The following is a 136,668-nucleotide window of genomic DNA, read 5'->3' as shown; positions in this document are numbered from 1 at the left end:
GACTTGCAAAAAGAAAGCAACTGTGACACCTAGAGGAAGTGATAGGGTGGCATGGAGAAGGATGACAGAAGATCCTGCTGACAAACGCTTTTTGTCAGCATGCATCAGTTGCCTAGCAACCTTAAATGGGCACTGTCAGATAAAAAAAACTTTTGATATGTTGTAAAGCATGCAAAACCAATAGGTTTTGCAATTACTTTCATTAGAAAATGTTCAGTATTTCATACTGAAAAAGCCAGTCAAACAACTGCCCCCCCCTGCCTGCTTGGACACATACTAATCCTGCTGTGTCAATGCATCATCACCTATGTCATGGACACACTTCCTTGATTGACAGCTTGTGTCCCTGTCGGAACTGTAACATTTGCCAACAAAACCTAGCTAAAAGAGTGTTCACATTGGGTGGTTATGAAATAAATGTACAACAACTCATAACTTGTAAAAGCACACATGGTGGTTTATTGTTTAATATGCCCTTGTGGGATGTTTTACATAGGAAATACAATCAGGAATATGTATAAACGTATAAAAGAACACATTTATTCATTGAGAACAAAATCCGAAGCCACAAGGTTCATTAACCATATGCACGAAGTACATGCAGGAAATCCAGCATTATTTAAATTTGCAGGCATAGAGAAATTAGAATAACAAAGACAAAATGTTTCAGCTCACCACTGTAAGATGTAGAGGACTGGAGCTCTGTAGTAGGTTGGAGAGCAGGGCAGGCAAACAGTGGGCTGGGTCCCGGGAATCGACTTGACAAGAAGAGCAAAAAAGCATAGGCTCGACTAAGAGCCAGTTTTGGCTCGAAACGCGTCGGTTCTCCTGTAAATTTTTCTCATCGTGGATATCCTCTGGTTTAAAAAAAATGTGAGGTTTTAACAGCCTACCTTCCTAATTTTGGAGCAGCTGGAGGCCCCTGCTTTTTTGCTCTTCTTGTCAAATAGAGAAATTAGAAACTACAGAAAGATGAATAGATCAGGACTGTTTATTATTACAAAGAGAAGCTGCATGGATTAGCCGCCTTGAAGCATTGGGTCCATTAGGACTCAATGAACGGAACAATCTTTCCTCTTACCTGTAAGAACAGGTCGTGTGTGTGCACGGAGGAATCTAAGTTGTTACCCTCCCCTGCACGAGCACCCGTTAACCCGCTATGTTTTGTAAAGCTTGAAGTGCTGTGTATTGTTTCACTTCTGGATATAATAACGATCCCAGCCCACGACCAGCTTATTTAAGAGTGTGGTGAGTGCATTCATTCATTCTCTACGGACTCTTATATATGAAGAATAAAGACCCCCTAAGAAGGTTCGGAAATGACCCACAATCTACGTTCTTTCCAGCACCATCCCCAGCCAGTCCCACCTAACATTGTCAAAGGCCTTCTCAGCATCTCCATCTCCAGGCTGGGGACGGTGCTGCACCCTATCTAAGACAGTGAGAACCTTGTGGATATTGGCCACCGCTGAGCAGTTAAGGACAAAACCTATTTGCGAGGGACCAATAAGAAGAGGTAGGTATTCGATCAGGGCGGTCTGACAGGAGTTTTGACGCTAACTTAAGATCTTGGTTAATGAGGCAGATGGGCTGATAAGATTGGGGGGAGAGAGGATCCTTACCAGGCTTCAACAGAAGTTTAATGGTGGCCATGCTTGAGTGTAATGGTAAAGATCCGGAATGCAAAAGATGGTTGAAATAAGCTGTCAGGGGAACCACAATTTGCTCGGCCAGAAGTTTATAAAATCCGCCAGAAAAGCCATCTGGACCAGGGGCTTTAGCATTATTGAGATGTTTGATGGCCTGCCTGACTTCAGTTTCAGTAAAGTCTGCACTCAGGGCAGCGCAATGGTCCGCTGACAGCTTAGGCAACCGCATTGAATCAAGAAACGCCACACCCTCCGACATATTTACAGGGCAAGAAGAATACAAAGTAGCATAGAAATCTCTAAACAATTAATAGCAGTAGGGTCAGAGTGAAGGCCGCCTGACACATCATGAAGGGCAAAAAATTTTGGGAAGATCTGCGAACCTTAGCCAGGCGAGCAAGGAGGCGTCCAGACTTATTTCCGAAATGGAAAAGTTCAGCCTTGAAACGAGAGAAAGAGGCAGAGCATCTATGCTGTGACCACAAAGAAAAAAAAGTAGCCTTAGACTCCTTCCATGCCTGGCAAGCCGCCACAGTGGGACAAGAGACATAAGAGGTATATGCCTTCTGCAAGGTTGCATTGGCAACCTGGAAGTGGTGGAGGGATTTCTTCTTCACTGTAGACATGTAAGTTATCAGTTGTCCTCTCAGTACTGTTTTAGCCAACTCCCAATAAAGAGGGGCATTAGATGCATGAACACTATTGTGCCAAGAGAATTCTGTCCACCACCCCTTCAAGGTTTCTATAAAATTGCCATCCTTCGTCATATATGCTGGGAATCAGAGATAACCATCGTGTGCATCTCAGAGGTGGCCACACAGGCAAGCAGGGCAGGAGAGGTCAGGAGATAATCTATCCGGGACCAAGAAGAGTGGCTTTGTAAATAATGCGTAAATTCTCTGCTGTACAGGTGCTTAAACCTCCAAGGATTACGAAGGCCAGAGGCCTCTACCAATCTAGAGAGGGCGGTCACTAGGACGAGCACGCGTCCTGTTGACCACGCCACCCCTTCTATTCTCCAGAGACACTGCCACCGCATTCATGTCACCTCCCACTATTTTGAGAGGAAAAGGATGACCAAGAAGCATTGCCTCCAACAAATGAAAGTGCAATTTGTTATCCACATTGGGAGCATAACAACTATAAATACTATAATTGTAACCCTCATATTGCACATGGAGTCGTACCCACCACCCCTAGCCATCAACTGTCTTACTGATAACTGTTCTCCCAAAATTCTTATGGATAAGAATCAATGTGCCTGCCTTACTATTAACAGCCGGGGCTCCAATCCCCTCCCCTACCCATAGTTTAGACATACGAACCATGTCTTCAGCCGACAGGTGAGTTTCCTGAAGCAATGAGATAACTGGATGAAGACGCTTAAGGTGGCGAAGAATCTGCATCCGCTTGTTAGGCGGGCACAATCCCTTCACATTCCAAGATACCGACTGCAACCTAAAAGAAGGAGAGGGACCAGACCTAAAGAGAAAGAGAGAAGGGAAGCAAGAGAAGGAAGGGAGAAAAAAAAACACACACACAACACCCACACGCAAACACTCATGGTTCTAATGCAATAAAAGAGACTTAAGAGCTAGAGGATACCGTCTAGACCAGAGATAAACCTGATGCCTTAAGGGCAACCCAAAAAATTATGGGAAGCAATAAAACAATAATACACCTGCGCCAAATAAACACGAAAATATGTGCTCAGCACTGTGTTAGGGACATCCTTTTTTCTACCAGGCCCGGTTAACCCACCTCCCAGCCAATTATGAGGTAAAAGGAGGTATGACAGATCCTAGAGTCACCCTACATACTTGGATGGACTTTAGGACATCACTATTTGTACCCGTCAGTTGATGTTGTCCAGTGACATAAAGCTCAGAGTTAAAATACTTTTATTTACTGTTTTCGTACACTTTCTGCACACGGTCCACTTTCGGTGCACAATACACCCTTTTGCACACTGTCCACCTCCTTTACACAATCCACCTTTTGCACACTGTCCACTTTTTGTACAATACACTAATTCTACACATGCTTCTCCTCTTTGCACACAGTCCAACTTCTGCACACCTCCACCTTTTGCACTCAAGGCACTGTATAGGGAGAGCTAATCGCCCTTATTGGATTATCTCCCAGACTCATTGTCACCTGTATTGTCTTTACTGACCCTTCCCCCTGTGATGTCCTTCCTATAAAAGAAGACACTTGTTCCACAATAAAGGGTTCTGATTTTATACCTGAAGACTGGTGTTGCCTGGTTCTTTAGGTACAAGGATACAATAATCTCTAGTTCTGCCTGGGGATATTGCCTGTGATATGCTGGGGCTTGTCATCCGGAAGGAGAAGTCACTTTTGGCGGAGTCAGTCCGTCACAATTGGTGGCAGCGGTGGGATCTGACTTCTCCAGAATTGACACTGAGACCAGCCCAGCTGGGGGAGATACAGCCGCTGGCTTGACCCCGGTCTCAGCAACTTACCCTGGTGAGGAAGAGCCTGTAAGGATGGAGGATTTCCGAAGAGAGGTGCAATGGTTCCTGGGTCTCTTCAAAGATCCTCCACAAGAGAGTGTGAACAGGGTCCTTACACAGCTGACACAACTCCGTATAGCGAAGCTGCAGTATACCATGGAAGAGATGTCCATGCAAGAGAGAGCCTTAATTCGCTTGCAGATTTGGGAAGTTGTTCTTGAGGAGTCGGTGAGAAGCCGAGCACAAGTCCTGCCCACCCCAGAACAGGTCCACTTGCGGCTTTGCTACCTCAGAGAGCAACCCATGGGCAGCGAAATGGTTGAGTTGCACAGATTGGTGCAGAAAGAAATGGAGCTCGAGGCTCATTACCGTGCCCTGTACTGGTGGGCAAGCTGCAGGCAGTCGGAGCCAAACACAGCCTGTTCTCCGGAAGGGACAGACTTCGGCTGGCCTGGTCTATTGTGGGATGCATTCAAGGAGCAGTACGACTTCGGCCGTACCGAGGCATACAGACTCTGGGACATTCAGGACAAGCGGAGAGAGATGCTGCCGCAGTCGGAGGTGCCAGACCTGGAACCGGATCTATCTTGGCTGACGTATCAGGAATGGTACCTTGAGGAAGACTACCTGTCCTTGTTTGAGGGGGATTTCTACGGTCACAAGCCATGTACAGCAGAGGAAACCAGGACAGATGAGATGGCTGGTCTCTGTCTCCCCCTTCCCCTGGATTGCACACAGGACCGCAACGCTCTAGCAGTATCCGGTCAGGACACCAGGGTGGAAGCGCCGGCATTAGGGCTGAGTTCTGCTACACTCTGTCCAGCATCAGACACCAGTGCCAGCTCTACAGCTACAGAGAGAACCGTGATCCCTACACTGGTACAGCCGGGGCACAGTTGGTGCAGCTCCCCCGCTGCAGAATTCCATATTGGAAGATGGAGTGGTCGGTTTACCTCCCCAGCGCCAGACATTGCAAACAGGTGAGAAGGTAGTCGACCTTCCTCTCCACCTAGTGATCACTTCTCCGGCTTAAGTGCCGACATTAGGGCAGAGTTTTGCTACAATCTGCCTAGCACTGAAGACTGCCGGCAGGTCTGCAATTACAGATGGGACTGTGGTCCCTGCATCGGTCCAGTCAGGATCCCAGAAGGTTGACCCGGATCCCCAGCGGCTGTGGAACATTACAGGGGCTGGCACAGTCGGTGCGGCTCCTCAGTGGCAGATATTGCAACCGAGTGAGGAAGCAGTCGGCCCCCTGTCCCTTCAACTGGTGACAGATGGAGTTTTCCTTTGGGAAATGTTGCTTGGGAGGGGCTCGGAAGCTAGCCTCCTTCCCACAGACTACGGGCCAGGCCAGGCCTTCCCCCTCCCCTGGCAGGGGAGGGGAGGAAAAGCAGAAACATTTTTTGAGGGGAGCCCCAGTAAGCTTCAAACAGGGTTTGCTGGTATTGGATTACATTGTTGCCGCACACCCCAACCAAGAGCAGGACCAAGACAACTGCGTCTGGTGGTTGAAGCCCGGACAGCCCCAAGTGGATCTGTTGGGATCGCACCGGGTCTGCCATTTTATTAGGGGGAGCCCTTTGACCCATCCTAGAGTCACCCTACCTACTTGGATGGACTTTAGGACATCACTTTTTGTACCCCTCAGTTGATGTTGTCCAGTGACATAAAGCTCAGAGTTAAAATACTTTTATTTACTGTTTTCATACACTTTCTGCACACGGTCCACTTTCGGTGCACAATACACCCTTTTGCACATGGTCTATCTTTTGCACACTGTCCACCTCCTTTACACCATACACCTTTTGCACATGGTTCACATTTTGCACACGGTTCACCTTTTGTACAATACACTAATTCTACACATGCTTCTCCTTTTTGCACACAGTCCAACTTCTGCACACCTCCACCTTTTGCACTCAAGGCACTGTATAGGGAGAGCTAATCGCCCTTATTGGATTATCTCCCAGACTCACTGTCACCTGTATTGTCTTTACTGACCCTTCCCCCTGTGATGTCCTTCCTATAAAAGAAGACACTTGTTCCACAATAAAGGGTTCTGATTTTATACCTGAAGACTGGTGTTGCCTGGTTCTTTGGGTACAAGGATGCAATAATCTCTAGTTCTGCCTGGGGATATTGCCTGTGATATGCTGGGGCTTGTCATCCGGAAGGAGAAGTCACTTTTGGCGGAGTCAGTCCGTCACAGGAGGCAAGGCAGAAAATAGTGAGCAATCACGGAACTAATCAGGTTCTCCTCTCACAGAGGAAATTGACAGACTAAAATGACTCCAAACAGAACAACTTACAGGCATACCCTAGGAACCCAAAAGAAAGGCCATCAAAGCCCCCCTGCAAGAAATTACTGCTACAGCAGTCCCAAGAACAATCAGCATGTGACAGGAGGGAAAGAAAAACTATACAGAAACAATACAGTGCAAAACCCCCTGACCATCCCCTACCCACCCTTGAAGGACAATGAACACTGCGGACCACTAAAGGTCCGAAATTCAAAGGCTAGGAGTGACGAGCCGGCCAAGTAGACCAGGGTCAATCAGAAACTTGTAGACACACAGGTAGCAACACTAGAACTGTAGCGGGAAGTCCATGGGAAGTTCAGGAACACAGGAACAAGAACTCTGTATCATCCGAAACAAGTCCAACAATAACAATAGATCCACAGAGCACAAAGTACAAAAGGTGGCCCGGTCGTCCCAAAGCACAGAGTGTCCTGAGGATGGAATGGAGGGCTCCCTCTGAGAGCGCCTAGGACTTCCCTGGTGGCAATCAGATCTGGAAGGGCCACATAAGGCCCTCTCAGCTGCAGACGGGCTGGAGAACACTGTGGAAGTGCAATCATCATGAAAGACACGCAATACTGCAGGTTACTGCAATTGAAACTTCACCTTGCACTGAAACAATTCTGTGCAAACAGTACTGAACGCTCTGCAACAGGAAAATCTTCAAAAAGCCCGGGTGCCCTGGAGCGTGAGAGGAGATGAATGTCTCCGAAAGGCCAGCAAGAGTTCCTGGCGGTCATTATAGTCCAATAACTTCAAAATAACCTGGCGAGGTCAGTTTTGCTGTAAAGAAGGTAAATTAGAGTCTTTGTTCCCTGTATCCGGGCCAATCCTATGAACCCTCTCCACTCTGCAGTAATGATCTAAGCCCAAAGCTTCAGATAATTCCACTTCACAGAGATGTTGCAGGTCTGGCACCTTCACCCACTCCGAGAGACCCACAATGCTAAGGTTATTCCTCCTAGAGCAGTTCTCTAGGTCGTCTATTTTAGACCACAGTCTGGCATTTTTCTGCTGGAGGTCTGCTACCAACGCTGAGACCTCGGAATGATCCTGGGTCAACGAGGTCACATCACTCCGAAATGCGTCAACCGCATTGTGGGTCAATGCAAGTTCAGACTGCAACTTATTATAAGATGCTTGTATGGTTGCCTCCAGAGTTTTCTGCAGATTGGGTGCAATTTGTGCCATAACTTAGTCTGTAAGACATTTGAAATAAATAAAGAAAAAGGCTGAGGCTGCACAGCAGATGCATCAGTCACTGTATCTAAGAATACACGTAAGAAGCGGCACTCCAGGGATTGTAATCCAAGAAAATGATTTATTCACCCATCAGTGAGATGCAACGTTTCGATCCACAATCCGGATCTTTATCAAGCATGCTTGATAAAGATCCGGATTGTGGATCGAAACGTTGCATCTCACTGATGGGTGAATAAATCATTTTCTTGGATTACAATCCCTGGAGTGCCGCTTCTTACGTGTATTCTTCAATTATCTGGGATCTTGAGTCGGAGCCTTGGAGCCTGTGCACCCACTCTGGACTATAAGTCCTCCACTGTGCCTTACCTCACTTTTCTTTGTTTTTCCAGTCACTGTATCTAGTTGATCAGCAGGCAGTAAGGACATGGAGGAGGGTGAAAATGGCTCCAGGTCAGCAGACAAGCCAGGGGGCTGATAGGATGAAGGAGGAGGGGTGGAGGCACCCTCTGAAGCAGGAGCCATGGTGCCTGACTGAGAGGGGGGCAGAGGGGAGAATTCAGGTGCCCCTGCATCAAGCTGTAAGTGGAGGGACCGACAATGCTGAGGGAAGGATGGGGCTGACTGTGTGCCTTGAGCTGTGGCCGGGAGAGACTGAGTGGAGCAATGCAGGGAGGAGCGCTGAGCGTGCAATGATCTCTCCGCCGCCATGACAGATGAAGAGCCTATGCGGGAGCCGTGCTGGTGCATCAGCTTCTGGCCGCTATGGAGCAACTAGCGCTCCATACAGAGAAGCTGCCAGAGGTACAGGGAGCCCACTAGGAGTGTTGTTACCTTACAGCGGGTCAGAGGCTGGGAGGCGCGGGAGCCGTCTTAGCTGCGGCTGAGCATGGCAGTGCCGGAATCGGAAATCACTTTTTCCTATTTTTGGATGCCATTTTGGGGCTTCAGAACCAAGTACCAGGTTTCCATAGAGTTTTGGTCTCAACATACAATTGTTAAAACATATAATCCTGTAGCCTATTAATATTGTAAGTTGAGGGACCAATGTATATGGAAATAAAAGAGTTATAGATGTCAGAAGAGGACAATTTTAACCATACTACAAAAAGTCATTTTTTTTAAAGTAGTAAAACAGAATTAAACCTATATAAATTGGGTATCTTTGTAATCGTATGACTTACAAATTTATTTTTTCATTGAAGATTTTTTGGTACAGTGAGTGATGATATTAAAAAGTACAATTGTTGGCGTGAAAACAAATCCTCATATGGGTCTGTAAGTGGAAAATTGAAAGCATTATGGATATTAGAAGTTGAAGATGAAAAAACTGAAATGAAAAATTCCTGCGGGGTTAATGGCAGACAGTGGTGTTGTTTTATTGATTTGGCTACATAGATTATATAGCCCAATAATTGTGTGTATATGTGTGAGTATGTGTGTATGTTCCAGCATCACTTCCAAACGGCTGAACATATTTCAATATAATTTTGTACACATGTTACTTACATGTCCACTACAAACATAGGATAGATAAATTAAACAGCTTACATTGACGTGGTCTGAAATGGCAGGAGGCGCTCAACCAAGTGCAGTTGTGCACCTACGCTGGGGTGGAGGTCCTGCACTTGTGGGCCGTTGCTATGGGCAATCCCCTGCATAATATGCGTACAATGGAGGATGCCTGCAGACGGTCACAAGAACCACAATGGCATCCTGCACCAGATAAATGTGTGGATGCATAACACTCATATTGTGGTACTTGTGACCGTCTGCAGGCATCCTCCCTTGTATGCATATTATGCAGGGGATTGCCCATAGCAACGGCCCACAAGTGCAGGACCTCCACCCCAGCGTAGGTGCACAAATGCACTTGGGGTTGAGCGCCTCCTGCCATTTCAGACCACGTCAATGTAGTTGATTAATGATAGATAAATTAACCCTAACCCACCCCTATTTGCGAGGGTTGGTGTTTTTGTTTGAAGTCCCATGCATGTCTAAGGGAAATGTATGCTCCAGCATAACTTTCAAATGGCTGGAGATACTTTGATGAAACTTAGTACACTTTACTTTTATATCAAATAAAAATATATGATAAATTAACCCAACCTACCCCTTATGTGAAGGATGGGGGTTTCCGTCTTATGTCCCATGCAAGCATATAGGACTTCCAGTACTTTACTCCAAAATTCTTCTGATGAGTGTGTAAGTCCAGCCACACTCCTCACACATGCCACACCCCATATCACAAAGCCACACCCACTATTTAAGCCACACCTCTTATTTTCTCCACTTTTTGTACATTGGTCCGGCTTGCAAGTCATGCCCACTTCCACAAAAACACACCTTTAATTTTTGGCCTACCATCTTTTCATCACAACTCAGCCCAGCCTGAGGACGGGATATGAGGACAGAATATGAGGGTGGGAGATGAGGAAGGGATTTGAGGTCAGCATATGAGGTCGAGATATGAGGATGGGATATGAGGACAGAATATGAGGGTGGGAGATGAGGAAGGGATTTGAGGTCAGCATATGAGGTCGAGATATGAGGATGGGATATGAGGACAGAATGAGGGCTCAGCTAGTATTATAAGGGGGAATCACTATCAATATTTTTTTTAGTTTTTTTTTTTATATTCATTTTTTTTATATCTATTTGTATTTTAGCTATTTTATTTTAAAAGATTTATACGAAAGGGAGGCGACCAAAAGGGCCCAGTGATACCTTACCTAGTATTAATAATTTTTCAATAAATACATTTTTTGTATGAACTAAATGGCCTAGTTAACTATTCTCATCTTTTGATACTCTTCTTGTCCTTTTTCAATACTTTTTTTTTTTTTTTTTTTAACCCTTTTTCTCACTATATCTAGGTTCACCTCATTCTTCTGGCTATTTCCACCCTTTACACTCACTTTTTAGATATCCCAAGTGGATAAAACCTGAGGACTCGATCCTTTAATTAATCAGCCAGAATGCCGATGTCTGTCATTGACTGTGAGTGCACCGCTGCTGATAGCAACTGTGCCACACCACAGAGTCTATAAAGAGAGTACAGCTCGCTCAATTGCTCATTAGAAAGAATGCCGCTCAGGATGTTAATGTACTGTATGTACCAGGGCATCAGGGTATACATTTACGTCCAATGCCCTTAAGGGGTTAATAACCTGCCAAGTGAGCTTTGTGCTTTCTATGCTATTTTGTATAACCCACTGTAAACATTTGTCCAGTGCAAACCTTGTTTGTTCCATAATGTAGATCAGTGCTAACTTTAGGAGATTGCAGGGAGTCCCAGTGAACCCCCCCCAACCCCCCATGATTAGACATAAATGGTAGAAATGCTGTGAAAATGACCTGTGGTGTGGATTTTTTAATTTCATCCGGGATTTCACCTCTTTTAATGTATGAAGATGAAATCTACATGTTACACAGCGTGAACCTGCTCCAAGAGTGAAATACATTAGACACCAGCTGGATTTATCGATGTCAGATTCAAGGAAACAAATATCCTGCATGTTCTGTTCCAGTCTAAAAAGCTCCTTATAACTTGTTGTGACGAGATTGCAGAAATACCAGGAAAAGGCTCCCCCTCAGAGATTTGAACACGAAGGAATGTTACTGGAATCTACCAGTTATGCAGCACAAACATAATGTAAATTCCTGTGTTAACTTGTTTTGATGTGTAAGAGTGATACTATTTTTATGTCATGCAAATGTTTTTTTAGGATATATTTTTAACATGTCTTAAATAAATGTAGATGACCTAATCAGCAGTTGCCATGGTAATTGCCACTGAGGGAAGTTATCATATTTTTACCCTTGCTTTAAGACATTACATAGGTGAAATGCAGAAAATATGCAACTTTTAGGGGGTTATGTAATGCCTGCACAAAGTTTTAAAAAGTGGGAGGAGCCTTTGAAATCCACCAGATTTACTAAAACTTATGGCTGCACACAGGCGTAGATTTCACTCACAGGTGCGCCTTTTGATAAATCCAACACTAAGTAATACCCCGTCAATGTACAGTAAAGAGACAGTCACCTATTTTATGCTGCCAAAACTGTGCAAGAAGTAAAATGCCAGGACACTATGGTTTACTCTGAAAGGCAAAACAGAAAAAAAGAGAGATGGCTCTCTGACCACAAAATGCAATAGATTAGACCAGGCTAGTCAGTAATCACCTATACCTCTGGTTAAAAAGGATAAAACAATAAATAACACAGAGCTGGAGCTCAAGGTCTAAGCTATACGGCACAAAAATTAATAAGCAATAAGATTTATTCTAAATGATGCAAAATCAAACACATAATAAAAACAATTGTAGTAAAAAAATACTGCCAACACCAACAGGGCCCTTGTCCGTGTGACAACAATGATAAATAAAAGAATAGTAATGTGATACCACACAAAGTGAGTATCTAAATTAATATCAAATGAAGAGAAAATGGATAAATATGAACATCAGTTAGTATATTATGCCTAGGTTGTTAGTAGGTATGTATTCAAATAGATTAGTTTGTATGGAAATTGAAGTAAAACTGCATCAATTCAATAAAATTATACGAAAATTTGATTGATAGTTCATATAAATCCAGAGTGGGAGATAATTTCACTGTTTTATACATGGCAACCCCCGTTCTGCCCACCCCTGGATGTCGGGCAGAACGGGGGGAGAAGATTGAGGCCGGTACCTGAGGGCAAGATGCCGTGGGGACCGCCGATCGTTGCTGGAGACAGCGGAGATCACAGCGAAGGTAGGGAAACGACGGTTGGGGGGGGAAGGAAGGGGGCAGTAAGCGATATTTACTGCTGCCCTTCCTAGTGGGTGCCAAACTGCAAATCCCAGCATGCCCAGGCAGCCAAAGGCGGTCTGGGCATGCTGGGAGTTGTAGTTTTGCAACATCTGGGAGGGTCACAGTTTGGAGATCAGTGTTACAGTGGTGCCCAAATGGTAGCCCTCCAGATGTTGCCAAACTACAACTCTCAGCATGCCTAGACTCCCCAGGCATGCTGGGAGTTGTAGTTCTGTAACATCTGTCCCTTCAGGTCTCACAGCCCTTGATAAATTCTGTGCTCAGACTTCAGGGTCTACAGCTTAAACTGCACTTAGACCTGCTCCAACATGGTCTGACATTTCAGCGTATTTTGGGCAGATGCGACTTGTCGCACAAAAGTCGCACTTGATAAATTCAGCACCAATGCATTTTCCAACGCATTTCCGTCTAAAATTTACTTGCATGCATCATGTTCTAAAAATCCTCTACAGCAAAAGTCACAGAAAAGTCGCACATATTTAGACTGCGACTTTCTGTGCGACAAATTTAGACAGGAAAAAACAGTCTAAATCCTTTGATAAATTTCCCCCATTGTATTTGTGAATAAAAAATAAATAAATTTGAACTATAAACAAAATCTCAGAATCAGAATTAGAGATGAGCGAACTTACAGTAAAAATTCGATTCGTCACAAACTTCTCCGCTCGGCAGTTGATGACTTTTCCTGCATAAATTAGTTCAGCTTTCCGGTGCTCCGATGGGCTGGAAAAGGTGGATACAGTCCTAGGAGACTCTTTCCTAGGACTGTATCCACCTTTTTCAGCCCACGGGAGCACCTGAAGGCTGAACTAATTTACGCAGGAAAAAGGGTAAAAAGATATTCATATACACCACTCTTCATGAATTCCTCCCATAACTCTTATTTTTCCATTCACAGACCAATATATGAGGTATTATTTTTGCGCAACCAATTGTACTTTGTAATGATATCTTTCATTTTACTATAAAATGTACAGCGCTAGCCAAAAATATTTCTAAAAGGGAATTGCTACTTTTTGGGGGCTTTGTTTTTATGCATCGCACTTTACAGTAAAACTCTCACATTAGGCCCTGATTTATCAAAGTGTGTGAGAAAAACTGGAGACATATTTACCCCAGCAACCAATCACAGCTCAGCTTTCACTTTATAGGAGCTGGTCAAGATACAAAAGCTGTGTTGTGATTGGTTGCTGGGGTTTTTCTCACACATTTTGATAAATCAGGGCCAGTATTCTTTATTCTGTTGGTCAATACGATAAGGATACATATATTTAACCTATTAAGGACATATGGAAGGAGATTTATCAAAACGTGTGCAGAGAAAAAGCTGACCAATTGCCCATGGCAACTAGATAGCTTCTTTCATTATTTATAAAGGGTCTTTGAAAAATGAAAGAAGCTATCTGATTGGTTGCTATGGGCAACTGGTTAGCTTTTCCTCTGCACAAGTTTTGCTAAATCTCCCCTACAGGGTATACTGGTACACCCTTGTGTCCTGGTACTTAAATTCCCAAAATAAGGTATACCGTATGTGTATTGGTTCCTAAAACCACTTATAAGTAAAGAACATTTGATTATTTCATTCTAATGGTAGCGGACAAGAAGCGATTATGCAGCAAGTGAACAGTCAGGTCCTGAAGAGATTATATGTTACAAGCAGGAAAATTGGTGACGCCTAAAAGGATCTGAAAGACTCTAAATCTCTAAAGGTCCATTCACACTACATATTTTCAAAATGGGATTCAGCTAAGGAAAATACGGTGCAGCAGCCTCCCATTGTTTCCACTTCAGAATTTCCGTGACAGATGTCCCGCCACGGAAAACTCTGGACGCCACACTCCACTGAAAGAATGAACATGTTCAATCTACAGTGGATTCCGCTCTGAAATGCATTGCCATCTATGGAGATGGCACATTTCCAAAGTGGTCCTAGCGCCAGTTGCTCTGCCTGTGCCTGCTACAGACGAAATCTCCGTGTGGAAATTCTGTAGTGTGATTGTCAAATTGTGTTGCTAGAAACCTGGGTCAAAGCATCTCTGAAACTCGGGTCATGTGGGGTATTTCCAGTATGCAGTGCCTTGTGGTTCAAGGAGAGCTGGTGAACCAGTGCCAGGGCTCATTGGTACCTAAAAAGTCCATTGATTGAAAAAGTTACCCGCACTAGATCATAGAGCAGTGGATGATTGTGGCCTGTTATGATAAATCATATTTTCTTTTACATCATGTGGATGGCTGGGTGTGTAAGAATTACGTTACTGGGGAAGAGATGGCACCACAATATATTATAGGAAAAAGAGCTGGTAGATGCTTTGTGAAATGCTCTGCTGAGAAACCTTAGGTCGTGACATCATCCCCATCCTCCATTTTTCTCTCATGGAATCTTAATTCCTCCATCTTGAAAGTATATTGGCCTTTTTGAGAAGACTACCCCAGTAGACAATCTTTACTACAAACCTGCTTGCTTGTCTATTTGACGTAGAGTGTATGAACTGTATGTATATGCCAACTTGAAGCTAAAGTAGGGCAGTTTCAGTTTTCTGTCTTTGTTCTCAAGCTAAATACTCTATCCAAGGTAGAGGAGTTTGTTGGCACCAACTGCATTAGATTAAAAAGGAAAAGGCATCCATATATTCCTTGGTTCCAAAGGGCATAATCACTATAAGGCTCGCCTCACATGAGCATGTTACCGAAATCATTTTGAATTTGTGACCGCAGTTCTGATGACCTGAACACAGCTGTCAAACAGTCAGGCAGGGGCTTTCATTTGTAATACAGACACAAACATGTGTATATAATACGCTTTCATTTTCCGAGCACATACAAGTTTTGGCTCAAATTGAAAAGTGTGGTTGGCAGCACTTAAAATGTACCTGTCATTTAGCAAAAAAAAAAAAAATGTACCGTATTTTTCGTCCTATAGGACGCACCGGCATATAAGACGCACCCAATTTTTAGGGGCAAAATCTAAAAAAAATAAAGATTTTGAACCCAATAGTGGTCTTCAACCTGCGGACCTCCAGATGTTGCAAAACTACAACTCCCAGCATGCCAGGACAGCCGTTGGCTGTCCGGGCATGCTGGGAGTTGTAGTTTTGCAACATCTGGAGGTCCGCAGATTGAAGACCACTGCATAGGAGGTAATACTCACGTGTCCCCGCCGCTCCGGACCCGTCACCGCTGCCCTGGATGTCGCTCCATCGCTGTCGCCGTGTCCCGGTCGCTCTGGAACGTTTCTGCTGCCGGCCGGGTATCCTCGCTCTCCGTTGCCGCCATCACGTCGTTACGCACGCCGACGCACGTATGCGACGACGTGATGACGAGGAAGGAGAGCGCCGGCCATACAGGGGATCCCTGAACGGAGAAGACACTGAGGAGGCAGGTAAGGTCCCTCCCGGTGTCCTGTAAGCACTAACCCGGCTATTCAGTCGGGCTGTTCGGGATCGCCGCGGTGAAATCGAGGCGGTCCCGAACAGCCCGACTGAACAGCCGGGTTAGTGTCACTTTCCCTTCAGACGCGGCGGTCAGCTTTGATCGCCGCGTCTGAAGGGTTAATACAGGACATCACCGCGATCGGTGATGTCCTGTATTAGCCGCGGGTCCCGGCCGTTGATGGCAGCAGGGACCGCCGCGATAGGGGTGTATTCGCCGTATAAGAAGCACCGACTTTTTCCCCCCAGTTTTGGGGAAGAAAAAGTGCGTCTTATACGGGGAAAAATACGGTAAATACTGTAGATGATAAACATTATAGGGGAGATTTATCAAAACCCGTCCAGAGGAAAAAATGCTTAGTTGCCCATAGCCACCAATTAAATTGCTGCTTTCATTTTTCAGACACCTTTTCAAAAATGAAAGAAGCTATATGATTGGTTGCTATGGGCATCTCAGCAACTTTTCCTCTGGACAGGTTTCAATAAATCTCCCCCAATATGTGTATTTGTACTATACATTGGTTTAAAAAAAATTTGGGGTGAAAAAAAATGCTGCTTTGTCCCTGCAACTACTGCCTGTGTCTCACAGCTGGGACAAAATACAGGAAGTGTGAGCAGGACAAACAAGGCTTAGTACAGGCTCCTGACTTGTTAACCAGCCTGCTGTGTGAGCCGGGGGCATGTCATAGAGCCTCAGTGCACAAAACCCTGCTTATCTGCCCTCACTTCCTGTATTTTGTCTCTGCACAGGGACACAAGGGCAATAGCTGCAAGGACAAGATACCATGTATAATGCAAATACTCATGTTATTAACTACATTATATATAAAGTTTTTGCAAATGACAGTCCCCATTTAAGTCAGAGACAAAGCTCAGATACGTTTGGAAAAAGACCCAACGGCAATAGTAGACTATGCTCGAGCCATTGAAATGAATAGGGCCCGTGCCTGTCAGAGTGTGGACACGCCAGTATGTAATTTGACAGTTTCCTGACAAATCCTTGTCTTGTCCACAACAATTCTACAGAAAATCTGCAGAATTCCAGTCCTCTGATCATACACTAACAGTGTGCCATATAGAATTAGTTGGTGCACTTTATTTCACAGAGACACGTAACACATTCTTGCTTTGTAACCAAAAAGGAAACCATTTTATTCATCCTTGCTCAAGCCAATATTCTCTTGCCTGTCCTCAATGGAGGTATTAATCCTGAGGCAGAACAGAATATGGCCTATACAATGAAAACACAGAAAAAGGCAGTTTTGTCATAAATTAGTCCATACAAAAAAAATATATATATACACATATATAGATCTCTCAAAAAAAGAACACACAAATCAATAAAACATTTCAAAACCTTATAAATGTATTACTGACAGGTTCACTTCTGTTCTACGAGAACCATCCAAAGCTGGAAAATGACAGTAATAAATTAACAGATAGCAAAAAGACTTAAATATCTTGATATGTTCAGAAAAATACACAACCATACAAGCCTCTCCATACAGATTGTAGTGGTCCCTTTTGTGGCAGTAATACAATACAGTTCCCTTATCAGAGAATTGGTTGACTGTTTTTCATGCACAGTGTGAATCCCCTAGATACAGTGGACGCAGCCATTTTTTTAGATTGAACCAGTCACACAAGCAACTAGTAACATTACCAGAGCCAGATATTCAATAATTACTTCTAGTAAACTAATGCAGATAGTTGGGAATAGTTTAATATAGCCTCCATGGTTGACCTGATTTCAGACTACCACTTCCCTGCCGAAGGGGGGAGCAGTAAGATGGCTACCACTATGTATGACCCAAGACTAGTATATGGAATAACAGAGCAACAACAAAGCGCCTCTATGAGAAACATTATGTGATGAGGAATATGAGAAAGTTACTAAAATAGACAGGTCTGGAGAACAGAAAGGTCTTCTTTGAAGACCTGCCAGTTATACATGCCTTTTCCTCTTCAAAATGTTGCATGATAAGTTCCATGTATTTCTAGTAACTATTGGGTCTTAAAATGACAGAACAGTAGATTGGTGGTAGTCATACCATGTCAGCCTGCAGGATTGATCAGGTTTTTATAGAAATAAATCTAGGCTGGCTTTTTTAGAAGTGAGAATATGGGAGAACATAGAAAAGGAAGATCTGAATACTGTATAATATACCATTTGTTTCCATTTAACTATCAATTTATTTATGATAAACTAGCCAACCTTTATCACAACTGACATGACAAGATGGCAGGGAACGAGCCTAGAGTCATTTTTATCATTTGACTTTAACACATAATTTAGTAGCCTGTGTCTCGCTAACCATAAGTCTAGTTAACACTATGTAACTGGCACCCTAGATTGTCTGAACCGGTCCACAGCTTTACAATGAAATACAGCCAAAATATTATAGCCAATAATGGCCACAGAAGACAGCAAAATAACAGCAATTTCCCGACAACAACAATGTATACAAAAGAATTCCCCATAACCCATCACCTTCATACAGTGACAATACAAAGACTTATTTGTGGTCATCATATACAGAGGATTTTTAAATAAGCTTCAAAATAGATTCTCCCTAATAAATACTTTAAGATCTTAAAAAGGTACACGTTAAGCGGCTAGCCGACAACTGTACAAAGCATTTCAACACCACTAAATTAATGTAAGAAAAAAGTGCAAGGTACATTGAATCAAGAGGCATCACTTTTTTTTAACCATTTTTTTTTTTTAAGCAGAGTAGAGTCTAGCCAAGATCTTTCCAGCCACTGGCAGGGCATACTGGGGGTTGTGGTTCTCAGCTAGCCTTACCCTGTTTACAGTATATGTTTTCCATGTAAACCACTAACTACAGATGGTTACCAACATTATGTCATAGGAAACAGTGTAAAAATAAAATCCATAGAGAAATCCTAGGGAGAATTGTTGGCCTATATAGCCAGCAGTGCAGCAGCCCCTAATAACCATGGATTATCTCAATGCACAATACATGTCGAGTTTCCAGTATATATATATATATACACACAATGGATAAAAGAAACATTCTAGTGATTTATTTTAGTAACACCCGTAGTTTTACACTCCTATCTTTGGGATATTTTGGTTTAAATCTAGTCATCCTCCCATATGAAATGGATTGAAGTACATGATATAAAGTAGCATGATGGGAATAATGGCAGTCCAGATATGTAGTGGCTTACAAGTAACAGCATATAAAAGGTATACATATTCATTCGACAAATGGTACGCACATGTTTGCTTGGTTTCGTTGTCTTGGTGCTAATAAGGGTTATTTTTTTATTAAGGACTGCAATGTATATGTTTAGGAATGCACTATAAAAACTGCAGGGCGACCATTCAGGCACCCAGACAATTATATTTTAGGTTTGCTGAAGACGTCCCAGTGAGATTTTTAAAAATAGATGTATTAAAAAGGGACTTGTCACTAGTTTCATGCTGCTGGGAACAGGGCTCAGACATTAGGGTGGTCTGACGACCGTGACTGATAAATCTTTCCCGAATTGCAAATAAGATTTATTAATCAAGCTGCTGGGGTCCGCACCAATGACTTGGAGCCCTGTTCATGGATGATGTTATACAGAACATAGTCTGATAAGAGCGCCCATCAGTATGTTATGCTGTCCTGGTTCAGGCAGTATCTAAATGGAACCTACCATTAAGTTATCTATATTTATGCTCACCTGGCTTCTTAAAAGGGAGATCAGAGTAGAACTTAAATTTAATATTTTTTTCCTGTAGCAAAGCTTCTTCCTAAAATACCATATTTGTCCTCAGATTTTGTGTGGTATTATAACTGAGCTGCAATACCACACACAACACGAGGGCAGGTGTGGAGGTGTTAAAGAATCTCTCTAATCCTGGATAACCCCTTTATTCATCAAAAAAGTCTAAAGATTGTATTGCCCATAGCAGCCCCTCACAGCACAGCTTTCACCTCTTGGCACAAAAGGCAGTTCTAGCTTCATGATGTAAACAAATTTTCCATATTTTTAGGTCTGATTTATGTTGGAAATAAAAAATATATACAGTTTTTAATGTGTTACCACTTGCGTACAATAAAGCACTTTTGAAGTGTTTGTGTTGTGTTTTTGCATCATATGCCAAGAGCCAAACCAGTGGACTTGACCATGAGATTATTCGATCACTGATATAAACTGCAATGCTACCTGTACAATGGGTTGACCAAGAGCTTCCTTACTCTAACTACTTAGATGCTGTGGTCACTACTGACTGCAACATCTAAGGTGTTAAACAGTCAGTGCTGTAGTTCTCTCTGATCCTGGCTATTGTAGCAGGGTATTAGCTGTAAATGTCCAACTGATGGCTCCAAGGGGTTAAAGGGTTAGTAGCTTTAACCTGAAAGCTGAGCACTGATTGGTTGCTGACAAGCTGTTCGATCAACCTGGTAAAATAAGACTCAGTGACAATATAATGGCCTGTTGAGGTCATGATTTTAAAAAGTCCTGTTAAAAGACTACAGCTAAGGGTCTGATTATAGGTGGTGAGCTTTTTTTTTTTTTTTTTTTTTTTTTTTATAGGTGGCGTTCAGTCGTCCTGCTAATACACAACAGCATGTCACCCATAGAAGTGAGTCACGATCTTGACACTAATCTTGTTTTTAAGGGTTTAACAGAATCTATAACAAATGGGAACATACACATAACAAAATATAATCACATACACATAAACCAGCAATTATTTCTAGAAATACATAAATGACTTGTCCATCTCAAGTAAAGGTGGTGCCTATTGTATGTACACATTTTGTTCTAATAAATATCCTTTCTGAATTCATGTATGTCAGTGGTTTTACACTTGTGTGCAATTAAAGAAAAATATATAAATACCAGGTTTCTTCAATTGTAACTAAACAAACATGCATAGTCAAAACAGTTCCATAGATACACTGCTTATCCAGTCTGTAGAAAGGCGTCCCCTAGTCTGACAGGGGAAAACAAAATATAACAAGGACAAATAAAACCAGCAATCCAAATGAACAGTCCAAAGTGGTGTAGAAACTTTGCAACTACTTTCCTCCGTACATCCGCTCAATATCATTTAGATAGTGGTTCTTCAGTTCTTTTCTTTTCAGCTTGAAGGCATCTGTAACCAGACCCGTCTCAGGGGTCCAGGGGTCCGGGCTGAGCCGTACCTTAATGGGAATTTCAAATCGTTCCAATTTCACTGTGCAAACAAAACAAAGATCTGGTTTAATACAGGTAGGTAGTCTTAATACAGGTAAATAATCTTCTTAAAGGGCTTGTCAGAGTAAACATTTCTAAATTAAACATGTTCATCTGCTGCTGATCCCCCACTGATACAGCTGCTCAGCGCCTTCTCTTCTGCATCACAACACATAGGAAATTCTTTATGGCTGAACAAGCATTACCTGCGTATCTGGATGCAGAACAAGTTGCAGGGACAACAGCATCAGGAAATTGGTGGCAAGTGAGAACATGTTTTTCTCTTATGTTCCACCACCTAGAGCACTTTTACATATTTACTCAGACAACACCTTTATGCTTGACACATAACACAACAACATTATCTTTAGTTCAAAAGCTTTTGAGTGAAGATGACCAAGAATGGGGATTATCAGAAGCGGTCATGCCTAGGGATAGCCTTTAGTAATTCAAAGGGTTAACAGAGGTCTCTTTGACCATCAGTAGGCAATGTGTGTATAATAGAGGGAGTGAACAGCTGTCCACAGTTCTACACATCAATTGGTCTACCATACATAAAAGCAAAATGTGCCCCATCACATGACAAAACAGTAGTTGCTTTGCCTTTCAAATATTATCCTGGGTAAATCCTATGATAAAAAAACACCTCCTCTTAATAAAAGGCTGCTACTAGAACATATAAGCTTAAAAGGTATAGCAGATAATCTTACACATATCTTATATGAAAGAGTTTTAAAGGCCATTTAAAGCTTTCCCACTAGATGGCAGAAGAACTTTGCTTTGTACACTACCAAAGATAGAGGTTACGTGTTTCTACTGAAGATTTATTTGCTTGCTGGAGGAGTTATAGCTTAAATATACAGTAACTACAGTGGTAAAGGGTAAATATTAAGTTTATGATGGTTGTGATGTGTTCTAAAACTGAGATGTGTCGCTCAGGGAAGGAATAAAGCTATGCTCAGGGCAAAAAATAACCAGCTAAGTGTATTACAAAACAGAAAAAACAGGATATTACTTACTTGAGGATGCTACCTCCTTAATCTCCTTTAATACCTCTGCCTCCATTGTCGGATTGTTACAGATTTCCTCCCAAGTTCCTTCGATCCCTTTCTGTCCTGCTAAACTAGTTAGCTTCTTCTGATTAGGAACGACAAAGCTGATCACATAAGACTGGTAACTGAAACAAGATACAAAGAAGATTAGAGGGTGTCTCCAAGGACACAGATAAACAGTCAGAATACTGAAGGTTTGAAAGAAAAATACAAATGGATCAGAGCAGAGTCTGTTACTTAACAGGTTCAGTGCACAGTTTGATTGGCTAATATTGACAGCGCCTAGCAATAGTGAAACAGTGATCATCTAGTTTGACACATTAATTGAAATAAGCTTAAAAAAACCAGATAGGATGCATGTAAACAGAAGCCCATCTCCAATTATAAAACAAAGTTAATTGCTGCTTATAAAACACTAGTCAAAAAAAACACCACACTATAGAATTAGATCCTGGGTGGCTTTCTTTACAAAATGTTGCTGTGCTACATGTTAAAATCCTTTGGGCAAAACACCGTAACATTACAATAATTGACATCAAGGTAGTGTTCGTAGAATTAAAGGGGTTTTCAAAGACATCATATCAGAACACTGATAAAAAAAAAAATCCAAGGGTATATTGATATGGGGTTGTTATGGCACATGGTAACATGCAGTTATTGCTCAGACTGCAGTGAAGGGTCATAAAATGAATATTTATGTAGAGTTTTGCTTCATCATTGCCACGTTGCAATCACTTTACTATTTACTACAAATTATGGTTCATGTCAACCAATACAGTTAATGATCAGGTTATGCCTTCTAATCCAGTACCTGTTGGCATAGGCACATATATTGTCAATGAGGGAACAGTTCTTTAAAGCAGCTTCCACTTTGCCCAAGGACACATACTCTCCGGCCTGCAACTTGACCAAATCCTTCTTCCTATCTGTAAAGAAACACAATGATGTGGGGTTATATTCTGCCAGTTATTAAATCTATGCCGGGATATTAGAGTTAGCTATGCGACTTACCAATTATTTGCAAGCAGCCATCAGGGTGAAACTCCCCTATATCTCCTGTGCAGAACCACCTCTGACCGTTTTCATCTACATAGAAATCCTCTAAGCTCTTTTCATCATTTTTGAAGTAACCCATTGAAACATTATGTCCCCCAATAACTATTTCACCCCTTGGGTGGGGCTTGTCATCATTTGTATAACCTCCTGCAAAAAAATAAATAATAATAATAATTGGTTAAGATTCTGAATCTAAGATTTGAAGCTACCTTAAAGGATAAAAGCTGAAGTTTAGAAGAGGTCAACCAAATGTCATGTTCCTATGAGCCGATTTTACTTCTATTCCTTCCATTCTTATTCACATTACGTGTAAGCTAAATCCAAAAAGGTACAATAAGAAAATGGCTAAGCTTGGATTCTGTTCAAACCTTGCAATCGCCCCACAATTATTCAAAGTGGGAAAAAATCATATATACATGTGACCCATCGACTTATGATGGCCCCGACATATGATCATTTCAACATATGATGGCCTCTCAGAGCCCATCGTATGTTGAAGGCAGCCTCGACATATGATGCTGCTGTGTTTCGGGGCCATCGTACAAACAGCTATCTGACAGCGCTGACAACTTCAGCAACTGACAGATAGTTGTTTAATGTGCCCCGTGTGCCCCGTTCTGCCTCCTGTTACTCACATGCTGTCCTGCTAACTCATACAGGCTTCCACTGTGAGCTCCGTGTAAGCCCCGCCCCCCAGTGCAGCCATAGTCAATAGCCTGCAGCATTTTGCTGCAGGCATCCAATGAGCTGCTGGCTGCCCTCCCCTTCCTTTCCTATAGAGCTGTAGTCGGCAGGATCGTAATGGAGGATATTCTGTCCCCCCTGAAGGTATTTAAAGAACTGTACAGTACTGTATGCGATGTCACACATCACATACAATACATATACACACTATACACCCCATACATCAGTGTTTCCATATCAGTGTGCCTCCAGCTGTTGCAAAACTATAACTCCCAGCATGCCAAGACAGTCAATGGCTGTACATGCATGCTGGGAGTTGTAGTTGTGCAACAGCTGGAGTCACCCTGGTTTGTTAAACACTCCCCATACACTCCACATACAATGGTCATCCCAGAACAAATTAGCAGTTTCCCATGGAACCATTGTATGTTGAATACATATCTCTGAGGCCCCAGAACCAATTACCATTTTTACATATGATGGTTTCAACATATGATGGTTCTCCGGGAACCAATTAATATGATATGTTGAGGGACCACTGTAATATATAAGCTAGTGAACACATCAAAGCTTTGGAGAAAGCTTATTAGGAACTCACATACACACACACGCACGTTCAAAATTGGCTTCTACCTCCTGGGGCTTTTTGACTCTCTCTAGATCAGCGATTCCCAACCGTGGTGCCGCAGCACACGTGTGTGCCGTTCAGCACTGCCCATGATGCCGCGTGATTTTGCCATGATTTTTTTATTATTATTATTATTTTTTTTAAATGTCCTGCCCCGGCCTGACGGCGCAGGGGGGAAGAGAAGTCTGCGTGCGCACTGCGCACACAGCGTCCCCTGCATCTCCTGTGTCCCCCTCCTTCCCCCTCTGTTCCCCTCCTTCCCCCTCTTTTCCCTGTGTCCCCCACGTCCCCCTCTCCCTTGCGGCGCAGTGAGCCAAAAATGGTGCCCTGGGGCGGAACGAGCTGCACCTGCGCCGGACTCCCGTGCCTGCTGTGGAACTGCAAGCTGCGCGGGGCGGCTTGCTTAAGGTACCGTACCCTTTTCACCCCTCTGTTCACCTTCTCAACCCTGTCTAAACCCCCTCACTCATGTCCACCCCCCGTCACCCATGTACACTCCTCTATACCCCTCTGTCACACATGTACACCCCTCAACACCCCTCTGTACACTCCTCTACACCCCTCTGTCACCCATGTACACTCCTCTACACCCCTCTGTCACCCATGTACACTCCTCTACACCCCTCTGTGACCCATGTACACTCCTCTACATCCCTCTGTCACCCATGTACACTCCTCTACATCCCTCTGTCACCCATGTACACTCCTCTATACCCCTCTGTCACCCATGTACACTCCTCTACATCCCTCTGTCACCCATGTACACTCCTCTACATCCCTCTGTCACCCATGTACACTCCTCTATACCCCTCTGTCACCCATGTACACTCCTCTACATCCCTCTATCACCCATGTACACTCCTCTACACCCCCTATGCCACCCATGTACACTCCTCAACACCCCTGACACCCATGTACACTCCTTTATACCCCTCTGTCACCCATGTACACTTCTCTATACCCCTCTTTCATCCATGTACACTCCTCTACATCCCTCTGTCACCCATGTACACTCCTCTATACCCCTCTGTCACCCATGTACACTCCTCTACATCCCTCTATCACCCATGTACACTCCTCTACACCCCCTATGCCACCCATGTACACTCCTCAACACCCCTGACACCCATGTACACTCCTTTATACCCCTCTGTCACCCATGTACACTCCTCTACATCCCTCTGTCACCCATGTACACTCCTCTACATCCCTCTGTCACCCATGTACACTCCTCTATACCCCTCTGTCACCCATGTACACTCCTCTACATCCCTCTATCACCCATGTACACTCCTCTACACCCCCTATGCCACCCATGTACACTCCTCAACACCCCTGACACCCATGTACACTCCTTTATACCCCTCTGTCACCCATGTACACTTCTCTATACCCCTCTTTCATCCATGTACACTCCTCTACATCCCTCTGTCACCCATGTACACTCCTCTATACCCCTCTGTCACCCATGTACACTCCTCTACATCCCTCTATCACCCATGTACACTCCTCTACACCCCCTATGCCACCCATGTACACTCCTCAACACCCCTGACACCCATGTACACTCCTTTATACCCCTCTGTCACCCATGTACACTCCTCTACACCCCTCTGTCCACTCATCTACACCCCTTTGTACACTCCTCTACACCACTCTGTACGCTCCTCTACACCCCTGTCACCCATGTACACTCTTCTGCACCCCTCTGTCACCCATGGAGTATGTTCTGCATACTCTGGGTATGGATTTTTTCCACATGGGAATCCCTATAGGTCTAAGATCTAATGAACAAAATTACAAAAAAAAAATAATAATAAAAAAAAATGCTATATTTATTAAAAAACACAAGCACCTCCCTCTCCTCTCTAGGTTGACCCGAACACAATTTTACATTTCAGGTAACCCAGGGAGTGAGCCAGAACAGGTTTCTTTTAGTGCTCTGAAATGCTATTGATGAACACAATGTAAACCTGTTCCTCCATTGATGTTATTTCAGAAACCCCCAACAGGAAGGATTAAAGCGGTCCTACAATTAGGTCTCCATACAAAAGCGCCATTCTCAGTGCAGTTATTTTCACTGTCCAGGCTGTTGAATTACAGATTCACCTTGTCTACAGACCAGTATCAGTAACATGGCAGAAGAGTGAATGAGGCTCGTACACAATGGATTCATTTTGCACACTACTGAGTACGTAGAACAGAGCATTACTCAATGCTGCAACCAGTCTGCTCTGCATTAGCCAGCACTACCAGCCTTCACAAGGAAGAACCTGACACCAACCTGACCTACACCCACACAGACAGCCCTGTGCCAGCAACGCACTTAGGTAAAACAGATGTAAGACAAGCTTATACTTCCATTCACCCTCAGTTTATATACACAGAAGTGTCCTAATCCATAGAACAGTGTTTCCCAACCAGGGCGCCTCCAGATGTTGCAAAACTGCAACACCTGGAGGCACCCTGGTTGGGAAATACTGCCATAAAAGAACAGATGAACTGTCCTTTAAAACCAGTTGAACACCTGCTGACTTGTAAAAAGCATCATGGGAGGTGTAGTCCTGACTTAAAGGGGTATTCCAGGCCAAAACTTTTTTTTATATATCAACTGGCTCCGGAAAGTTAAACAGATTTGTAAATTACTTCTATTAAAAAATTTTTATCCTTCCAATAGTTATTAGCTTCTGAAGTGGAGTTGTTTTCTGTCTAACTGCTCTCTGATGACTCACGTCCCGGGAGCTGTGCAGTTCCTATGGGGATATTCTCCCATCATGCACAGCTCCCGGGACGTGACATCATCATTGAGCAGTTAGACAGAAAACTTCAGAAGCTAATAACTATTGGAAGGATTAAGATTTTTTTAAATAGAAGTAATTTACAAATCTGTTTACCTTTCCGGAGCCAGTTGATATATATAAAGGTTTTGCCTGGAATACCCCTTTAAGCAGGTGCTAGGCTGCAAATCTACCTCAGACAGCTATAGTGAAGTGCACCCATCTTGGCTCAAGACACACTATTACAATACAACAAGCGAGAGACCAGTTAGCAGACAGTTCTGGTGTTGCCGATAACTGGAGTACAAAATAGAATGGAGAAGTGCAATGTCATATTGTCAAATATTTTTTCCCTTTAATGTCAGTTTGCATTTATCCATGCATTTGCGTTTTTGTTCTAGTACATCTGCTACAAGATATTTATTATTCATCTAAACCTAGGGTGGGAATTCACTTGTAGTTTATATAGATGTTGCAGCTTTGTCTGACACAGAGCTCTAAATCCCCTAGATAGATAGACTTAAAAGGCTGCATAAAGAAGTTTACTGCTACTATCTTGACTGTAATAATAAAATAGCCGTATTACTGGACCCCTTACAGCAATTCTTCCTCTATCCCTTTCCCCTTATAGCAGTCATGTTTATATTGGAAGAGGTCGATCAGTTTGCTTACCTTCAACCCAGGCACGGAGTTTGATTTCACAGCAGGTAAGAGGAGCGCCCACTCTACCAGTGCTGTAGTCAGATACTAAAAAGAAAAACAAACCCATTAACTGTATACCATGTACTGCAGGCTGCCATCGACACAAGAACGACAGATAGCAGCACAACCAACAACAAGTAAAGAGCAAGCAAGTAAAGAGCAGGCCAGAATCCAAGACATGTAAATAAAGATTTCACTTTTTTCTTTAAATCTAGAGAAATAATAATAAAAGCAATAAAGATTATCACAGAGAAAATTTTGGGAGAGGCTCTTATCAGACTAGTGACCTGAGCAACTCAAATGGCACCTACGGTATACCCACGGTGTCTAAAATGGCAAATAAATAGTAAAGAAATTGAGGCTCAGGGTCTAGAATAAATGGTAAATAAATGTATTTATATATGAATTTACACAATGTTAAAATGTAATGTGTACCGTGACCCACTGGGCCCTTGTGGGTCAGTGGAAGCACAAATAGATAGAGGCAATATTCAATCAAAAATACATTAAAAATAAAACAATCTAAAATATGACAATACTTAAAATAGAATAAAATTAATAATGGGCCACACGTCTGTGGTTATCCAGTTTGTAAAAGATGTCAGTATCACACATTAAAAAAATGATCCCAATAAATATAGAAACAAAAAATAGTAATGAATGAAATCTGTTGGTATTGGTAACGGTAATGTCCACAGAAATGATAAGAAGTTCTGTTTTTTTTTTTTTTTTGTTTTGTTTTTTTAAATCACACAGAACTTGTCCTTTCTGTGGACATTACCGTTACCAATACCAACAGATTTCATTCATTACTATTTTTTGTTTCTATATTTATTGGGATCATTTTTTTTAACGTGTGATAATGACATCTTTTACAAAACTGGATAACAACAGACATGTGGCCCATTATTAATTTTATTCTATTTTAAGTATTGTCATATTTTCGATTGTTTTATTTTTAATGTATTTTTGCTATTTTTGATTGAATATTGCCTCTGTGTTTCCACTGACCCACAAGGTCACATATTACATTTTAACATTGTGTAAATTCATATATAAATATAAATACATTTATTTACCATTTATTCTAGACCCTGAGCCTCAATTTCTTTACAATAAATATTATCCTGTCTCAATTAAAATAAGAAGCAATAGAGAACAAATAAATTGAAATCCATGTAAAATGAATTACAGCAGGATAAACATTACCAGACAAAACTGATTGCAGGGCCCTTGCGGATACAAAAATCTAAACAATGGTTACAATGAAACATGTATATAATCTAAAATATAGACTTTAGTGGTTAAAAAAAGGCTTTTTAAGATAGTAAGCAGACAATGCAATTGACAATGATGTACGCTCATATAAAGAGTTGATATATACGGAACAGGTTCTTGTTGGTTGATCAACTTATGAAAACCCATGTAGCAACAGGGAATGGGCTTAATGGAAAGCAGTTCTGTGTACAACTATATGCTCACTACCTGCCTCTAAAAACTGCTTCTCATTAACCCCATTTCTCCTTACAACATGGGCTTTCAGAAGTTGATCAACAAACAAGCACTGGTTGAACATATATCTACTCTTTATATGAGTGTACATATGAGAGTAAGCATGGTTGTCAATTGCATTAACTCTGCCTGCCATCTTTAAGTGCATTTTGTGCCGTCTTTCACATTGCAATCCAGTCTTTTTTTTACATATTCTCCTTATATTTTTTACATTCTACACCACTGCTTAGATTTCTGTATCAAAAAGGGCCCTGCGGTCTGTTATATTTCCGCTAATGTTTATCCTGCTTTAACCCCTTAACAATGCAGGACGTAAATGTACGTCCTGGTGAGGTGGTACCTAATGCACCAGGACGTACATTTACGCCCTAAGCATAACAGTGAGCATCGGAGCGATGCCCAGATCATGCGCGGCAGGTCCCGGCTGCCGATCGCAGCCAGGGACCTGCCCGTAATGGTGGACATCCGCGATCCTGCGGACGTCCGCCATTAACCCCTCAGATGCAGTGATCAATACAGATCACGGCATCTGCAGCATCGCGGTCATTAAAATGGATGATCAGATCGCCCGCAGCGCTGCCGCGGCAATCCGATCATCCAGCACGGCAGACTGAGGTCCCCTCACCTGCCTCCGCTGCCTTCCCGGCGTCTTCTGCTCTGATCTGCCTTCCCACAGACCAGAGCAGAAGATGACCGATAACCCTGATCAGTGCTATGTCCTATACATAGCACTGAACAGTATTAGCAATTGAATGATTGCTATAAATAGTCCCCTATGGGGACTATTAAAGTGTAAAAAAAAATGTGAAAAACCCCCTTCCCCAATAAAAACGTAAATTGTCCCATTTTCCCTATTTCACCCCCAAAAAGTGTTAAAAATATTTTATATACATATTTGGTATCGCCGAGTTCGTAAATATCTGAACTATTAAAATAAAATGTTAATGATACCATATGGTGAACGGCGTTAACGTAAAAATAAAAAATAAAAGTCCAAAATAGATGCTTTTTTATAACATTTTATTCCTAATTTTTTTTTAATTAAAAATGGATTAAAAGTTTTATATAAGCAAATATGGTATCAAAAAGTACAGATCACAGTGCAAAAAATGAGCCCTCATACCGCCACTTATACGGAAAAATGAAAAAGTTATAGGTCTTCAAAATAGGGGGATTTTAAACGTACTAATTTGGTTAAAAAGTTTGTGATTTTTTTAAGTGCAACAGTAATAGAAATGTATGTTATCATGGGTATCATTTTAATCGCATTGACCCAAAGAATAAAGAACACGTCACTTTTACCATAAATTGTACGGCGTGAAGACGAAACATTCCCAAATTAGCAAAATTGCAGTTTTCTTTTTAATTTCACCACACAAATAGTGTTTTTTGGTTGCGCCATACATTTTATGATATAATGAGTTATGTCATTACAACAGACAACTGGTCGTGCGAGAAACAAGCCCTCATACTAGTCTGTGGATGAAAATATAAAAGAGCTATGATTTTTTGAAGGCGAGGAGGAAAAACGAAAACGTAAAAATAAAATTGTCCGCGTCCTTAAGGCCCAAATGGGCTGAGTGCTTAAGGGGTTAATTACTTAATGTATTTAAAGTCAATTACTAAAATAAATTAAATGTATTCATTCTCTACTGCTTCTAAGTTGAGGTCCCATAATATTTCTTGCAGTTTTTTCCTAATTTACTCCAGGGGTATAGGCGGCTTGTTAGGCTAAGTTCACACAGCCGTTGTCCCCAGTCTAGATTTTGTTCGTTATTGCCTCCTAAACGGACCATTCTATTAACGGGTGCAAACTGATGCAAAGGGATGCTATTTAGTGGCATCCGTTTGCATCAGTTTTTCATCCGTTAGTATCAGCTGTCTACAGACTCCTGCAGCTGGGACTACTACTACTGCCATCATGGAACAGACTTCTTTTCATGATGGGAGAAGTAATTCCCCGACTGCGGGAGTCTGCAGGCGGCTTGGAGGCTACATTAGTGCTGCTAATGCCCCCTGCTGCGTTTATATATGTCCCCCCGCGAGCGCATACATAAATCCCTCACAACTCTATCTGAACAGTATACTATCAGCAGCGCAGCGGGGGGCATTATACCTAGCTAGCGCAGCGGGGGGCGGCATTATACCTAGCTAGCGCAGCGGGGGGCGGCATTATACCTAGCTAGCGCAGCGGGGGGCGGCATTATACCTAGCTAGCGCAGCGGGGGGCGGCATTATACCTAGCTAGCGCAGCGGGGGGCGGCATTATACCTAGCTAGCGCAGCGGGGGGCGGCATTATACCTAGCTAGCGCAGCGGGGGGCGGCATTATACCTAGCTAGCGCAGCGGGGGGCGGCATTATACCTAGCTAGCGCAGCGGGGGGCGGCATTATACCTAGCTAGCGCAGCGGGGGGCGGCATTATACCTAGCTAGCGCAGCGGGGGGCGGCATTATACCTAGCTAGCGCAGCGGGGGGCGGCATTATACCTAGCTAGCGCAGCGGGGGGCGGCATTATACCTAGCTAGCGCAGCGGGGGGCGGCATTATACCTAGCTAGCGCAGCGGGGGGCGGCATTATACCTAGCTAGCGCAGCGGGGGGCGGCATTATACCTAGCTAGCGCAGCGGGGGGCGGCATTATACCTAGCTAGCGCAGCGGGGGGCGGCATTATACCTAGCTAGCGCAGCGGGGGGCGGCATTATACCTAGCTAGCGCAGCGGGGGGCGGCATTATACCTAGCTAGCGCAGCGGGGGGCGGCATTATACCTAGCTAGCGCAGCGGGGGGCGGCATTATACCTAGCTAGCGCAGCGGGGGACGGCATTATACCTAGCTAGCGCAGCGGGGGGCATTATACCTAGCTAGCGCAGCGGGGGGCATTATACCTAGCTAGCGCAGCGGGGGGCATTATACCTAGCTAGCGCAGCGGGGGGCATTATACCTAGCTAGCGCAGCGGGGGGCATTATACCTAGCTAGCGCAGCGGGGGGCATTATACATAGCTGGCGCAGCGGGGGGCATTATACATAGCTGGCGCAGCGGGGGGCATTATACATAGCTGGCGCAGCGGGGGGCATTATACATAGCTGGCGCAGCGGGGGGCATTATACATAGCTGGCGCAGCGGGGGGCATTATACCTAGCTAGCGCAGCGGGGGGCATTATACCTAGCTAGCGCAGCGGGGGGCATTATACCTAGCTAGCGCAGCGGGGGGCATTATACATAGCTGGCGCAGCGGGGGGCATTATACATAGCTGGCGCAGCGGGGGGCATTATACATAGCTGGCGCAGCGGGGGGCATTATACATAGCTGGCGCAGCGGGGGGCATTATACATAGCTGGCGCAGCGGGGGGCATTATACATAGCTAGCGCATAACGGGTTGCATAACGGGCATTTTTTGATGGGAGCAGGCGGCTGTGTGAACGTGCTCGGTTTTAGAACTTAATACCTCAGTAACCTAGTGATATTATAGCGCTGCCCACAATATAAATTTGTATAATTGTTATTTTAGTAATAATACAAATTGAGATTACAGCTCTTCATATACTAGTCACATAAGTGTTAATGACAAGTGTAAAAATAGACAAAACTACTATATTCCATGGGCATTATAGCACCAGCAATGAATACGGTATATAAAACGGATGGCCCATGTAATATGCCATATTCTGCTCTGTTTAGGGAGAATTCTACAAGCTGGTACTAGGATTTGGTTTCTATAACACAGTCTATTAACCATCGCCTGCAATGTATTTTCATTTCTGGTCACAGGAAGAGATGAGCTATTGTTTAATATCTTCATGTAACCAAATTTAGAACAAGGAAGTGGTTATTAATCAGACAATGCCTTTACTGTAAGTCTAGTAGTAATTCTGATGCCTACCTTCAGTGATGGTTCCAGCCCCACAAGTTTCTGTCAGTCCATAACCCTGACCAACCGGACAGCAGAAACAAATGTTCATAAATCTTTGGGTCTGCGGAGATAAGGGAGCCCCGCCGCACAGCATCATACGGACATTCCCTCCTAATAAAGCCTTCACCTTTTTGAAAAGTATCCTGTAAGAGAAAACAGAACAGGCAATGAGTAATGATGCAAATAGCCGCTTACAAAGCTTCAAAGTTCTGCAACATTACTGAGAGAGAAAATAGTATTATTCGGAGGCCAAACAAAAATTTTTAGGTAATAAAATAAATAGCTTTTTTAGGAAATGCCATTGAAGTGTTTGTGCTGGTGTCATAAATGCAGAGAGAATCAATTAAAGTGCATCGATGATTGTAAACTACATTCCAAAAATCAATAAGACAAGCAAAAAAAGAAAAAAAAAGAAAAAAAAAAGAAACTAAGAAACTTTGAACATACACTTGCATGGAGAACTTAGCTTGGAGCACTCACCTCAGACACAAAACATGCAGCGATACAGCATCTTTATTAAGGTTGCAGGTACGTGTACAGCAGGGAGATTGAAAGATGAAAAAGACGGGTGGGTTCAGCCGTATTGCGCTCTTTGCGCTTCGTCAGGTCCCTTCAAACAGGTGCACATCAGACACGTATATACAGAAGACAAGGGAAGGGGGTCACTGAACACCCCAAACCTAGTGCACAAATGAACTCTGAATACGTAAACCAATGAATGTCTTAAAACCAGAGTTAATTTGTGCACTAGGTTTGGTGTGTTCTTTGACCCCTCCCCTTGTCTTCTGTATATACCTGTCTGATGTGCACCTGCCGGAAGGGACCTGACAAACCGCAAAGAGCGCGATACGGACCGTTGCCCATCGGCTGAACCCACCAGTCTTTGTTTCATCTTTCCATCTCCCTGCAACCTTAATAAAGATGCTGTACCGCTGCATGTTTTGCGTCTGAGGTGAGTGCTCCAAGCTAAGTTCTCCATGCAAGTGTACGTTCACGCTGTGATTTATTTGTGAGAACCATTTGTCAGACGCAAAGGAAACTGATCGCAAACACGGCTGTGCTGATCCTGCATTCAGCAGGAAGATCCCTAGTGGCGTTTGAGCTGTGACTGTGCCTGGTTATTTGTATCTGTGAAAGGCATTTTCCTTTAAATAAAGAAACATTGTTTAATGATGAGACTTTTCTCCCCCACAATTCACTGAAAAATCCACACACATTAAACAGAGAGGAGATTGATTTACTGCTTCACTGAACACAGAGGTCCACAGAAGCTAGAGGAGGGAGCAGCTGAAAGGAGACACAACACACTTTTGGTATTCTATCATCTCACCCCAGTGCTGGATTCAGTAGCATTCCTTGTACCATGGGAGGACATTTTACAGCAGTAAAAAGCAGTGTTTCAGTGAATCAATCTCTGCAGAACACTTGCTAGAACCACAAGCTGCATCTATCTGTAACAGTGTCTCCTTGCAGCTGCTCCCCTCTCCCCCTTCCTTCTGTAAAGGCCTCTATAGGCAACAGCTGTAATCTAATCCCTCAGTTAGGGCAGATTCACGCAGGGCACATCCACAGCGTATTAAACACACTGCAGATGTGCCAATGACAGTCAAAGAGGAACTAAAGAGCAAGTTCCTGGCTGCGGCCGGGTAGCTCTGTGTGTCTGGTCATAGTGGGGAATTTCCCGCCGTAGAAATCCACCGCTACAAGTGGACACACAGAGCCGGCCGCAGCCTCTGTGACTACCTTCAGGGCATCAGCGTGAAATACGCCAAGGATGTGCCCGTGTGACCCTTCCCTTAAGCAGAAAATTAATCACATCTTTGACTAATGTGTATGGATTTTACCAGTGAACTGACGGTGAGTGATCAGTGCAGGAGGAGGGGATGAGAGGGAAAGGAATGGAGTCTAATATAAGGAGAAAGTGGCATTTTCCTGTTAAAAGATATATCATTTTTTATATTTTTATAATTGGAGGGAGGTAAACTTTTCTGGGCAAAATGGATTCATGATGTTTGGTGGGGGGGGGGGGGGGGGGGGAATCAGGCGTCTTAAACCCACTGATCAGATATTGATAATTTATCCAATCAGCTGTTTGCCTTAGCTGTGGGACTGGCATAACATTGAAACAGTCGGAAGAAGACAGCTCTATACACTGAAGCTCCATAGTGAAGTGATGGAACATGTATAGTAAATCTATTTTTTTTTTTTTATCCATTCCTTACTTTGGCTGCAAAAAAAAAAAAAAAAAAAGAAAAAAGAAAAAAGAAAAAGGCCATGTGAACACCCCTAAGCGAGCTACAACTGGGAAACATGCATAAATAAATTGTATATAGACATTTATAGACAAATCTGGTCAAAATATTCTAGTAATCAATGGTACATACATATGTGTAGCCAGTTAATCCCTTACAACAATATTGTTACAACACTTTTTAATCTCTTTCAAATTATTTCCTTTCACTATATTGTTTGCTTTATTACAAATATTTTCCTATTACTTACACATTACATAAGGGAGCATCATATCCCTTCTTTATTTGCTCCAGCTTGTAGTCATAGCCAAGCTTGAACAGGGTTCTCTGGAAAACATTCATTTCTTGAACTTTGCTCATGACATTCTTGTAAATGCGATCCATTATTTCCTGTAAAAAGAATCACATGACTAGTTAGACTGGGAGGTGAGGTTGAGTGAGGAGGCACGCCAAGCTGTGGCACTTTAGCAGCTCGGCTCCTCTTTGACACTTGGCTGATAAACGAAAAGGCAATTTTAAAATGTTTGGCAACCAACATCAGCTCTAGAAAAGGTGTAGTTTGCTTTGATACCCCAACAGCTATACCAAAGTGTCTGATGTCTTAGTGGCAAATTGAGCTGACATATTCCCTTTCAGAGCTTCTTTAGGTGATATGCATTCTGTAAAGTATAGCGTATATACTCCGGACAGTAATCTAATGGAGGACATAACTGTCCCTCTACATCAGTGTATTCCGGACAGGGTATCTCCAGCTGTTGAAAAGCTACAACTCTCAGCATGCCAAAGGCTTATCCTAAATAAAGAGCAATACTTACAGGCACAGCAGCCATCAGTGTAGGCCTCAGTACAGAACAGTCACCTTTGCTTCCCTTCTTAATTTTACTGGACTGTAAAGACAAAAGAAAGATGAGCAATTAAACGAAATACAAAGTGACCTAGTGTTTTAAGGTTAACCATATTTAAGAATTTTTGGTGATGTTATTTCGAATTTTTTTATTTCTAATATTTTTAAATAATCCGGAAATCTTGCAGTTTACATTCTGGACACTAGGCCTAAAACTAAGCTGAGACTATGTTCTGTAGAAAATTCACTTTCCAGCAGTGCTCTTATTATTACTAACAAGATTACAGTTAAAGGTTGCATTGGAATATAGATAACATAGCAGCTCACAAATCAGCCTTCCCCTCTCTGTGTAAAGGTCACAGAGCGCACTGAAACACCTTTCCCATTCATGCCAAATGGTCTTGCTAAATGTTGTCAGAAACCGTTTAGGCAAGATTGCTGCCTCCATAATAATGTATATTTAAAAAAAAAAAAAATAATGAAGTAATTATTACTATTAGAAAATAGAAACAGCTAAAAAACAAGTAACATGTTTTAGTATCTGACTATTTTGAAAAAAAAAAAAAAAAATTATATATATATATATATATATATATATATATATATATATATATATATATTTTTTTTTTTTTTAATCTAGGCAATACATACATATGAATAATCATTGTCTCAGTGCAAATCCATTCACCTATTTAGTGTTTTAGACCAGGCTATATATTTTAGAGATCCCCCAAGATGCACCTCTGGCTTCTTCAGATAAATCAGCATGAGGGTGCGTTCCCACAGGGCGTATACGCTGCGTATTCCTTGCTCACTTTATACACAGGGCTTTCCGGTGGCAGCCCTATGCATGTAGTGAGTTTTGGAGGCGGAGCCGCGCGTCACAGACACGCCGGCACACGGCCCCGCCTCCATAACTTACTACACACATAGGGCTGCCGCCGGAAAGCCCTGTGTATAAAGTGAGCAAGGAATACGCAGCGTATTTCCCACTGCTGCTGTAAATTTTGCGCAGCGTGAAATACGCTGCGCATACGCCCTGTGGGAACGCACCCTAAATCTGTATTTGCAGCACAACTCCCTAATTACTGATCCAATCTACATTTGCTAAAGCTGGAACCAGCGTTTTTCACACTGGCCACTTTTACATTACATCCAAGACTATAAATTATGGCAGCAAAAAGGATTTATGTATAAATGCAAGAAGTAAAGCTGCACATCTCCTCTATGTTAATATCATCATTCTGAACTAGTTGAAATGTTAAGAAATAAAAAAATAAAAAAAAGTGGGATGACTTTTTTTTTCCAAATTCAAAAAGAAGTTTATTGAATATACGTAAACATGACAAAGAGTAGAATAAGCATCAATACAATGACAACATTGGCCTTACAAGGCCTGGGATGACATTTTTAATAGATGTCTGCTGTAATAAAACCTCTGGAATTTTGGTTGCCCAAGAATTTCCTAAGATCACTAAAGAAACAGTCACGCAGGTCTCAGCCTGTTCATAAAGCATAGCCTTATCCAGTGTGAGGTTAACAAGACATGATCAGATCAACTGCAAACATGAAGAGCTGCAGCCTATTACACACATGCTGACATTTTCTAGTGTTCTATTAACATTTTATCAAGTGCAAGCACTAATGTGTGGCCATGTGAGTACATGACAAGTACCGCTATTAGGCACATGTTTCTCGTCTGGTACCGCCAGTTGGCTCCTTTCTTCCTGTGACATACTTTTTATAGATAGAGGCAGGAGGCTCAAACACCTCTGTGGCACTGAGGTTAGCAAACACATTACAGGCTGATCAAACCAGTTTCTCTTCCCGTTACTTTTAGGCTGCCATATGCGGGAAGTTTTTTTGAAGGAAAAAAAACAGCAGGGGATTAAAAAAAATCCAGACTCTACCCCTGCCCCATTTTCTCTCCGAAAAAAAAAATTAAAATAAAAAAAATCCTGATGAAAACATGCATGTGTGGATGTATCCTAAGGCCTGTTTACATATAACCAGTGGATGACCTGTGCATGACCAACTGGTAGAACGAGCAGGGAGAGAAGAACGCAGCTGAGTGTGAACGACTTAGACTTCCATTGGGAGTCCATTTCAGTCACACAGCTGGGAGAGAATGCTTTTCCCAACTCATTCCAACATAAAGATCTCGACAGTGACAGTGCCCATTTCATTTTGTTGTGGGGCTAGAGAGAGGTTATGTTCTGTACTCTCCCAGCATTCCTCTGCATAAAGATCACAGATAATAAATTTGTGTCTGGTGGGCATTGGATCATTATCAGAGGTCTGCATATAGATTATTGCTCAGATGGCACAATTTATGCCGTTCCAGCATGTGCCAACATGTCACACTGGCAGGCGATGCCACTGGTTCCATAGCAATGGTCCAAAGAATAGTCTTTTAAAGGAGAATTAATTTAAAAAGCAGATTTTTAATACACTGCATATGTTCATCTATTAGCCAGAGTAGAGTTACAAGAGGACTTTCTGTCTATAGGACCCAATACGTTGATGTCATGTGTCAGTACCACAAGTGAGGTAGGGATACTCACAATGAAGGCAAAAAATAAATAAATAAATAAATTAGAAATTAAAGCTTAGAAGCCCCAAGCAATGAGGATATTGAATTTGCAAACTATAATCCTCTAATATCCATAACCAATTAGCCAGCACAACAACCACCATTTTAATATAGTAAGAAAGTCAGCCCTCAGGAATGCCGCCTTGTCCTCCTGTTTGTGCGTTCCGCTTGGATAAACACCCCGCAGCCAGATTACTATTCTCAAATATTTACATCTTCCTTGGCTGGAAGGGAGAGAGAGTCTTATTCTTCATGTTTAACTCCGGCTTACAGCTAATTGTGGACCAGTCAGCGTTACAAGACGCTGGGACTTTCTTCACTGAACGACGAGCTAGTCAATGAGGGCAGATTTTATGCTGGGTGAATATGGCATTGTGCCTTGAAGCAGAGAGAGTTGCCAAAGTCTGGGTCAATGTCTGAGAACAGTGATCCACTTCAGGACAGGCAAGGCACTTCGCTTGTAGTTCAGGAGACTTTTGTCAACCTTTCCCTACACAACACACTCGCACAAGCTTAAAATGATTGTGAGATCACGGACAGAATACAAACCCTGATCTCCCCGATAAACAAATAAAAAAAATGCAAACAGAACAACTTTCTCTACTCTATCTATATGAGGCTTACATTAAAGGGGTACTCTGCCCCAAGACATCTAGTGGATAAGATGTCAGATTGCTGCAATCTCTTCTGCAGCACCCACTTGTCATTAGCTGCACGGAGCGAAGAGCGTTCCGTGTCTGATGACTCACGATACAGAGGCCGGAGTATAGTGCAATCACGGCTCCGCCTCCTCGTGTAGTCACACCCCGCCCCCCTCCGTACAAGTCTATGGGAGGGGGTGCGGTGGGACCCCCCCCCGCGATCAGACATCCTGATCGGAGGCGGAGTGCCCCTTTAAGTCAAAGAGAAAGTGATATCCATTGCACACAACAGCCACTATGTGAATCAGAAGACTCGCTGGCAAGCAGCAGGCCTGGAATGGCATGATATTTGTGAACGTACAACCGCCCTGTGAGCGAGCAGGATGGCTGTTTACTGTAGTATGTTACTATCAATGGAGAAGAAAAATAAATAGTCTGGTCTGAAACTGGAATCTTTTCCATATAGATCAGGACTAAACAACTACAAAACTCCTACTGAACCCCATCAAGATTCCCCACCAGTGTATGCAGTAAACACCTTCACAGTCTACCCATCAAAACGGAAAACACATTACTGCAAGAATGAATGCAAAGAATGATTAGCACATCAGCGCAGTCTGCCTTTCCTTCATGATATTCATCACAAAACTGAGGTGGAGCAACAACAACATCTGCACGCACTATGAAATTAGGAAGTCTCTGTAAGAGCAGGTCTATTCTTGCCTTTTAAACTTAAATTTTATAAACAAATTTTATATAAAGGATAAAATCCTGGATTAAATATGTCCTTACCTGGTCTGATAGTGTTAGTGGAGAGGAGTAACCAATTCTGCATCCATAGGTAACACATGAGATCTCTGCAGTCATCTCTAGTACATGTGCTAAAGGCAAGTATCCAATATAAGTGTCTTTGGGCCTGCAAAATAAAGCCCTTTTAATATCCTATTCATTGTAACAATTTCATCAGGCCTTAGGGTGTCATCTGGGGGTTTATACATAAGACTAAAATTAAACCTGCAAGTAAATGACAACAATCTAAACCCAAAGTGAGAGTATACAGAACTAGTACTTGCAAGGATTTTCATTTACTAAAGATGATTTCTTATATCTCCCGACTTGTCTGTTTTAGTGTATACTTAATCTCACAGCATAATCTCAGAGATATTTTAATGTATTTTTTTTTCTTAATGCTGTGCCGTTCTTCATTATTCCTCTTGGAAACAACATTGACAACTGGGTGTTACAATTTCCTCTGTCAATGGCTTGTGTCGCTGTTCACCACTGTCCAGTCAGTGGTTACAGTGCTGAGTTCATTCAGTGCTGGTAAGGTAATACAGTGACCCCCCCCAACCTACGATGGCCCCGACATACAATCATTTCAACATACGATGGCCTCTCAGAGTCCATCGCATGTTGAAGGCAGCATCGACATGCTGGATGTCCGGGCATGCTCGGTGTTGTAGTTTTGCAACCTCTGGAGGTCCGCAGGTTGTAGACCACTGTCCTATACTTTACATTGCACGGATCCCTCAACATACGATGGTTTCAACAAACGATGGTCCATTTGGAACGGATTACCATTGTATGTTGAGGGACCACTGGTACTTTGAATGCACACACATCAGTAAAAGTGTGTCACAATAGTTAATACAATATAATCTCAGGTCCCTGTAACATTTTTTACTCACAGTATTCTTTTACTACAGTATTGAATAATATTGCAGCCAGACCTCAGAAAGTCCATGCTGTACAGAGTGTTGTCCCCAGCCTGCCTAATAAAATGAGAACACTTTGCTCACCTTCCTCCGCTCCCTCATAGCCTTCGGATCGGGGAACTCCATGGCTGGCAACTCTGCTTTCCCCTGAGCTGCAGAGTGTAGTGTCTGCAGCCGGGGGAACTGACAATGCTGCTCCCCAATCGCTGGCCAAGGTGGGTCACCAACAGTGATTGGCCGAGTGACGTTGTGACATCAGTGAAGACTAGCCATAGAGAGGGGTCCCCTGATACCTGCTCTACAAGGGAGTTGATCCCAGTGGCCAGACCCCCATGATCAGACATCTTATCCCCTATCCAAAAGATGGGGGAATAAGATGTTTAGGGGTGGAGTACCCCTTTAAACTGTTTATTTTATTAGGCTGGCTTGGGACAATAGGAAAATACATTTTACTGGACAATCCCAAAGTACACAGAGTTTATCAGTATATCTTTTTTATAGGAGGGATATACAGTATTATAGTATAAATTTGGGCATCATAGCAAAACTGTCTGCAAATACCAAACCCCATAGCTGGCTGCACCACGTGTATAAAGGGGTATTCCAGCTAGAAACATTGGATAGCTAATAAATGTCAGACTCCTATGCAAATCATCCCAGCTTATCTTACTAAAAGATAATAGAATAATATAGAGTACACATTAATAGTTAACTAAAAATGATGCACCAGTCCATGAAAACGTACCCAAGTCCAGGTATCCGTTCACATTGTCCAGCCATGCCAGCTATTAAATTGCTGTGAATCATCATCACACCTTTTGGTCTGCCAGTTGAACCACTGGTATACATCACAACCGCTAGGTCTGTCGGCAAAGGTCGGCTTGGTGGGTTGTTCACTATTAAGTAAAATAACAAAATAAAATAAAAAAAAGACTGTTAAACCATCCATTGATCAAAGCCAACAAATTAAGCTTGGCCCAGAAAACACATCCAAAAAATTAATAACCACCATACATGATATCCACTTTTCTAAAATGGATGTGGTGTTTTGTTTTCTATGTCACATGCTGGAGCGGTTTGCAGATAGACAGTAAAAGAAATAACATGTCATGTTACTGGTGTGTCCCATCGCCCAGCACATTCACACCAAGTCTCACCGCACACACATCTGTGACATAGCAGGTACACGTGCAGGGTTCAGTCTTCTATTCCCTTATTACAGAGTAAGTAGGAGTTTTAAATAAGGCGTGAGGTTATTTCTCACCACACCCAGCAGGAATTGAGGACAAATAAGGGAATGAGTGGGTTGTGAAAGTTATGCATACTATGCAAGGAAATCAATATTTCCCTGTACAGTATATAGCATTGTCCAAAAGAAAACAGATGCCCCTAATGTAATAAAAACCTATTGAATAGGGGGTTTTATACTTTTAATGCATTATAACAAGAATACAGCTAGAGGTGCTCTCAGTTTATAATAGTCCATGTATGTACTAGGTTCCTAGGCACAAGTATAGAATGCCAGCTTCTAGCAGGGATCATGTGTCTGATCCATCATTTACACATCCTGACTTTTAAAACATTGCATATGTTGTCAAACTCCAACATTTTCTAATAAATCTCACTTTATTGCAACACAATTTCCTGAGAGCTGTTTTTTTTTTGTTACAGCTGTTAGGGCTCGAAAGTGGGCTTCTAGTGCACAATACAGATTTACTTGAGAGCTACTACTAGATTAGATATATATATATATATAATATATAATATATATATATATAATATATATATATATATAATATATAATATATATATAATATATATATATATAATATATAATATATATATATAATATATAATATATATATATAAATATATATATATAATATATAAATATAATATATAATATATATATATATATATATATATATATATATATCTACCGTATATATACTATATATTATAGCCCAAGAGCACTTCCTGTAAGGTTTTCTCCTCCCTCTCTTATAGTAACATGCAATCGCACTTACAGTTTTCTGGTTTGGCACCCAACTCCTCCACTTCCTCTATGTGATATAGTTCTCGATCTGCAGGATATTCTGCTTTGTCAATGTTCTTCTTACCGACATAGATAATGCACTTTATGTTGCTAATTTGTGACAACACACCCTGCACGCAGAAGGAAATACAATGTAAGGCTCAGACTATACAAGCACTGTATACAAGTATATTTACAGCTTCATACACGCACCTTCAGCTTTGTCTCTAGCAGCTCAGAACTGGTAATAAGGTGCGTAGCTCCAGACTCATTTAGGCCATAGGAAACTGCATCCTCGCCAAGTGTAGCGTACAACGTGACCACTAAATAAAGAGTGAAAGACATCACTGAACACTTCACAGATCATTTTATGTACATTTGGCGACACAGCCTGTTACTTCTCTCCCTGCTTGCAAGGAATGGGCTATATCGCATCCTATGTAAAAAATAAAGCCACAGTTCCCTATACTCATAACTGTATGTGTAACAGGGATGTATAATCTTGAAGGTAGACCCGTATGTGTAACAGGGATGTATAATGCTGAAGGTAGATCTGTATGTGTAACAGGGATGTATAGTGCTGAAGGCAGACGTGTATGTGTAACAGGGATGTATAGTGCTGAAGGCAGACCTGTGTGTGTAACAGGGATGTATAGTGCTGAAGGCAGACCTGTGTGTGTAACAGGGATGTATAGTGCTGAAGGCAGACGTGTATGTGTAACAGGGATGTATAGTGCTGAAGGCAGACGTGTATGTGTAACATGGATGTATAGTGCTGAAGGTAGACCTGTATGTGTAACAGGGATGTATAGTGCTGAAGGCAGACGTGTATGTGTAACAGGGATGTATAATGCTGAAGGCAGACGTGTATGTGTAACAGGGATGTATAGTGCTGAAGGCAGACCTGTGTGAGTAACAGGGATGTATAGTGCTGAAGGCAGACCTGTATGTATAACAGGAATGTATAGTGCTGAAGGCAGCTGGCTTAGGCAGACCCAAGAAGATCTTTGTAGACCTTTTTACTGATTTAGACCTTTTAGTGATTGAAGAAATCCCTGGAGTTTTTGCAGGAAACTTACAAGACTAGTTAAGTTTTCCAAAATTTTTCACGATTAATCATACAAAACTATGTCAGTACAGAAGTAGAAATCAATTCTATATAAAAAGAGGTTTCTCACCACAGCAAGTGAAGGCATATCACTGGGATAAGTCATAAGTCATTTAGGGGCTTCAACTGCCCGAGCCCTCACTATGTTAAAATTAAAGAGGCCACAGCAAAAGCAGTGCTCCCATCCACTGACTGCAGGGAACTACTACACATACCTATTTACTTGAATTGAGCCATGTTGCAGAGCCCTGCACAGTGGATGGATAGGAGTGCTGCCAAAATATGAAGTTGGCCCCCTTCATTTACAGGACTGGCATGGTGCCCAGCGATCAGACCCCCACCAATCAGAGGTTATCATCTATCCTAGGGACATGCTTCCATTCTAACAGAGGACTCATTTTAGATCAATACTGAGCGTATATATAACACAAAAACAGGAATTGAAAAAAGTGTCATTTCCATTTCTGAAAGATGAGGAACTTGCTCAAATTTATGGTTATTCTAGGATACAAACTGAGAAGTTATGTCCACCACAGGCGACAAAGCCAAGAGTTAAATAAATTACTTCACATGAAGAAGCTCTACAAAGGAATTTAAGCACATATCTGAACATATGCAGAACTATTTCATAGCAATGTAATGATACTGTATTATGGGTATGTTAAAGTGTACCCGTCAAATCCAACAAAAAAACTTTTTTCAATATATCACTCAGTACCTAATCCTGACCATGTATATCTAATTTTTATGTGTCTAGCATCTTTATTTTTTTTATTACACTTTTAGTTTTTTTCACTAGTCTGAATTCCTCTCAAAGGGAGGGGGCGTGGCCTCACTGTGCAGGTCTCCGCCCCCTCCCTCAGTATGCTGTCTGCTCACATCTCCCCTAGCATTAGCAAAACTACAACTCCCAGCTTGTCCTCACTGACAGTAACGGGACACAAGCTGACAGTGGGAGTATTTTTCCTCCAGCTGTGAGCCCTGCACTCACAGCTGTCAATCAAGGAAGTGTGTCCATGACATAGGTGATGACACATGGACACAGCAGGACTAGTATATGGACACAGCAGGACTAGTATATGGACACAGCAGGACTAGTAGGCGTCCAAGCAGGCAGGGGGGGGGGCAGTTGTTTGTCTGGCTTTTTCTGTATGAAATACTGAAAATTTTCTAATGAAAGCAATTGCAAAATCTATTGGTTTTGTATGCTTTACAACATGTCAAAAGTTTTTGTATCTGACAGTGCCCATTTAAGATTTCAATCACATCAAATGGATTGAAAAGGACCTCCTTGCTGCATGTTAGAACTTCTGTACATGAATAATGAAAACTATAGGTAAAGAAAACCTGTTACTACCCCTGACAGGAGTAATTGTGCTCTCCTTGTGATGGAAAAGCACCTTTACTTAGTAACCTGAACTCTGCCATTCTGTTATTCCTCCTGGGTGTAACCCTACAAAGCCTGACTGTACAATTTAAATGGCAATACCTAGCCTTCAATTTATTTATATATTTTCAGAAGCTATAACGCAGGAAAGAGTTGTTTCTCAATTTTTTCTTATGGAAAATGCAAGTATTTACTAAAACAGGCATGTCAGCTTACTGATGGGTCCTGTTTAGATATATCTTACTAAAAACGTAAGCAAAAGTTGTGACAACAGTGTCTATAATTGCCTCCCATATCATCATAAGGCCTGCAGACTGCATCCACTCAGTGATCTGTTATTGGGGAAATCGTTGTCTGGCAGCAGCAAAATTCTAATGAAGTTCCTGTTTTAGGGTACGTTTACATGGACGGATGTATAGCAGGTTTCCCACAGTGAATTTGAGCTGCTGCAGATTTTTGTAGTATAAAATCTGCATTAGATTATATTGACTTCAACAGGGTGTCCTGTGAAAATTCTCCGTGGAACACCGATCTCAAACCGACAGCAGAAAACTAGCTACACATCTGCCCATGGAAGAGTACCCTTAGGGTGTATTCAGACACAAAGGATCTGCAACAGGTCCTGTATGTGTGAATATACCCTTAAATTTGGCAATTTAATAAAGACTTCACTGTTGGGGTTTTGCGTGCTGGGGCCATATTCTAAACCTTTACAAAAAGGGACCAAACATCTACTGAGATTTCGCTATGTCAGAAATTCCACTAAAAGCTTGTCTGAACTCACTAGGGCCATACTACCACATCCGATAACCAAAAGATCCTTGGAAGCTATACAGCTCTGCTTACACGTGGGTTATATCTTTGATGTCTGGTTTCTTTGCTACATGCTGCATCATGCCATTCCATATAGGAAATAAAGTTGCCATTTGACAGATTTAACCAAATAAATAAATACAAAGGCAATGGTGCAATGAATAAAAGGATTATTATTTAAGTGATGGGGGAAGATCATCCAGTATAGTCTACAGGTAAAGCTGGAGGGACGTGTACCATTATAAAAAGGTAGATCATGTAAAGGTGCATATTATAACCTGCACCTTGACTATAATGAATCTTTAATAAAATAAGACAGTAGCTGCCTGGTACTATATTGTTCTACATGCAACAGATAAATGCAACAAGTGTTAACCTTGCCTATAGGGAACATGAGCTTTAGACAACCCTTTATCACATGGTCTTAGGAATTCTTAGCTAACACTAAGAAGACTGCTTTATAAGCTAGAACCAAAGATTAATGGTATGCATTATAAACAATGGCTGCCTACTGATTTCCATGGCAGCTACTGTAATGATTATCGAGCCCAAAACACTCACATCAGTCAATCTAACAGCTGATGGTTCGCTTATTTAGTGAGTACTATAGCATCCACAGACTGGCCATTTATTGTTGGATATCCGCTGTATACAGAAGAGGCTTTGGGTTGTTCCCCAGGCTTTATCAATATGATAGTGAAGTGTCCAAGCTTTGTTCCAGCAGAGAACAGGTATCTAATCTTGAAGCATTAGCATACATTACTTACAAGGGAAGTTGTACTTGAAGCACGCTTGGGCAGTGATCATCCACTCTGCTCTGGTCTCACAGAAAATGGCAACTGTGCCCTTTGGCTTCAGATTCAGTGCAGCCAGCCCGCTACCAAGGTGGTGAACTCTTGTATTCACTTCTTCATAGCTTAACCACTTATATTCCCCTAAAATTAACTGAAGAGAGGGAAGCAAACGTTTAACATCTACATGACCGGTAAGCATTGCTGCAGAGCATGTACAGAAATATCTCTACAGCTAAATAATTCTATTTAAAGTGGCTTTCTACAGTCTAAAAAAAATTATTTATCAGTGGTGGCATATAAGCTTTGAGATAAGGCTTGCATGAGTCTGGGTTCACATTAAGAGTAGGGCTTCATGTCTGTGGTTCATGATAGTACAGCATAGTCAGGTCTGTTTACTTTAAAGGGCTATTCCAGTATAAAAACAAGGTTATATGTTGTTGGGTACAGGGTAAAAATCTACCCCAGTCCCACACAGCTCCTGTTCAATCACCTTTCAATCCCCACTGGTCACTGCTTATTGCTACTTCCAAGACTAATGTTCTCAGCAATACCTGCCTGCTCAGCCAGTCGCTGCCAGACGGGACAACGCTGCGACCACTGAGTGGGCAGGTCCTGCTCTTACATCTTGTCTTGGAAGCAGGAACATAAGGTGACCAGCCAGGGACTGGAAGGCAGTGGAATGGGAGCTGTATGGGACCAAAGTAGGTAAATACAATTTATTTTTATTTCTAAAAAGATCATGTTCACTGAGTGCTGACAGGAGCTGAATACACGCCCCTGCTATTTAATATGCACGCCCCCCCCCCCAGTCACTGTAAGCACAGCGTAATTACATCCCTGCCCCTCTGACGCATTACTGGACGTTATCTCTCTAACGGGGTGCTGATTAACATACTTTAAACTGGTATGTGATCGGCCCCACTCAGCTACCAATAGGTAAAGTAACAGATTCTTTTTACAAACCCTGCCATAGTGGAGCAATGTCCTGTTACAACAACAACAAAAAAAAAAAAATCCTAGAAATGGGGCCTATCAGGTTTCTTGCATTGTTTCCAGCAGTCTGCACTATTCTTTTCCTTAAAGGGGTATTCCAGGCAAAAAATATTTTTATATATAAACTGGCTCCGGAAAGTTAAACAGATTTGTAAATTACTTCTATTAAAAAATCTTAATCCTTCCAATAGTTATTAGCTTCTGAAGTTTTCTGTCAAACTGCTCAATGATGATGTCACGTCCCGGGAGCTGTGCATGATGGGAGAATATCCCCATAGGAGCTGCACAGCTCCTGGGACGCGAGTCATCAGAAAGCAGTTAGACAGAAAACAGCAACTCAACTTCAGAAGCTAATAACTATTGGAAGGATTAAGATTTTTTAATAGAAGTAATTTACAAATCTGTTTAACTTTCTGGAGCCAGTTGATATATAAAAAAAAGTTTTTGCCTGGATAACCCCTTTAACTAATGTTAAGTTTAGATGTGACAGAAAAATCTGCCTGTGTAACATGTTGATTCTTTAGCAACATTTCAGAAGAAAATGCCCACAGAGTGGCCTAACCGCTTAGCATATTTCTTTCTCGCTATGCATTTGCATTTCACACTATGTGGACCTGTAAACTCTACAGGTTATTTCAGAAATGCCCAGTGGATAGAATGCCTGGATTCAGTCTTCATGTATTTCATAAATCTTTAATCATTACTAGATACGAGCGAGAGAAAAACAGCTAAAGGTTTGCACATTATGAATAGCAAACGCCCGGACTCATCGCTATCCCCAGCTAGAATGTAGTAATAAACCTATTCACTGAAAGGCAAGGTAGCACACAGGGAAACTTACCTTCTTGAAAACTTTGCCGTTTGGTTGCTTCTCATTCTCCTCGCACAGGATCTCCCTTGTACCGAGACAATCTTTCTTGCCAAAATTAGCCACTGCATGTTGAAAGAGTTTGTCCAATGTGTCAGCTCCGGGAATGTCTATGGTGGCCAGCGAATCAAAGTGGCTAAGTGCCCGGAAGGGGCTTCCGATTTTCTCCGAAACAGGCTTTGCTTTTATCCTTTTTGCCATAGCCTTTCTATTTTTCGCATTGGTGAGAAAATACCATGGTAAAAACGTGAGAGTGCTGTACACAAACATTAAAAAGTAGACAGGCAGCAATACAACAGTGCACACTTCTGCTTTAAGCTTCATGATGCTGGTATTACTATTTGGGCTCTGTGCTCGCCTCCACTCAATATTCTTTGGGTTCTTAAGGCAAACTTATAAAGCGGCGGCAGTAGTTGTTTACCGAAGGCAGCAATGCGAGAACACAAGCATTACTTGTGGCAAAACTACTGTCTGTTAGTCTTTGGAAGCCAAGACTTGCGAGATCTGCGCAGCCAGTCAGAAAGCAGAAAAGAAGAGAGGGGATACATTAGTAAAACTGTAAGGGAAAACGTGTGCCCATTAAACATTAAAGACAATGTGAAGGATACCAACATAACCAGGCTGTCAGTCAGTGGGAACTAGCGGTAGTGTCTCCTTCCTCAGCTCCTTATCTCTGAATACATGTATTCAGTCTGATAGCTCATGCGGAGGAGGCGATGGACGTAACCAGGAATGTATGAGGGGGATATTCTTACTAAAAAAGGTTAATATTCAGGAAGTTAAATATTTATTCTCATTGCAAAACATGTGGCAAGATTGGAAAAAAAAAAAAAAAAGTATTTAACCCATCTGGTGCTGTGTCCTCATGACTCATCTGTCCACAAAAAGGAATTTAGTCATTGTGTGTTAAATTCTAGAACCGCGCCATTTCTGACACGTAGTCAAAACTACTCTGTATCTTCATATATCTGCATTCAGTATAAGCATATGCTCTTTCTCCATTTCTAAACTCAACTGCGGATGTGTTTTTTTTTTTTTTTTTTTTTTATGGGATTACCGGGCTGCGAACCATATGCATGCTCCTTCCAGCAGGGAAAGGGTTAATGGGCGTTCTGGCAAGTGCACTAATCCTAACCCGGACGACGGCAGATTTATTTCCACCCTGCATCACGTAAACAAGTTCTGCTTCTATGTAGATGATCCCTGGCTATTCATTTGCACATCTGTAAGCATTGCCACATAGGCCAAACCACCAGACCGTAAATCTCATTTATTAGAAACAAAACCTAAAAAAAACTCTGTTGCAGCTGCGTGTTCTAGTCTGGCCAATACGGAACAGGGATACTGTCGTACCAGGAGTTTCTAGAATGGTTTCCAAATGCCTCAACATCTAAGGCAGTGTTTCCCAACCAGGGTGCCTCCAGCTGTTGCAAAACTACAACCCCCAGCATGCTCGGACAGCCAAAGGCTGTCCGAGCATGCTAGGGGGTTGTAGTTTTGCAACAGCTGGAGGCGCCCTGGTTGGGAAACACAGCTATAAGGAGACAGGGCAGTGAGCTGCAAAGTCTGCTTGGCTTTATAGTGATATATGGCAGCATGTTGGATACAGCAGATCTGTGATCTAGACAACCTGGAAAAGTTAGGCAACAGCTGGAGAACGAACTTACAGTACAAATTGCAGAATCTTAAATTTCAACTAGTTTTGGACAATTTATTTTATTTAGCAAAACTAATTCTGAATTCCAAGTGCTCCGAATTCAGCTATCATACTAGAATTTTTCCGGAAATCCGAGCATTTGGAAAGCTGAAGCCTTTCAGACTTGGCGCTTCCTACTGTAAATTCGCTCCTCTTTAGGTACTGCCGCTGTGGATATTGCAACTACGGCCATAATTGTCAACCAGCTTCCCCAGGATATGCTTAAATATAGTGCTTACAATGGGAGGACAATTGTTTGACTAAAATGTATTATTTTTTAATGTTATTTTGACCACGATGTTTAATGCCCTAAAATAGTGCAAGACAATGAATCCGGAGAGTTATTTAGGCACACAGGAGCACAATATGGAACCACACTTTATTGTAGGATGCTTAGATCCAGTTACACTGCAACCTACACGCGAGTCTGTACACTGTATTCCATGTAAAAATGATCTGTGTATACCTATGTATTCTGATACGGTGGTATGAATGTCACCATTAAAATGCATTAGCACAAGTGTTAAAGGGGTACTTCTTTTAAATCAACTGGTGCCAGAAAGTTAAACATATTTGTAAATTACTTCTATTAAAAAATCTTAATCCTTCCAGTACTTATTAGCTGCTGAATGCTACAGAGGAAATTTCTTTCTTTTTTGAACACTGATGACATCACGAGCACAGTGCTCTCTGTTGACATCTCTGTCCATTTTAGCATCCATGTATAGCAGGTGTATGCTAAGGGCAGCATGGTGGCAGCATGGTTCAAATCCCACTAAGGACAACAATAAATAAAGAGTTATTGTTTTTATACTGACGTCAGCAAAGAGCACTGTGCTCGTGAGGTCATCAGAGAGAATTCCAAAAAGAAAAGAATTTCCTCGGTAGTATTCAGCAGCTAATAAGTACAGGAAGGATTAAGATTTTTTAATAGAAGTGATTTAAAAATCTGTATAACTTTCTGGCACCAGTTGATTTAAAAGAAAAAAGGGTTTTCACCGGAGTACCCCTTTAAGGACACCAAATAAGCATGAGGCCTGGGGGCTAGTTCACATGCAGCTGTCAAGTCATGGGTTTGCTGCCACTTGCGCACAAGGACATTGGTTTAGCAAATGACCGTAAAAATGTTTTTTTTTTTTACCGTGACAAAAGAATTCACCCTTAGTTTCAAACTCACTTTAGCTCAATACTTAACACACAAATTGTCTCCTAAACTGCTTATAAAGCTGGTTTGCACACAGTAAAGGTTAGGGCTTCTACACTGCTCAAAAAAATTAAGGGAACACTTAAACAACACAATGTAACTCCAAGTCAATCACACTTCTGTGAAATCACACTGTCCACTCAGGAAGCAACACTGATTGACAATCAATTTCACATGCTGTTGTGCAAACGGAACAGACAACAGGTGGAAATTATAGGCAATTAGCAAGACACCCCCAATAAAGGAGTGGTTCTGCAGGTGGTGACCACAGACCACTTCTCAGTTCCTATGCTTCCAGGCAGATGTTTTGGTCACTTGAATGCTGGCGGTGCTTTCACTCTAGTGGTAGCATGAGACGGATTCTACAACCCACACAAGTGGCTCAGGTAGTGCAGCTCATCCAGGAAGGCACATCAATGTGAGCTGTGGCAAGAAGGTTTGCTGTGTCAGCATAGTGTCCAGAGCATGGAGGCGCTACCAGGAGACAGGCCAGTACATCAGAAGACGTGGAGGAGGCTGTAGGAGGGCAATAACCCAGCAGCAGGACCGCTACCTCCGCCTTTGTGCAAGGAGAAGCAGGAGGAGCACTGCCAGAACCCTGCAAAATTACCTCCAGCAGGCCACAAGTGTGCATGTGTCCACTCAAACGGTCAGAAAATGACTCCATGAGGGTGGTATGAGGGCCCGACGGCCACAGGTGGGGGTTGTGCTTACAGCCCAACACTGTGCAGGCATTTGCCAGAGAACACCAAATTCGCCACTGGCGCCCTATGCTCTTCAGTGTGAACCTGCTTTCATTTGAGCATGTGACAGACATGGCAGAGTCTGGAGATGCCGTGGAACGTTCGGCTGCCTGCAACATCCTCCAGCATGACCGGTTTGGCGGTGGGTCAGTAAAGGTGTGGGGTTGCATTTCTTTGGGGGGCCACACAGCCCTCCATGTGCTTGCCAGAGGTGCCTGACTGCTATTAGGTACCGAGATGAGATCCTCAGACCCCTTGTGAGACCATATGCTGGTGCGGTTGGCCCTGGGTTCCTCCTAATGCAAGACAATGCTAGACCTCATGTGGCTGGAGTGTGTCAGCAGTTCCTGCAAGAGGAAGGCATTGATGCTATGGACTGGCCCGCCCGTTCCCCATACCTGACTTGCCCGTTCCCCATCTTGTCTCGCTCCATCCACCAACGCCACATTGCACCACAGACTGTCGGCAGATGAGTTGGTGGATGCATTAGTCCAGGTCTGGTAGGACATCCCTCAGGAGACCATCCGCCACCTCATCAGGAGCATGCCCAGGCATTGTAGGGAGGTCATACGGGCACGTGGAGGCTACACACTACTGTTCCTCATTTTGACTGGTTTTAAGGACATTACATCAAAGTTGGATCAGCCTGTAGTGTGGTTTTCCCCTTTGATTTTGAGTGTGACTCCATATCCAGACCTCCATGGGTTGATAAATTTGATTTCCATTGATAATTTTGTGTGATTTTGTGGTCAGCACATTCAACTATGTAAAGACGAACGTATTTCATACGATTAGTTCATTCATTCAGATCTAGGATGTGTTGTTGCCTTTATTTTTTGAGCAGTGTATATACAATGCACATTGCACAGTATACATCCCTCTATAAATAGAGCAGGCTGGCTGATCACTATAAGGTTAGCTGCAAAGTTTAATAAAAAAAAATAATAATACAGAGCGCTGTTGATCTAATCTCTGGGTCAGTGAAAAGAAGAAGACTGCGAGCAGCAACATGCCATCGACTAGATCTACTGAGCTAGACATACTTTAATGCAGTGTTCCAATACTTTGGAGGTTTTAGGGAATTTACAAATAAGCAATTTCCTGTCTAAATAGTGTTACCATTTTTTGGCCTAATGTTTTAGCTGCTGCTAGACACTGCTTATCTCCAGAGAAAATGGTAAATGATCTGGCACTGAAGTTGACACATGTCTTTCAGCTACCATTAAATGTATATATGACTCAGTCCTGGTTATGTTTCTTATCCCAGTACAAAGAAACCACATTTTTATGAACATTCAAAATAAAGAAAAAACAGCAGTTTCCCAGCCCACACCTGTGTGTATAAAACAGAGAAACCCCACAGTATTTAAGCAAGCGAGGATAGATGGTGGATTAGTATAAGCTTTATGCCACACATTGCGGTTTTACCCTGCATTTCTTTGTGCGCCAAAACTGGGACATAAATGAGTTATAAAATGTTTTTTATTTATATCAGTCGTGTGGGATTTGAACTAGTATTTGGTGTACAAAGAAAGGAGAACACACAAACAAACAAAAACATGTAAACAAGAACACAGCACCGCAAACACCGCCAATGTGTGACTGCTGCCTAACAAAGCCGTAAAGCATGCTTATCTGATTATTGTGGTAGATTATTATAAGAGGAGCCATAGACACTACAGTGTGTGCACAGTGCCTAACATTAAGTTCTGTGAAATAAAGTGCTGGAGCATACTGTGTCACTGTGAATACTTATTTGTGAGAATCAACACCTTAAAGTCTGCATGGAACACAACACACACCATTCCCCACTCAAGTCAATGGGAGCTTGAAACTGCTGGGGTGTTTTTGTCCGTGTGAACATACCAGGATTTTCATTATATGGGATAGAAAAAATTAGAGAAGCGTACCTCAGAATAGCCTTGTCCCATCTCTGAGGTACACCCTCCTCATTTTTTCTTTCCCATATCTTGTGATCTCGCAGGATTGCAGTGAACCCCAGTACTGGTGATATTGATTTACGCCAAGTTTACAGTGAGTGGTATGGGAATACCATTTACAGAATGTGAGTGTTGTTGCTTTATTTATTTGTTCATCTAACTTGGATGTGTTCCGGTCACCGCTGTAACGCCCCCTCCCATAGACTTGCATTGAGGGGGCGGAATGCGATGTCATGAGGGGGCGGGGCTATGACGTTACAAGCTCCCGGCACTGGCTCCAGCATTCGTAACCGTTTGTTCCAAATGCTGGGCAGCGGAGTACCCCTTTAAAGCCGGTTTCACATGGCAGAATTTCTGCACTGCATGAATTTATAGCCAATACACTTTAATGGGATTCTGCTGTCCCATTCACATATCAGAATGTCTGCTGCAGGAATCCCATTGAAGTGTACTGGCTATAAATTCATGCAGAATTCAGTGTAGAAATTCTACCATGTGAAACCGGCCTTAAAGGCATGTATCCTTATTCAATTTAGCCTCCGAGATAGATTTTACAATGTTGGATCTTATTGACTGCAGCGGTCAGCTGCCTGGCACCATATCAAGAGTGGCAGACAGACAAAGTACTCATTGCTTCTACTTTACAGGCAATGCTGGGCAAACATATGCCACACAAATGTTGCCAGTTCACGCAACATGTTTTTAGCTTTTATTTATACATAAAAGGCGCGCGCATTCTTTCCTGTGGGACAGCATGTGTTCGCCTTTCAATTTCTGAAACTATGGAATCCTACTTCTGTGACCCGAAACTACAAAGCATGGTATGTTTTATATGGATTTTAGAGATTTGCTCAAACTGATGCAACCTCCTCCATAATAGAGCCAATAACCTAACCTAAAATAGAATGATTAAAATGTAGCCCCCCTGAAAAAGACTGAGCAAACCATGCAGATAAAAAGCAGCATTGCTGTTAAGTTTACTTACAGAACTGTCTGCTCGGAATAATCTTCTTACTTCTTGAATCTGAATAGAAAAACAAAAGCAGAGATTTCAGATTACAATAGAGCTATTGCAGATATTTGGCTCACAGGTAACACAGCATCTGAATGGATGATTAATATAGTAATGTTTATACTGTCAGGTTGGTCAGTACTAACATAACTACACACACTCTGCTATCACAACGCAAACAGCTCTATCAGGTGACATTAACCCTTTGGCTGTGGGGCATGAATATGTATGTGATGCAGCACAGGAGGCTCTTACATAAACTGCTATCTCAGTTTATTGCCCCAATAAACAGTCTCAAAAAAACTAAGTTGTATGGCAGAGAAATAGTGCAGGTACGTTTGTTTAACAATTAGGCTCAAAATGTGACCACAATGCTGTATTATTTCCCCCAACAAAGTATATGGGGCAGAGCTGTGCAGTCACAATATTTCGACATACGTATGAACAGCTGTAGTTCTTACTAGTGCACACATCCAGCTTAACCTGTTGTACAAGCTTCTATCCTTCAAATGTCATTTAATGTCTATGTAACAGACATCTGTGACCTCAGAATACAGAGAGACCTACAATAAACACTCTTTATATATGACATCCACCCTCATCTTTGTCCCTCCAATGGCATTAGATGTATCTTCTGTAGGGTCTATTAAAGGGGTATTCCACTGGAAAACTTTTTTTTAAATCAACTGGCGCCAGAAAGTTAAAAACAGATTTGTAAATTACTTCTATTAAAAAAATCCTAATCCTTCCAGTACGTATCAGCCACCCTTATGATCCACAGGAAGTTCTTTTCTTTGAATTTCCTTTCTGTCTGACCACAGTGCTCTCTGCTGACACCTCTGTCCATTTCAGGAACTGTCCAGAGAAGGATAGGATTTCTATCAGGATTTGCTCCTAAAATGGACAGAGGTGTCAGCAGAGAGCACTGTGGTCAGGCAGAAAGGAAATTAAAAAAGAAAATAACTTTATGTTGATCATACAGCAGCTGGAAGTACTGGAAGGATTAAGATTATTTAATAGAAGTGATTTACAAATCTGTTTTATCTTTCTGGCATCAGTTGATTTAAAAAATTTTTTTTTTCCAGTGGAGTACCCCTTTAATTTCTTTGTTGCAAACCCTATTCACTGCCATTGCTGCATATTTGATAAGAATAGCAAAGCCTCTGGCACTATTCAAGTTGAAATGACAGAACACCCCCCCCCCCCACTTTAAAAGGGTGGAAAACCCCTTTAATGCAATTTACAACTAAGAAACAGATAATTCCAAGAGGAGACTCCACCCCACACTTCCTGATGATGACACCTGGATGACTTCTACTATTAAATGGGCACTATTAGACAAAACTTTAGATATCTTGTAAAGCATGTATAACCAATAGGTTTTGCAATTGCTTTTATTAGAAAATTTTCTGTATTTCATACTAAAAAAGCCAAACAAACAACTGCCCCCCTGCCTGCTTGGACATATACTAGTCCTGCAGTGTCCATGTGTCATCACCTATGTCATGGACACACTTTCTTGATTGACAGCTGTGAGTGCAGGGCTCACAACTGGAGGAAAAAGTCCTCCCACTGTCAGCTTGTGTCCCGCTACTATCAGAGAGGACAAGCTGGGAGTTGTAGTTTTGCTAATGTTAGGAGAGATGTGAGCGGACAACATACTGAGGGGGGGGAGGAGACCTGCACAGTGATGCCACACCCCCTCAGAGGAATTCAGACTAGTGAGCTAAACTAAAAGTGTAATAAAAAAATAAATAAAAGTGCTAGACACAAAAATTAAATGTACATGGCCAGGATTAGGTACTGAGTGATATATTAAAAAATGTTTTTTGTTGGATCTGAAGGGTACGTTTTAAACATTAGCTTTTGGTTGGCCCCCAGGTCAACCTATGTATACATGATACAGTTTTATCATCAAGTACCAAGGGAAACATATTCACACATATACAATCATGCCACCAAAACCACAGACGGGAGGGGGACATTTTGGTGTGCACAGATAAAGGGAAAGAAGTGACAGATGAATAGCATCTGATAAGAGCCAAGGACCAAGTCAATGAAAGGCAAACAGCAGCGATGACAACTGCATGCCAAGGGGTCAAGTTTCTTTCTGTTCCCGTTTTAAACAGCAACCTTGATTTCACGGACTAGTGAAGTGTTTCCCAACCAGGGTGCCTCCAGCTGTTGCAAAACTACAACTCCCAACATGCCCAGACAGCTGTCTGGGCATGCTGGGAGTTGTAATTTTGCAACAGCTGGAGGCACCCTGGTTGGGAAACACTGCACTAGTGCCATCCCATGCAAGATCAAACTGTTGTCATGAAAGAGAGGTCATTTCCTTAACATAAAGGATGCAGCGGTGAATTTAAAGAAAGAGCCAGCAAAACTGATACACAATACTATACCCGGTGTAGGCAGCGGAGGGTATCTCAAAATAGAATCCCTAAAACCCTGTGCCGTGCGCTGCCTCCTCTAGACCTGCAGTAGCTGGAACGCAATATATCAGCTTTTGTCTAGACTAAGTGTTTCTTTAATACACATCTGATACATTAGATTCAAAGATGGAGATTTATAAGCCTTGTGCAAAAGGAACAATGGAGCAGATTGCAGGTTTCTTTTTTTCCCCCCCTTTTTAAAAATGAAAGCTGGAATCTGATTGGTTGATATGGAACTGCTCTATTGTTCTTCACTACTGATTTAGTTCAAGATGAATACTTCTCCCCCATAGTGTCTATATGTAATTTATTACTACACAAGTACATGAACAGCTAAATCTAAGGCACAGCACCAATGAGGCAACATCTATTTCTGCTAGAAGGGGGGAAAAACAAACAGCTCGGAATTGCTTCCTTCTCTGACACAATCAGACGAACCATTCTGTAGAAGGGGAGCTGCTAGCAATGCAATAAAGTTGCATAGCATGCATTTAACCAGACCTTGTGATTGGTGACACATTATAATATATAATATATATAAATATATATATATATATATATATATATATATATATATATATATAAATGTATAAATATACATATATATATACACCTATACACACAGCAACAGGAGGTTGATGACTTTTACTGCATAAATTAGTTCAGCCTTCAGGTGCTCCGGTGGGCTGGAGAAGGTGGATACAGTCCTAGGAAAGAGTCTCCCCTAGGACTGTATCCACCTTTTCCAGCCCACAGGAGCACCGGAAAGCTGAACTAATTTATGCAGGAAAAGTTATCAACTGCCGAGCCGAGAAGTTCGTGACGAATCAAATTTACTGTAAGTTTGCTCATCTATATTATATTATATTACCGTATATTATATTATATTATATATTATATATATTATATTAATATATATTATATTATATATATTATATTATATTATATATATTATATTATATATATTATATATATTATATATATTATATTATATATATATATTATATTTATATATATATATATATATATATATATATATATATATATATATATATATATATATATATATATATATATATATATATATATATATATATATATATATATATATATTATATATATATATTTTATATATACACACACACACACACACACACACACACACACACACACACACCCTTATTATCCAACCCAATTAGGTCATCCAACCCTAGTAGTAAATAAAATAAAATTAATCCAGCATACTTAAACCATACTTTAGTTTTTTTTAAGTATGCTGGATTAATTTTATTCATTGATTTATTATTTTATTTACTGCTAGGGTTGGATAATAAGGGTTGGATGATATATATTAAAATTAGTAATTTATATTTTTGGGGATAAAAGATTTCTTTAGGTACAAATTAAAAATATAATGCACATTTTTAATACTTTTTTGGGTATCGTTACTAATATATGATATGACACAATTCATTTAAATCCCTACTACGTGAGTGATCACCAGTTGTAAATATAATATATTTATATCATTTATCTAGATCATGTTTTGATTATACAAGATCTGGATATAGATTACAATACCTATGCCACCGGTGACAGCAGAGCGGCGTCATCCTAGGTATCAAGTCACCTGACATGGAGTCTCCTTTGTATAATCTAGGTAAACACTGACAGCTAGTAAGCGTCAGTTGTTTCCTTGGAGACGGGTCATGTGACGCTACGTTGACGTGACTGTCACGTGAACGGCATGTCTGGCGCATGCGCACGGCGAAAGAACACAAGCCGGCAGCGCCACGACAGTAACGGAGCGGGTAAGTGTTCCTATGAGACACATGGCATATTTTAATAATTTACATGTGATATTATCTTGTGGACTCAATTAAAGGGAACCAATCATCAGATTTTACCCTATATAATGCTTGGCAAAGCGTTATATAGGGTAAAATCTTTATTTTCACCATTCCCGGGGGACGCTCCTGCCCCCAAGGATGGTGAAGATATGAAGTTATAAACTAGTCACCGCCGCCGCCGTAAGTAGTCACCTGGGCGGGGAGCTCTTCTCACCTACTCCCGTTCTTCGGCCAGGAGCGACGCCCCGCTTGATTGATTGACGGGCCGCGTCATCGCTCTGCTCCGTCTGTTCAGTGAGCGGAACAATGACGCAGCCCGTCAATCAATCAAGCGGGGCGTCGCTCCCGGCCGAAGAACGGGAGTATGTGAGAAGAGCTCCCCGCCCAGGTGACTACTTACGGCGGCGACTTGTTTATATCTTCACCATCCCTGGGGGCAGCAGCATCCCCCGGGAATGGTGAAAATAAAGATTTGACCCTATAACACGCTTTGCCAAGCGTTATATAGGGTAAAATCTGATGATTGGTTCCATTTAAGTATTAGATTCTTGTTTCAAGCCTTGTTTTTAATATTTTGTAACTATTTAACACCTGACACTATATGTACTTATGAGTACTCTTAATTATGTATGTTGGTTTACACTATGTATTACACTATATTTGTTTTTTGGATTATATTGCACTTTATTGATATATGGAATGATTTTATTGGATGAATTGTGTGATTGGGCATATAATCCTTCCATTTGATAATTGTCACTATGCTTGAAAAAGGCTCTAGTGTTAGCTGAAACGTTGCCGTTTGTAACGTGGTGAATAAATTCATATATTCTTTGATTCACCTTTGGAGTGCTGCGCCATTACTTGTTGGACTATCTAAGCGGGTTAGGATCGGACCCAGGACGCCGGGCACCCACATGCTTTTTTATTTGGTGGTGCTGCAACTACTCTGGTGATTATATATACAGATGCAAATCATAAAATGTTGCAGTATCTTGTAATACCTTTTTTATTGGACTAACAGAATTTTGTAGAGAAGCTTTCAGGATTCCTCCCTTTATCAAGTCCAAAGCAAATCTAAGTTCACAAGCAGAAGACACAGGTTACATCTCACAAATATCCAGATTTGAGATGTAACCTGTGTCTTCTGCTTGTGAGCTTAGATTTTCTTTGGACTTGATAAAGGGAGGAATCCCAAAAGCTTCTCTACAAAATTCTGTTAGTCCAACAAAAAAGGTATTACAAGATACTGCAACATTTTATGATTTGCATCTGCATCACTGGACTAATACGGCTACTCAAATTTACTATAATATATATATAATATTTATTGTAATTCACTTTGTGTTTACAAAATATAGCCAGTACTACAGATTAAACTTTAAAGTAATATTCAAGGAGTCTCTCTCGCTCCCTGGCTCCCCGGCTCCTGAAAGTTAAACAGATTTTTAAATTACTTCTAATCTTAATCCTTCCAATCATTATCAGCTGCTGAAGTTGAGTTGTTGTTTTCTGTCTGGCAACAGTGCTCTCTGCTGACATCTCTGCTTGTCTCGGGAACTGCACAGAGTAGAAGAGGTTTGCTATGGGATTTGCTTCTACTCGGTTCCCGAGACAGGTGTCATCAGAGATCACTCAGACAGAAAAGAACAACTCAACTTCAGAAGCTCATAAGTACTGAAAAGATTAAGATTTTTTTAATAGAAGTAATTTACAAATCTGTTCAACTTTCCGGAGCCAGTTGATATTAAAAAAAAAAAAATTTTTCCTGGATAACCCCTTTAAGTGTACCCATCTGTTGCCAAATCTTTACTGGATTGGCAGGAGATGTGTACGTTTTACTATATAAATAATAGGAATTAACATTCCAACACACTTTGCCCATATCTAAATTATATATATATATATATATATATATATATATATATATATATATATATATATATATATATATATATATATATATATATATATATATATATATATATATATATATATACACACACACACACACACACACACAATCACTTGTAACCCCACCCATTTATGCTTAAGAAAGACAGCGTGACTTTGCAATTGCTTCTGACCATGGGTCAATAAGCACGTTTGGTTTATTTACTTTTGGAGTGCTGTGGAACCTCTTTGTGTGTATTTGGATCTTATGTTCAATCTGCGACTGGGACTGACTACATCCGCTTGCACTTTGATCTACTTGGATAAACTACCTGGTTGTGCAGCTTCTACCGTTTGTGTATTATATACACACACACACACACACACACTTTGTACGTTAAGGCTGTGTTCACATGGAATCTCTGTGCAGACATTCCCCTGACATAGACAGCAATGCATTTCCGTGCAGACATGTCTATTCTTTCTGCGGACACTGGAATTTGACTTTTTGCGCCATAAGCTTCTGGCGTGGAAATTCTGCTATGTGAACAGTGCAGCAGAATCCAACTGAAATCAATGGGACTCTGCTGCTGAAGAACCTTCATGCTGAATTCCAATGTGGAATTCCGCACCAAAATTCCATTGTGTGAACGTAGCCTAAGGGTGCATGCAGTTTTTATAACAATTTGCTTGAAATATGTTCTAGATCAGCGTTTCCCAACCAGGGTGCCTCCAGATGTTGCAAAACTACAACTCCCAGCATGCCTGGACAGCCGAAGGCATTCTGAGAGTTGTAGTTTCGCAACACCTGGAGGCACCCTGGTTGGGAAACACTGTTATAGATTTGGGAAAAGCAAAGGCAAACTACCTACTAAAATCCATTATCTACAGAGCTCAATATGAGGCTTCACGTTGTCCCTTGCAATGTGTATTCTTGACTAATCTTCAAGGTCTGTGTTTTTACGGACAAATAAATGCTGCAGAGGTTTGTTATGCATGTGCAAAAGCAGCAATAAAGATTCTATGGCAGGAATAAGACACAGGTAATTATGAGCACCTTTAAAGATCTTTCGTACTTTCTAAATTATTTTAGAATAGGACACGTCAAAGGTAGAACAGACTGACTGTACAGTCCTATTACGACCTGATCGTTCTAATAAAACCTGAACTTTATAACCGGTTGTCGTAATGCCACTATCAATAAGCCAATGCATGATGGGTGTTTCAGATCTACAACTGCGTAGATGTAGACCCATGGATCTAAAATATCAGCCAATATTGTATTACTTTGAAAAACCACCGCCAGTACAGGTTGGATTGCGGCATTAAAAGCAGATGACCCTTTCCTACTGAAGAACAACAGGATAAAAAGGTCAGAAACTAGAGACAGACACGTGGCCTGACTGCAAAGTAAGAACAAACCAGTTTTACAAGGTAAAAGTATCTTGTGAAGTTCCCCCACTGATAGGGAAGAAGACACAGCTTTCTTTCAGAGGACAGACCATGCCTGTGTCTATGTGAGATCCAATATATTGTGCTGACTGTGGGAGGATTTGCTGCTGCTGCTGAAACTTTGTAGCAATGTAACAAAGTTACATCCCAAGAGTCAAACAAAAATGTCTCCTCCGTGTATTCCCGAACATCTGATAGCAGCGCGTCCTCTGCTCTATATACCAAGTAAAACAAGTCACCAAAGAGTGTGGCAAGTCACAAACCTGGATCCACAACAGCTTAGTTTCCTAGAGGTAAAGCTAAGAAATCTGTATAAAGTGTGTTACTCACGCTGCCTCGCATGTGACGTCTCAGTCTGGAAGTGAATAGACTGAGAAGAAGAGACTTATAAGGAATGGAGGCCCGCCCACGTGTGAATGACTTCAGGGAAATCTTTAAAGAAACACTACCCCCAACTAGGTGAAAGGCCAATAACGGGAAAGTGTAAAGGGAAGTGATTCACTGATAAAAAGATTTTTACTTCATACATGTGACGTCTGCAACACAGCAGAACAAGGATGCCCAGTTACAAAATGTTTTTGACTCCTAAGGTACACGTTGCTAAATAGACACTTCTAAGGAACAACCCACTGTACATCACAAAAAACACAAAAATATACATTACTTCCTTTCTGAATAATAGGAACTGGTGACAGTAGATGAAAAGTAATGAAAGGGAATCATGGGATGTAACATTACACCCTGAGCCTTTGATGTATCGTAATGCCGGGGCCCATGAGTCAGGAGGGACACAAGATAATGGAAGAATCTGTTCACATTCTCCGCTTCATATCTAAGAGACAACATAACAGCATCGGATTTATCTAACAATACAAAACCTTTTCCTGACTTCTCACAAAGCTTGTGCAGTGATCACAAGAAAATATCTTTTTAAAAGGTTTCTTTAGTGCCCCTAAAAAAAGTGTCTAACATTTCAGCCACTAAGTGTCTCACTTCCAATGGATTTGCAACGCTAATAGCAGATACACTTACAACAGAGAACACAGTATGTGGGGGCGAGGCTTAGCTAGTGCTATGTGCTGGAGAGAGCCTAGGCTGTGTGAATGCACACTGACTCTGTCCACCTTCTCCAGAGGGTCCACACTATGCCTGAAAGGTCAAATCAAGGCTCCCCTCTTATCTCTGACCACCCATAGATTTTTGGTCTGCTGTTCCTTGTGTAGCCTGACAACATTGGAAGCAAGCTCACTGCTTAGACCAGGGCTGTTAGGTAATGTAACCCCTTTCTGCTAACATAACATCTTGCAAAGCTAGCGCATCAATAACCCCCCTTCTCCCGCAAAACACCATTTATAGTAGTGCACTGAAAAGAACATCCCTGCATAGTGCCAGCCTGTTTCCAGCACTGTGTCCTGTGACTGACCAGAGAAGTAGGGGAGAAGGAAGAAAGACTAGATGGGAGTACTGCAGACAAACAGTCCAGCTCTGGTCTCTCTCCTTGATATGGAGAGAATGGAAAGTAGCTGTGCACCATGGAGGGGGCTCAATAACAGCAGAACACAAAAATCACCTCGTCAAAACCGTAAAAAAAGGATTAAGTGACAAAGATATGCGGGTTGATAAAAAAAAAAAATTTGAAAAGTACAGGAGCACTATAAAAAAGGTATATATATTTTTTTGTTTTTTAAAGACACACATTGCTGTGGCTGCTGTTAAACCAAAGTGATACTTCCTTACCCTGGTCTCCCGCTACTGCTAGTCCCCTGCAGCTTGGCATTTCTCTTTGCTGCTAAGACAAGAGGGTCTCTGTCCGACAGTCTCAGAAGTAGTGAAAAGGGGAGAGAGGCGGTGAAGCAGAAGTATCTGAAATGGTACTGTTGGGGGACCAGAGTACGCAAGTATCACTCCTCCCCCCCCCCCCTTTATTTTTACACCACATATCCAAGCAGCCTGCAGTACAATAAGTGCTTATACATATTACTTCCTAGCACAACATCATGCTAGCAGTCATAGATAGTAGCATATATATGTGATATGTTGAACCAACTTGGTAGCTACAATGGTAGCATTATGGCAGTCTATTTGGTATGAACTGAAGCATTTATACTATAATTTTTTTTATTACGTCATCACTGCACTTATTTTTCATATTATCAAAGCATCGTTCTGAATATATGATCTATACAGCACATGTATGAAGCTTGGATAGATAAAATGTAAGTTTAGTTGGGATAGTGAACCTGAATACTCACATCACAACTTGTTCTGTACAGTTTAGTATCAGGCTCTGTATAATGAAATGGACAAAATGTTCTAGGGTAATTGACCATGTACTTGTGAACTGAACCTTTACGGTATGATGCCTGTGTATGCTGCCAATGCTCTTGGGTGGGCTTTAAATGCATAGCTGGTAAAGAGGTCTGTCAGCAACTAACACAGAAAGATGCATTCCCCATGACTTTAGATAAGACTTGCCACACAGGTTAGTTCAGTAGATACTCTGCAGGTTGATGACCCTACAATGATGATATTTTAAAGAAAACAACATACATCAGATGTAATTTTGGGGGTAACAACAATGATTGTGTAAAAAAAAAAAAACGTTTGTAGAGGCAATGACATGTCTGCCATGTGAAAATACACAAAGAGAAAAAAAATACAACACACGCAACAACAAAACTGCCCCTCAAGACCTGCACTAGACAGGTGTATGTTTTGGCTGGAGGGTTACTTTAATAGGGGTACACCTAACTCAAATGTATACCTTCTGCATAGGGGGAAAACAAGCTGATCAGTGAGGTCTGATGTAGAGAACCCCCCAAATCACAAGATCAGGAGAAGATTGCCCCCCAAATGAATGGAGCACAGGGTTAATGTGCCATAAATTCTTTATGTGGCTTCCAAACAATGTTGAGCACTGAGCTCAGACACCCCCTACCAGCTTGGTATACGTAATGCTAACCTAGGGGATCATTTTTCAAGTTTATCTTTAGGAAAAATGACAACTGCAATAGATCATTGAGAGAATCTGTCTTTCAGCTGTAATGCACAAAATGCAGCTGCATGGCTACAATAAGGAGACCAATATTTCTGTCAATCACAATCATTTAATACCCAGTTTCTTCAATATAAACAAATAAAAATGAAGAAACATTCACCTGCCCAATCCCTCACCGCTGCTGCTTCCTCCTGACAATAACTTGGTCACCAGTGCGGCCAATAATTGGCTAGCACAGAATTTCCTGTGTGCCCCCGCCATTTACCAGGAAGCAGTGACAGCTGAGGACAGGGCATTGTGTGACTTGCAGTGGATTTGGCAGGAGATAATCACTTATTTTGCGTATTTTTTTTTTTTTTTTGAAAGGTACAACTATCAAAAAATAAAATAAAAAAAACTTTTCTAATACTAGAAAAATCCTTTAATCTTATCAACTAGAATTTTAAAGGGGCATTCCAGCCAAATACATTTTATCCCCTATCCAAAGATGTCTGATATCGTGGGCCCAGCTGGGACCCCCCGCGATCTCAGTGTCCCCTGCATTCTATGCCGGGCTGCTGCCCCAGTCTCAGAAACCTCTTTCCGTGGTGTCACACCCCGCCCCCTCCATTCATGGGGCAGCAGCCCGACACAGGATGCAGGTGCTGCAAGGAGATCACGGGGCCCCGCTTCTTTGGATAGCGGTGAGATGTCTTTGGCTGGAATACCCCTTTAACCCCTTAAGGACGCAGCCCATTTGGGCCTTAAGGACGCAGAAAATTATATTTTTATGTTTTCATTTTTTCCTCCTCGCATTCAAAAAATCATAACTCTTTTATATTTTCCTCCACAGACTAGTATGAGGACTTGTTTTTTGTGCGACCAGTTGTCCGTTGTAATGCCACTCACTTTACCATAAAATGTATGGCGCAACCCAAAAAAATACTAATTGTGTGGGGAAATTAAAAAGAAAACCGCAATTTTGCTAATTTTGGAAGGTTTTGTTTTCACGCCGTACAATTTATGGTAAAAGTGACATGTGTTCTTTATTCTTTGGGTCAATACGATTAAAATGATACCCATGATAACATACTTTTCTATTACTGTTGCGCTTAAAAAAAAAAAAAAAAATCACAAACTTTTTAACCAAATTAGTACGTTTAAGATGCCCCTATTTTGAAGACCTATAACTTTTTAATTTTTCTGTATAAGCGGCGGTATGAGGGCTCATTTTTTGCGCCGTGATCTGTACTTTTTATTGATACCATATTTGCTTATATAAAACTTTTAATACATTTTTAATGAAATTTTTTTGGAATAAAATGTTATAAAAAGCAGCTATTTTGGACTTTTTTACGTTCACCGTACGGTATCATTAACATTTTATTTTAATAGATCAGATATTTACGCACGCGGCGATACCAAATATGTATATAAAATATTTTTTTTAACACTTTTTGGGGGTGAAATCGGGAAAATGGGGCAATTTATGTTTTTATGTTTTTCACATTTTTTTTACTTTATTTTTTTACTTTTATTTTTACACTTTAATAGTCCCCATAGGGGACTATTTAAAGCAATCACTCGATTGCTAATCCTGTTCAGTGCTATGTATAGGACATAGCACTGATCAGGGTTATCGGTCATCTTCTGCTCAGGTCTGCGGGAAGGCAGATCAGAGCAGAAGACTCCCGGAAGACAGCGGAGGCAGGTGAGGGGACCTCCGGCTGCCGTTCTGGATGATCGGATACCGGCGGGTCCCTGGCTGCAATCAACAGCCGGGACCTGCCGCGCATGAGCCGGGCATCGCTCCGATGCCTGCGGTTATGCTTAGGATGTAAATCTACGTCCTGGTGCGTTAAGTACCGCATCACCAGGACGTACATTTACGTCCTTCGTCGTTAAGGGGTCAAATGGGCACGTCAGATGAAAAAACTTGATATGTTTTTAATAATTAAAAATAAAGACACTTAACTAATATGCTTGTTTAAAATTTTTTTAATATTTATGAAAATGGCCCCTGAAAATTCCACCACTATGGGTCCCCATACCTAGTGGGACACCAACAAGTCCCACAGAAGCGTTTGTCCAAGAGATAACTCATGAACAATGCTGCATGACACCGCCCCCTCCCCTCCATAATCCCACCCCCAGCAGTCCAGGCAGCAGTGTAAACCTGGCGGAGGCAGGTGAACCATCCCTGCATCAACCAAGTCTGGCTGACTGAAGGAGGCATAGACTCATACACAGTGATTTTAAAACAAGTGAGCTACAAAAAAAAAAAAATAAATAATAATAATAATTTATTTTTATTTTTTTAAATCAACTGGTGCCAGAAAGTTAAATAGATTTGTAAATTACTTCTATTTAAAAATCTTAATCCTTCCAGTACTTATCAGCTGCTGTATACTACAGGGGAAGTTATTTTCTTTCTGGAATTCTTTTCTGTCTGACTACAGTGCTCTCTGCTGACACCTCTTTCCATGTCAGGAACTGTCCAGAACAGGAGCAAATCCCCATAGCAAACATTCTGCTCTGAGCAGTTCCTAGAATTGACAGAGATGTCAGCAGAGAGCACTATGGTCAGACGGAAAGGAACTTCAAAAGAAAAAGAACTTCCTGTGTAGTTTACAGCAGCTGATAAGTACTGGAAGGATTAAAGGGGTACTCTGGTTAAATTTTTTCTTTTTTTTTTTCCACAAATCAACCGGTGCCAGAAAGTTTAACAGATTTGTAAATTACTTCTATTAAAAAAATCTTAATCCTTCCAGTACTTAGCTGCTTAATACTACAGAGGAGAGTCTTTTCTTTTTGGAACACATTTTTGTCCATTTAAGGTAACTGTCCAGAGTAGGAGAAAATCCCCATAGCAAACATAAGCTGCTCTGGACAGTTCCTAAAATGGACAGAGATGTCAGCAGAGAGCAATGTGCTTGTGATGTCAGCAGAGAGATCTGTGTTCCAAAAAGTAAAGAATTTCCTCTGTAGTATTCAGCAGCTAATAAGTACTGGAAGGATTAAGATTTTTTAATAGAAGTAATTTACAAATCTGCTTAACTTTCTGGCACCGGTTGATTTAAAAATGTTTTCCAGTGGAGTACCCCTTTAATGGGAAATAAAAGCAGAAGCAACTTTTTCATATGAAGATTTTCTTTTGCAGTTATTTTGAAGAAAAACATTTAACAAGTTTCCTACATTTAAAGGGAATCTGTCAACAGCGTCACCCACACTAACTTGTCTGTACAGGTGACACTGATCGGTTTTTCCTTTATTCAAGTTAAATTTGGTTAAAGGAGTAGTCCAGTGGTGACCCAGTGGTGAACAACTTATCCCCTATCCTAAGGATAGGGGATAAGTTTGAGATCGCGGGGGGTCCAACCGCTGGGGCCCCCTGCGATTTCCTATACGGAGCCCCGACAGCCCGCGGGAAGGGGGCGTGTCGACCTCCGCACGAAGCGGCGGCAGACACGCCCCCTCAATTCAACTCTATGGCAGAGCCGAAGCGCTGCCTTCGGCAATCTCCGGCTCTGCCATAGAGATGTATTAAGGGGGCGTGTCGGCCGCCGCTTCGTACGGAGGTCGACACCCGCTATCTGGCCGGAGAGCCTGGCCCCCGTACAGAGAGATCGCAGGGGGCCCCAGCGGTCGGACCTTAGGATAGGGGATACGTTTTTCACCACTGGACTACCCCTTTAATGTCAATGAATGTGGCTCCCATGGTACATAAATTTGAGAACCTCTTCCTCAGTAGGGACAGTGACCAGACTTCAAAATAGTCCTAAGTAGTGCTTTTATCTCCTCCAGCTCTTATTAATTTCAAATTGGTTGTTCAGCAGGGTATTTTTTTAATTTAAAGTGGACAAAAAGGTATAAAAAAGATAAATTAAGCTTTACTTACACCTTAACAAAACAAGGGCTCAATATACATCAAATTGCCACTCAGCCCATCACTGCCCGATGATGAGTGGAGCCACGGTGTGACGAGATGGCCACAAGAAGTGGAGGCAGTGAAATTATTTAAATAAATAAATAAAAAATAAAATAAAAAAATGTTGCATCCCAGAGTACTCCTTTAATCATATGTGAGGTACTTCATGTATTTTTTGTAGTGTTCCATAATATACCACATTATTTAGCATGTTGCAATCGGGATTCATAAATCTTAATGTATACCAAGGGGCAGTAGAAGGAGAATGCAGGCAACAGGTCAAGGCTTGAACACATGATAAACTAGAATAACCTTGTGTAATGTATTCAGATACATGAGGAAACGGATAATTATGGTCATGCTAAAATATGTAAATCTAATAATCATAACAAATTGTGCAAGTATGAAGTGAAAGACATCATCTGTCTACTATCCTGACCTTAGATAACATATACCTCTAAAATCTGAGGGTAAAACTGGCCCATACTTTAGTCATGATCTGACTCACTATCTAGATTTTAAAGGGGTTGTTAGATGAATATAAAAAAAAAAAAAAAGGTTTATAAGGGTTAATTCAGGATCAGAGCCCCTCCTCTCCTCCGATTGCTTCACCAACTAAAGCAACGGAGAAGAGGGGGATGGAGGAGACCCGGCGAAAGTCACTCATATTGGTCTGAGAGTACCGACTGACCAATAGGAGCGACCGTCGGATGGGGACCGCAGTGATTGGTTCCTGGCCGGCTTCAGGAACGCCCGGCTGTGCTGTGACAGTTTAAACGCATCAGGTACATGTACGTGGTGATGCAGCAAGTCAGCTAATCACCCCAAAAATGTACCCGATTTTGTGGAAAGGGGTTAAAAAGGTGAACTTTGATACATACGCTCTTATCCCCCATCTAGGGGATCTCTTGCAGCAACCGTAATCCATCCACTGAGCGTAGGTCGCGTCCTGCATGAGGAGAGCCAGGGCGCCGGGCAGGAGATCGCGGGGGACCCCATGCAATCAGACACTTATCTACTATGCTGTAGATAGGGGATAAGTACTTAAAGAGTTCCCCTTTAAGTACAAGACAAAATCTACCCACCTGATTTCACAATGTGCCGCCTCTAGTTATAGTGTAGGGCAGTGGTCTTCAACCTGCGGACCTCCAGATGTTGCAAAACTACAACTCCCAGCATGCCCGGACAGCCGTTGGCTGTCCGGGCATGCTGGGAGTTGTAGTTTTGCAACATCTGGAGGTCCGCAGGTTGAAGACCACTGGTGTAGGGCATACAGTCTTTAAGTTGGGCACAGAATTCAGCGGTCTTTAGAGATACCATGATTTTAAGCTTATCTGCCAGCATTTTTCCTACTCCATGACCCACAGTAACCTTTCCAGCGCTGGCAGAAAGGACGCATGTGATTTTCTTTAATGGTCTTTCATGCAGCAAGTTGTGTTTCGGTAATCTGCATACTATATATAGCTTAACTCTGAACACCAGAGGGGATTATGACTTGTTTCCCATAAAGTATATACATTATTATGGACATTTATCAACGGGTTTAGTCAGGTTTTATTTACTAGAATTGTCGCAAAATTGTCGCAACCGCGACTACGCGATTTTTCATGCGACATTTTGACTGGAAAGCGAGAAAAGCAAGTTTTCCAAAACGTAACTACGTAGTAATAATTTTAAAATGGACTACGGGTAGTCAGGTATTTATTAACTGCAACAGTCGCAACTGCGCAAAAAAAAGTCGCAACAGGGTTAAAAATTGACTAAAATTTACTCCAGCTCAAACATGGAGCAGAAAAAGCTACTACCAAAGTAAAAAAGGAAAAATTGCTTACGTGAAAGAAAATGATCAACAGGCTGAAACCAGTTGATAAATAAGTCACACATAAGCAAAAAATTACTAAAAAAAAGAATACATAAGCAAACATTGATAAATGTCCCTCTATATACCTCAGCAGGGAAAGGAAACAAACCGAGGATAACCACAATATCACATATGACAACAGGATTTCTATGTAAATAAATTCTAATTATTAATATATAAAGTATATTAATACATAATATAAGTACCGTATTTTTCGCCCTATAGGGCGCACCAATTTATAGGTGCAAAATCTAAAATAAAAATAAAGATTTAGAACCCAATAGTGATCTTCAACCTGCGGACCTCCAGATGTTGCAAAACTACAACTCCCAGCATGCCCGGACAGCCGTTGGCTGTCCAGGCATGCTGGGAGTTGTAGTTTTGCAACATCTGGAGGTCCGCAGATTGAAGACCACTGCATAGGAGATAATACTCACGTGTCCCCGCTGCCCATCGCTGTCGCCGCGTCCCCGTCGCTCCGGGAACATCTCTGCTGCCGGCTGGATATCCTCGCTCTCCGTCGCCGCCATCACGTAGTTACGCACGCCGACGCACGTACGCGACGACGTGATGACGAGGAAGGAGAGCGCCGGCCATACAGGGGATCCCTGAACGGGGAAGACACCGAGGAGGCAGGTAAGGTCCCTCCCGGTGTCCTGTAAGCACTAACCCGGCTATTCAGTCGACTGTTCGGGACCGCCGTGGTGAAATCACGGTCGTCCCGAACAGCCCGACTGAACAGCCGGGTTAGTGTCACTTTCCCTTCAGACGCGGCGGTCAGCTTTGATCGCCGCGTCTGAAGGGTTAATACAGGGCATCACCGCGATCGGTGAGGTCCTGTATTAGCCGCAGGGACTGCCGCGATAGGGGTGTATTTGTCGTATAAGACGCACCGACTTTTCCCCCCCCAGTTTTGGGGAAGAAAAAGTGCTTCTTATACGGTGAAAAATACGGTAACTTTACATAAAAACAATAAAACGTACAAACACCACATTTAAAGGGTACTCCAGTGGAAAAAAAAAATTTCTAAATCAACTGGTGCCAGAAAGTTAAACAGATTTGTAAATCACTTCTATTGAAAAATCTTAATCCTTCCAGTATTTATCAGCTGCTGTATAATAGAGGAAGTCCTTTTCTTTTTGAATTTCTTTTCTGTCTGACCATAGTGCTCTCTGCTGACACCTCTGTCCATGTCAGGAACTGTCCAGAACAGGAGAGGTTTGCTATAGGAAATTGTTCCTGCTCTGGACAGAGGTGTCAGCAGAGAGCACTGTGGTCAGACACAAAGGAAATGAAAAAAGAAATGAACTTCCTCTGTATTATACAGCAGCTGATAAGTGCTGGAAGGATTAAGATTTTGAAATAGAAGTAATTTACAAATCTGTTTAGCTTTCTGGCACCAGTTGATTTAAAAAAATAAAAATAATGTTTTCCACCGGAGTACCCCTTTAAGAATTCATGGTGGGTTATGTTTTACAATATAAAAGGTAGATTGTGTTTATTTAGGACATGACTTGCATATCACAGAACATTACAAGTTTAATCGTATTACAAGGTGTTCTTGTCCATGCATAATCTTCATATGAACATCAAACTCAAACTGCAGAGATCAGATTACTTTTATGAATAATTAGCTTAGGACTGAATGTCACGATAACCCAAATTATTAGTGCAACTCATTGGAAAGTTCTATAAAGATTACCAAACCAATAACTTAAGCTGCAAAACAATCTAAAATTGTTAAAATGTCCCTGTCCTTATCCAAAACTTTTGACATGTCAGAGGCACCTGTTAAAGGTTTTGATCGGTCAAGGTCTGAGTGTTCAGATCCCTACTGATATCTAGGTTTAGCAAGGTGAAGCGTACAGCAGCGCACTTCACTTTCCAGCTGGCAGCAATCTCTGTCCAGTTGTAGGAGCTGGCCACACAGAGTCATCTCTAGAGCTTTCTATATGATGTAACAGCATGGACTGTTCCACAAGTTCTCCACAAGGGGGGATATGAACTCCTATCACAGCTGCTTAAAGGGGTAGTCAAGTGCTGAAAAGCTTATCCCCTATCCTAAGGATAGGGGATAAGTTTAAGATCGCGGGGGGTCTGACTGCTGGGGCTCCCCCGCGATCTCCTGGACGGGGCCCCAGCACTCCGGCTCTGCCATAGAGTTGTATTGAGGGGCGTGTCAGCCACCGCTTCGTGTGGTGGTCAACACGCCCCCTTCCCGCGGGCTGCCGGGGCCCCGTATGGGAAATCGCGGGGGGCCCCAGTGTTCGGACCCCTCGTGATCTGAAACTTATCCCCTATGCTTAGTATAGGGGATACGTTTTTCAGCACTGGATATCTCCTTTAAAGCAACCCAAACAATTGCTTATTTCATTTTTAAAAAGGTCTCACATGAAAGTAATCTCATTGGTTGCTATAACTGAACCACTCTTCCTCGACACAGGTTTTGATAAATATCGCCCTATATGTCCATAGAAACAAAATGCTTTATATGCAATGTTTATATGCTCAAATAGAGAATACAGATAGGTGATAACTTTTAAGTCCTACCTAGATATTGGGGGAGATTTATCAAAACCTGGGCAGAGGAAAAGGTGCCTGTTTGCCCATAGCAACCAATCAGATTGCTTCTTTCATTTTGCAGAGGCCTTGTTAAAAATGAAAGAAGAAATCTGATTGGTTGCTATGGGCAACTTTTCCTCTGCACAGGTTTTGATAAATCTCCCCCATTATCTTTACAAGACAAGAAAAATTGGCAATTATGGTGACATATTGAGCAAGTACTGTCAGTCAATGACTAATAATGGGAACATAGGGCTATTGGTACAAGTAGGTTACTGCAGTTCAGATTTCACATGTTTTGTGGTCAGGATGTTCTGTGAATACCTAGTCTATGACCAGACTGCAGTTTGCAAATCATAGATGGATCTAGTTACAATCGAAAACCCTTTTCTTTCACACAATCTCAACAAGTGCTATAGGTTAGAATCTCTATTCTTGGTAATGGTGGATGGCATATGGCACATACCACTACGACCAATTTTCTTGTGCCAGGGAGCTTTTTAGATGATTGACGATACAATGATTGTAATTAAAGTTTACCGGTCATCAAAAAAAACTTTTAATCCATTGTTCATTAATGTCTCCTTAACCCCTTAAGGACGCAGGACGTAAATGTACGTCCTGGTGAGGTGGTACTTAACGCACCAGGACATACATTTACGTCCTAAGCATAACCGCGGGTATCGGAGCGATGCCCGTGTCATGCGCGGCTGATCCCGGCTGCTGATCGCAGCCAGGGACCCGCCGGCAATGGCCGACGCCCGCGATCTCGCGGGCGTCCGCCATTAACCCCTCAGGTGCCGGGATCAATACAGATCCCGGCATCTGCGGCAGTTCGCGATTAAAATGAACGATCGGATCGCCCGCAGCGCTGCTGCGGGGATCCGATCATTCATAACGCCGCACGGAGGTCCCCTCACCTGCCTCCGTGCGGCTCCCGGCGTCTCCTGCTCTGGTCTGTGATCGAGCAGACCAGAGCAGGAGATGACCGATAATACTGATCTGTTCTATGTCCTATACATAGAACAGATCAGTATTAGTAATCATGGTATTGCTATGAATAGTCCCCTATGGGGACTATTCAAGTGTAAAAAAAAAATGTAAAAAAATGTAAAAGTAAAAGTAAAAAAAAAAGTGAAAAATCCCCTCCCCCAATAAAAAAGTAAAACGTCCGTTTTATCCTATTTTACCCCCAAAAAGCGTAAAAAACATTTTTTTATAGACATATTTGGTATCGCCGCGTGCGTAAATGTCCGAACTATTAAAATAAAATGTTAATGATCCCGTACGGTGAACGGCGTGAACGAAAAAAAATTTAAAAAGTCCAAAATTCCTACTTTTTTAATACATTTTATTAAAAAAAAAATTATAAAAAATGTATTAAAAGTTTTTTATATGCAAATGTGGTATCAAAAAAAAGTACAGATCATGGCGCAAAAAATGAGCCCTCATACCGCCGCTTATACGGAAAAATAAAAAAGTTATAGGTCATCAAAATAAAGGGATTATAAACGTACTAATTTGGTTAAAAAGTTTGTGATTTTTTTTAAGCGCAACAATAATATAAAAGTATATAATAATGGGTATCATTTTAATCGTATTGACCCTCAGAATAAAGAACACATGTCATTTTTACCAGAAATTGTACGGCGTGAAAACGAAACCTTCCAAAATTAGCAAAATTGCGTTTTTCGTTTTAATTTCCCCACAAAAATTGTGTTTTTTGGTTGCGCCATACATTTTATGATATAATGAGTGATGTCATTACAAAGGACAACTGGTCGCGCAAAAAACAAGCCCTCATACTAGTCTGTGGATGGAAATATAAAAGAGTTATGATTTTTAGAAGGCGAGGAGGAAAAAATGAAAACGTAAAAATTAAATTGTCTGAGTCCTTAAGGCCAAAATGGGCTGAGTCCTTAAGGGGTTAAAGGGGTACTCCGGTAAAAAACAAATGTTTTTTTTTTTTTTTTTTAAATCAACTGGTGCCAGAAAGTTAAACAGATTTGTAAATTACTTCTATTAAAAAAATCTTAATCCTTCCTGTACTTATTAGCTGCTGAATACTACAGCGGAAACGCTTTTCTTTTTGAAACACAGAACTGTCTGCTGACATCACGAGCACAGTGCTCTCTGCTGACATCTCTGTCCATTTTATGAACTGTCCAGAACAGCATATGTTTGCTATGGGGATATCTTTTTACCCTGGACAGTTCCTAAAAATGGACAGAGATGTCAGCAGAGAGCACTGTGCTCGTGATTCAGCAGACAGCTCTGTGTTTCAAACGGAAAAGAATTTCCTCTGTAGTATTCAGCAGCTAATAAGTACAGGAATGGTTAAGATTTTTTTTATAGAAGTAATTTACAAATCTGTTTAACTTTCTGGCAACAGTTGATTTAAAAAACAAAAAAAGTTTTTCACTGGAGTACCCCTTTAACCTCCTTAAGGACGCAGGGCGTATCCATACGCCTGTGGGAATTCCGGTCCCCACCGCTAGCCGGTTGGGGACCAGAGCCGGATGCCTGCTGAAATCGTTCAGCAGGCATCCCGGCATATCGCCCAGGGGGGGGATCATTATGCCCCCCATGTCGGCGATGGCTGCAGGTCGCTGGACAATTCAGTCCAGCGATCTGCAGCGATTCCGGGTCAATCTGGTCTCCAGAGACGGCCCCGAAAAGCCAGAGCCAGCAGGGGTGAGGTGGCACTGGTGCCACCTCACGATCGCCCTGATTAGTCGGCCGACCAATCAGGGCACCTGCTGCGGGTGTCACTCCCGCAATCCGCTCCGCCCCTCTTCCGGAGGACGTGAGCGGGTGCGGGAAGACGACCCCGGGTGCTAGGGACCCCGATCCCCGGCGTCCCTGTTGGGATCGGGGCCCCAGGAGCGACGGCCGCGGCGAGGAACTGACCTGCAGCGGAGCAGCAGCAGGAGGTGAGTGACAGCCTCCTGCTATTGCTTAGCAACAGCTCCCAGCATGCAAAAAGGGCATGCTGGGAGCTGTAGTTATGCAACAGCAGGAGGCAGACCACCACAACTCCCAGCATTCCCTTATGGGCATGCTGGGACTTATAGTTTTGCAACAGCTGGAGGCACATTTTTTCTATGGAAAAGTGTACCTTCAGCTGTTGTATAACTACAACTCCCAGCTTGCACAAACAGCTAAAGTGCATGCTGGGAGTTGTAGTGGTGCATCTGCTGGTTGCATAACTACAACTCCCAGCATGCCCATCGGCTGTCGGTGACTGCTGAGAGTTGTAGTTTTGCAACAGCTGAAGGCACACTGGTTGTGAGACACTGAGTAAGGTCACAAACTTCGTGATACATAACCAGTGTGCCTACAGCTGTTGCAAAACTAAAACTCACAGCATGTACAGTCTGTCAGCGCATGCTGGGAGTTGTAGTTTTGCAACAGCTGGATGTTCCCCCCCAATGTGAACGTACAGGGTACACTCACATGGGCGGAGGTTAACAGTAAGTATCCGGCTGCAAGTTTGAGCTGCGGCAAATTTTCTGCCGCAGCTCAAACTGCCAGCGAGAAACTACTGTGAACCCTTTGCCCGTGCGACTGTACCCTAAAAACACTACACTACACTACCACAAAATAAAATAAAAAGTAAAAAACACTACATATACACATACCCCTACACAGCCCCCCTCCCCAATAAAAATGAAAAACGTCTGGTACGCCACTGTTTCCAAAACGGAGCCTCTAGCTGTTGCAAAACAACTACTCCCAGTATTGCCGGACAGCAGTTGACTGTCCAAGCATGTTGGGAGTTTTACAACAGCTGGAGGCACCCTGTTTGGGAATCACTGGCGTAGAATACCCCTATGTCCACCCCTATGCAATCCCTAATTTAGGCCTCAAATGGGCATGGCGCTCTCACTTTGGAGCCCTGTCGTATTTCAAGGCAACAGTTTAGGGTCACCTATGGGGTATCGTCGTACTCAGGAGAAATTGTGTTACAAATTTTGGGGGGTATTTTCTGCTTTTACCCTTTTTAAAAATGTAAAATTTTTGGGAAAACAAGCATTTAAGGTAAAAAAAAAAAAAAAAAAAAAAAAAAAAAGATTTTTTACATATGCAAAAGTCGTGAAACACCTGTGGGGTATAAAGGTTCACTTAACCCCTTGTAACGTTCACCGAGGGGTCTAGTTTCCAAAATTATATGCCATGTGTTTTTTTTTTTGCTGTCCTGGCACCATAGGGGCTTCCTAAATGCGACATGCCCCCCGAGCAAAATTTGGTCTCAAAAAGCCAAATATGACTCCTCCTCTTCTGAGCATTGTAGTTCGCCCATAGTGCACTTCAGGCCAACTTATGGGGTACCTCCATACTCAGAAGAGATGGGGTTACAAATTTTGGGGGGTATTTTCTGCTATTAACCCTTGCAAAAATGTGAAATTTGGGGGGGAAACACATTTTTGTGAAATTTTTTTACGTATGCAAAAGTCGTGAAACACCTGTGGGGTATTAAGGCTCACTTTATTCCTTGTTACGTTCCTCAAGGGGTCTCGTTTCCAAAATGGTATGCCATGTGTTTTTTTTTTTTTGCTGTTCTGGCACCATAGGAGCTTTCTAAATGCAACATGCCCCCCAAAAACCATTTCAGAAAGACGTACTCTCCAAAATCCCCTTGTCGCTCCTTCCCTTCTGAGCCCTCTACTGCGCCCGCCGAACACTTTACATAGACATATGAGGTATGTCCTTACTCGAGAGAAATTGGGCTACAAATATAAGTATACATTTTCTCCTTTTACCCCTTGTAAAAATTCAAAAATTGGGTCTACAAGAACATGCGAGTGTGAAAAATGACGATTGTGAATGTTCTCCTTCACTTTGCTGCTATTCCTGTGAAACACCTAAAGGGTTAAAACGCTGACTGAATGTCATTTTGAATACTTTGAGGGGTGCAGTGTTTATAATGGGGTCATTTATGGGGTATTTCTAATATGAAGACCCTTCAAATCCACTTCAAACCTGAACTGGTCCCTGAAAAAAAGAGAGTTTCAAAATGTTGTGAAAAATTGGAAAATTGCTGCTGAACTTTGAAGCCCTCTGGTATCTTCCAAAAGTAAAAACACGTCAATTTTATGATGCAAACATAAAGTAGACATATTGGAAATGTGAATAAAAAAAAAAAAAAAAAAATTATTATAATATATATATATATATATATATATATATATATATATATATATATATATATATTTGGAATATCCATTTTCCTTACAAGCAGAGAGCTTCAAAGTTACAAAAATGCTAAATTTTCAAATTTTTCATCAAATTTGGGTATTTTTCACCAAGAAAGGATGCAAGTTACCACAAAATGTTACCACTATGTTAAAGTAGAATATGACACGAAAAAACAATCTCAGAATCAGAATGATAACTAAAAGCATTCCAGAGTTATTAATGTTTAAAGTGACAGTGGTCAGAATTGCAAAAAACGTCCGAGTCCTTAAGGTGAAAAAGGGCTAAGTCCTTAAGGGGGTTAACTACTTTCTAATTTAATGTCATTACCTAAAATGTTTATTTATATATTTTTCAATCTAAAATATGGCCACTAGGGGTGCCCCTACATGTCTGTCTCAGAGATTTCGGACTCATGCCGGCTTGGTTCGAAATCTCAATGCAGCTGGGCTGACAAGCAAGCACAGCGCAGCTCCCTGCCTGTCAGACAGACAGGAACGAGCGCTGTGCCCAGAGCACAGCAGAGCGTCATCAGGCTCCAGCAGCAGGGCACATGAAAGCAATAAAGATTATATATATATATATATATATATATATATATATATATATATATATATATATATACACACACACACATATACACATTGTACAGTTGACAACAATCAGCTGGCCGCCTCCCGTAACTGTAGTGTGAGCAGCTGGAAGTAAGGATGTGAATCTGACCGGAGGAGCAGGAAGCGTGTGAGGAGCCACAGCCGAGGAGTGCGGGGTCAGTGTTATTATAGGGGGCAATGATGTCACAACAAGGGCAGGCGAGGGTTAATGTGACTACTATACTACAATTATTATAGCAGTCATGTTAGTATGCTGGCAGGAGAGGGTCAATATTGTCATATGGACATACATTACTATAGAGGAGGAAGGGGGTGGAAGTGAGCCCAGATAGGCTTCACATGACGTTGCGCCTGCCAGGCCACACCCCTTTTCCCTCCACACGGGCAGCAAAGTGAACAGGGAAAAAATCTGAAGAATAAAAAAAAGGTACATAAGGGGAGTTTAGAAAAAACAAACAAACACAGGGTTAGTGTCAGGTAGAATCAGGGACAGACAGGGAGGGAGGATTAGGGACAGTTTAGTTCATGATAGGTTACTCTGTAAATGAATCCATTAAGACGGCTGTATACCTAAGTGCTGGGAATAAATTCCAGTCTACAAGGAGTACTGATAGTATTTATAAACATTCGTACTACTGCTCCCGGTAAATTTGACAGTGAGTTGCAAGTACTGGCCGCTTTCCCAGATTAAACCCAGCTGTCATTAGAATTCTCCACAAATGTGGGAGTGATGTTTAAAATAGATACTCTGCAATGTACGGGGCAGTGTTCCTAGCTGTAAGTCTAAAGTAATTTTAATGAGGTACTCTGCCCCTAGACATCTTATCCCCTATCCAAAGGATAGGGGATAAGATGTCCGATTGTGGGGGTCCAGTCGCTGGGGACTACCGCGCTCTCTCCTGCAGCCACCCGTGTCATCTGGTGCATGGAGCGAACTTCGCTCTGTGCCTGATGACTGGTGATGCAGGGGCCAGCGGCTGATGACTGGCGATGCAGGGGCCGGAGACTCATGACGTCACGGCCCCGCCCCCACGAGCCTCCGGACCCTGTATCGCCTGGATAGGGGATAAGATGTCTAGGAGCGAACTACCCCCTTTAAGGGTCATAATGCAATGATATGTAATTTAGTGGTACTTTCCTATGGCAGCCCCTTGCATGAAATCAGTTATTAGTAGTTGTATATACTCGAGAGTAGGAGACCTCTTATCAGTGTACACTTTTGAATAAAACATTAGAGAAAATATTAAAGATGTTAATTCTATTTGCACTTGGATGCTATGTGTGTTATTCTACATTGATAATTTACTGAAGCTCTGCCCTCCATGACAGCCGTGTACTAAATGACCAGTTGCTGAATGAGTCTTACCCCCTCAAGCACATTTTTAGGTAAATGTTTTACTGTGTTCTTTGATTTGCATCTCTGATACAAGACAAATAGGGAACTGATTAAGCAGTGGGGTAAAAACACACAAAGTAAAATGTTATACTACACAACCCCAAGTTTCTCATCTAGCACCAGATCCCATTATTGAAAATATAGAAACGTATAAGATCTTAGGCTCCGTTCACATTGACATGTCTCATTGTTCCAATGTGTTCAGTAACATCTGCTGTACTATTGCTATCAAAACAAAGGCTGAAACCTGATAAACCTCCCATAACCTAAAGGGGTATTCCAGGATTTTTTTTTTATTTGACTATGCTACAGGGGCTGTAAAGTTAGTGTAGTTCATAATATAGTGTCTGTACCTGTGTGTGATGGTGGTCTTGCAATTCCTCTGTGATTTTCACCTCAATATTTATTTTTAACAGCATACAAAATGACTCATGTCTCGGGATTTCCCAGGTTGCAGTGCGTCGAGACCTGACATCACTAGTCAGGTGTGCAAAGGGAGCCAGTCCTGCTTTAGTGGGTGGAGCGACAGATAATTTTGCAACAGCTGTAGGCACTTTGATTAGAAAAAAAAATTTTCTAAGCTAATTTGTGCTGCAATGGGTGGGGTGGCTGATGTGTGGAAGGGAGGAATCAAGCTTCACACAAGCATGGAACTATGGGATGTTTAGGTTAAGAGACCAAACTCCAACAGGAAATACCAGTTCACAAAAAGATGCAAGGTATGTACAAAAATCACCTAATGGTGGATAACCCCTTTAATGCAATCTATATGAATGTGTTTAAAAATAAATCTCTGAAGCCATCATTGTGTGACCTGACTCTGAAGGAGCTCATACATAGGAAATTTGGCCAAACCCACAGATTTTATGTTCTGACTCTTATGCGAATAGGGAGGTCCCGACTCTCACTTGATAGATGTCAGAGGAAAGATGAATTGGATTTCTACATGCCCCACCTTTGGCAGCAGCTTGTCTCCCACTTTAACAAGAGGACCTACAATCTGTTTATTGACATTAGAGATGAGCGAACTTACAGCAAATTCCATTTGTCACGAACTTCTCGGCTCGGCAGTTGATGACTTTTCCTGCATAAATTAGTTCAGCCTTCAGGTGCTCCGGTGGGCTGGAAAAGGTGGATACATTCCTAGGAAAGAGTCTCCTAGAACTGTATCCACCTTTTCCAGCCCACTGGAGCACCGGAAAGCTGAACTAATTTATGCAGGAAAAGCCATCAACTGCAGAGCCGAGAAGTTTGTGACGAATTGAATTTACTGTAAGTTCGCTCATCTCTAATTGACATCAAAAAGAGTATAGGCGCCTTTATCAATTGAAAACAAGTTGGGCATGAATGCAATGGATCTCCTTGCTGATTTTTTCCTTTTTATAGTTTGCTCGTATTTGGCTCTATGTAATGCAAACAGTTAAACATTTATCAAGTCAAAAAAATAAGATAGCAAGTGTCACTGTGACAAAAAAAAAAAAAAAGTAGGAAAACATACATAAGTCTGTGTACATGCCCCCAAATGTCTGATAGTGAACCCTGTTGTGACATTTCAGAATTGCTTCTTCTGCTTATTTAGCCACTTTGGTCTCCTGTAAGGCCGGGTAATGGAGAACTGTAGAATTACAAGTATACCTAGTGTCAGACCAGTGATGGCTACAACTTCTATTCCTACCAAATAGACACAACTTTAGCTGCAGTATGACTATAATAAGCGAATGGAAATGAATAATGTGGAAAAGTGACAAGTGTTTTGAGTACACTGCAGTATCAGAAATAAATCAAGTCTATTATAGAACATTCAAGGTGTAGCCACTCACAATACTGAAGGCCTATCACTAGACCAAACTGCAAAAATACATCATGCCATTTGGAAGATAGCAGCTATCTAATTTTTGCAGGAAATCATTGTGTTTTGGGGATTATATGTAACCATTTATATATTTATTGCCAACATCAACAAATCTGCCCTATAACCAAATTCTACCTAATGTGTATAGGTACCTACAATCCTGACTTTTATATTGAAAAAAAAAAAAAGTAGTTTAGAAATATGGATAGGGCTCTTATATACTGTGATGTAAACAGGCTCTTACACAAGTATTGAAAAATCCATGCTTCATCATCAAAATCTCATTTATTAAACATCCTTAATGCAGAGATCTTGGAGGTTCTCCAGACTGGCTTTCATTCGACTTATGCACTGAAATCTTTTATTGACCACCATTTTTTTTAGACTGCCAATGCAGACTGTCTAATGAAAAATATAAAAAGCTTCTTCTATTGAAGGAAACCAGTCACCTGTGTTATGCTGCCCAAACTGATGCACCCGGTCTCGGCCACGTCCAACTTCCTGAGCCAAGTGTCTATATATCATTGCCACTGACTGCAACAGTATCCTGCCTCAGCGGCACAAGGAGGCAGAGTTCAGGAGGCAAGTATCATTTTTGCTTAAGCAGGCACCCTGGGCATCTTTTTAGGGGAGGGGGGGGGGGGGACATTTTTTTTACTTTTCACCTGAGTGCACCTTTACCTCTTTGTGATGTCCCTAGTCCCTTTAGCATCTTACTCTCTCAAACAGATGGTAACTGGATTCCGGTAGAGCCCAATATCCAATTCCTATTTCCATTGTAAAGTTTCTCCTAATAATGGGGTGCAAATCTGCAACCTTCTTCACTACACTCCAACCAACTCCCTGATAGGAGTAGTAAGGGGAGTGCTTCAGACAACCTGCAGTCCCAAGCATATTTTAGGAATTTTTAGCAGAAGCTGTAGGTATCCCAGGTTTTCCTTAGTTATTCTCCTCTGACAATCTCAATCACATGGAGAAGATAACCTGCACTACATATCTCTATTCGCACTAATTGATGGTTGGGTTACCAAACAACATTTGGATGGGGACTTTATGGGACAACCACTTTGGGAACCTCTTGCCAATGTCCTAGTGTGTTAGTAGTCTGTATAACCTTTTTTTAGTGAAAAAATAAAAATTTTCCTGCACCAAAAGGTAAGTTATGAAAATATTGGCTGGTTGGTCTAAACACGACATATGTTGTCTTAAGATATGTAAAGGATAAAGGATGTGTCTTAAAGGGGTACTCCGGTGGAATAACTGGAAGAATGTCTCCTAATGTGTTCGCGTGCCTGTGGTTTACAGAAACTCTCAGGAGGTTTTCCAGTTCACCAGGCTTGGCCTTTATTCATAGAATGTGTCTGTCATTAAAGGGGTCCTCCAGAATTGTAAATTACATCTATTAAAAAAATCTTAATCCTTCCAGTACTTTTTAGCTGCTGAACACTACAGAGGAAATTATTTTCTTTTTGGAACACAGTGCTCTCTGCTGACATCTCTGTCCATTTTAAGAACTGTCCAGAGTAGGAGAAAATCCCCATAGAAAACATATGCTGCACTGGACAGCTCCTAAAATGGACAGATGTCAGCAGAGAGCACTGTGGTCATGATGTCAGCAGAAAGCTCTGTGTTCCAAAAAGAAAAGAATTTCCTCTGTAGTATTCAGCAGCTAATAAGTACTGGAAGAATTAAGAATTTTTTATGGAAGTAATTTACAAATCTGTTCAACTTTCTGACACCAGTTGATTTAAAAAAAAAAAAAAAAAAAAAAAAAGTTTTCCACCGGAGTACCCCTTTAATGACAGACACATTCTATGAATAAAAGGCCAAGCCTGGTGAACTGGAAAACCTCCTGGGAGTTTCTGTAAACCACAGGCACGCGAACACATTAGGAGACGTTCTTCCACATACAAGATCCTGTATTAACTACTTACCTGCTGGCTATGTACACAGAAGTGCATAGGAAATACATTTACATATTAATGTGAAATGCTTTTAGTTTTATAGACCAATTGCTATACACCTTTCACTAGCAGAAAGGCTTCCCTGTATGAAATGCACAGTTACAGGAAGTGTTCACGCCACGGTCTAGTGGAAAAGGAGATATAAAAACATCCTCTCTACAGCAAGTGGGTTTAATGGAAATGACGCAATTTCAAGATCTGATGAACATTCCAAGGAAAAGTAAAGGCTGGGAGTCAAAACTATGAAGTGTTATGTTCTGTGATAAACGTCCGGCTATAAACTTCTGTAAATATCCTTCAGGTATTAAAGGGAGACCAATAATAATTCACCATTAGAATCACTCGTTTTCAGGATAACTACCGTATATACTCGAGTATAAGCTGACCCGAGTATAAGCCGAGACCCCTAATTTCAACCCAAAATCCCAGGAAAAGTTATTGACTCGAGTATAAGCCTAGGGTGGGAAATACATCATCCCCCCCCCCCCCTGTCATCATCCAGACCCCCGTCATTAACATCCTCATCATCATCATCCCACACCCCCCCCCCTTCATCATCCCCTTGTCATCATCCCCTTTTAATCATCCCACACCCCCTCCTTCATCATCCCCTTGTCATCATCCCACACCCCCCCTTCATCATCCTCTTGTCATCATCCGCCCTCAGTGGTCTTCAACCTGCGGACCTCCAGAGGTTTCAAAACTACAACTCCCAGCAAGCCCGGGCAGCCATCGGCTGTCCGGGCTTGCTGGGAGTTGTAGTTTTGAAACCTCCGGAGGTCCGCAGGTTGAAGACCACTGCGGCCTTCGACATCATCCAGCCCCCTCTCACCCCCCTTTAGTTCTGTACAGTACTCGCCTCCGATCGGCGCTGATCCGGTGCTGCAGGGCTGTCCGGTGAGTAGGTCGTCCGGTGGGATAGTGGTTCCGGGCTGCTATCTTCACCGGGGGCGCCTCTTCTCCGCGCCCAGAATAGAGGCGTTGCCTTGACAATGACGCAGAAGTACGTTGGCAATGAACGTACCTCTGCGTCGTTGTCAAGGCAACGTGACTATTCTGGGGCCGGGCCCGAAGCGCTTAGAAGAGGCCTCCCCGGTGAAGACAGCAGCCCGGAACCACTATCCCACCGGACGACCTCCTAACCGGACAGTCCTGCAGCACCGGACCAGCGCCGTGCGGAGGCGAGTACTGTACAGAACTAAAGGGGGTGAGAAGGGGCTGGATGATGTCGAAGGCCGCAATGGTCTTCAACCTGCGGACCTCCGGAGGTTTCAAAACTACAACTCCCAGCAAGCCCGGACAGCCGATGGCTGCCCGGGCTTGCTGGGAGTTGTAGTTTTGAAACCTCTGGAGGTCCGCAGGTTGAAGACCACTGCGGGTGGAGAGTTCACTCGAGTATAATCCGAGGGGGGTGTTTTCAGCACGAAAAATCGTGCTGAAAAACTCGGCTTATACTCGAGTATATACGGTAATTATATATCCAGATTGTTGACAAAGTTGTGATGTGAACATGTTACTGAGTGACAGAAGACAAGATGAAGGGATGACACAAATAGGGTCTTCTTGATCAAGTAAGGTTCTAACCATGTCAATCGCATCATGTGCTCCACTTGTACATACAGTTTATTGCTGCCAAGGAAGATTGAGGTCTCAAAGGGGGTCTGGATTAGAGCCCTGCAATGGGATTGGGATCCTGCGGGACCCAACCCAAAAAGTGCGGGCGGTCAGGAGGCTGCTGTGGGCGTGTGGTCAGCCGCTATGCCTGCAAGTCCCGCAAATCCCACACTGCCGTGGCAGCCTTAATAAAATAAGTCTGGACTCCAAAGTGACTCCCAGTTAACCCCGTCCTCCACTGACAAACTAGCTTACCACGAGTCACCAGCAGTGGAGCAGGCAGGCAGCACCGCCAGAAGATCATCATGCTGCTGCTCCTCCCAGTTGTGTCTCTGGTTGGCGATTCTCCCAGGGCCTCTGCACCGCTATTCACATGGGGTAAGTGCACTGCAGAGCATTACATACACTATGGTGCAATGCTCTGCAGTGCACATACCCCCTTGTGTATAACCGTGTACAGACTAGCATGCAATGCTCTGCACATTGCCCACCTGTATAGGAATGTGTACACACTGCTATACACATGGGGGGTATGTGCAGAGCATTGCACCCTAGTGTCTTCTACAGACACTAGGGTAGGGTGCAATGCTCTGCACATACCCCCATGCATACCAGTGTGTGCACTGACTGCTTTGCTATACACGTGGGTTTATGTGCAGAGCATTGCACCCTAGTGTCTGTACATTCCTATGTTAGCGGGAGTGGGCGGGATTGGACAACAAATCTTGCGGGAGCAGAGCAAACACCCTGCCGGAAAAAAAAAAGCCATCAGGACCGGGCGTGAGCGGGATTGAAAAACAGTCCTGCGCAGGGGTCTAGTTTGGATTGTTACTTATGTTTTTTTTATTCTTTAACTTGTAAACCATTGTCTTGCAGATGGACAGTTTTTTCTACCTGATGGTGCTTTCTGTAAATACAATCTGTTCCTAGGAAATATTAAATGACATTTCATTATCTAACACACCATTATGATGTACGCTTCCCAAGTAAAGTGGTTGTAGAGTCATTTCTTCCTCTACACAATAAGCACAGATGGAGGCGGCTGAGCTGTAGTACTGGACATAGCCTATGTCTGGTATTAGAAAACTGCTTTTTGCAACAACTACTAAACGTACATTCACACGAACACAATCTGCTGATTGTTTTCCACAGCGGAAAATCTGCAGCACATTTGCTGCAGACCCATTGATGTCAATGGGTAGCAACAATCAATTTGCAGAGGATTGGGTATGTGAACATACCCTTAAAAGGGGTAAAATTTCAAATCAATTGGTGCCAGAAAGATAAAACATATTTGTAAATTGCTTCTATTTAACCTCTTCAGGACATAGGGCGTATGGATACGCCCTGCATTCAGAGTCCTTAAGGACGCAGGGCGTATCCATATGCCCGTGGGAATTCCGGTCCCCACCGCTAGCCGGTTGGGGACCGGAGCCGGATGCCTGCTTAAATCGTTCAGCAGGCATCCCGGCATATCGCCCAGGGGGGTCATTATGCCCCCCCCCTCATGCCGCAGATCGCTGGACAATTCAGTCCAGCGATCTGCGGCGATTCCGGGTAAATCGGGTCTCCAGTGACCCGGTGACCCGGAATTACTGGCTGTTCGGGGCCGTCTGACGGCCCCGAACAGCCAGAGCCTGCAGGGGTGAGGTGGCACTGGTGCCACCTCACGATCGCCGATTCGTCGGCCGGATTACCGGCCGACCAATCAGGGCGCCTGCTGCGGGTGTCACTCCCGCACCCACTCCGCCCCTCTTCCGGAGGGCGTGAGCGGGTGCAGGAAGACGACCCCGGGTGCTGGGGACCCCGATCCCCGGCGTCCATGTTGGGATCGGGGCCCCAGGAGCGACGGCGGTGGCGAGGGACAGTCCTGCGATGGAGCAGCAGCAGGAGGTGAGCTACAGCCTCCTGCTGTTGCTTAGCAACAGCTCCCAGCATGCAAAAAGGGCATGCTGGGAGCTGCAGTTATGCAACAGCAGGAGGCAGACCACCACAACTCCCAGCATTCCCTTATGGGCATGCTGGGACTTCTGGTTTTCCAACAGCTGGAGGCACATTTTTTCTATGGAAAAGTGTACCTTCAGCTGTTGTATAACTACAACTCCCAGCTTGCACAAACAGCTAAAGTGCATGCTGGGAGTTGTAGTGGTGCATCTGCTGGTTGCATAACTACAACTCCCAGCATGCCCGTTGGCTGTCGGTGACTGCTGAGAGTTGTAGTTTTGCAACAGCTGAAGGCACACTGGTTGTGAAACCCATTTTTTTTTTAAAATAACTCAGTGTTTCACGACCGGTGTGCCTCCAGCTGTTGCAAACTACAACTCCCAGCAGTCACCTTACACCATGCACCGTACATGTTGGGAGTTGTAGTTTTGCAACAGCTGGAGGCACACTGGTTTTGAAACACTGAGTAAGGTCACAAACTCAGTGATACATAACCAGTGTGCCTACAGCTGTTGCAAAACTAAAACTCTCAGCATGTACAGTCTATCAGCGCATGCTGGGAGTTGTAGTTTTGCAACAGCTGGATGTCCCCCCCAATGTGAACGTACAGGGTACACTCACATGGGCGGAGGCTTACAGTAAGTATCGGGCTGCAAGTTTGAGCTGCAGCAAATTTTCTGCAACAGCTCAAACTGCCAGCGAGAAACTACTGTGAACCCCCGCCTGTGCGACTGTACCCTAAAAACACTACACTACACAAAATAGAAAGTAAAAAACATTACATATACACATACCCCTACACAGCCCCCCTCCCCAATAAAAATGAAAAACGTCTGGTACGCCACGGTTTCCAAAACGGAGCCTCCAGCTGTTGCAAAACAACAACTCCCAGTATTGTCGGACAGCCGTTGACTGTCCAGGCATGCTGGGAGTTTTACAACAGCTGGAGGCACCCTGTTTGGGAATCACTGGCGTAGAATACCCCTATGTCCACCCCTATGCAATCCCTAATTTAGGCCTCAAATGCGCATGGCGCTCTCACTTTGGAGCCCTGTCGTATTTCAAGGCAACAGTTAAGGGCCACATATGGGGTATCGCCGTACTCGGGAGAAATTGTCTTACAAATTTTGGGGGGCTTTTTCTGCTTTTACCCTTTTTAAAAATGTTAAGTTTTTGGGAAAAGAAGCATTTTAGGTAAAAAATGTTTAATTTTTTTTACATATGCAATAGTCGTGAAACGCCTGTGGGGTATTAAGGTTCACTTAACCCCGTGTTACATTCCCCGAGGGGTCTAGTTTCCAAAATGGTATGCCATGTGTTTTTTTTTTGCTGTTCTGGCGCCATAGGGGCTTCCTAATTGCGGCATGCCCCCAGAGCAAAATTTGTTTTCAAAAAGCCAAATGTGACTCCTTCTCTTCTGAGACCTGTAGTGCGCCAGCAGAGCACTTTTCACCCCCATATGGGGTGTTTTCTCAATCAGGAGAAATTGGGCTTCAAATTTTGGGGGGTATTTTCTGCTATTACCCTTTTTAAAAATGTAAAAAACTTTAGGGAAACCAAGCATTTTAGGTAACATTTTTTTTTATTTTTTTTTACATATGCAAAAGTCGTGAATCACCTGTGGGGTATTAAGGTTCACATTACCCCTTGTTACGTTCCCCGAGGGGTCTAGTTTCCAAAATGGTATGCCATGTGGGGTTTTTTGCTGTTCTGGCACCATAGGGGCTTCCTAAAGGTGATATGCCCCCCAAAAACCATTTGATGCTCCTTCCCTTCTGAGCCCTCTACTGCGCCCGCCGAACAATTAACATAGACATATGAGGTATGTGCTTACTCGAGAGAAAATGGGTTTCAAATACAAGTAAAAATTTTCTCCTTTTTACCCCTTGCAAAAATTCAAAAATTGGGTCTACAAGAACATGCGAGTGTAAAAAATGAAGATTGTGAATTTTCTCCTTCACTTTGCTGCTATTCCTGTGAAACCCGTAAAGGGTTAAAACGCTTACTGAATGTAATTTTGAATACTTTGGGGGGTGCAGTTTTTATAATGGGGTCATTTATAGGGTATTTCTAATATGAAGACCCTTCAAATCCACTTCAAACCTGAACTGGTCCCTAAAAAAAAGCGAGTTTCAAAATTTTGTGAAAAATTGGAAAATTGCTGCGGAACTTTGAAGCCCTCTGGTGTCTTCCAAAAGTAAAAACTCATAAATTTTATGATGCAAACATAAAGTAGACATATTGTATATGTGAATAAGAAAAAAAATTATTTGGAATATCCATTTTCCTTACAAGCAGAGAGCTTCAAAGTTAGAAAAATGCAAAATTTTCGAATTTTACCAAAAAATTTTACCACTAAGTTAAAGTCGAATATGTCACGAAAAAACAATCTCGGAATCAGAATGATAACTAAAAGCATTCCAGAGTTATTAATGTTTAAAGTGACAGTGGTCAGATTTGCAAAAAATGGCCGAGTCCTTAAGGTGAAAAAGGGCTCAGTCCTTAAGGGGTTAAAAATCTTAATCCTTCCAGTACTTAGCTGCTGTATACTACAGAGGAAGTTCTTTTCTTTTTGAATTTCTTTCTACTCTAGGACAATGCCACAGTGCTCAATCGGAGAGGTAGCCCCTTTATTTTCAGGATTGCTGGGGGTTCCTGAATGCAGCCCTTACTGATCATAAAATGATGGTACAGCCAAGTGATTTCCATCACTTTACAAGATGAGAATACCCCTTAAAGGGGAACTCTGCCCCTAAACTTATCCCCTATCCAATGGATAGGGGATAAGATGTCTGATCGCGGGGGTCCTGCTACTGGGAACCCCCGCGATCTCTCCTGCAGCACCTGTCATCTTGTGATGTTACGCCCCGCCCCCTTAATGCAAGTCTATGGGAGTGGGCATGGCGGCTGTCATCAGGCACGGAGCACAGCTCGCTCCGTGCACCTTGATAGGGGTGCTGGGTTCCCAGCGATCAGACATCTCATCCCCTATCCTTTCAATAGGGGATAAGATGTCTAGGGGCAAAGTATACCTTTAGAGATGTTTACATGGCCAGATTTTATTGCATGTTTCCTACTACAAGTTTGAAGCGGGATGGGCTCTTTGTGGCAGTTTTCAGCAGCTAAATTTCTGGTGCCAAAAATCTGTTGCGGACCCCATTGAGTTCAACGAGTAATGTGGCATATTTTCTGTAGTGGAAATTCTGCTGTGGAAAACCTGCCACGGAGAGTCTGCCCCCATTCAAAATCACAGCGGGGAAACATGCTGCAAGTTGACAAAATCCAGCCGTGTGGATGAGCCCTTAGGGTCAGTTCAAACATCCCTATTTTCGCTGCCCACGTGAGAAGATCTGCTGCAGCAAATCTGCAACAAAAAAATAAAAGACACGTTAAATGACCTTTTAGGGTTTACACATACAGGTTCTGCTGCAGATTTAAAGCTGTTGGCTTATAGGTCATAATGATAAATGTAAATGAATACTGTACTCCGTATCAGGCCACGTAACGTAATCCTGCTCTCTACAGGCTGACAGCAGAAGTACCTGTGCCTCATCATTGTTCAGAGGAACTGACTACAGCCAGGTAAGAAGTAGGATCTTTACATGGTAATAACATTATTTTGATTACTATTGTAGACAAGATCAGTCTCCAAATCAGCTAAAGACCTGAACAAATAGAACTGGTGGGAGCTATGGGCATTCACCAGCAGGCACTCAGGCAAACCTGCTCTACAGGGGGTATCAGCCCAGCCCACTGCATATGCTAAAGAACACATAAGACCGCCATCCTTCTGTCACTTTCCCATCCATCATTCTGGTGAATGACCGGACAGCACTGGGAGAACTGGTGTAGAAAGGATAGCTTAGCTAAACCATCTGCTAGAGGCCATTGACTTACACAGTCATGTTTAGCTTTTAAAGAAAAAATAATAAAAATAGAAAAATGTGTGAGTGTGTGTATATATATATATATATATATATATATATATATATATATATATATCTATATATATTCAATGAGAACTATAGCATCTGCAACACAGAACTGATCGCTGGCTGCATAATATACTTCATTAGGGATGCACCATGTCTAGTACCAACAGTGTTCACAGTAGTTTATATTAGCATCACCTAACAATTCAAAATTGCTGTACAAGATCATTTATTGGTGACAGGAATTATTTTAAGGGTCCACTAAACCTGCTTTATATTTGGGCCATATTACACGTATATATTTGTTGGGAAAACACAGATGTTATGCAAAAAAAGAAACATTTTACCAATATATGGCCCTAAAGTGGAAAGAAAATACAGCTATGGCAAGATGAAAACCTATCCCACTCTTTTTTTCAATTTGGACATGTTGATCATAAGTCTATGCAGAGAAAGTGAACGAATCTCTCTGCTGGGTGGTAAGCGGAGCGCAATGCTGCCTGCATACCCAGCTAATAACTTACAATGGCAGTGGGGCTCAGGAGTGTTGGATTTAAAAAAATATATATTTTGAAACCTGCTTAACTCCAGCGCTTACATGGTGCTCTGGTGTCCTGATCCATATGTAAAAGGTCAGTACTGAGATATTTTCCCATTGTTTGTGGAAAAAAAGCTATCCCCTATTCACACAATAGGGAAAAAACTAGTTTATAAGGGGGTCCAAGCTCAGCACATGCACACTGGCCCTAAAGTTTATTCAGGAACAATTTCCTTCCGTTCTTATAATTGGTTGGAGTTTCAGTGATCTAACCCCTAAGGATCAGCTACTTACGCCCTATTCTTTGGTATAATGCCTTTAAGAGAATGGATCTCCTAATTCTAACCTGCCTCCTCTTAGGGGCATTATATTGATACTCTTGTTTAAAATGTTAACATAGTAACAGGCCAAAGTTGCCTCAGGAGGGGGTACCTCACTAGGTGTCCGGGACCAACACATTCCATAAATAAATGGTTGGACTGAGTGCATGCCTGGTCATCTTCACAGAAGGGCACTATCTAAATAAAAATGGTACATAAAAAAGTGCAACATTAAGATAATCTAACTCAGAATAAAGACTGAAAGTAATCTGCTTCATGGTACATTGTCAGGCAGCTCCACACATGCAAAGCCTGTAGATCTGGGATTAAAGGGGTATTCCAGGAATTTTTTTATTTGACTATGCTACAGGGGCTGTAAAGTTAGTGTAGTTCATAATATAGTGTCTGTACCTGTGTGTGATGGTTTTCTCACAATTCTTCTGTGATTTCCCCCCCCCCCCCAATATTTATTTTTACCAGCATACAAAATGACTGTTGTCTCAGATTTTTCCCAGCTTGCAATGCGGCCAAGACCTGACTCACTAGTCAGCTGATGACAGCGAGCCCGTCTGCTCCAATGGGTGGAGCAATCAATCTGCAACTAATGCAACAGCTGTAGGCACCCTGATTGAAAACCACAGGTCTTTTGTTTCAATGGGTGGGGTGGCTGATGTGTGAGAGGAAGGGAAATGGAATTGTAGGATTTGTAGTAAAAAAAAAAAAACATAAGTCAAACAGGAAATACAAGTTCACAAAAAGCTAGCCACAGTATTATGGTAATCTCACAACATAGCCATTTAGCCCCAAGACAAGTGCAGATCCTTCCTAAGCATGTCCCTTACTGTCTGCCAGGTACGTACTAAAATCACCTTATGGTGGATAACGCCTTTAAAGACCTTCATATATGTGAACCCGATAAGGTAGAGAATAGTGCTGGTCGATATACTGGTTCATACCGAATACCTTTTTTTTATTCTGTACAATATCAATTTTTCCTATACCGCAATACTGGTCGGGCCCCTGCCCCCCTTTGAATGATCTATCAGCTGTAGCGGCTGTCCCCACATCGGGGAACTAACCATATGTGACCCGCGGGCACTGTTCCCCCCCCATCCTCCTGTGAGCCTCTGGCGCTTTAAATGAATGAGTTGCATGCCGCGGCGCTGGAAGTGATTAATAAAGACATCTGTACTGATTAATTTTACATATTCCTGTGCCCGGGCTGCAAAAATAAACAAAATAAACTTTGACTCACCTTCCTACGTTCCCCCGTTGCTCCGGTATCGGCCTCACTCATCTCCGCTGCAATCTTCATGCTGCTTCCTGGGGACAGGAACGTCACAGAGCCATCAGCGTATCACCGCCCGCAGCAATGTCCCGCCTCGGCCGGTGATAGGCTGAGCACACTGTCATGTAATGAGGCGGGACATCGCTGCGGCCGGTGATACGCTGATGACTCTGTGACGTTACCGTCCCCAGGAAGCAGCATGAAGATCGCAGCGGAGATGAGTGAGGCCGATACCAGAGCAACGGGGGAACGAAGGAAGGCGAGTCAAAGTTTATTTTGTTTATTTTTGCAGCCCGGGCACAGGAATATGTAAAATGAATCAGTACAGATGTCTTTATTAATCATTTCCAGCGCTGCAACACGCAACTCATTCATTTAAAGCACCGGCGTATCACAGGTGGACGGAGGATGGGGGGGAGCAGTGCCCCCGATTCACATATGGTTAGTTCCCCGATGTGGGGGGACAGCGCAGCGGCTGATAATTCATTGGGGGGGGGGGGGGGGGGGCGGGAGGTTAGAGAAGCAAAGCAGCACCAGCGGTCACATATGATTGATTAGTTCCCCAGAATGGCGGGAGTTTGGGAAATACCATTAAATACTGTAGAACCACCATAACTTACCGTGATATGCATTTTTCGTCATACCGCCCAGCACTAGTAGAGATCCTCTTTTATATTCCATGAACAGGAATAATCAGAAATAAGTAACTTCTTATATGTAAAAATATACCCTACCTTTCAGAAATGTTGTGAACATTCTCAAGAAAAGGACAGAAAATAACTGTATAGCGGATGTCAAATCTTCACTGCACTTGTGTACATCAGAAAACCTTCATTCGTTACATCCTGACACAATCTTCATTCCCCATACCCTGTGTGCAATCCATCCCGGGGTTAAGGCACCTGAGAACAGAGCCATCTGGGATCTCAATGACACCCTGCACTACATCAAATAGTAATGAGCAGTGACGCCGCTTCTGCTTATTCATTTGTAGTCCGTGTTAGTCACCCCACTGCATGGGAGCCACTCACTCTCTGTCTGTCTGGGCTGCGAGTGTGCCATAGTGATCAGATATTATATTCCACTTGGCATTTACTAGCATTCAAAGGCACAAACTAAATGCCCCTGACAGCTGCATTAGGAGTGCTGTGCGGAGCCATACTGATATTGTATTATCCTATGCCTTCACCCAAGATAACAGCATGGGTGTTTGCCAGCTGCTCATCTTCCTCCATACACTTATTATATTACGTCTTTTGCAGTAGCTTTTACTTGTGCAGAACATTTTGTTCCGAATGCTTGGAGCGTGCGGCGGGGGTTGTGACATCACGGCCACGCCCTCTCAATGCAAGTCTATGGGAGGGGGAGTGACAATGACCACACCCCTCCCATAGACTTGCATTGAGGGGGCGTGGCATGACATCACAAGGGACGTGGCCGTGACATCACGAACCCCGCCGCTTGGATGGGGGATAAGATGTCTAGGGGCGGAGAACCCCTTTAATCTTCTGTTAAATTGTTATAAATATCCCTTGGTTGTTTCACACAGTGATAGAAAGAAACGTCTGCCAGTACAGCTCCCACCTCTCAGACCCCTCCAGTATGGACTGGGCAATGTGACAGCAGCTTCTACTGAAGATCAAGTTGGGAAGATCTACAGAATGTAGAACAACTGCATAGAGAGCAACTCAAGGACTTTTCTTCACACAGGGGTGGGGTTTGGTCGCTTCTTAAAGGAGTACTCCGGTGCTTAGACATCTTATCCCCTATCAAAAGGATAGAGGATAAGATGCCTGATCTTGGGAGTCCCGCCGCTGGGGACCCCGTGATCTTGCACACGGCACCCCGTTTGTAATCAGTCCCCGGAGCGCGTTCGCTCCGGGACTGATTACCGGCGACTACAGGGCGGGTGGCGGGTGACGTCACGCCCCCATGTGATGTCACGCTCCTCCCCTCAATGCAAGCCGACAGATAGGGGATAAGATGTCTAAGCACCGGAGTACCCCTTTAAGATCTGGATTGTGAAAACGTCCGAATCACAGAATTGGGAAGGACAGAATATTAACCCAGTACTCAGTGCTGCTGATGCCAACGGCAATGGTCCAGATGGCCTCAGTTGGGTTAACTGGTGTAGGACGTTAGGGCAGAGAAGAGGAAAATTTTTGCGTTCTCATCGGGGTGGGTTCACACAGGGCCGGACCAGACCACCCTCCACCCGGAACGCCCCCGGACGCTACAGGAACGATGGATGGATGGATGGCCCGGAGCACCCTGGCAGGTAAGGGGAGAGAAGCGGGTGGTGGCGGCGGCGGCGGCGGCCTATGGCCCCGCAAAAGCCACTGCAGATCATTGATTTAAAGCGCCCGCTTTAAATCAATGATCTGCAGCGGTGTCGCAGGGGGTTAAATAGCCGATAACTTTAGCCGATAACTAATACCGATATTCCGGTATAAGTTATCGGCTATCGGCCCTAACCTGCACCGATTATCGGTATCGGCCCTAAAAAAACCGATATCGGTCGATCCCTAGTACAAATCTTTCCATTATACCTTTTTCTGTCAGTTCCACTTTTGATTTTGGCTTAAAACACCATCCGAAATACTACACGTTGCTGCTCAGCTATTGAGCTTAGGCCACACTACATCAAACGTGAGCTCTGCGCTAGAGATGCACCTGGGGCGTAAAAACCCTCAGGCAGAATATAGATTATTTGACAAAGCCCTGACCTCAGTATCTGAGGAGAGGGATTTAGGAGTAATTATTTCAGAAGACTTAAAGGGTACCTCTCATCAAATAAACTTTTGATACATTTTAGATTAATGAATGTTGAATAACTTTCCAATAGCATGTTAATGAAAAATATGCTTCTTTCAATTGTATTTTTCCCCGATCGGTCCTGTCAGAAAGCATTTCTGACTCATGCTGGAGTCCTAAACACTGAGCTGCCAGCCTGCTTTGTTCACAGCCAAACAGGCTGTGAACAAAGCAGGCTGGCAGCTCTGAGTGTTCTCCTTTGTGAACAAAGCAGACTGCCAGCTCGTAGTGTTTAGGACTCCAGCATGAGTCTGAAATGCTTGCTGCCAGGACTGGTAGGGAGACCCCTAGTGGTCATTTCTTCAAAGTGGAAAATTAAATAGAAAGAAGCATATTTTTTAATAACATGCAATTGTGAAGTTATTCTGCATTCATTAATCTATAATATATCAAAAGTTTTTTTTTAATGAAAGGTACCCTTTAAAGGTAGGCAGACAATGTAATAGAGCAGAAGGAAACACTAGCAGAATGCTTGGATGTATGGGAAGAGGTATAAGCAGTAGAAAGGGAGAAGTGCTCATGCCACTGTACAGAACAATGGTGAGGCCTCATTTGGAGTATTGTGCACAGTACTGGAGACCGTATCTCCAGAAGGATATAGATACTCTAGAGAGAGTTCAGAGAAGATACTAAACATACACGGATTGCAGGATAAAACTTACCAGGAAAGGTTAAAGGACCTTAACATGTATAGCTTGGAAGAAAGAAGAGACAGAGGGGATATGATAAGAGACTTTTAAATACATAAAAGGGAATCAACTCGGTAAAGGAGGAGAGCATATTTAAAAGAAGAAAAACTACCACAAGAGGACATAGTTTTAAATTAGAGGGGCAAAGGTTTATGCAGTAATATCAGGAAGTATTACTTTACTGAGAGAGTAGTGGATGCATGGAATAGCCTTCCTGCAGAAGTGGTCGCTGCAAATACAGTGAAGGAGTTTAAACATGCATGGGATAAGCATAAGGCTATCCTTCATATAAGATAGGGCCAGGGACTATTCATAGTATTCAGATTATTGGGCAGACTAGATGGGCCAAATGGTTCTTATCTGCCGACACATTCTATGTTTCTATATGAGATAAGCGAAGTTACAGTGATTAGATTAGTCACGAACTTCTCGGCTCGGCAGTTGCTGACTTTACCCTGCATAAATGAGTTCAGCTTTCAGGTGCTCCGGTGGGCTGGAGACTCTCTCCTAGGACTGTATTCACCTTTTCCAGCTCACCAGAGCACCTGAAAGCTGAACTCATTTATGCAGGCTAAAGTCAGCAACTGCCGAGCCGAGAAGTTCGTGACAAATCGAATCACTGTAACTTCACTCATCTCTACACTGCACCTTGCCTCGTGGTCCATGGTTCTGTGGCCATGTGGCATGTGAGGTAGTAGCCATAACCGGACAGACTACTCTGCACTTTCCAGGTGACCACTTTAGTCTTGGTAAGGCTGGGTTCACACCAAGTTTTGTTAAATACGGTTCCCGTATACGGTTGGGAGGAGGGGGGCGGGGCTTAATCGCGGCACCCGAACTCAGCCATATTCGGGAACCGTATTTAATGTATGTCTATGAGCCGACCGGAGTGAACCGCAGTCTCCGGTCGGCTTTGTTTTCGTCCGTATGCGGTTTCCCGACCGCAGGCAAGAACGTGGTCGACCACGTTTTTGCCTGCGGTCGGGAAACCGCATACGGCCGAAAACAAAGCCGACCGGAGACTGCGGTTCACTCCGGTCGGCTCATATATTATACATACCCTTACTGTATATATTATACATACCCTTCCTATATTATACATACCCTTACTATATTATACATACCCTTACTGTATAATACATACCCTTACTGTATAATACATACCCTTACTGTATAATACATACCCTTACTGTATAATACATACCCTTACTGTATAATACATACCCTTACTGTATAATACATACCCTTACTGTATAATACATACCCTTACTGTATAATACATACCCTTACTGTATAATACATACCCTTACTGTATAATATATACCCTTACTGTATAATATATACCCTTACTGTATAATATATACCCTTACTGTATAATATATACCCTTACTGTATAATATATAATATATACCCTTACTGTAGGAAAGCACTTCTACTGAAAACACATTTGATACAATTTAACCCATGGCTTGACAGTCTGTAGGAAGACTACAACAGCCTGCAGCTCCCTGGAGTTGTAGTTTTGGCACAGCTGGAGAGCCTTGGGTTTTAGATGATGTATTCTTAGGAATAGCATTCTGGTCCCTTTCTGTGCAATGATCAGCATCCCGATCCAGTCATACAATGCTGAACCCTCTCCCCCACCTGCTGCTTTATCAGTGACCCATCACCGTGCACATCATCCGGTACCCAGCTGTCAGCATCACTCGGTCACCGTCCCCCCTGCGTCTCAGTACCTAGCCCCGCTTTCCTGTCACGAGCCTCACTATAGACCTCCATTCACACTACATGCGTCAAGTCACCCGGCATGGCGTACGAGCGAGGCGCTCCCTGCTCGGTATTGTGTAGTCGGAGCGGGCAGATGACTTACCGGCGGAGGCTGTTGGTGATGGAGAAGACACGTCCTCCGGCTGTTGCTCAGTTTCGCTCCCAGTGTCAGTGTCGCCACGACCGCCGCCTCCTCCTCAGGTAACTGACCGGCAGTAACCTCAGTCTCCGGAAACCCGCCGGTCACGTCATCTGATTCGATAGGGGGCAGCCAATCAGCGCCGCCCACACATCACCCGCCCTTTTCCTTTTCCATCGTTCATCAAGTGTGGGGGGATTCCAGTCAGCGCATGCGCACTGTCCCCCTCCTCCCAGGCTGCGCGCAGTAAGGTGGTCTGAGGAGACCATGGAGACGTCGGTGCGGCTCCATGACTACATAGAATAGAAAAAAACATTTCCTGTTCTTGTTGCTAGTACTAAATATGGAACAGCATCAGGACCTGACATCATAGTGAGTAGACTCCGTAAATAAAATGGTCACGTGGTTGGAAGATAAAGTATTACTGGAATAATGTGTCAGTATGGAGATCCTCCACATCAGCAGTCTCTCTAACTCATGGGTCTCCAGCAGGGGGTGTGGGAACCCCCAAATCTGGGGGGATAGCATTGTAATTGGGTGTGGCTTTATAAAAGGCAGAGCAATAAAAAGAGGAGACCAAAAGGGCAGAACCACTTAATTTTGCATGACCATATAGGCTCCTCATCACAGGTACCTTCAGGAAGCAGTGAATTCAAGAGATAGGGACTCGTCAGGACTGTGGGAGGTAGGCTGTGTGTGTGAGGTCAGGATGAGGGGTTAGTGTAGTCACCATTAACACCTTGCCAAATAGGGTGTACATGAATGCCGTGTTAGCAGTCTGGGTGTAAGAAGAGCACTTACTAGCTGAACGCTCTTCATTTACTGCCAATGCCGCACATCAGTGATTATGTCCTTTCCCTAATAAAAGTGTAAACAAAAATAAACATATTTGGTATTGCCGAATGTGGAAATTTCCGAAATATTAAAATATAACATTAAAGGGGTATTCCATGATTTTTTTTTTATTTGACTATGCTACAGGGGCTGTAAAGTTAGTGTAGTTCATAATATAGTGTCTGCACCTGTGCGTGACGGTTTTCTCACAATTCGTATGTGATTTTCACTCATATTTATTTTTAACAGCATACAAAATGACTGTTGTCTCATATTTTTCCCAGGTTGCAATGCGGCCGAGACCTAACTCACTAGTCAGCTGTTGGCATGGAGCCTGTCTGCTTCAATGGGTGGAGGGATTGCTTGGTGGGAGAGAGATCAATCTGCAACTAATGCAACTGCTGTAGGCACCCTGATTGAAAACCACAGGTCTTTTGAATGGATGCTGCTCATTTATGTTTCAATGGGTGGGGTGGCTGATGTGTGGGAGGGAGGAAAATGGAATTGTGGGATTTGTAGTAAAAAAAAAGAAAAGTCAAACAGGAAATACCAGTTCACAAAAAGCTAGCCACAGTATTATGGTAATCTCATGACATAGCCATTTAGCCCAAAGATAGGGCGCAGATCCTTCCTAAGCATGTCCATTACTGTCTGCCAGGTACGTACTAGATTCACCTTATGGTGGATAACCCCTTTAATGAAACTGCATGGTGTAAACGTAAAAAAAAAATACCTAAGTCCAGAATTGCTGATTTCTGGTCATTTATATACCAGAAAAAAAAGTTTATTTAAAGTGATCAAAAAGTACCATTAAAGCAAAAATGATACTGATAAAAACTACAGACCACAGAGCGAAAAATAAGTCCCATAAGTAAAAGTCTTATAGAAGAGGACAATTTTAAGCATTAAAACCAGTATACAAGGAGAAATAAAATCACCATACATATTACCACTATACCATTACTGACCAAATCCTGAATACTAAGACCAATATTAACAATAATATCAGTATACATGGAACAAAATATACCAGCACATAAAGACTGGATAATACCACCATACTGAGTAAAAACCACTATAAACAGACTAACAATACCAATAATACCAGAATATAAGCACTACCAGGACCAAATAATACTGCCTCATCAGGAACACACTTTACATCACACAGTGACTAATGCATCATACTGTTACTGAATAAACCCACTGTATACAGACCTGTAATTCCCTGTACAGTGACTATAAAGAAGTAGATGCCAGCTGTACACAGAAGCAGTAGAAGACAGCACTAGATAAATCCATTGTGCACATATCTGTTTATAATTATTGGTGCTGTGGTCTTGGACTTTGTTGTAGGACCTGTATACCATATAAATGATTGTAACCAGGACCATATAAAGTTAGATACCTGCTGTACACAGGATCTGTATACCATTTAGGTGATTATAGTTTCATCTAGGGACATCACCAGTGTCCTCTTTCCTTTTCTTCTGCATCTGGATCAGACTGACATGTCAACTTCTTCCAGCCAAAAACCATCTCTTTAGCATCTGCAGGAAAAACATGTTAGACACTACATTATTCCAGTACACTGTCCTCTCATAAAAAGAATAGTAGGTCCCCCATTAAGTAGGCCTATCCGCCACCATAGACCCCCAGTAGAAAAATATGTCAGAAAGTAGGTAGGTTGCTAGCTAGCTATATTGGTAGGTAGGTTGGTAAGTAGGTAGCTAGCTACATGGGTAGGTACAGTGAGGATCAAAAGTTTGGGCACCCCAGGTAAAAATTTGTATTAATGTGCATAAAGAAGCCAAGGAAAGATGGAAAAATCTCCAAAAGTCATCAAATTACAGATTAGACATTCTTATAATATGTCAACAAAAGTTAGATTTTATTTCCATCACTTACACTTTCAAAATAACAGAAAACAAAAAAATGGCATCTGCGCTGCAGAATTTATAGCATGCACTGCCCCCTTTGCAAAGCTGAGACCTGCCAGTGTCATGGATTGTTCTCAATCATCATCTGGGAAGACGAGGTGATGTCAATCTCAAAGATTTTAAAGGGGTACTCTGGCGCTTAGACATCTTATCCCCTATCCAAAGGATAGGGGATAAGATGCCTGATCGAGGTGGGTCCCGCCGATGGGGACCCCCGTGATCTTGCACGTCGCACCCCGTTAAAATCAGTCTTTGGAGCGTGTTTGCTCCGGGTCTGATTACTGTCGTTCACGGGCCAGAGCATTGTGATGTCACGGCTCCGCCCTGTGTGACGTCACGCTCCGCCCCCTCAATGCAAGTCTATGTGAGGGGGCATGACAGCTGCCCAGGAGTATCCCTTTAAATGCCCAGACTCATCTGACCTTGCCCCAACAATCAGCACCATGGGTTCTTCTAAGCATTTGTCTAGAAAACTGAAACTGAAAATAGTTGACACTCACAAAGCTGGAGAAGGCTATAAGAAGATAGCAAACGTTTTCAGATGTCAATATCCTCTGTTCGGAATGTAATTAAGAAATGGTAGTCATCAGGAACAGTGGAAGTTAAAGCAAGATCTGGAAGACCAAGAAAAATATCAGACAGAACAGCTTGCAGGATTGTGAGAAAAGCAATTCAAAACCCACGTTTGACTGCACAATCCCTCCAGAAAGATCTGGCAGACACTGGAGTTGTGGTACACTATTCCACTATAAAGAGATACTGGTACAAATATGGTCTTCATGGAAGCGTCATCAGAAGAAAACATCTTCTACGTCCTCACCACAAAAATCAGCATTTGAACTTTGAAAATTAACCTACCGTATATACTGGAGTATAAGCCGAGTTTTTCAGCACGATTTTTCGTGCTGAAAACACCCCCCTCTGCTTATACTCGAGTGAACTCTCCGCCTGTCAATCCCTTCTCAGTGGTCTTCAACCTGCGGACCTCCAGATGTTGCAAAACTACAACTCCCAGCATTGTAGCTTTGAAACCTCTGGAGGTGTAGGCTGAAGACCACTGCGGCCGTCGTCATCATCCAGACCCCCCCCCCCTTTAGTTTTCTACTTCCTCCCCTCGGTGGGAAGGAAGGGTGAGCTGCTCCGGGCCATCTATGCTGCAGGGACCGTCCGGTGGGGAGGTTAGTCGTTCCAGGCTTTCCATTTTCACCGGGGGGGCCCTCTTCTCCGCGTTCCGGGCCTGCCCCGGACTAGTGACATTGCCTTGATACACAGGGACGCGCATGAACGTCCCTGTGCGTCGTCGTCAAGGCAATGTCACTAGTCCGTGGCAGGCCCGGAGCGCGGAGAAGAGGGCCCCCCCGGGAAAAATGGACAGCCCGGAACGACTAATCCTCCCCACCAGACGGTCCCTGCAGCATAGATGGCCCGGACCAACTCACCCTTCCTTCCCACCAAGGGGAGGTGAGTAGAAAACTAAAGGGGGGGGTCTGGATGATGACGAAGGCCGCAGTGGTCTTCAACCTGCGAACCTGTAAAGGTTTCAAAACAACAACTCCCAGCATGCCAATGGCTGAAGGGATTGACAGGCGGTGATGATGAAGGGGGGGGGGATGATGACGGGGGTCTGGATGATGACGGGGGTCTAGATGACATGGGGGGATGATTTATTTCCCACCCTTGGCTTATAGTCGAGTCAATAACTTTTCCTGGGTTTTTGGGGGGAAATTAGGGGCCTCGGCTTATATTCGGGTCCGCTTATACTCGAGTATATACGGTATAGACAAGCCTGATGCATTTTGGAAACAAGTTATGTGGACCGATGAGGTTAAAATTGAACTTTTTGGCCAGAATGAGCAAAGGTACGTTTGGAGAAGAAGGGGAACAGAATTTAATGAAAAGAACCTTGGTCCAACTGTTAAGCATGGTGGTGGATCAATCATGCTTTGGGGTTGTATTGCAGCCAGTGGCACAGGGAACATCTCATGAGTAGATTAAAAATGGATTCAATAACATTTCTGCAAATTTTGGATGCTAATTTGATGCCATCTGTGAAAAAGCTGAAGTTAAAGAGAGGATGGCTTCTACAAATGGATAATGATCCTAAACACACCTCGAAATCCATGGGGGACTACATCAAGAGGCGTAAACTGAAGGTTTTGCCATGGCTTTCACAATCTCCTGACCTCAACATAATTGAAAATCTATGGATAGACCTTAAAAGAGCAGTGTGTGACAGACAGCCCAGAAATCTCAAAGAACTGGAAGACTTTTGTAAGGAAGAATGGGCAAAGATACCTCAAACAAGAATTGAAAGACTCTTGGCTGGCTAGAAAAAGCGTTTACAAGCTGTGATACTTGCCAAAGGGGGCAGTACAAGATATTAACTCTGCAGGGTGCCCAAACTTTTGCAGACGCCATTTTTTTTCTTTTCTGTTATTTTGAAAGTGTAAATGATGGAAATAAAATCTAACTTTTGTTGACATATTATAAGAAGGTCCAGTCTGTAATTTGATGCCTTTTGGAGATTTTTTCCATCTTTCCTTGACTTCTTTATGCACATTAATACAAATGTTTACCTGGGGTGCCCGAACTTTTGATCCCCACTGTAGCTAACTACGTCGGTAGCTAGGTATGTTCGTATATAGGTTGGTTGTTAGCTAGATAGGTAGGTAGGTGGATAACTTGTTAGGGGTCTAGGTAGATTGTTAGCTAGCTAAGTAGATAGCCATACAGGTAGGTAGTTAGATTGCTAGGTAGATAGGTAGGTAGCAAGGTTGGTTGTTAGCAACATAGGTGGGTGGCTAGCTAGGTAGCCAGATAGGCAAATTAGCTAGGTAGGTTGTTAGCTAGCTAGGTAGGTAGCCAGGTAGTTAGCTTGCTAGGTAGATGGATAGGTAGGTAGCTAGGTAGGCATTCAGGTTGCTAGATAGCATGGTTGGCAGGCAGCTAGCTTGCTATGTAGGTAGCCAGGTAGTTAGATAGCCAGGGAAGTAGGTAACCAGGTAGGTAGGTTGTTAGCTAGTTTGGTAGGTTAACACTTATCAGGTTAAAATGGTGGATCTCCAGTACATTAATAATATAGACACTGATTTGAATAGGGACCTTCCATACAATAAAATATACCTTTTGTTACGTTCCAATAAAATATCGACCTACACTACAAAATATACAGGCTGCCACCGGTCACCTATGGATTAGCCCACATTTATCTTATTGCACTTGTATATACGTAGTCTCTCAGAATAAACTCCATATAAAATGCAAAAACAGTGTATAAAAACACACAAGATATATACACAAAAAATTCCAATAGGAGGTATGGTCCAAGATTATCTTCTGTTCTCAGTCAAACTTGAGTTTTTTACATGACATAAATTCCTTTATGTTTCAATATGTTCTAATTTATGTCACATGTAAGTCTGTTTGTTTGTTGTATCTGACTACATTCATTCTGGTGTTGGTAACTAGAATTCATGTCAAACCTATATAAGTTGGGTATCATTTTAACCGTATGGACCCACAGAATAAAGATAAGATGTAATTTTAAAAAAATGCACTGCGTAGAAATAGAAGCCCCCAAAAGATACAAAATGGCATTTTTTTAATTAAATTTTGTTGCAAAATGAAATTTTTTTCCGCTTTGCCATGGACATTTTGGTAAAATGACTAATGTCACTGCAAAGTAGAATTGGTGGTGCAAAAAATAAGCCATAATATGGAATTTTAGGTGCAAAATGTAAAACGTTTTGATTTTTAGAAGGTGATGAGAAAAAAATGAAAATGCAAAAACTGAAAAACCCTGCGTCCTTAAGGGGTTAACACCCCAGAAGTGGACAGGGCATATATTTAGACATCAGTGTGCCTTATTTAAGCCCTCCTCTTGCTTTCCTCAGTCTCTCTGCGCTTACCTGCTTTCCAGTGGTGTTTGTGTTATACACTGCCTTCTTGAATTGCTTGCTTTGTTTCTATCTTGATCACTTATTCTAGTCCTGAAATGTACGTTTTCATCTAGGAATCCTGCTCTGTCTTATTTTTTCTGCCAATGATTTTTTTATATATTTTAGAGGTCATCTATGGAGTCTGGCAAATCTGGAGGATGCAGAGAGTCATGAGTGAAGTCTATGCATAAACGCAGACACTTTGGAGGACATGTATCAAAGAATTTACACAGTTTTTGTGTGTAAATTTTTGCGCAAAATTGTGCGCAAGCTGTTTTGCATCTTTTTTTGTGTACATTTCCTCCTGATGTCGCGATACGGGGTACCTTGGAGTGACATCTATTGTACGCACGGATTTATTAACTGCGTACTTTTCCTTTACACCCAAAAATTTTCCGCAAGTACCTTTTTTTGAACGCAAAATATAACCCATCTTGGGCTTGACGTAGCAAGATGCTCTAAATCATCGATTCTATTTTTCAAAGAGTTGAATGAGGAGATTACTATATTTGCCCTCAATTTATGAAACTCATTGCGCTTGATTGATAAATTTAGCGCTTCTGTGCATAATTTAGAATTCGGCAAAAGGGATAAACTGCTTCTACCATACACAAATAATGATACATGTCCCCCTTTGAGTGTACATCCTGTAAAACTCCTCTCCCAGATGGATATGAGTACTCTATTTGCCCCTCATGTCGTCCCAGACTTCCGCCTAATCAGGAGCCATCTATGCAGGATATGTTTGTGTGGGTTAAGGAGTTTGTTTTTGGATCCATTAAAGAACTAAACTAAACTCTAGCTTTTGCCCCTCCTGCTAGCAAAAAATCGAGATGGGTGAAGTTTCCACTATAATCCACTCGGATGAGGAATTTAGAGTAGTGTATGAAGCTAAATCATCCTCTTCTGAGGAAGAAGAGATTGAGGGAAAGAATCATTTTCCTGTGGATACATTTCCTAAATTTATTAGAGCTGTGCAAACTGAGAATTTGCCGGATAAACAGGGGGAAGCGCCTTCCTCCTCGAGAGGACCTAGGGTTTTCTCTGTGGATGATACGCTTCTGGATCTTATAAAGTAAGAATGGGTAAATCCTGAGAAAGCTTCAGTCTTGAGCAGGCGTTTTAAAATGCTTTTTCCTTTGAAACCATCTAAGTATAAGTATTGGATTAACCCCCCAAAAGTGGACTTTGCTATTGGAAAACTGTCTAAGTGAACTATTGTACCTTCAGATAAAGGATCTAGCTTGAAGGATCCTATGGACCGCCATGTTGAGGTTGCCCTGAAACGGTCCTATACTATAGCCGCTAGTCAGAGTAGGGTGTGCCTTTTTTAAGGTTATTAACTCCATGAAAGCCTGGCTCTCGAGAGTTCAAGACGATATTGACTCTAGGGTCAGTAGGGAAGAAATCTTGAAGTCCTTCAAATATATACATTTAGGTATGGACTACCTTTATGATGCCAACTGGCAGCAGATTGAACTGTCCGCTCGTAACATGTCCCTCTCCTCCGCTGCTAGAAGGACTCTGTGGCTTAGACCCCGGCCTGGTGATAACTCTTCTAAGTATACATTATGCAACTTAGAATATATGCTGGGGAATTTTTTGGGATTTGAACTAGACACAATTATGGAGGAGCTCTCTTATAAGAAAGGGAAGATTCTTCCTTTATCCAATAGATCCTTTCGTGGCCGTTATAACCAACAGAGGCATGACCATTCCCCACAGAGGTCCTGTTGTAGAAAATCCAGACTTGTAATAATTCGGGCTCAGTGGTGTCTGCCAGGATAGCGAATTCGCAATAGTTGGAAAAACACAGACAGAGTCAGTGATCCAGCAACTGATTCCTCCTCCAGCATAGAAAGAATCCCCGGGGAGGTCAGTGTCTAGTTTATTTATGTACACAACAAAGAGGAAGGGGTTACAGTAGCCACTTCCACATATACAGTATCAGGTGTCACACCTACAGCCACTGTATCAAAAACACTCCCACAGTGGACACAGACAAGTTACAAAATGGTGATCCAGGCTACAACACTGTGCACTGAGGCCCATGTGTCACTGACCACCAACACATTTGCAGCTGTGCCAATAGCCAATAACAACAAACCACACTGCACAACAATGTGACAAACCAGAAAAATATTTCCACGACAGTCCAGACAAAATAGAAATGGAACATCAGGATCTGCTAGAAGACGATCCTCTAGAGCAGGGGTCCTCAAACTACGGCCCGCGGGCCACATGCGGCCATTTATCCGGCCCACTGGGTGTTTTTCGCTGCCTTAGGACATCCCTGTGTCCCGAAAGATGTTTTCGGGAGACAGGGAGGCCCCTGTTAACTCTCTGCTGCCCCGCGTTTACTTTAAAAATGCAAGGACTGCCGGGAGGTAGTGCATGCAGGGACGTCACTGACATCCCGTGCGTGCGCCCCTAGCAACGGAGCGTGGAGGAGCGGAGCAGCGAGCAGCTTGGTAAATGTTACCAGCGGCACATCAGCTTCGGTGCTCCGACCACCGCTCCACCGGTTCCGGGACCTACTGCTATGGCCGGACCGGAGGAGCGGTGGTCGGAGCACTGAAGTGGGGCAGTACACAGGCATACAGCCTCCAGCCATACAATGGCTGGAGGCTGTATGTCTGTGGGGGAACATACTGCAAGCCTAATGTGGGGGGAACTATACTGCCTACTAAATGTGGGGGGACTATACTGCCAACTAAATGTGGGGGGAACTATATTGCCAACCTAATGTGGGGAAACTACAACCTAATGTGGGGGGAACTACAACCTAATGTGGGGGGAACTATATTGCCAACCTAATGTGGGGGAACTATACTGCCAACTAAATGTGGGGGAACTATACTGCCAACCTAATGTGGGGGAACTACAACCTAATGTGGGGGGGAACTATGCTGCCAACCTAATGTGGGGAAACTACAACCTATAGTCCGGCCCTCCAACAGTCTGAGGGACAGTGAACTGGCCCCCTGTTTAAAAAGTGTGAGGACCCCTGCTCTAGAGCTAGAGGTGCCAAGAAGCCAGACATCTGATCTCCCAGCTTGGCAAAGTCTCATAAAGGATAAGTGGGTTCTAGATATTTAAAAGAGAGGTTATGCAATCTCTCTCTCTTCCCATCCCCGAGAAAGGTTCCTTATATCTTCCATCCTCAAGTCCCCAATACAGGACTTTTTGGAACAGTAAATTAATTGGAAAAGTCCCATATAATTCCGGACAAGGTTAGAACTTTTCTGGGATTCTGCCTAGATTCTCACAATATGAGAATTTATCTATCTCCTGCAAGAAAGGAAAGGATATCCAAAGGATATCAATTCCTTTGGACCCCTCGCAGGGTATCCCTGAGGACACTCATGAGATTTTTAGGTCTCCTATCATCCTCAGCAGAAGCAGTCCCATGGGTGTTGTGGCATATGAGACCCTTACAAGTAGAAGTCCTGCAATCCTGGGACAGGAAGATTTCCTCCCTGGACTCTCTCCTCAGATTTTCTCCCTCAGTTCGCAGGTCCCTGAGGTGGTGGACTGTACCCCGGGACAGGATGTCCCTTCTAGAACCACATTGGTTAGTCTTGACAACAGACGCCTCAGGGTCCGGATGGAGTGCTCATCTTCTAGGGAGGAAGGAGGCTGGGAAATGGAGTCCAGAAGAACTACTTCTATCTTCCAATATCAATGAACTGAGAGCAATGTAATATGCGTTCCTTCATTTCTCCCCTCTTCTCATGGAAGAAGCTGTCAGGGTGAGAACAGACAACATGGCAGCAGTTTATTATATAAACAAACGGAGGAACGAAATCTGTTACACTACTTCGACAAGTGGCAAAGATCTTCTGTTGGGCAGAGTCCAGAATACTCAAGTTATCTGCTGCCCACATTAAGGGTGTCCAGAATGTCATTGCAGACCGCCTGAGCAGAGATCTGACAGTTCCTATAGAATGGACGCTGGACCAGGAGGTGTTCCTTCAGCTTGTGCATCTCTTGGGTCTTCCAGAAATAGACAATTGCAAGTTAAACAGTTTCTGCTCCCTTTGTCCAGCGGACAATCCTTCTTGGTTGAATGCAATGACAATTCCTTGGAGATTCAATCAGGCATACATCTTTCCGCCAACTTCCATGATACCCAGGGTAATAATGAAGATCAGGCCTCAGTGATAGCAATCATTCCTTTTTGGCCCAAGAGATCCTGGTTCTCCCAGCTCATTCAGATGAGCAAAGGAGTTTATTGGAGACTTCCCCCCCAAGCAGAACCTGGTGTCTCAGGGTGCACAGTTCTGCCACAGCCTCAGAATATTCAATCTGGCAGCACGGAGGTTGATAGGTCTTTATTGAAAGCCAGAGGGTTTTCGGACCGCATACTTCAAACACTATGTCACTCTATTAGAATTAGAAGTGGTGTGCCGTAAAGAAGATTGACCCCTCCTCTCCTTCTGTTCCATCAATTCTGGAATTTCTACAGGATGGATTTGACAAAGGTCTTTCTCCCAACTCTATCAAGGTACAGTTAGCAGCCTTATCAACATACCTTCACAGTTGCCTCACTCAAGTGGTCAAATTCGTCCAAGATATTTGAAACCTGTTGTCCCATGGGATTTGACGTTAGTCCTGCAACAACTTTGTGCTCGACCCTTTAAACCCTTAGAGGAAGTGGGACTTACGGTCCTCCCTCTTAAACTGGTTTTATTGTTGGCTGTTATTGCTGCCAAGAGGGTTAGTGAACTTCAAGCTTTGGCTTCAGTTGAACCTTATACCACCTTCTTAGCTGGAAAGACCTTCTGAGATTACTTCAATCTTTTATGTCTAAAGTTGCTTCCTTTACAAACATTAATCAAGTAATTTCTCTTCCACAGTTTTCTCCTGAGTCTGAATCTTCTCAGAAGGATTTTGCTACCCTGGATCTGGTAAGATGTTTAAGAATCTATTTGAAAAGAACTAAATCCTTTTTGAAAATCTAAAAACCTTCTTATTCTACATCATGGCCTAAAGAAGGGTTCTAAGGCATCAAAAACCCTCTATTTCCCAGTGGATTTGTGAGTGTATTTATCTTTGTTACACTTCTAAGGGTTTGACTGCACCAGAGTTCACTAGAGCACACTCCACAAGTTCTATTTCAACCTCCTGGGCTGAACGTAATTCTGTCCCTTTGGAACATATCTGCCATTCCACAACTTGGAGTACACCATTGACTTTTCTAAAATACTATAGAGTTGATACTTTTCTATCTAGTGAAACTATTTTCGCTAGAACTATCGTGAATTCTGCACGGCAGGAGAGCCCTCCCTAGGGGTTACACTTGCTAAATCCCCATATTGTGCTGCTGAGAGACGACAGGGAAGACTTAATTTTGTTTGTTAATATGTTTTCCCTTAGTCTCCTCAGCAGCACAAGCTTCCCTCACTGTCCTGATGTATAGCAGGCGTTTATGTTGGCAAAGGGAGAGGTGCCTAAAGGATTTTCTGTTTGCCTTTATATTAAAAAATTACCTGTCCTATTAGCTCACAGGGGCAGAAACACCCCATATTGTGCTGCTGAGGAGACTAAAGGAAAATAAATTAACAAACTAAATTTAGTCTTCTGTGTGAATCTGACAAAATTATGTTGATATGTAAATAAATAGTCTTTTTTTATCAATACTATACTGAATTGTAATTCAGCCGGGATCCAGCGCTGAAATAGTTCCTATTTTTATGTTTTTCCTTGCTTGTGCTGTACCTGACCAGTAAAGTCTCTGTTCGGAAGGATCGTAACTGCAGGAGCAGGCATACCTATTCATTTTAAAGGGGTACTCTGCACCTAGACATGTATAACATGTCTGATCGCGGGGGGCCCGGCCAGGATGCAGTGTTATCGTGACATCAAGCCACACCCCCTCCATTCATGTCTATGGGAGGGGGCGTGAGAGCTAGTACAGTACGTATGGCCAGTACGTATCGCTCCAGTTGTTTCTCCTCCTTCCATGACCAGAAGTAGCAGCGCCAGGTAAAAGGGTTTTTTGCACCACCATATTGGATATTCTGCAGGACAGGCTGCTGAGGTGAGCGGTCAACTATCAGAGACGTCAGTCCCTTTGACTTTTTTCTCCTTTTGTCCTTGGGTAATGCACAAGGTTCCAGTATGCGGTCTCTTTTTTTCCTTGCATTTATAAGTTCATGAGCCCTTTTAACATGAATATCATAAGAATGTCACAGAGTGAACTACTTAAAGTCCCTAAATAAAGATGTATAAGTACTTGTCGATTAGAGCACAATCCATTTATGTAATACCTTAATCATTCTCTTTTCTCTAGCAACCTGAATACAACATTCTGGAGGTATGCAAATAAAAGTGACATATTTGTATTTGGGTAAATTCACACATACAGTATCTGCTGCCTATTTGAAGCTGCAGATATCAGTGTGACTAAATAATTAAACACAGCATCAAATCTGCAGCAAATCCCAAGACTACGGGAAAGATTTATCAAAACCTGTGCAGAGGAAAAGTTGCCCATTTGCTTATAGCAACCAATTAGATCGCTTCTTTCATTTTTACAGAGGCCTTGTTAAAAATGAAAGAAGTGAGCTGATTGGCTGCTATGGGCAACTGGGCAACTTTTCCTCTGGACAGGTTTCGATAAATCTCCCCCATATATATAATCATTACTATTATTCTTAATGTATTTATATATTTCCTTTACTGACCAAATAATTGCGAGCAGTGTATAGGATTATTATAGCGTTCTGCCTGTCCATACCCATTTCTTTCTGCTTGTATTTAGTCTGCAGTTTCTTGATAAAAGCAAATTTAATAAACAGCCTCGATGTAAAGGACTATTATGTGCAGTTAGGTGGTGACACAATGTTTACTACAACCCTAAGTCTTCCTATGTGTCATTCTTTTTTTTTTTTTTGTGCTATACTCCTGTGTTCTGGCCATAAAAATAAATAAATAAATAAATAAATAAAACATGACTGGCTTAACCCCTTAACGATGCAGGACGTATATTTACTGCTCAGTCGGGCTGTTCGGTACCACCGCCGTGAAATCGCGGCGTCCTGAACAGCTGACCGGACACCGGGAGGGCCCTTACCTGCCTCCTCGGTGTCCGATCGGCGAATGACTGCTCCGTGCCTGAGATCCAGGCAGGAGCAGTCAAGCGCCGATAACACTGATCACAGGCGTGTTAATACACGCCTGTGATCTGTGTAAGAGATCAGTGTGTGCAGTGTTATAGGTCCCTATGGGACCTATAACACTGCAAAAAAAATGTTAAAAAAAAAAGTGTTAATAAAGGTCATTTAACCCCTTCCCTAATAAAAGTTTGAATCACCCCCCTTTTCCCATAAAAAAAAATAACAGTGTAAAAAAAATAAAAAATAAACATATGTGGTATCGCCGCGTGCATAAATGTCCGAACTATAAAAATATATCATTAATTAAACCGTACGGTCAATGGCGTACGCGCCAAAAAATTCCAAAGTCCATAAAAGCGTATTTTGGTCACTTTTTATACCATTAAAAAATGAATAAAAAGTGATCAAAAAGTCCGATCAAAACAAAAATCATACCGATAAAAACTTCAGATCACGGCGCAAAAAATGAGTCCTCATACCGCCCTGTACGTGGAAAAATACAAAAGTTATAGGGGTCAGAAGATGACATTTTTAAACGTATAAATTTTCCTGCATGTAGTTATGATTTTTTCCAGAAGTGCGACAAAATCAATCCTATATAAGTAGGGTATCATTTTAACCGTATGGACCTACAGAATAATGGTAATGTGTAATTTTTACCGAAATATGCACTGCGTAGAAACGGAAGCCCCCAAAAGTTACAAATGGCGTTTTTTTTTTTCGATTTTGTCGCACAATGATTTTTTTTTTCGTTTCGCCGTGCATTTTTGGGTAAAATGACTAATGTCACTGTAAAGTAGAATTGGCGACGCAAAAAATAAGCCATAATATGGATTTTTAGGTGGAAAATTGAAAGGGTTATGATTTTTAAAAGGTAAGGAGGAAAAAACGTGCAAAAACGGAAAAACCCTGAGTCCTTAAGGGGTTAAAGGGGTACTCCGGTGAAAACCTTTTTTCTTTTAAATCAACAGGTGGCAGAAAGTTAAACATATTTGTAAATTACTTCTATTAAAAAAATATTAATCCTTCCAGTACTTATTAGCTGCTGAATGCTACAGAGGAAATTCCTTTCTTTTTGGAACACTGATGACATCACAAGCACAGTGCTCTCTGCTGACATCTCTGTCCATTTTAGCAACCATGCATAGCAGATGCATAGCAGATGTAGGCTATGGGCAGCATGGTGGCTCAGTGGTTAGCACTGCTGCTTTGCAGTGCTGGGGACTTGGGTTCAAATCCCACTAAGGACAACAATAAATAAAGCGTTATTATTATTATAATAACATCAGCAGAGAGACCTGTGCTCGTGATGTCATCAGAGAGCATTCCAAAAAGAAAAGAATTTCCTCTGTAGTATTCAGCAGCTAATAAGTACAGGAAGGATTAAGATTTTTTACAAATTTACAAATATGTTTAACTTTCTGCCACCAGTTGATTTAAAAGAAAAAAGCTTTTCACCGGAGTACCCCTTTAACACCATCTGTAAGTTAGAAAAGACAGCTGCAAGTACCGTATTTACTGGCTATCCCTCCCCCCCACAACTCATTAGCACATATGAGAGCTCACATAGTGCTTTTAATGCCGACCGTCTATGAGGCTGTTTCTATCAAATAAGACATCCTGTATGCAAAACATTTATCAGAAGATGTGTCTCTTATTCATCCTTGTTCATTTACAAAAATGTTGGTATTTTCTTGAAATTGCAACTTATGATTAAATTCATGTGATATTTGGTCTGTTTGCAGTGGGTTTTTTCTTCTTTTTTGAGGCAAAACACAGTCCCCAGATGTTTGTTGTTAAAGAGTTGGAAAATGTGTTTTTCATGTAGCTTAGACCAAAATGGTCTTTTCTTCTAAATTCGCTCTATCACATATTTTTGGGTTTTTAAAATTAAATGTATATTTGGGATATTTAAGGCTTAAAGCATAAATTTCATTTAGAGAATAAGAGGAAGTAGTGTTTAGCCTCTGTTCAACCTCTGCTAGATCACTGTGCATTTGTTGCTATTGTGCAGAACTAAGGAAAAAAATATACAAATATTACATTTGCATTATATTTTGTTATATAAGCAAATAATACAATATACTGTGTACTGTTTTTCATTTTATGACCACACCAGTTTTACTAGTAATAACCCATCCCCTTTCCCTTTATATCTGCTAACTAAATTACATTGAATATTGTACTGGATGGCTAAATAGCCTGGATAGCTGAAGGCAGTGCTCACACACAGCTTTTTTGTCCTTTCTCTTTCCTGCAAAGAAGATATCCACTTTTTGTATTGAATGTAACATAAACTAAGCAGCTATCACAATGTTTGTTACCGTTAGCAACCATTTATGACATATTTTATAGGTATGTGAACTTATTATAACCATACCATATCTCATGCTATGTTTTTATTTATTATTTTAGATCACACTCAAGAGAAGGCAACGTACGCAAGATGAAAAATACCATGGCAAGCGTCTGAACATGTATTATGCACTTCTAATACTATGCCATCCTGTTGCCATACTCGCATTTTTTTGGGCACATGATAGTGGGGTATGTGCCAACATACTCATGGTGATCCTCCGCTGATCCGAAGGTCCCTGTGCGTTTAGGGGTCTCCCTCCCTGTGCTTTCGCGCAGGGTGTGAGTCTCCGGTATGTTTCCCCCTTGTACTAACCCATATTGCTTCTATGTATGTGAGGGCTGCCAGACCCTCGTATGGCATTATAGGACTCATGTGACACATTGCGCTTGCGCGCGAGTACGTAGTGCTTTGTTTCTATGACTCCTGCGACGCCGGTCTATCATTGGTACTTCGCACGCATGCGCTCTGACCTTTGGAACGGCACGATGCACAGGAAGTATGAGCGGCGTCCCACGCCACCACCTTAAGCATGTTACAGGCGGGTTGCATGGTAATTATAATGATACTATATACTCAATTTATCTTATGTATGTTTTGCCTCTCTCATTACATCTTTTATTGTCACCATCACGATTATATACGCAGAACACTGTGCGCAGTGTGAAGCAGCTATGTCTTATAATGCACAATGCACCGATGCACTTTATTAATACATTTTGTGGATGTATTTCTTATTAATATGCTCTTAATCACTTAATTCATCTTGTTAATGTTATGTACACTTCCTGTATAAATATTCTGTCACTCCCACTGGTTGTTGAGCTTGAGAAAGACTGCAATTGGGCAGTTGAAACGTTGTTCCTTGATGTTGGGTCAATAAACCTTTTTCACCTTTATCTACTGGAGTGCTGCGGTCTTCGTTTGTGGTGTGGATATCTATAGGACCCCTGACCCGGGACCTTCCTACTGCTTGCACCCGCTGTCTTCAACCTAGGTTGTGCTGCTCTTCCTACTTCCCTCACCTTTTGTAGCCATCTTTTGCTCAAAGTGGGCATCTTTTTCTAAAATAATGGCTGGTAAAAAATACAATAATACAGCAGCTTTTCCATTGAGTTCCATTGAACTCAATAACAGGAAAAAGACAGTCCATTTTTCATCTTTTTTTTACCTTAAATGGACAAAAATGTTACAAAAGATTGTGAAAACCTTTGGGTTCATAAATACAAATCCTGTCAAATTTTATCCCAGTCTATTTTAGACCTCCTGTTCATCTAGGACCTGGATTATGGACCCCTAAAGAAGACTGTAAGCCTTAAAGGGGTTCTCAGCCCCTAGATAACATGTCTGATCACGGGGGGCTTCCGTGTTCGTGGTGTCATGCCACCCCCCCCTCCATTCATGTCTATTGGAGGGGGCATGATGGCTAGTTCACAGCCATCACGCCTCCTCCCGTAGAAGTGAATGGAGGGAGCATGACGGTGGTGGTCAGCCATCATCCGGCATGGAGCGAAGTTCACTCCGTTCACCGGATGACTGCTGTGCCATGCTGGAGATTGTGGGGGATTCCAACGGTGACCCTCGCAATCAGACATCTTATCTCCTATTCTTTAGATAGGAAATAAGATGTCTTGTGGCAAAGTACACCTTTAATGAAATGCAGAAACAAAGTGCATGAAGCCTTAGGCTTATCATCCCTCAAATTACTTTATACATTCACTGTTTTAAGTTCCTAAACAAGAATGTATTCTGTAGGTATTTAAGAGCTGTGATACATCATATGTATTTAGGTTGAACTTGATGGAATTTTTATTTTTTTTAAAGTAGTATAAAAAAAACTATACAAATTTGGTATCCCTGTATTTTTGGTGAAAATTTTTTTTTTGTAAACTCCTGCTGTCCACAACAGTTCCTGTAGTCTGAATAATAAGTCCAAGTTCTCTCTCAGTACTTATCAGCTGCTGTATGCTACAGTGGAAGTTGAGTTGTTCTTTCCAGTCTGACCACAGTGCTCTCTGTTGACACATCTGTGCATTTCAGGAACGTTCCAGAGTAGGAGCAAATACCCATAGCAAACATCTGTATCATAAGTGCTGGAAGGATTAAGATTTTTTAATAGAAGCAATTTACAAATCTGTTTAACTTTCCGGCACCAGTTGATTTGAAATTTTTTTTTTCCAGTGGAGTACCCCTGTAAAACTGCATGTACATTTGTGGAGTCTTATTACTGCATTTGTTCTTTGTTCTAAGTGTTCCAATCAGTGACATAGACTGCTCAAAACAATACAGGGAACACTAAGATAACACATCCTAGATCTGAATTAATGAAATAATCATATGAAATACTTTCGTCATTACATAGTTGAATGTGCTGACAACAAAATCACACAAAAATGATCAATGGAAATCAAATTTATCAACCATCAAAATGGAAAACCACACTACAGGCTGATCCAACTTTGATGTATTGTCCTTAAAACAAGTAAAAATGAGACTCAGTAGTGTGTGTGTCCTCCACGTGCCCTTATGACCTCCCTACAACACCTGAGCATGCTCCTGATAAGGTGGTGGATGGTCTCCTGAGGGATGTCCTCCCAGACCTGGAGTAAAGCATCTCCTAGACAGTCGGTGGTGCAACGTGGCATTGGTGGATGGAGCGAGACATGATGTCCCAGATGTGCTCAATCGGATTCAGGTCTGGGAAACGGGCGGTCCAGTCCATAGCATCAATGCCTTCCTCTTGCAGGAACTGCTTACACAGTTCAGCCACATGAGGTCTAGCATTGTCTTGCATTAGGAGGAACCCAGGGCCAACCGCACCAGCATATGGTCTCACAAGGGGTCTGAGGATCTCATCTCTGTACCTAATGGAAGTCAGGCTACCACTGGCAAGCACATGGAGGGCTGTTGGGCCCCCCAAAGAAATGCCACCGCACACCATTACTGACCCACCGCCAAACCGGTCATGCTTGACAATGGTGCAGGCAGCAGAACATTCTCCACTGCGTCTCCAAACTCTGTCACGTCTGTCACATGTACTCAGTATGAACCTGCTCTCTGGCAAATGCCACATGTTTTGCACAGTGTTGGGCTGTAAGCACAACCCCGCCTGTGGACATCGGGCCCTCATATCACCCTCAGGAAGTCTGTTCCTGACCGTTTGAGTGGACACATGGCCTGCTGGAGGTCATTTTGCAGGGCTCTGGCAGTGCTCCTCCTGGTCCTCTTTGCACATAGGCGGAGGTAGCGGTCCTGCTGCTGGGTTGTTGCCCTCCTGGTAGCGCCTCCATGCTCTGGACACTACGCTGACAGACACAGCAAACCTTCTTGCCACAGCTCGCATTGATGTGCCATCCTGGATGAGCTGCACTACCTGAGCCACTTGTGTGGGTTGTAGACTCCGTCTCATGCTACCACTAGAATGAAAGCACTGCCAGCATTCAAAAGTGGCCATAACATCAGCCAGGAAGCAAAGGAACTGAGCAGTTGTCTGTGGTCACCACCTACAGAACCACTCCTTTATTGGGGGTGTATTGCGAATTGCCTATAATTTCCACCTGTTGTCTGTTCCATTTGCACAACAGCATGTGAACTTGATTGTCAATCAGTGTTGCTTCTTGAGTGGACTGTGATTTCACAGAAGTGTGATTAACTTGGAGTTACATTGTGTTGTTTAAGTGTTCCCTTTATTTTTTTGAGCAGTGTAAAACTTCTGTCCCCTAAGTGTAGGGTCACACATAATGGATCCGCAGCATATTATACTGCAGAGCAAGCCCCCTGCCTGTGCCCATGTGTCCGCTCATCGCAGCAATCTGCTGCTATGAGCACAAACTCAGGGATCTGCGTGACTGTAGTAAACCGCGCGCTCATGCACAGTTTACTCTGAGGGAGCAGAGGAGCGGCCTCAATATCTGTGAGTTAACTGTGAGCAGATCTCTATGTGTGCTCATAGCAGCGGATTGCTGCTAAGAGTGGAAATACTGGCACAGGCAGGGGGCTCACTCTAGGGTCGGTCATTGGTGGATACGTAGCGTAAAAAATGCTGCGGATCTGTTACCTGTGACTCTACTCTTACTCATACCATAGAGTATCAATGTGTTTCTATGTGATGCTGTTGCAGTCTGTATCCCTGTGATTGGTTTCTTCTTGTCAGCACTTAAAAAGATAAAGCAGAAAAATGCATTGCCAAGCTACATCATGCCTATGCCTGTGTTAGAGAATCTACACACAGTGGAGACAGACACTGTGAGTCAGAGGAGTTATATAACTATGCAGCTAAGCATCATATGCACAATTTTGTTAACTTTTAACGTGGTTTTTCAAATCTAGCATGTGTTTCTTTAATTTGTTATAACTTGAAATGTTTTTACTGAGCGAAGCGACTTTGAGACTGTGTTTTCGTGACATATTGTACTTTTCAATTAGTGTTAAATGTTTGTTGATACATGTAGCATTTTTGTTAAAAACTCGTTTTTTAATTATGTTTAATTGCGTTCCCTGTGCGGTAAAAATTGTTATCTTTATTTTTTTCTCCGATTTATTGAAAAGTAAAAAGAACATAGACAATAATCATACCAAGGCATGAGCAACATGACAGCATCTCTCACAGGGGAGAAAAGGAATAACAATAACATCAAATGCACAGTAAATAAACGATCAAGGGTTATAAGGCACTCAAGCACTCGGCCTACACAGAGGAGCATCTTAGATCATCAGGGAAGCATAAATACTAAGAACAAAAATATACAAATTATGGAGAACCACTAAACTGGGGTATCACAGCAAGGCACTCTATATTGCGACAAAGGGGAAGAACACCAAGCCCCCCAAACTTTATCAAACTTCCCAGGGCAACCTCTATGTTTAAATACTACATATTCAAATGGTATAACTGCATTAACCAGGCGCTTCCAACTAGATAGTGTGGGAGGGCGGGGGTCCATTCATTGTGATGCTACAGCCTTTCATGCAAGAAACAGAGACTCCCTCAAAAAATGCGGCTGTGATGTGGCCATTCCTCCTCCGACAGCACTCCAAACAGATATGGGAATGGTTCTAGGGGCCCAGGCACAGACAACACAGAGAACAGCAATGAAACCACCTTCCTCCAAAATGAATAGACATAGGGACAACCCCACATAAGGTGCCAAAAATCAGCACGGGGAGAATAACAATGATGACCATTGTCATCTGGCATCCTACCCATATGTCTCAATCGAACTGGTGTCAAATTACCAGCATGTATATCAGACGCCAGGGGGGCACCAGAAAGTTTAGTGGTTATCAAATGGGTATACAACACAGAAATGAGACCCCTAGGACCTTGAGACCATAATATACTGTGACACTGTGGAAAGGGAAGGGTGTATTTCCCTAGCTAACCCTGGAGAAACCTCCACCTATGGCCTAATTAATGAGGTAGCAGAAAGGGGAAGTGTGTTTAAAAGGAAGTCAGACAGAATAGTTGGTGCTCTCCCAGAAGACAGCAAGGTGGCTGTAGGGGGGAGAGAGGGGTCCTGGTGAGGAACACACAGCCCAAGCTGTGAGTTGCCCCAAGAGTGATGTGGACGAGACACACAGCAAGAGGTTTCAAACGCTGTGTGTGAACAGTGAGTAGAAGGTTGCAGGAGGCATAAGTTTAACTGGCTGGGAAAAGCCCACCAGTTGATGGTCAGGGCACGCTGGATTGTGTAGTCAGTGACTGGATGGTCTAGGGTTTTGTTTGTTCCTGTGTTATGTTTTTATTTATCCTGAAACCTAATAAAGCTGGCCAGGGGCCGGATTTGCATAGAGTACTGTTGTTTGCCTACTGATTGAAGTGGAAACATGTCCTGTGGCGGTGTCAAGGACGATCCCAGAGCTATCCACAGGGAGAAATCTTTACAATTGTGGAGGATGCGGGCAGCATGTTGCTAACAGCAACCAACGGTCGAGTTGTAGTGAAGTTGTTGCCAGGAGGTTGGACAAGATCAGCTGTGGAGTACATGAGCAGGACTGGGCCGGTGGTGAAAGCGTTGCTAGGGGCAACAGATTGCATCAAGCGAGTGAGCGCTCTCTCAGCTAAGGAGACAGGTGGACGGGTTGTTTTGCAAAGATGGTTCGACCGTCGAAATGCCGTTGCTAGGAGCAACTGACCTGGACAGCAACCGGTTGTCGCCAAGATGGATGCTATGGTGAGCACCTTGATGAAATTGTCTGCAGTTCAGCAAGAGGACATCTTTGCACCTGATTGTCCTCTGGTCAGGGGGCCAGAAAAGATGGATATGAGGACCCGTGAGTTGATGGTGGGTGGTATCCCGATGTATGTGGAACTGGACTGTCACCAGGCTGTATCCAGAGTCATGCGGGACATAATACTGTTTGTGAAGATTCGACCAGAATCTGGTAAGACTGTTCTAATTGACTTTGAAACATGTTATGGGACAGAAAGCCATAAGCTGAAGGTGTGTGCAGAGCTTAAAGGAGTATTCCAGGCCAAAACTTTTTTTTATATATATCAACTGGCTCCGGAAAGTTAAACAGATTTGTAAATTACTTCTATAAAAAAATCTTAATCCTTCCAATAGTTATTAGCTTCTGAAGTTGAGTTGTTGTTTTCTGTCTAACTGCTCAATGATGATGTCACGTCCCGGGAGCTGTGCAGTTCCTATGGGGATATTCTCCCATCATGCACAGCTCCCGGGACGTGACATCATCATTGAGCAGTTAGACAGAAAACTTCAGAAGCTAATAACTATTGTAAGGATTAAGATTTTTTAATGGAAGTAATTTACAAATCTGTTTAACTTTCCGGAGCTAGTTGATATATATAAAAAAAAGTGGAATACCCCTTTAACCCCTTAACGACGCAGGACGTATATTTACGTCCTGCGCCGGCTCCCGTGATATGAAGCGGGATCGCGCCGCGATCCTGCATCATATCGCGTCGGTCCCGGCGCTCATCACCGATCGCGGCGATGTGCGGTATTAACCCTTTAGAAGAGGCGGTCAAAGCTGACCGCCGCTTATAAAGTGAAACTGAAAGTGACCCGGCTGCTCAGTCGGGCTGTTCGGGACCGCCGCAGTGAAATCACGGCGTCCCGAACAGCTGACTAGACACCGGGAGGGCCCTTACCTGCATCCTCGGTGTCCGATCGACGAATGACTGCTCCGTGCCTGAGATCCAGGCAGGAGCAGTCAAGCGCCGATAATGCTGATCACAGGCGTGTTAATACACGCCTGTGATCAGCATAGGAGATCAGTGTGTGCAGTGTTATAGGTCCCTATGGGACCTATAACACTGCAAAAAAAAAGTAAAATAAAAGTGTTAATAAAGGTCATTTAACCCCTTCCCTAATAAAAGTTTGAATCACCCCCCTTTTTCCATAAAAAAAAATAAAACAGTGTAAAAAAATAAATAAAATAAACATATGTGATATTGCCGCGTGCGTAAATGTCCGAACTATAAAAATATATCATTAATTAAACCGTGTGGTCAATGGCGTACGCGCAAAAAAACAAAAATCATACTGATAAAAACTTCAGATCACGGCGCAAAAAATGAGCCCTCATACCGCCCTGTACGTGGAAAAATAAAAAAGTTATAGGGGTGAGAAGATGACATTTTTAAACATATAAATTTTCCTGCATGTAGTCATGATTTTTTCCAGAAGTGCGACAAAATCAAACTTATATAAGTAGGGTATTATTTTAACCGTATGGACCTACAGAATAATGATAAGGTGTAATTTTTACCGAAATATGCACTGCGTAGAAACGGAAGCCCCCAAAATTTACAAAATGGCGTTTGTTTATTTTATTTTGTCGCATAATGATTTTTTTTCCCGTTTCGCCGTGCATTTTTGGGTAAAATGACTGATGTCACTGCAAAGTAGAATTGGCGACGCAAAAAATAAGCCATAATATGGATTTTTAGGTGGAAAATTGAAAGGGTTATGATTTTTAAAAGGTAAGGAGGAAAAAACGAAAGTGCAAAAACGGAAAAACCCTGAGTCCTTAAGGGGTTAACCCCTTACCGACCTATGACATACCTGTACGTCATGGGTGGCAAGGTGTTCCCGATCCATGACATACAGGTACGTCATGAACATTTTTGCCGCTACTCGCGGCATCCCGCAGCGCACGGTAAGATGGTGGCCATGTGGTGTCCCGAGTGGTCCCGGCGCGAGCGACGTCCTCCAGGCGGTCCCGGCGGCGCTGCGTCCCGACGGTGAGTTTCCGGCAGCAGTGCGGCATCTTCATTGGCAGCAGTGAGATCGCCGTAAAGCGATCTCACTGCTGCCTCTGGGAGTTTCAAAACTGCAACTCCCAGCATGCCCAGACAGCCTTTGGCTTTCTGGGCATGCTGGGAGTTGTAGTTTTGCAACATCTGGAGGTCCACAGTTTGGAGACCACTGTATAATGGTCTCCAATCTGTGCTCTTCCAGATGTTGCAAAACTACAACTCCCAGCATGCTCAGTCTGTCCAGGCATGCTGGGAGTTGTAGTTCTCTAACATCTGGAAGAGCCTAGATTGGAGACCATTATACAGTGGTCTCCAAACTGTGGACCTCCAGATGTTGCAAAACTACAACTCCCAGCATGCCCAGACTGCCCAAGCATGCTGGAAGTTGTAGTTCGGCAACATCTGATCCTTCAGATATTGCCGAACTACAACTTCCAGCATGCCTGGGCAGTCTGGGCATGCTGGGAGTTGTAGTTTTGCAACAACTGGAGGCGCACTAGTTGGGAAACATTGTCCGTTTCCTACCTCAGTGCCTCCAGCTGTTGCAATTGTTGCAAAACTATAACTCCCAGCATGCACTGACAGACCATGCATGCTGGGAGTTGTAGTTTTGCAACAGCTGGAGGCACACTGGTTTGGAAACACTAAGTTTGGTTGCAAAACACTTGAAAGTTTATTACTTAACTTAGTGTTTCCAAACCAGTGTGCCTCCAGCTGTTGCAAAACTACAACTCCCAGCATGCACGGACAGCCAAAGGGCATGCTCGGAGTTTGCAACAGCTGGATGTTTGCCCCCTCCCCCCAATGTGAATGTACAGGGTACACTCACATGGGCTGAGGTTTACAGTGAGTGCTGCAAGTTTGAGATGGCGCAAATTTTGCGCTGCAGCTCAAACTCCCAGCGGCAAACTTGCTGTGAACCTCTGCCCATGTGACTGTACCCTAAAAACACTACACTACACTAACCTAAAATAAAAAGTAAAAAACACTACATATACACATACCCCTACACAGCCCCCGGGGCTCCCCCAAAAAACTACTGTTTCCAAAACGGAGCCTCCAGCTGTTGCAAAGTAATAACTCCCAGTATTGCCGGACAGCCATTGACTGTCCAGGCATGCTGGGAGTTTTGCAACAGCTGGAGGCACCCTGTTTGGGAATCATTGGCATAGAATACCCCTATGTCCACCCCTATGCAAATCCCTAATTCAGGCCTCAAATGCGCATGGCGCTCTCTAACTTTGGAGCCCTGTCGTATTTCAGGGCAACAGTTTTGGGACACATATGGGGTATCGCCGTACTCGGGAGAAATTGCCTTACAAATTTTTTTTTTTTTTCTTCTTTAACCCCTTATGAAAAGGTGAAGTTGGGGTCTACACCAGCATGTTAGTGTAAAATAATACATTTTTTACACTGACATGCTGGTGTTGCCCTATACTTTTTATTTTCACAAGAGGTAAAAGGGAAAAAAGACCCTCTAAATGTGTAATCCGATTTCTCCCGAGTACGGAGATACCCCATATGTGGGCGCAAAGTGCTCTGGGGGCGCACAACAAGGCCCAGAAGGGAGAGTGCGCCATGTACATTTGAGGTGATTTGCACAGGGGTGGCTGATTGTTACAGCAGTTCTGACAAACGCAAAACAATAAATATCCATATGTGACCCCATTTTGGAAACTACACCCCTCATGGAATTTAATAAGGGGTGCAGTGAGCATTTACACCCCACTGGTGTATGACAGATTTTTGGAACAGTGGTCTGTGAAAATGAAAAATAAAATTTTTCATTTGCACAGTCCACTGTTTCAAATATCTGTCAAACGCCAGTGGGGTGTAAATGCTCACTGCACCCCTTATTAAATTCCAAGAGGGGTGTAGTTTCCAAAATTGGGTCACATGTGGGGGGGTCCACTGTTCTGGCACCATAGGGGCTTCCTAAATGGGACATGCCCCCCAAAACCCCTTTCAGAAAAACTCACTCTCCAAAATCCCATTGTTGCTCCTTCCCTTCTGAGCCCCCTACTGCGCCCGCCGAACACTTTACATACACATATGAGGTATTTCCTTACTCAAGATAAATTGGATTACAAATTTTAGGGTGATTTCTCTCCTTTTACCCCTTGTCTACAAGAACATGCGAGTGTAAAAAATGAAGATTTAGAATTTTCTCCTTCACTTTGCTGCTATTCCTGTGAAACACCTAAAGGGTTAAAACACTTACTGAATGTCATTTTAAATACTTTGGGGGGTGCAGTTTTTATAATGGGGTCATTTATGGGGTATTTCTAATATGAAGACCCTTAAAATCCACTTACAACATGAACTGGGCCCTGAAAAATTACGATTTTGAAAATCTTGAGAAAAATTGGAAAATTGCTGCGGAACTTTGAAGCCCTCTGGTGTCTTCCAAAAGTAAAAACTTGTCAATTTTTTAATGCAAACACAAAGTAGACATATTGTATATGTGAATCAATATGTAATTTATTTGGAATATCCATTTTCCTTTCAAGCAGAGACTTTCAAAGTTAGAAAAATGCAAAATTTTCTAAATTTTCATGAAATTTTTAGATTTTTTACCAAGAAAGGATGCAAATATCAGTGAAATTTTACCAATAACATAAAGTAGAATATGTCAGGAAAAAACAATCTTGGAATCAGAAAGATAACTAAAAGCATTCCAAAGTTATTAATGTTTAACCCCTTAAGGACCAAGGACGTACCGGTACGTCCTTGGTCCTGCTCTTCTGATATAACGCGGAGTTACACAGTAACCCCGCGTCATATCATGGCGGGCCCGGCGTCATAGTGAAGCCGGGACCCGCCTCTAATAGCGTGCAGCGCCGATCGCGGCGCCGCGCGCTATTAACCCTTTAGCCGCGCGCTCAGAGCTGAGCCGCGCGGCTAAAAGTGAAAGTGAAAGTTCCCGACTAGCTCAGTCGGGCTGTTCGGGATAGCCGCGGCTAATCGCGGCATCCCGAACAGCTGACAGGACAGCGGGAGGGCCCCTTCCTGCCTCCTCGCTGTCCGATAGCCGAATGACTACGCAGTGCCGGCAGAATCGTTGATCACTGGTTTCTTATGAGAAACCAGTGATCAACATAGAAGATCAGTGTGTGCAGTGTTATAGGTCCCTATGGGACCTATAACACTGCAAAAAAAAAGTGAAAAAAAAAGTGAATAAAGATCATTTAACTCCTCCCCTATTAAAAGTTTGAATCACCCCCCTTTTCCAATAAAAAAAAAAACACAGTGTAAATAAAAATAAACATATGTGGTATCACCGCGTGCGGAAATGTCCGAATTATAAAAATATATCATTAATTAAACCGCTCGGTCAATGGCGTGTGCGCAAAAAAATTCCAAAGTCCAAAATAGTGCATTTTTGGTCACTTTTTATATCATTTAATAAGTTGATCAATAAGTCCTATCAATGCAAAAATGGTACCGTTAAAAACTTCAGATCACGGCGCAAAAAATGAGCCCTCATACCGCCCCATACACGGAAAAATAAAAAAGTTATAGGGGTCAGAAGATGACAATTTTAAACGTATTCATTTTCCTGCATGTAGTTATGATTTTTTCCAGAAGTCCGACAAAATCAAACCTATATAAGTAGGGTATCATTTTAATCGTATGGACCTACAGAATACATATCAGGTGTCATTTTTACCGAAAAATGTACTACGTAGAAACGGAAGCCCCCAAAAGTTACAAAACTGCGTTTTTTTTCAATTTTGTCGCACAATGATTTATTTTCCTGCTTCACCATAGATTGACTGACGTCATTACAAAGTAGAATTGGTGGCGCAAAAAATAAGCCATCATATGGATTTTTAGGTGTAAATTTGAAAGAGTTATGATTTTTTAAAGGCAAGGAGCAAAAAACGAAAATGCAAAAACGGAAAAACCTCCGGTCCTTAAGGGGTTAAAGTGACAGTGGTCAGATGTTCAAAAAATGCCCAGGTCCTGAAGGTGAAAATGGGCTGGGTCATGAAGGGGTTAATGTGGAGTTTATACTAGGCAGATACTTCCTATGTTTTTGGCAGTTGCGGAATGAGGAGAGTGTGCCAGAGAAACTGCACACAAAGGTTCCTGAGCTAATGGTGGGTGGTATGTCACTACTTGGCTGTGTGAACTGTCCTGTAAATTTTGAACCTATGCAGTGTGATAATGTTTTTTGTCAAAAATTCATGCCTATGTGTTTGGAAGTAATGTGTACTGCTGCCAACTCTGACAGGACAAAATAAAACCTGTGTGAGCTGGTAGTACGTGGTAAAAAGATGGTTGCTTTGCTACAGCCTTGTGATATAATAAGTCTGGTGAAGCAGGACCCTGTCATAGTGTCTATACATCGATACACTGAAGAGAAAAAAAAGACAGGAGGAGCGCGACCCTAGTGTGTTACCAAAATAAATGCAGGCAGAGGTTGCAAATGAATTGTGCTCACCGAAGTGGGTTATGCTTAGAACATAACATCCATAGCAGCATATCGGTAGCGGGTCAACAGCCTTGGAGCACCCAATCCTCCAGGGAAGTAGGCAGGCAATAACAAACTTGGTAGAAGAAATAATATATCTTCAATCCAGGCGCTTCTCCCAATAAAAGGTTTACTTTATTCTATCAGAAATGACATAAAAAGTATAAAAGCACTTTCAATGCGTTTCTAGCCCGGACAGAGCTCTTTATCAAGATGTGCATATTATAAAATGGCATGGACACACTATATATAGATGCTCTAATGATTGCACTGGCTGGGAATTTGCCCGGGAACAGGTGCACCCAGACCCTGGCTTCACTGTAAGGTGTCCCAATATGGCGGTTTACAGATTTCCTGTATCATGTAATCTATGTAAAAAAAAACCTTCATTAAAAGCTCTAATAAAATTAATGCCAATCATGAGCAAAATCCAATAAATCCTCCAAACCACTAAGGGTTAATTCAGGCGCAGGCAATGGAACTAGGTATATACAGCAATGCTGGTGGATGGCTTATAGGAAAGTAGGGTCAATGTGAATAACCAAAGGTCATTTATTTCCTGAACCTGAGGAAGACGCCTGCTCTGGCGTTGAAACGCGTTGTTCTGAAATAAATGACCTTTGGTTATTCACATTGACCCTACTTTCCTATAAGCCATCCACCAGCATTGCTGTATATACCTAGTTCCATTGCCTGCGCCTGAATTAACCCTTAGTGGTTTGGAGGATTTATTGGATTACTGAACACCACGAGGTGGTGGAGAGGGACCGGTTGCACTTTGGACACATTTCCTTACATGATCACCAGAGTTGTGCCTGCTTGTCAGCACAACTCCTTGGGTAAGCGCAAATTATTATTATATGCGTATTTTACCCATCGTTTATTGCACTACGGAGCGCTCTCTGTGTTTTTTTGCATAATCATGAGCAAAAAACAGTTATATATACAGAAAAATAAGAACATGGTTAAAACAAAGCTCATAAATATACGGTTGCAAGAGATAAAATTCTGGGGAGCACTGCTCCGCAATGATTTGTCAATCATTCTATAGCCGCGCTATTATGTATTACAATGTAGCCGTGTGCCCGTGCTGCAGACATAAACAGGTAACATAGATCAGTAAGTGGAGCTTTTGAAACATATAACTTTCATCCTGCCGCGGTGATGCTAATACAGTGGTCCCTCAACATATGATATTAATTGGTTCCAGGAGAACCATCTTATGTTGAAACCATCATATGTCGAGTACATATGTCTATGTAAAAATGGTAATTGGTTCTGGGGCCTCGGAACCATTGTATGTTGAATACATATGTCTATGGGAAACTGCTAATTGGTTCTGGGATGACCATTGTATGTGGAGTGTATGGGGAGTGTTTAACAAACCAGGGTGCCTCCAGCTGTTGCACAACTACAACTCCCAGCATGCATGTACAGCCATTGACTGTCTGGGCATGCTGGGAGTTATAGTTTTGCAACAGCTGGAGGCACACTTATAGGGAAACATTGATGTATGGGGTGTATAGTGTGTATATGTATTGTATGTGATGTGTGACATCGCAGTACAGTACAGTACAGTACAGTACAGTACAGTACAGTTCTTTAAATACCTTCAGGGGGACAGAATGTCCTCCATTACGATGCTGCCGACTACAGCTCTATAGGAAAGGAAGGGGAGGGCAGCCAGCAGCTCATTGGATGCCTGCAGCAAGATGCTCCAGGCTATTGGCTATGGCTGCACTGGGGGGCGGGGCTTACACGGAGCTAACAGTGGAAGCCTGTATGAGTTAGCAGGACAGCATGTGAGTAACAGGAGGCAGAACGGGGCACACGGGGCACATTAAACAACTATCTGTCAGTTGCTGAAGTTGTCAGTGCTGTTTGTACGATGGCCCCGACACACAGCAGCATCATATGTCGATGCTGCCTTCAACATACGATGGGCTCTGAGAGGCCATCATATGTTGAAATGATCATATGTCGGGGCCATCATAAGTCGAGGGGTCACTGTAATAGCAAGCTAGGGGCCGACTGTAGTTGAACTTTCAATGATGGTGTTAGCGTGGATATTGCGCATCCAGATGAATATACTTTTATAGCTGACAGCTGACTTAGGTAGGTTGCTGCAGCAGGAAAATATTGTTTTTCCATATATTGTATAGATACGTCCGGCAATTCGCACAGTATGTGCGCATCTTAATCTGCATTATAAGATATTGTATAGAAATGTCCGGTAATCAGCGCAATATGTGCTCATCTTGATCTGCATAAGACAGTTATTCATTTTGGGTGTGCATTCTTTTTTTCTTTGTCCCGTGCAGAATAGCGCTTTTGGACAGCATCATAAGATAATCACAAGATGGTTACTGTATCATGGTGTTTAAGCATCAGATGTATTTTCTTTGTCCCGTGTGAGATAATGCTTGGGACAGCGGCAGTCTCCTATTGTGCCGCCTGAATGGAGGTGGAAAGTTCCCTTATAAGGGGTAAGGGACCACTATATATAAAGGGATATTTTTCTTAATTATTGGTGATGTCCCCCAAAGTAGCAGGAGGGCGATCTGATTATATCCATGAACTAAATTATACCTAAACAGGAAAAAAAAAGTTTTAATAAAGTATTGATAAAAATATATATGGAAAAAAAGTAGTATGAAAAAGTATGAAAAAATAAGAAAAAGTTAAATAAATATATAGGTCCAAAAGATCCTTATCATGGATACTAGTTTGTTATATTTTATTATAAGTATGTTATTTTGACAGGTGTTGGCCACCTGCAGTTGTACTTAATAAAGTATCCTAGGTGAATAGTACCAATTTTCAGGCTTAGTAGTGGAAGCCGTCTTGTAGACAGAATCCATTACTAAGCTAGGGCTTAACGTTAGCCCCAAAATCATTTAGCGCTAACCCCTAATTATTACCCTGGTACCCATCGCCACAGGTGTGCCAGGAAGAGCCAGTACCAACAGGCTCAGAGCTTCAAAAATGGTGCTCCTGGGCTTAGGCGGTAACAGGCTGGCATTATTTAGGCTGGGGAGGGCCAGTAACAATGGTCCTCGCCCATCCTGGTAGTGTCAGGCTGTTGCTGCTTGGTTGTTATCTGGCTGATACTGAAAGTAGGGGGAACTACACACATTTATTTATTTATCGGTTTATTTAAAAAATATGTATATACCAGATACCAACCAAGCAGCAACAGCCTGACTTTACCAGGGTGGGCGAGGACCATTGTTACTGGCCCTCCCCAGCCTAAATAATGCCAGCCTGTTACCGCCTAGGCCCCGGAGCACCATTTTTGAAGTTCCGGGTCTGTTGGTACTGGCTCTTCCCGGCACCCCTGTGTTTGGCGGTGGGTATCGGGGTAATAATTGGGGGTTAGCACTAGCTGATTACGGGGATAACGTGAAGCCCCGGCTTTGTAATGGATTCTGTCTACAAAATGGCTTCCACTACTAAGCCTGAAAATTCAATTATAAAAAACATGACACACTGAAAAAAAATTTTTTTATTGAAATTTAAAAAATGCTGGTCATCGTCATAGTCCTCCGCATTCACGTATCTGAAATGAGAAGAAAAGAAAAACAAGAAATATGGGTTAGTACATTTTTTGCGCTCTCCCCTTGGGAGAGCACACATAATGCAGAATGTTCCTAAACAGGGAGCCTCCAAATGTTTCTAAACTACAACTCCGATCATGGGGGGGCTGTAGTTAATCAACAGCTGGAGTTTCCCTGTTCGGGAACACACTGCCAGAAGGGCTCTGTTCCCATTATGAAAAACGCATAATGAGAACAGAGCCATACTTACCACCCTGGCTTCAGGCCTGGAAGGTGTAGCTCCGCCCCCTAATGATGTCATCACTAGTGGGCGAGGAAGTAAAGGTCTCAGGGGGTCTCAGGAGTGAGACCCCATTTTGATCTGTCCCTCTGCCCTTGGACTACTACTCCCATCATGGGACAGAGTGTGTCCCATGATGGGAGTAGTTGTAGTACCGCAGCCCTGAGGGATGGCACTTTCACATCCCCCGTCTGCGGGACTCTTTTTGGACAGTTAGGACTACTACTCCCATCATGGACAGACTCCGCCCATGATGGGAGTTATAGTCCAGGGGCTGAGGGGCAGATCGCAGCAGGTCATTCTGCTGCGACCCACTGCGATCCGCATTTATTAAGTTACCAAGCCGGCGGCACATGCGGATCCACTGCGTTCACCGCTGGCTCCTGTATACGGCTGCTGGATCCGGTAGGGGGGAGGGAAAACCAGGCGTTCCCGTATCCCAGCCAGACTCGGCCTGCATCTAATGCATTTTTATGAGCTGACCAGAGTCAAACGGCACATTTTTGTCTAGTATCCGGTTTGCTGATCGGACCTAAAACCATGGTATGCCGTGGTTTTAGGTCCAGTCAAAACCAGATACAGGACACCGTTTAACTCTGGTCGGCTCATTGAAATGCATTAGATACAGGCCGAATCTGGATACGGGAGCACCTGGTTTTCGCTCCCCCCCAACTGGATCCAGCAGCTGTACACTGAAATCGTAGCATGAACCCACCCTAACACTTCTGAGACTTTGGCTATGTTCACATCTGCACTTGTATTTCAGTTTTTTTTTTTTTTTGTCCCTGCAGTGGAGATCAAGTTTCTGGCATGTTTTCTGTCTTATTAGAAAAAAAAACCTCTATTACTTTTTTTGTTTTTTAAACACATTTTATTGAAAATTTTCAAGAAAAAGAAAATAAAAACAGTATAACAATCCAACGATAGAGCAAAACATTCGCCATTTGGATACAAAGCTGTGCAATAGGGTCATTAGGACATGTGGATATATGGACTGGTACATGAGCAGTATGTAGTCAGAACAGTATTCATCATATCAACACAACAGTAGAGCTACACAGTTCAAGAATCCCATTCAAACGTGTATACATAAACATTGTGAATGTGTACCCCCTTGTCGGATATGGCAATGGTGTATTCATGATGGAAGTTGTAAGGCCCCCAAAGTATTCCCGATGACTCCCAAACAGTACCACTCAGTGGAGCTGAAGGGCCTAACTATTTCTGCAATTTCGTCTGTTGAATAATGCTCTAGAATAAACACTTCCCACTTATCAAAGAATTTGGTAGTGCGTGTGGTCTTATGTCTCTCCGAGTAAAGCCTATCGAGGTTGCATAGACGTTTCATTTGGGAAGTCACCATAGAAATAGTAGGTGGTGAGGATGACAGCCATGAATCAAAAATACATCTCAATGCCACTAATAGTATAATATGGACCAATTGGGGTACTTTCGGTAGGGATTGTCATCTTTTTAAGTGTCGCGTATATGGAGGATATTGACAGCTTATGAGGGACCGAACCAATAAGGTAATCTAGGGCATGGTCATGTGTTTCTATCTCAGGGTTGCGTAAGCGTGAGAAAAAAAAAAGAATATAACTGATTTAATGGGAATATATGGGAGGGTGGTAATTGAAAGGTGTGCAATAAGGTTTGAGGGGATAGCCAGCGTTTGTTGGGTTTATCAATAAGATCGCATGCAGAAGATAGACCCTGGTGTGCCCACAAAGTTAATGTGTGTGTAGGGATGGTTACAGGCAATTCGGGATGACAAGTCAACGGATGATATTTAGAGACCAGGAATGGTAGCTTAAATAATTTACGAACTTCCTTCCATGTGGCCACGGTGTCCCTTAAAAGAACAGATCGTTTCGTTAAGCTGGGCAGTTTCGCATAAGCGGTGTGTAACAGGATCCGCAGATCCCAGGGATGCGTCAGCGCCTTTTCCAAATCGCCTACCACATGAAAGGAAGAGCCATGGATTCAATCGATCACAAAACGAAACAAGCAAGAAAGATTGTATCCCCTCACGTTAGGGGAATTCAGTCCCCCCTCCTGCTTGTCTAGCATTAATTTGTGTAGAGCAATGCGTGGACGCTTGCCCGCCCAAATAAATTTAGTGAAGGCCGAATTTAATTTACGTATATCTGCGTGTTTAAGGAGTAGTGGTAAGGTCTGGAGTGGATATAGGAGCCTCGCAAAACTAATCATTTTAACTAAATGACATCTCCCCATGAAGGTTAGAGGAAGGCCATGCCATCTTGTCAGTTCAGTGCATATTTTGGAAATGATTGGGGGGAAGTTAAGCGAATAAATTGTATCAGGAGTTTTTCCTACTTTGATCCCCAAATAGGTAACCGAGGAATCCGCTATGCGTATACCCAATTGAGTTATGTTAGCCCCCCACCGCGGCGGGTGTACCCCCAGTGGAAGTAATTCCGATTTGGAGACGTTGACCCTTTATCCCGAGAAGGTGCCAAAGAGGGTTAGGTGGCAAGAATAACATGCAATGAGGTGTCTGGGTCATTTAAGAAGAGCAAAATGTCGTCTGCAAACATGGTGAGTTTCACCTCCCGCTCTCCGACCTTGATGCCCTCGTACACTGGGGATGTCAGTAGTGATCGCGCTAGAGGTTCCAAGGCAAGGTCGGAGAGAAGGGGTGAAAGAGGGCAACCCTGTCTCGTTCCTTTAAATAACGTAATGGGTGATGACAGTATCCCTGGCGTGTAGATCCTCGCCGTGGGCGCCTTGTATACTCCCGTTAAATAATTACGAAACGCACCGTGCAGGCCCGCCCGGTCCAGCACCATCCCCAACCAGTCCCATCTCAAATTATCGAACGCCTTTTCGGCATCAAGAGCCAATAGCGCTGGCCGATC

At 42.6% G+C, this 136,668-nt stretch overlaps 1 protein-coding gene across 3 annotated transcripts; it reads right to left on the bottom strand.

Annotated features, from left to right (window-relative positions):
• Positions 1 to 17,703: 17,703 nt before the first annotated feature.
• On the bottom strand, positions 17,704 to 101,163 carry ACSL4 (acyl-CoA synthetase long chain family member 4). Of its 3 annotated transcripts, none has more exons than XM_056541069.1 (16): positions 101,027 to 101,163; positions 56,011 to 56,049; positions 49,416 to 49,946; positions 47,555 to 47,732; positions 43,693 to 43,802; positions 43,472 to 43,610; positions 42,190 to 42,340; positions 40,522 to 40,645; positions 36,467 to 36,538; positions 35,902 to 36,041; positions 33,370 to 33,542; positions 27,944 to 28,018; positions 23,138 to 23,329; positions 22,938 to 23,052; positions 22,094 to 22,251; positions 17,704 to 21,075 (listed from the first exon to the last, which is right to left on the bottom strand). In XM_056541069.1, the coding sequence occupies exons 3-16, from the start codon at positions 49,764 to 49,766 to the stop codon at positions 20,918 to 20,920; spliced, it is 2,136 nt and encodes a 711-aa protein (XP_056397044.1). In that variant the 5' UTR covers positions 49,767 to 49,946; positions 56,011 to 56,049; positions 101,027 to 101,163; the 3' UTR covers positions 17,704 to 20,917. The 3 variants fall into 3 exon arrangements, with proteins under 3 accessions (XP_056397044.1, XP_056397045.1, XP_056397046.1); XM_056541070.1 differs by having other exon boundaries at positions 49,416 to 49,650; XM_056541071.1 differs by lacking the exon at positions 101,027 to 101,163 and adding an exon at positions 63,998 to 64,060 and having other exon boundaries at positions 49,416 to 49,650.
• Between the last annotated feature and the right edge of the window lie 35,505 nt (positions 101,164 to 136,668).

The sequence above is a fragment of the Hyla sarda genome, chromosome 9 (assembly GCF_029499605.1).
Source record: "Hyla sarda isolate aHylSar1 chromosome 9, aHylSar1.hap1, whole genome shotgun sequence".
NCBI classification, from domain to species: Eukaryota; Metazoa; Chordata; class Amphibia; order Anura; family Hylidae; genus Hyla; species Hyla sarda.
This window is presented reverse-complemented; position numbering and strand designations above follow the sequence as displayed.

Bases quoted from the DNA above. Each gene is read 5' to 3' on its own strand.
- ACSL4 (XM_056541069.1), bottom strand. From the start codon at position 49,766: ATGAAGCTTAAAGCAGAAGTGTGCACTGTTGTATTGCTGCCTGTCTAC. The intron at 43,803-47,554 runs GTAAGTAATGTA...CTCTTTATTTAG, and splicing joins CTTCAAGTACAACTTCCCTT to TGGTCACGTTGTACGCTACA. The intron at 36,042-36,466 runs GTAAGTATTGCT...TTCTTTTTACAG, and splicing joins CACTGATGGCTGCTGTGCCT to GAAATAATGGATCGCATTTA.